The sequence below is a fragment of the Myxocyprinus asiaticus genome, chromosome 30 (assembly GCF_019703515.2).
Source record: "Myxocyprinus asiaticus isolate MX2 ecotype Aquarium Trade chromosome 30, UBuf_Myxa_2, whole genome shotgun sequence".
Taxonomy (NCBI): Eukaryota; Metazoa; Chordata; class Actinopteri; order Cypriniformes; family Catostomidae; genus Myxocyprinus; species Myxocyprinus asiaticus.
In genome coordinates, this window is record NC_059373.1 from 5,328,028 (window position 1) to 5,472,206 (window position 144,179).

The window sequence follows — 144,179 nt, forward strand, 5'->3', positions numbered from 1 at the left end:
AATGCAGATGAAGTGAAATTCAGATAGACAGAGTTTTAAATTTTACATGTCATAACCAGAAGCATTATTCATTTGAAAAGATTATGTGCTATTTAACAGTGGCCTGTGGTGCATTAACCAGGTACCCCTTCAATCAATCTACCCCCCCCCCCCCCACCATCACATTGCCCTTCCTGTTGTCTGTTACGTCACATAATGTAAAAGCCATGCTGCACTGTACATGTGCATGTCTCGTGTTTTTAATGAGAAGTTCCATTAACTCATGGAGGAGATATGTGCTGCGAGTCATCCGAAAATCCAGCAGCTGCTTTCAATGCAACACATATGCTCACTCTGCATTTGGTTTGAAAGCATTCAAATCTGCCACAGGATAATTATAGTCTGATGCATAAACTCGTGCCTTGATTGCTCAATTGGACGGTGCCATCTTTGATATTTACTTTAGTCACTGTCACTATGGCTGCGTCCAAAACCAAAGGCATCTATGCTGCCTTCAAAAATTTATCAGATGAAGGTAGACAGGATGTGACATGAACATTGGATTTGGATGTACCTTGGTCCCTTCCTACCTCCGTATACAGCCTCCGGAGGCAACATTTTCCTAGTTTTGGACGCAACCTATGGTTGCAGGTGTTAGAATCCGGTTGAGACTTAACATTGACTGTTTGAACATGGCCTTGTTCTGCTGTCTTTTTTACAGTACATACCTTTTTATTCGGGAGCAGCACTCAACGGAGCCTGTTGACACGCTGATCATGAGAGTCTCTTTGACTGAGCATTTATGATCGCACACATCGCAGCAAAGTGCTATTTAATACAATGCCTTCGGTGTGAAAGTCCAATAAAAGCCCATATTATTTTAATACCAATAAAGGTGTCAGTATTTTAATCTTTTTAAATTGTTTGTTTTTTTTAAGAATAAACATGATATTACTATGAAACATGATGTACTGTGATAAAAACACAGATTTGTGAGAGTTTTCGCTAAACTGGAATTGTTAGAACAAACACCTTGATAATGGCATGCAAACATAATATTCTTAGTATTTTGTTTTTTGCCAAAGATTGATATAGCAGTAGCAGTAAGAATAGTATGTGAAGTATGCCAATGCAAACTCACATGAAACATACCTCACTTTGGTCATGTTGTGAGTCTGGCCAATCATAAATAAGCTGTGTTGTCATTAGAGCTTGTACAGCCGCTTTGAAACAACTGTGCCAGCTGAGCCAGTGTTTTTCATGTGATCATCCTGTTTTCATGTGACCTTCATGTTTCATCATGTGTTTATTAGTCTTGTCTTTTGATTGGTTTTGGTTCATTATCTTGTCATCCTGTTTATTAGTTCAGTCTTGTCTTTGGTTGTCTTGTTATGTTGTTAACCTTTAGTTTGTATATTTATAGCCCAAATGTTCTCTTGTTCTTTGTCGAGTATTGTTACTGTAGTGTTGTAGTGAAGTCCAGTGCAGTCCAGTCCAGTCTTTTTTTTTTGTTGTTGTGTCTAAACTTAAACTGCATTTGGGTTCTGCAACTATCTTCTGTTCCTGCCTGTCCTGCATTGCAAAGTTACAGAATACTCAACCTCCATAATGAGCCCAGCAGTAGTGCTTATGCATCTCCACCAGGGGAATCGTCCGCTCTAGGAATATGTTGTGGACTTTTGTAAGTTTTTTCACTTGGTGGTCTTTGGTGAGCTTTCACTCAAACACTTTATTTTCATGGTGGCTTGGGTGAGCCACTGTATTCGTTGTTGGAGGTGTTATTAATTTAACTCAGGAACTCAGCACTCCTACAGAGGCCTCCGGCCACCCTGACCTCACCCTCTGAGTCACCGGCTGCTCTGACCCAGCCTGAGTCTTCTAATGCCTTGACCTCTGAGTCCCATAGTGCCTTGACCTCTGAGTCCCCAGCAGCTCCGCCCTCAGGATGCCCTTGCTCCAGTGGACTCCTGTTGCCTCGCCACGTCACCCGAATGGTCCACCCTTGTCTCTAGCACATCCCTCGTCGCCTGGTCCGTGGCCAACACCATGGTCTCCTGGCAATCTGATGCCTTCTCTTGTCTCTTTTCCCCCTGTGGGCCTCCACCCTGGTCTCCTGGCCATCCGCCGGCTCCACCCTGGTACCCTGGCTGTCCCTGGCTCTGCCATGGTCCCCTGGCCATTTGTCGGCTCCGCCATAGTCCCCTGGCCATCCACTGGCTCAGCCCTGGTCCCCTGGCCATTTGCCGGATTGCTCACCGGATCCACTGTTGGCTCCCCCCTTTCCTGATCACACATGGTCTCCTGCTTGTTGCCCTGGCCTACCCTGGTTCTTGTTTTGGGGGTCAGGAGCCACCTATTAAATGGGGTCTATGTCATATGGGAACTTTCCCCTAGCAGCCAGAGGAGGTTGGACCTTTATTTTGAAGTTCATGTTCCTAGTCCTTGCCATGTCTTTGGGTTCTTCTAATTTTTTGAATTGTGTGTCCTCCTTTCCTCGCTCCTCCATTCTTGAGCATGTGACCCGGAAACTGATCAAGTTCGCCATCATGAAAGAAGTATAAATTCTCTAAATGCACCGCGAGGAGGCAAGGATCAAGAATGAAGCTTCCCAAGGGTGTTTGAGTGAGGAAGCACAGGTGGTTCCTAAGTGAAAGTCTTTTTGGTCGAAGCATCTGATGCATGCATAAATTATCTTCCCCTTTCACATATGACACAACAGTTTTAATTAATGTTTCACCTTTGTAATTTAAATAAACCATAATTGTCACATACTTTAACAGTGCATCTTGAATTACTAGTTTTAATTGTGAATATATTAATAAGTATACTTTCAACAACATAACGGCAAGAGCTTCTAAGTAATGCAGTAGTACAAAGATGGCACTTTGAAGTGACGTGTGAGTGAGCAGGACATACCATTTTACAAATCCATCTTGCTTTGATTCATCTGTCCTCATTTCTTTCCTTGCATCCTTTCCTCGTTTCCTTAGAGGGAGGAGCTAGGAAGTGAGGTAAAGAAGCAAGGAAAGGAAAAGAGGATGCACAAGAAATGAAAAGCACCCTATGTTCTGTGTTTCCTGGTTCCTGTCTTTGTTATGTGATTATCATGTTTGTCATGTTACCTTTATGATTCATCATGTGTTTATTAGTCTTGTCTTTTGATTGGTTTTGGTTCATTAGAGTTGTCATTATCGTGCGTTCAGACCAGAGCAGGCGAGAGCGTCAAAATTCGCTCTGGCTGCCCTGTCAACAACTCTATTGAAGATTCGTGGACGCTCTGACGTAGTTGAAATAGGTGGCAATGTTCGTTCGGAATGCTTGGTTTTGTGAACTATATTTAAGGGGCCTCAAAACATCCAGACATGTCGACCGGTATCTTTTTGCCGACCTATCACAAGTAGCGTATATCCTCATGAAATCTTTTAAATGTGAAAAGTAATAAATCGATCGATGGCAGAAAGTAATTAAATATAAAAAGACAAACGCTGATGGTATAAATGTGTTACCGATTGATCAGGCAGCATGGTTTTGCATGCTGTGGCGCCAAAATTAGCATGCAATATATTATATATAATATTATATAAACCGTAATATCCACTTCATCAACTCATTGGCAGACCAACAATTTCAGATACCTTTGTCCACGCATTTTTTTTTTTATATCCCTGTAAGCAAACAGGGACAGATCGTATATTACGGAAAACCCGCCAAGGCAATCATTAGTTTCTCCTCCATTTTGTCTTCGGAACTATTGTTTGGTGGGAACCAAAGTTTACACTGTTGTGTTCTCTAGACTTCGCTAGAGCGGAGCACTTCTATATTCCAATAGGTTGCCGCCGAACCACGTCAAAGCTCATTACCATAATGTTGCCTGCACTTGAACTTTCCTCTGACGCCCAAGACGCGCCGGCCACGGACGCGCCGCTTCTCGCCGCCGAGAGACGCTGGCTGCCATAGAAAATGAATGACTTCCGGTTGATCTGATGCTCTCGACGCCTCTGGTCTGAACGCACCATTAATTCAGTCTTGCCATTTGGTCTTGTTATGTTGTTAATGAGATGTTTGTTTATATTTTCTATCGATCATATCAGCAGTAATTAATCATATAATGATCAAATGATGAAGAGTTTTACAACCTGGCATATATCCGAATGTCCCCCAAAGGAAGGTTTTGTCACCATGAACTTTTGCAGCATGGTGGTACTTGTTTGGAATTTGGCACATCGGATCCAAATTAGGGTGGAAAAAAAATTCAGAACTTATATGCAGATTTCCCTTGTGATTACATTTTAATTTAAAATCTTGATGCTGGGATACAATTTGCATTTATGGATATGTTATTTTTTAACAACTTAAATACATACAATGACAGATTTGTGGGAAAAAACACAAACACGAAGTGAATAAATGCATTTGTGTCCTTACATGCATCCTGTTGGCACAGATGCTGATTGCTGACATAATGATCGTGTCAAAATTATCCTCTCTTTCTCTCTCTCTCAAAGCTTAATCTCACTCCCCTTGTCAAATGCTTCTGCTTTGTAAGCTATTGTTCTATTATTAAATACAGCTTGTATTTTTCAGTGGCAGATGTTGTGTTGAGGCAGAGCAGTAAATGACAGTTAAACAAAAGAACCAGATCACAAAAGAGCAAAATTATACAACTTCAGAAATTTGACATTTCATGACGCCAGAGACATTTCAGATTTAAAAGCAAGAACATGTGCAAATGAAGTCAACATGTCCATTGAAATGGAAGTGGGGGGAATGTTGATTACCACAAAAATTACTTTTGACTTGTCTTTACTTTTTATGAATTAATAAATAAATAAAAAAGCATAAATCTGGGTTACAGTGAGGCACTAGCAATGGAAGTGAATGGGGGCCAATCTGTAAACGTTAAAATACTCACATTTTTATAAGTTTAGCCACAAGACGAAAACAATGTGTGTGTTAACATGATTTTATTATGATAAAATGGCTTACTACACTTATCTGTGTAAAGTTATATCGAATTTTACAACTTTGTTGCCATGCCGTGGCAATGCCGTAAACACTAAAACGACCGCTAAAATGACGTTTTAAACAACTTTACAATTTTTTAATTATTTTAAATTTGCACTGTGCAGCATTAAAAACAAGCAAATATAGTGCCTGGTTAAGTTGGCCAGCGTTCTGTACTGTATGTAAATAAGATGCAGGATGTTGCATAAAAATAGCGCATACTAAATTGGTTCGACTGTTTAGTAAATTCCCCCTAAATCTTTAACTGCAAGAATCTGTGATGAAAGACTCAAGGGTTAAAAGACCAATTAACAACACAAAATGCTGGTGAGGCACAATTTAGGTTGTAGATAAGTGTGCTGGAACACTTAAGAACTCAACAAAGGGTGAAATTAGTTTATCAGAGTGAAATTAGACACCGAAAGCTTAGGGAATAAAACAAGGAAATTAAATTCTGTACCATTCCTCCTCAAAAAGTCTCAGTGCCTAAGAGCATTCAAAACACATAGGCCTAAACCACTTTAAAAAAGCAGCTTAAACCAGCCTAAGATGTTTAAGCTAGTCTATTTTGCTAGTTTTAGATGGTTTTTGGAGCTAGTCCGGCTGTAAGTCTATCTGGCCGACCAGGTAAACCAGCTGAAAACCACCTTGACCAGGCTGGGAGACCAGCTAGACCAGCTTAAACCACCTGTTTTTTTTTGTTGTTTTTTTTTTTTTGGCAGGAAACAGGAGGTAAAAAAAAAAGCTCAAAATGAGTTTTCAAGACCTCAAATCTCTCGTGAGATTTAAAGAAGGTCACCAGATCTTACCTGCTCATGCTGAGATAAGGAGCCATGTTTCTGTCCCTCAAAGGGGATGAAAGAACCTGAATGGATGGAAAAGTTTTGTCTTTTGGTCCAGAGATGTGTTTTCCCCCTCCAATCTGTTCTCAGCGGTGCCAAGGGCCTCTCTGACTGAAGACGACCTGTGCAGGAGATGGCAAACGTTTGGGACACATTAAGTTTTTTTTTGCAAGGGCAGCCTGGCTTTGTTCCTGGCATTCTATTGGCTGGTAGAGCTCTGAGGGGTGGTGGCATGGTTTTATAGCAGATGTTTAAGTGAGATGTTGAGCCTCGGGCATTACAAGCACCTTTTTCCATTTTTGCACAGGAGCTAATGACACATGTTGCGCATTGGTAATTCTGCTAATGGGAAGCCCTACTGCAGGGAGGCCCTGTCATAATCTTCACAACTTTAAATCGTATGCTCAACTTAGTTAATAAATTAGATAAAACATCACAGAGTGTTTCTTCAATGGCAGGCAATTTCATGTTCAAGGGATTGACGTTTAATAAAACTAACAGAACTTTAACATTAAAAGACTAGCAAAGAAACTTTTTACCAGGCTTTCATCATTTATTTTTGGTACTTTTAAATGCTTTCTATGTATAGATTTTATTGTTTTAGCCTTGTCATTGACCCAGACTTTCAATATTAAATTATGAAACTCCATCATAAAAATGCAAATGATTACATATTTGAAACTAAGACAATCTAAACAAAGATTGTAATAAAGTTAAACCATTTCAATATTTATTGTGTGAAAATGGTTCCTAACAATCCTTAAAAAATTATGCATGTCTCAAAGTTGTGGTGTCATTTCCATCACACCAAACAATCTAGCCCCTAATATATATTTTTATTATTATTAAAAAGTTAGTGTACTTGTTTTAACCAAGACTACAAGTGTCAGTGAAGAGTATGCTTCAGATGAAATATGAGAAAAGTGAAGTTTGAGGAAAACAAAGAAAAGTACAATCAAGCAGTATTTTTGCCAAATTATGCAAAATGTGTGAAAATATTTAAAGCTGCACTACGTAACTTTTGGCCCTCTAGTGGTTGAAGCATAGAACTGCATATTACTTGTGGAGGAACACTCTTTTGGTAATTACGTGAGCTGGGCTTTGGCTCTGCTCTTCTGCGTGGATGAATCTGATGGTTTGAGGAATACTGGTGTAATTTTATGAGAGCGAATACCACTAATAACAATAAAACTCACCCCCTCCTCTCAATAAATAAATAAATAATGAAAGGAAGAAAAAGACGGATATCCGAAAAAAACAAAAAAAAAAACAAATATGTCTTATAAGCACGTAAGTAGCACACCTTCCGCTGTAGTTTTGACACATTGAAAACGATTGTTTCAAAATAAATAACATTACAAAAGTTAGGCAACAATGACATTAGACATAACGATTGCTAGTCATATCAGATAAAGTCAAAAGATGGAAACTATTATAACTTAGCAAATATACTAAAGCCCTGCACACTGTATGATTTTGGCCACGATTCTGCCATCTGAGACAAATTTTGGGAATCTCTGTCGTCGTAGGGCAAAATAGGCAATCTTACATCATTCAGTGTGGCATGTTCACCGATGGCCGATTAATAACCTTTGCGATGATTTTTAGCCGACGAAGTTCTGGCAGTGTCAGAAATTTAGCATCGCAGCTGTCTGCTATTACGACGGCCAGATGAGATAGTCCGCTCCTCTCTCACACCCCAATTAATTTGGAAAGAAACCTGTTCCGCGTCTGCACCATAGCTACATTTGTGCCCAATTATCACTGTACTCAAGCTCTTTCAGTGTTTTTTCCTTTTCATTTTATATAAACACTTTTATTTAATAAATAAGCTGAAAACACTTGGAGAAAAATGTAACACTTCTGCAATATGAAAGCATTATTCCCCGAATTAAATAAATACAGAGTTTAAAAAACTAAAATAAGAAATGACTGATTTTTCTTAAAAAAATAAAATAAAAAATAAAATAAAAAAAAACAATAATTATTATCTTTACATTTATCATGCATTTTATTTACAACTTTATTTTAATTGCTATTTTACTTTTAATAAAGTTACTTTGCACATCTGTAAACTTTAGTTAAGATTCACACCACTCCAATTTCATTCAATAAAAAAAGTTTGAACAATTTATATTGGTAAGTATTTATGGGCAGGGGTTAAATTGGGATTTCGGAGGTGCCCCATTATATTCAATTATAAAAGATTTTAAAATTCTTCACTATGGTGTGAAGAAGCTTTTTCACTAGTGAATCCTGTTTCGGTGTGGAGCTCTCTAGCATATTTGTTACTTTTGTTGTTTGTCATTTTTGATTATTCAGACATTTTATTAGACATCTTAGTTGGAGGCACAGCGGTGTTCTACAAGTGAGGGAAGCGTGCCAGCAGGCTTGTGAAGCTTCGCCAATGCGGCTTTAGGACTTCGCTGCTGAGTATTCATCTGGCGAATCTCCATTCCCTCACCAACAATACGGACGAACTTCTTCTGTGCATCCCTACTAGGAAATTGTTATCATTCAATAATGATAAACCACGATTTACAGGAAAACTCAGACAGCATCGTAATGCCAAAGAGGATGCTTACAGAAGTGGGGATAAAATCTTGTACAACCAGGCCAGAAACACACTGACTAAGGAAATCAGAGTGGCTAAAAGAAGCTATTTTGAAAAGCTGAAAAAACAGTTTTCAGCCAACGATCCTGAATCTGTGTGGAAAGGCCTGAAAGGCATTACCAAGTATAAGACACCTACCCCTCGCTCTGTAGAGAATCAACAATGGCTGATGAACTGAATGTGTTTTATTGCAGGTTTGAAAAACCCAGTCTCACACCCCTCCCCTGCTCTGATCTTCACTTCACACACACATACACCAACACCTCCTGGAACCCCCTTACTCCCCCCTCCTGCTACTCAACCTGCACTCATGGTCTGTGAGGAGGATGTGGGCCAGGTCTTCTGGAAACAAAAGACTAGGAAAGCTTCAGGCCCAGACTGTGTCTCACCTGCCTGTCTGAAAGTCTGCGCTGACCAACTGGCCCCCATCTTCACACAGATCTTCAATAGATCACTGGAGCAGTGTGAAGTTCCCTGCTGCTTCAAACACTCCACCATCATTCCGGTACCCAAAAAAAAAAACAAATCACTTAATGACTACAGACCTGTCGCCCTCATGTCTGTGGTCATGAAGCCATTAGACTGGTTTTGGCCTACCTTAAGGACATCACTGGACCCCTGCTAGACCCCCTTCAGTTTGCTTACCGAGTAAACAGGTCTGTGGATGATGCTGCATTATATTCTGCCTCAACACCTTAACAGACCTGGGACTTATGCAAGGATCCTATTTGTGGACTTCAGTTCAGCATTCAATACCATCATGCCTGATCTTACCTCAACCAAACTGGCCCAGCTGTCTGCGCCAACCACAATCTAATGGTAGATCAACAGCTTTCTGACAGATAGGCAGCAGCTAGTGAGACTGGGAAAAATCACATCTGGGACCCTCACTATTAGCACTGGTGCTCCACAGGGATGTGTTCTCTCTCCACTGCTATTCTCCCTGTACTCAAATGACTGCACTGCAAAGGACCCCTCTGTCAAGCTCCTGAAGTTTGCAGATGACACCATGGGCATTGGTCTCAACCACGATGGTGACAAGTCTGCATACAGACAGGAGTTTGAACAGCTGGCTATCTGGTTCGGTCACAGCAACCTTGAGCTGAACATGGTCAAAACAATGGAGATGATAGTGGACTTCAGGAGAACCCCCCCCACACAACCACCATCCTCAACAGCACTGTGGCAACATTGGAGTCATTCAGGTTTCTGGGCTCTACCATCTCTCAGGACCTGAAGATGTAATTTCATTGCTAATGTAACCGGTCCTACACAACCCGTTCCTAGCGGGATTTGAACCGAGGTCTTCAGCATGGGAGGCGGGCACACTGACAAGGAGGCTAAAGGCTACAGCCCCTAGCATTAATCAATAGTGCGCCTTTTGAGGCCAGGGAACTGCTCACTGCACAGCTACTTACCAGCTGGAAAATGTTACACTCACCCCCCTAAACCTCACTCCCATCTGGACACAGCACCACTGTAACCAGTCCTACTCGACCTGCTCTGAGCAGGATTCAAACCGGGGTCTCCGGACGTGCTAATGAGGAGGCTAAAGGCTACAGCCCCTAGTGTCAGTTGCTAGTGTGCCTCTTGAGGCCAGGGGAGTGTGGATTACACATTGCACAGCTACAGGTTTTTCCATAAAAACTGCACAGACAGACTGATCTCACAGGGAAATTAGAAACAGTAGTTTGACTTTTCTTTAGCTAAAATCTGTGTCTGTGCTTTCCAAAATGCAAAACACTGCCCTCAGGGGCCAAATCTGAGAGTGCTGTGTGGCAGGCGTATTAGCACGTGAGAACTTTTTCGGCTGAAATGTCCACAGATGGGTGCCAGAATTTTGTTGTTTTCAGCTTTAATACAGTGAAGAGGAATGCATAGCTTATAAATTGTACAATCCAACCCAAACCCCAAACCTAAACCTTTTCATCAGTGGAGAAAAATGCAATGTTAGAGGGAAAAATGCAACCTTCGAATAGCACTTGTTACTGATTGTGCAAATACAATTACTTCCTGTTTTTAACAAGGGATCCAAACCATGGTTTCCCATGCTGCTGATGCAATACGCTTCCAGTCGCACTACCAGGGAAGATAAACATGCTGTGTGATAGCAGATGGCGCTTGTCTGTGGGCTGGGTACTGTAACTCTCGGAAACAACATGCTGTCTTCCTGTGTGATCATGTTGGCCCAGACACTTTTAAGGCAGAGAATGAATAATGGCACCTTATTCAGAGTTGCACCATATTTGATTTTTGACATGGATAAAAACGAGGCTTTAAAGAATAGATTTACAGCCTCTTCAATGGATTGCACTGTTGTTTAAACTGTTTTGCATAAAATGCACTGTGAGGTTGATCTGTGTCAGTTTGTACAAGCACTTTTACTATGAAGGTCTTGCCTTGGAGCTTTGCCACCATCAGAGGAGGATTCTGGGGAAGGAAATACTGATGACATCAAAAAAGGATCTATGAAAGCGACTCGCTCAAAAGCATGTCAGCCACAATGATTCCTCTTACATCAAATGTGGTGTAATTTATTCCTTACAAGAAGGTTTAGGGTATTGCCATAGGGCCCAGACAAATTCTGCATTTCATCTCACAGGATATATTATTAAACACCACCTTCATTCACTCATCAACATTAAAGTTTCAAAAGGAGATGTGTCTGTTATAAAAACACTTGAAAAGTTATAGCATAACTTTTAAAAAGAAGAGCTGCTGAACCATGCACCTGGCTGTTGTGGATCATCTGACTAGCTTGTAATTAACTAAAGATTTAAAGAACCAGGTAAAGTGCAAAAACTTGAAGAATGTGTGAACACTCACAAAACAATTGTGTGAGACATCTCTTTTTCTTGTATTGTGAGCGACCACAAAAGCTAATAACAGAGATAAACATCCCAATTGGGTAATTTAAAAAATTGCTGCTTGGAAGAGCATACACTATATACTACAGTATACTGCAGAGATAGTAAAGGCCCCGTCACACTTCCTAAGGAATCGAATAATGATCGGGTGTGACGTCATTTAGAACAAAATCTAGCCAAAAAGAAGATGTTTCTGAATTCATTTTGGTGGTTTGTAACAGCTCGCCAGGGCGAACATTCAGGAAAACTTCTTACCGGCTGCTAAAAACCTTCTTGCTGCCATTGGTCCACGTCATAGATAGGTGTGACCTGGAGCTCCACCTACTTAAGAGACAACAACAAATTCCCGTTCAGTCAGTTAAGATCAATAAATATGAACACGCCAGCATGCAGAGTTAACGAGCTCTTGTAAACTGTCCTACATCTGTATGAACATTCCCGTAGAGACATTTTCCGAGAACATGTCAAGCATTTTTTTTGTTTTTGTTTAATTAGTCTACAAAAGGAACCAGATCTACTCAAATACTCTTAAGTGCCCATTCACTCTGTTGTTTGATTTGCTGCTTCACTCATGTGCCATCTGCAGACGAAAGCCATTCACACATCTGCCCAAAGATTTGCCTATCATCATTCTTTTGTCTGTATTCTAACCATTAACTGAAACTGAAATACGGTGATGAAATACAAAACATGAAATACGGAAAAGAAATACGGTAGAGGCCAGTCCTCGCATGTGCACAAAATGTGGTCAAACTCCACACATGCAATCCATATGCATCCCAAAGAATTCTCAAATGATGAATGCCTGAATTCATTCGTTACATGGAAAATAGAAATTCCATGCCCTGTTCATGTTGAATAGGCAAACTATCTTAAGGTCATGTAATAATTCCAAATTCTCAACATAGTATTTCAAGTTTCCTGTGCTCAGATAAAATCAGGACATAACCTGTCCAAGACCAGATGGTGCAGATAAGCCCATAACACTGTTTGCACACCTGCAGGTTCTGTTCTAGGCCTACTCTGAAACATGCTGCTTTATTGTACAACTACCCATATAAGCTTTTAAAAAAGGTTGTATTTATACTGTCTGCACTGATACGGACATTTCTTCAGATGTGCTGCATGTTTACAGTGCTCTCTGTCCACAATAGTGTTAGGTAGAAACTTACCACTTAAGGCCCATTCACACCGCCAGCGAATTTGCTGGATGACTTTGCTGGAAACCTCTTGTCTCTGTACTGTGAAGTCGTTAGTGGGTGTTCCTACTGCTGTCATTCTAAAGTTATTGGTGGACTGCATGACTGGCCATATCTTTTGAAATTCTGATCACAGATGAGATGTACTTCCGGTAAAACTAAGATCTCATTCTAATTTGACAAGGAATCAGTTTTATTGCCTCTTAAAATGAAAAGTCTGCAGAGGAGAATGTTTTATATAACCTGCAGCAGTGCTCATTGCATCATATCATGAACAAGATTAATGATCTATCGGTATATTAATCAAACTCAATCAGAATGACAACAGTTTATGACATGGTTTTCCACGCATCTTTGTTTTATTATATCCATGCATGTGGTTACAGACAAAAGATTCTAAGAAGTGAAATTCCTCACAACATTATACTGTAACTTCTCTGTCTTGCCTGCACTCGACACCAGAATAGGCAAAGAAGACGGATGATGTGAGCTGCACTGCCTTGTCTTTCATTGGTAGTCGGTCCCGAATGTTGCTCGTCATTTGCATAAAGGTAAACTTTTTCCACCAAGCGAACTGAGGCAGTAATCAAATGTGAGGCAGTAATCAAAAGTCTGATTCGTTTTAGTGAGCGATTTGTGTAAATTAATTGTTTCATAAAGAAACGATTCGGGTCTCTTTGAGACTTTGTATGACAAAACATTTAGTCAAACACTCCTGTTCAGCACTTTATCAGTTTTCTTCAGATGTAATAGTGTAAATGTATAGCCTATTTTCAAGTGTAATGCTGTCACAATTTATACATTCTAAAGCAAAGCCCTCATTGTTGCAGCAAGAGAAAAACTGCTCTGATAAAATTTTAATGATATAATTTTATAGTTATATATTCAAAAAGATATTGCCCCAAATATGTTCAATATAGTTAGCTAAATTGTTATCTTGACTGCAGCTACTTTAAATTATGATCTTTTAGTTTGGCAAGCCATAGCATCAACGCTGGTCCATAAATGTCAATATTTAATTGGAACACACACGGGCAAGGTGACCTCACTGGCCAAAACACCCGTATGCATTCAGTAGTAGCTACACACTGCCTCTGTTTAAACAACCATCTGTGTGGATGTTATAAATGCTGGGTAACATAGATATGTAATCTAATCTAATTATGTACTGCAGAGGTTTATCATCAAACAGCCATGTGCATGTTGCTAAGCCTCAGTTAGGTCTGTCTGCACACTAAACTAAACTTCATCAAACCTAATGTCTAAAAACAAAGAAAAAGGTCAAACGTGTTAGCATGCAAATTCCTCATGCCTATTTATTTTATTTGATCAAAGATTAAATGGAGATACTTTATTTTATTTGTTTTGTGCATGCGTATGCGTGTGTGTGTGTGTGTGTGTGTGTGTGTGTGTGTGTGTGTGTGTGTGTGTGAGTGTGTGTGCTTGCCTTTTAAAAAAATTAAATGGTCATGTTTTTTTCTCCTCCAAAAACCCTTCTGGTAATATTTATAATTATGGGTGAGTATAGGCCCACTTATTATAAAACATAAGATATTATGTTTTCTTTTTGAGCAAAATGTCACTTTAAGAAAATGGCTTTGGAGGTAATATAAAATTATATAATAATTAAATGTTTACTAGGGCTGCAACGGTACATGTATCTGCGCCAAACCGAACAGATATAGGGCCATCGGTACGGTACATGCAGTCACACGAATGGTTACATATCATAACATGCGTGAAACCAATATTAAAACAACAGATAATGAACAACACAAACCATGTAGAACTAAAATGAAAAAAGATTGTGGAGCAACACGGGACCGCACGGTACCAAAACTTAACAGAACAGAGCGCCAGACGGTACACTAGAAATTGCGGATCAGATAAATGCACATGAAGTTTATACTAGCTAGTTCGCAATTTTCCCAGCTGTGATGGAACAAAAAAATATATATAAATATGTCGGACTTAAATAATCCAGAGATTGAAGACCCACCACCTCTAAAATCTGTTGTTTGGGAGCATTATGGTTTTGCAGTAAACTACAGTAATACTGGGCAATGAGTAGTGAACAGAATGAAGGCTGTGTGTCATCTGTTTCACCAATGTCAGGTATGTCTCAGGAAGCGACATCATCCACATGTGTCTCTTGAGTTTATGGGAGAAAATTATAAACAGCCTGTGCAAGTTAGTCTCATCATGGCGTTCAAGCAGCCTCTCGCTGCAAGCTCAGACAGAGCTAAAGCGATAACGAATGTCATAGGAGTATTTATTGCTGTAGATATGCGACCATACTCAGTCGTCGAAAACACAGGATTTAAGCATCTACTTAATGTGCTTGAGCCCCTTAATAAAGTTACTACAAGAACACATTTCTGCAATTCTGTAGCGTCCACTCTATATAAACAAGCACACACTGTAATTGTCCAGCAGGGGACATTGTCAATACTTAAAGATCTACACACTCCTCTGATAATGTGGATTGTCTGATTTCCCTGAAAGAAACCTGCACTGCTAATGTCTTAATTTTGTTACAATTATTATAATTGCACTTTTTTACTTGTATTATTATTTATGTTTTTATACAATGTGCATATAAGAGGCTCTTAAGTTTTGGATTGCAATTTCGTTGAAGACATAGTGCAGTCATATATAAATGAGCCTTCACAATAAGAATTGTTGCCCATCAGCGACTGTGTCTTCAAAATAAATAATTTAAAGGAAGATTCTTTGTTTTCCCCACTGTATCGAAACCATACCAAACCGTGACCCCAAAATCGAGGTATGTACCAAACCATGAATTTTGTGTACTGTTGCAGCCCTAATGTTTACACATAAAAACTATTTAAGCTTATTTTTAAGATAGGCCTACCGAACTTCAATAATAATAATAATAATAATAATAATAATAATAAGAAGAAGAAGAAGAAGAAGAAGAAGAAGAAGAAGAAGAAGGAAAGAAAGAAAGAAAAATAAACAATTTTATTGTTTGTTTTCAAAAGATTTACAAATTTCAATTTTATAACAAATTTCCATCAACTTTCCATCATTTTTTTTTATTTTTTTATTTTAATTATATTAAAAGCACCGCGCTCCTGCCATCTGACAACACGGAGGACAATACAGAGGGCAGATCTGCCTCAAAGGATAAACAACGAGGGAGAGAGAGAGAGAGAGAGAGAGAGAGAGAGAGAGAGAGAGAGAGAGAGAGAGAGACCAAGCGAGTGGCGCAGCAGCACTTATGCAGATTGGACATCATCTCTGGAGGAGGGAGAACGCAAGCGCGCTACAGCAAAGCGCGCAGGAGCTGAATGATCGCCATGGCAACAACAGCATCAGCATCCTCAGAATCAGCAGCATCGGTACTAGCAGTAGCTGCCGCGGGCCGCTCATGCCCGTATCAACAGGGAGACCTGCCGTAGTCACACGCGTACTCCCGTTCATAACACACACACACACGCACACACACACACACTCACACCCTCCCTCTGAACCTAATGACATAGGATCAAAGCGGGTGCACGGATCGCGTCTCCTGTGTCGCGCAGGCAGGTAAGGTTATGGTGTTATGGTGTTTTCTCTTGTATGATCATCCGTATTTGGCTCACATCGACTGTGGACTTGTTTTTGACTGACATTTCTTAATGACTGTCTAGTCTGGTCTGATTTTGCTTAGCTTTAAGCTTCTCTGAATCGGACTAAAAAGAATATTGCATTATTAATCTCTGTTATGAACATATCGGATGCGCATTCTGCCAATGCCAAAGCCATCTAGTTCCAACAGTTTATATAGTGCTTTGTAGTCCAGAAATGCACAACAACAACAGTGTGTTTTTTTTACAACAATGCATCAGATCACATTATAAATACCATAAATGACTTGTCTTGGGTGACATTGATGTTGACTTGAGTGGTACACAGTGTACTGGACGGCGATTTGTTTTTTTTTATTTACATACAGGGACACTGATTTGGTTTCTGTGATCAAATAAATTAGTTAGTTGCTTTCTTCAGGGAAATATGTAGTTTATAGGGTCAGAAATTGTGAAGACTAAAAGCATGATGTACAAAATCTGGATTTTTATAATGCACTGCACCGAAGGAAAAAAAGAAAAAAAGAAAAGAAAAAAAAAACATTATTTGTCTCAACAACCATAGTGTATAAAAATAAATAGCTGCTAATCAGAAATGTACATATTTATAAAATAATATTTTCATAATTTATAAAATATTTAGCTTTACTTAATTTTCATTCATGTTTCATTAAATATTCATTAAATATACATTTTAAGATGAACTTAAAGCTACATAAGGTAAATTAATAATCGTGAGTTCACTGAATTTCTTTATCTTAAAATTCCATAAAATTAAGATTTTAAGTATTACTAACTCAAACAATCATGTACAGAACTAAGGTTGTGGGGAATACCCATAAGCCCTTGCACTTGAATAATTTAAGCGTGTTTGTTTGGTCAAAAGGAACTTATGTGGGTTTTTAATTTGTTGTTATTAAGAATTCATAGAGAATTTAGCTATTTTTAGGATTTGTGTAATTAGTTCCAACAGTGGGCAACTTGGATCCTGTTCAGTCCATGTCATTTTCCCTTGCACATGTGAATATGCATAGCTGAATTGCAGCTTTATGTGCACTTCTTTGGGAAATCAAGTTTAATGCCTGTTATTATTTTCTTTAGAGCCAAGTAAATAAAATAGAAACAGTGATATAAATGTTAATTAGGAACAACTATTAGTTGCTAAATCTTACGTGATATTGATTTTTAAGCAAATAAAGTTGAATGAATGAACTGATACATTTCTGTATAACTAACAAAGGTTTTCTAGTTGTGATGACATAAAATGACCAAAAGTTGAATGTACTTAAAAAGCATGATGCAAAAATGCTACTCATATATTTTGAGTAAATCCAACACACCATTATTATTATTTTTCTGTGACATAATGCATTTTAATTAGAGATTGACCAACAGTCTGTTTGACCAATATTCACACTTTTATAAATCGGTCATTTAACATTAGGTCTCTAGTGAATAACACTCAATGGTATTACACCACAGTGCATTCACCAGGTAACAATGGAAAAACTGTATTGTGGCATACATAACTCATTTATTATATATAACAGCTTTTTATTCTCAAGGGAAAAAAGTAAGTATTTTTTTAGCTAACTGATAGATATAGCCCAAAACTAAGATAAAAAGAGTCGCCATTTAGATCATAAAACAATTAGCATAATGGCAATTAATATAATAATAATAATAATAATAATAATAATACAGAAGTATTCAAAATGCATATCATTAATTCTCATGAAACCTGTCAAGAAAATACCCTGGTCCCATTTTACTCCAAAAACAAAAGAAACAAATAAGAATATATATTTTGCATATAAAAAAATGAAGCCAATTTAGGGCCATTAAAGGAATATTTCAGGTTCAATACAAGTGCCGCTAAATCGACAGCATTTGTGGCATAATGTTGATTACAACAAAATGAAGTAACAGTAATTTACAATAGAATAAATGTGGGGCCAATCCGTAAACATTAAAATACGTACTTTTTAAAAAGTTGTTTGCCACAATGACACAAACAATATGCCAGTTAACATGATTTTAGAACGTTTTCTGTGTAAAGTTGTATCCAATTTTACAACTTCATTCCCATGATGACGTAATGCGTAAAAAAAAAAAGAAAAGCTGATTTAAACAATTTTACATTTCAAATAATACACACGATTTAACAGAATAATTAATGTAAGTGCTTTTATAAAATTGTAAGCTTCACATTTATGCCTTTAAACCCTCCAAAATGTGCTGCATTAGTCACAATCAAACATTTACCTTGAACAGGACAATTTTATATGAAGAAATGTTGAGACATCAATGAACTCTATTAAAGAGATACACTCTTTTATCAGCTTCGCTGGAATTGCTCAAGGAATTAGGCATCGTCTTTCTGTGAAGGTAAATAAATTGGAGATTCACGGCAGTGTCTGGGTGAGCCAGGCTGCAGATCTATTTTTCAAATTATGTCACATGTAGAGGAAACATATAGGGATAGTTCACAAACAAATTAAGATTCTCTCATTATTTACTCACCCTCATGTCATGTCAAAAAAGGACAAAAACATCATAAATGTAGCCCATACAACATGTGCATACTATCCCAAGCCTTCTGAAGACATACAATAGCTTTGTTCAACATGATCTCATGTGTATTTGTTGGTATTCTTCTACCACACGTACGTTTGCTTGCGTTTGCATAGACACCAAAACGTGCAATATTAATGTATTGCAAGCATCTAGAACGTAACTTTAGAGACGTAGATGTGTTTATGAATCCATATAAAATCCATTAACATTGATTTCATGGAATGAATTGGCTGATTATTTGGTATTTATAATCAATGAGAGTAATTAAATGTTTAACACCATCTCATTTAATTAACGCAAATGACGCATTTACCTAAAATTACATTGTAACAGTTTCATTCGGTTCTCTGTGATTTCTGGTGCTATATTTAAAAGGATTATATCACTTTAACCACGACTTAACTTTAAAATGTTAAAATTAATAAAAAATTATTATTTAATCATTACTCACATTTTTACAATGTTGAAAAGTCATTATGTTTAGGGGGATCTAAAATATCTATAAAATAGTAAAAATTTTACTATACACTGTAAACACTAATAGTAATCTTAAATTGTAAAAAAAAAAAAAAAAAATAGTTTACTCAACTTGAGCTTAATTTTGTAATTTTTTTTACTAGTTTTAATCAAGTTACCGTTACTCTTTAAATCCTAAACTTGTCATTAATAAAAACATTTAAGTGGTCCTAATTAAACAGTACTTGAAATGTCATATTGTGGAATCATAACTCAAAAATATACATTATTTAAACTTTGGCATCAAGTACTACTAACTCAAAATGATTAAGTACAAAATTGCTGCTGTGTGGAATACCCATAAGTATGAATAAATTATGTATGTTTGTTTAAAACAAGGGAAATTATGTAGAAAAATAATACTTTTTTGTTTTTATAATATATATAGTTTTAATTATTATGACTTTTGTTGTGGTTTTGTTGTAGCTGGTTGATAATTGAGATTTTTGTGAAATCACTATGAGGGTGATTAGTGTTACCTTTGGTAAACTTGGAGACTGTTAAGTTTAAGCTATTATTCTTTACTCAGTTGTACTTTACAAAAGTGCAGGTTTCTATGCACTAAGAAGTACTGAGTAGAATTCAATGTGCCATATGACTAACCATGAGTCCAGTCATAAATTCCTTTACACTGTATAATACATGTTATAATCCAATTTAAATAATTTAATCAACATAACTATACTTTAATCACAGATGAGTTAAGTTTACTTGTAACTAGTTCCCTATCTGTTACTCACTTGACATTGTGTCGATGTAGTGACACTAGGGGTCACTCTTGGGAGCCCGAGACACCTCTGGTCTTTGATAAAAGGCCAATGAAAATTGGCGAGTGGTATTTGCATGCCACTCCCCCGGACATACGTGTATAAAAGGAGCTGGAATGCAACCCCTCATTCAGATTTTCTCTTCGGAGCCGAACAGTCATGCTCACTGAGCTGAATTCCCACGACTGTTCATTCACCTCTGCTGGATCTGACGGCGCATTTCAGCGGCTTCTCTCTCCTCTGCACTGGTGCACTGCAGAGAATGCCCCTGGGCACTTCGGCAGAAATAAAAGAGTATATTTCTCTAAAAGAGTATATTTCTCAAAAAGAGCGGCACACACTGAACGTCTTTTTAAAGATGCATCTTTTTAAAGATGCCTTTCCTTTGTGTGTTATTCCTGGTTGTGCTCGTTATCTCTCGCCTTCTAACGGTCATGATCACTGTCTTTTGTGTCTGGGCACTGCTCACGTGGAGATAGCATTCGTGGATGGGTCGTGTACTCATTGCGAGAACATGTCCATGGCAACGATGCGGTCGCGGCTTACCTTCGTAAGAAAGCAAGCCACCCCAGAGGCTCCCCGCCTCGGTCCTTCTACCCACGGGTATGAGGCAAGCACGGCTAGCACTGGGGGTGATTTGGGGACCCCAATGGGACCGCCTCTGCCGGGTATCCCCCCGCGGACCTCCCATTCCCCAGAACGCTCGTCTGCCCCAATTGTGCTGCCGGATGAGTCCGCCGGCTCGTCTCACGGTGAGTTCGACCTCTTATTCGGAGCCCATGAAAGTGATGAGCTCACGAGCGCATCATCGGAGAGCAGGCTCGTCCAGTCGGACGTGGAAGCCTCAGCTGGGCTCCTTCCTTCGGGTGCGGTCGCCCAGTCACAGACTGACACGTTGATGAGGACATGCTTTCCCGGGCAGCCGCGAGCGTCAGGCAAGAGTGGAACTCTCCGCTCTCCCCTGAACCCTCGTGGCTCGATGATTGGTTCCTGGGCTCGCGGCACTGCTCAAAGCAACACCCCATGAAGAGCTGACAAGGTCATGAAGAGCTGACAAGGTCGTGGGAGGCACTTTTTACTGCCCGGTCCCGATCTTTCAGCTTCCCCGCCCTCACTACTCTTGATTGTGGGGCGGCCAAGGGCTATTCGGCAATCCCCTCGGTGGATATTTATGGATGGGCCCGTGGCTTCGTTGGCACATCAACTGCCTCGAGTTGCTGACAATTCTGCTCGCCCTGCAGAGATTCCGGCCATTGATCCAGGGCAAGCACGTGTTAGTTTGGACAGACAACACAGCAACAGTAGCATATGTCAACCGCCAAGGTGGTCTGCGCTCTCGCTGTATGTCACAACTCGCCCGCCATCTCCTCCTCTGGAGTCAGCGGCACCTCAAGTCGCTGCGAGCCACTCACTTCCCGGGCGACTTCAACACTGCAGCGGACGTGCTGTCATGGCAGGTTACCCTCAGGGGAGAGTGGAGACTCCACCATCAGGTGGTCCAGCTGATCTGGAGTCGATTCGGACAGGCACAGGTAGACCTGTTCGCCTCCCAAGAATCCTCCCACTGCCCGCTCTGGTACGCCCTGACCAAGGCACCTCTCGGCATAGACGCGCTGGCACACAGCTGGCCCCCTGGCCTGCGCAAATATGCGTCTCCCCCGTTGGGTAGGATCTACCACGAGACTTCTCCACATGATCGGCAAGACCATGTGATGTATTTTCCACTTAAATACCCCCCCCCCCCTCTCTCTGGGCGAGGTGTGGTCTCCGTGGTGTCCTCCCCTTGGGAGGGACACTCTCTGACTAGATCTGGTCAGCCCAGATGGATAATCCCCCTTTTTTTATAGGGAGTGAAAAAAAAAGAAGGGGAAAAGAGGCCACGACTGGGATAGCCTGTCTCTAACTTTTGGGTAGTCGACTTGTCCCCAAAGGGCAGTTCGACACTCATAACTATGTTGGGGGAGGTTACGTGTTGGCCTGGTGTGCTGGCTACAAGGCACACAGTTGTCTGCCTGTCACACACCGCCAGTTCACGTAACACAGTTCAGACAGTTGCGGCGTTTTGTATAGGGACCCGTAGTGTCACTACATCGACACAACATCGAGTGAGTGACAGATAGGGAAAGTCATGGTTACTTGCGTAACCTCCATTCCCTGATGGAGGGAATGAGACGTTGTGTCCCTCCTGCCACAACACTGAACAACCCGCTGAAATGGCTCCTCAGCATAAAACCTGAATGAGTGGTTGCATACCAGCTCCTTTTATACCCGTATGTCCGGGGGAATGGCATGCAAATACCATTCGCCAATTTTCATTGGCCTTTTATCAAAGATCAGAGGTGTCTCAGGCTCCCAAGAGTGATCCCTACGTCTCGTTCCCTCCATCGGGGAACGGAAGTTACGCAAGTAACCATGACGTTAACGTTACTTAAAAAATTAAGTTCAGTTTACTTGAGCCAAATAAGTATGTTTACTTAGAAAAATGTAAGTAAGGTTAACTAATAAAATTTTACAGTGTGCAAAAATATTTATAATGTAAAAGATTTATATTATAAATTTAAAGCTAGGGTGTGTAATCCAGAGAGGTTAGCAGTTAACAAGCTAGCTTTGAAAGCATAGAGCCCGCCCTCACTTCAGAGGTGTCTCCAAAGCCACGCCTCCTCTATCACGCATGAACACATACACACATAGAGTCTAAGCGCCAGGAGGAGAGACGTGTTGGTGGAATCGATAGCAGCGGTTTCAGATTACCTCATGTCTCATTCACAGAATGAAACAAAAGAAAAACAGCAGTCATGGCATAATTTTTCAGACCCTTTGAGTCCCGCAGTTGATTCCAGCGTGGAAAAGCAATGCCAATGTTAATTCTGCTTTTAGCACGCTCTTGATCCAGACATTTTTTCATTGTACAAGTTTCTAACGCGGTTTTTCTTTCTCGCGCTCGCTCTGCACAGCGTCAAGGAACCTGCGCTGATGATGTGTGATTGTCTGCGCGAACAAGTTGCGTGGCGGTATGCAAATATAGATTGACAGACAGGAAGAACATCCTATCATTACATTCAGACCGAATGCAATGATTGGTCAATAATTTTTTTAGTCCTGTCCCTTCCACAGAAGATATATATATATATATATATATATATATATATATATATATATTGCACACCCTAGCTTTAATATAAATATTTTCTTTTTAGGATTTATTTATATTTACATTTCTAAAGCTGTGAATACTTAAAAACATTAATTTTTTTAGTTGATGTCAATACATCTATATTGTTTCAGTGTCTATGCAAATGTGCAAAAATAACGTTTAAATGTTACACACGAATAGCTATGGATAATAATGAGATCAGGCTGCTTTGTGTGAGGAACAGACCACAATTTATGTCGTTAATCACTCATAATCGTCCCCTCCACTAAAGCTTGCACCAGGCCTGCCTTTGTGTCCAGATTATAAAATGGCAAAATTACATTGATTCTTGCATTTGTAGTAATCGAACGTAAGGCACCATTGTTTAGTTTGTAATGTGAATGTGAGATAGTAACGAGCTTTGGAAGCGAAGATTATCAGTGAATAATGACGTCAATTTTGGTCTGTTCCTCACACAAAGCATGACAGACGTTGTCACTATGAACTGTTGTTGTATGGAAAATGTGTTAAGATACCTCAAATATGTGTGCTGCTATGTTCCTTGGAGAAAAAAAAAAAAAAAAAAAAAGGAAGAACTATTCCCTTAATAATTCTGCTCATGGCATTTGACTCAGCCTGGCATTTAGAGGCTGGTGTAAAATCTGGAATAATCTGGACTATAAATGAGTATTGTGAATAATGCAGTGCCAGAGAGTTGGATGATATAGCAAGTGACATTCAAATGAAAACTTGCGAGTCCCATTGGGGCCTGAACACTTCTCGACACTCGACGCGTTTAACGGACACGGCCTGTGTTTGCTGGAGGACATAAAGTACCCCAGACACCAGCACACTGTTACTGATGTGGTAAAACAGCATATTTTTCAGCAGACTTCCAATCGGTCAGGTCAGTCCACCCTGCTCCAAGCAAAATGTGTTGTATGCCCTTCTGGGAATGCTGGAAGGAAGTACTAAAGCTTAACTTAACTGTCATAGATGATCTACACAAAGTCCTCGATAGCTCAGACTACCTGCAGTCCATATGCAAGTGATGTCACTTCTAAATTCAGATTTATATAAATTATATAACAATGTCCATTTTACCTGCATATGAAAGACATTCTATTAGCAAATGCTGTTATAATACAGGGGACCTTCTAACTTGGTACATTACAAAAATAATAATTTTACAAATTGTACTTTATCATTATTTTTTCATCATTTTGGTCACATTTTAGCTTTTCACATGACACATTCCATCAATCAGTGTGTCTTGAAATATAATTTATTACTGTATATTGCATGTATTGCATATACAGTACTGTATATACTGTATATATGGATATGCATCGGAAAATCAATATTTTTACCCAGCCCTATGATATGTCATCACACTTGAGGGCTTATATAATAAATCACAAATCACAAATAATATTATATTCAAAATGTTCAAATATTCCATCCACTCACTTTCCTGCAACAATACAAAACATGCAGCTTCGAAATATGTATTGTTTGTATTGAGCCAAAAGGTTTCTGTGGCGTTGCACTAAGTAGTCCCACCCACAGTGAAATCTCATTGGACCAAATTCTGATAGGTTGTGATTTTTTTCACACAAAATTTTCACGTGCAGTGGGAAGAGACACAAATCATGCCTGGTTGGGATATTTTGATTTGCAGGCATTGGCTTCTGTGTATTTTTGCATCATTTTGTCTCTGTATGGTCCAGTAGCTCTCATTTCAGGCAGTTATTATTGACTACTGATGATTTTTTCCTTTATACTTTTGAATTTGATTTAGCTTTGAATACTGTAATTTGAAGAAATGTCTGAATTAATTGTGTGTGATTCTGAAGGTTTTCTCAGGTTTCTCTGTTTGGGTTTGTAACATTTTGTACTCGGGCCGGTTTCATGCAGTCACGTGACTCTGTCTCATGTGATCATTTTAATCTCTTCACACTATCGCTTTGTTCCTGCAGGGTCAAGCGCATGCCGCATAAATCACTTACGAGCACTGTTGTCCTACTGCAGGACTCTCATTATACAGAGCTTATCCATCTCTCTCTCTCCTTCTCTCTCTCTCTCTCTCTCTCTCTCTATCTATCTATCTATCTATCTATATATCATTGTAGTCATCGCCTGTAAGATTCTTTTATACTTGAATTGTATTGTATCTCAGTGTTTCTCAGGTAGTTAAGGCTAATTACAGAGCAGAGTGGATGTTTGATGTTATGGGCTGTCATGGCCAGTTATGGGAAACGCTACTTGGGGAGTGGCACACTATATACTACTTTTGAAAGAAAGTAGTATGGAGTATGTATACTGTAAACAATAGCCAAATGGATGACCAATGTGCTGGACTTGTCCAGTGTGATGAATGAACTGGTAGCAACATCAACCTTGATTTCTTTTTTTTAAAGGAATATTCCAGGTTCAATACAAGTTAAGCTTATTTGAAAGCATTTGTGGCATAATGTTGATAACCAGAAACAATTATTTTGACTCATCTCTCCTTTTATAAAAAAAAAAAAAAGAAAAAATTGCAGTTAAAGTGAGGCACTTACAATGGAAGTGAATGGGGCCAATTTTTTGGAGGGTTTAATGGTAGAAATGTAAAGCGTATTAGTTTATAAATGCATGTACATTAATTCTACTATTAAAACGTTTGTATTATTTGAGTAGTAAAGTTGTTTAAATCATCGTTTTTTCATTCGTTTTAGGGTTTTAGGTTTCACAGCGTTTCATCTTCATGGCAACAAGGATGTAAATTTTAAAACTGGATATAACTTTACACCAAAAAAAAAAAAAGGTTATTAAGCAATTTTATCACACTAAAATCATGTTAACATACATATTGTTTACATCTTGTGGCAATACTTTTGAAACAGTGAGTATTTTAACGTTTACAGATTGGCCCCATTCACTTCCATTGCAAGTGTCTCACTGTAACCTAGATTTTTGCTTTTTAAAGAAAATGAGAGAAGTTGAAATAGTTATTTGGTGAAAATCAACATTATGCAACAAATACTGTCGACTGAGCTTAACATGTATTGAACCCAGAATATTCCTTTTAAACCTTTTTGAACACAAAATTGGATAAGAATGCAAAATCACCATATTTATTTAAAAGATGATAACTGAGTCCCACTCGAATTTAACAACACAGTTAGGTCATGTGACAACAAATGGGCATATATGACTATATATATATAGTCCTGTATGCCCATCAAGCATACTACATACTGCGTTCAGTACTATATATATATATATATATATATATATATAGTACTGAACGCGGTATGTAGTATGCTTGTGTTCCATTCTGTACATTTCAGAAAGAAAGCGTGTTAGGAAAAGTCCACACAAACACAGCTCACAGAACTCTGTGGACTTTGAGGTACAGGTTCATTTGAGTTTGTCTGTTTAGTTCAAGTCTGGTATAGATGACTCACGCTTTAAAATGGAAAAGTAATTTCAGTTCACAGAATGTGCTGTACAGTTACATAGTACAGTAATAAAGGTTCCCAAACAGCACAGTCCAACAGCTTAATTTAATGCCATTCAAAATATAAAATAGACTGCATTGTGCTTAGTGATGCATGCAGGTTTAATGTGGCTCTCTTGGTTTTTCTAAGAAGAGTCAGCAGTTGTACTAAAGTAATTGTTCTTTTTTTATTTGCTTATTTTAAATTTCTTTGTAAACCCTGAAGCAGAGTTGTTCTTTTTTATTATTATTATTATTATTGCATTTTTTTAATTTAATATTAAATTATAAATTATATGTATTTTTTATTATTAGTTAGTATTTATTATTATTTATTATGTAATATTATTTTAAACAGACACAAAACATCTAAAAATCAAATTGTAAAGACGTTAAAATATAAAGGAAGGAGGAACAAATATATAAAAAATTTAATATAAAATACAACAGCAAATATCAGTTACGTTAATGCATTTAAGAATGGAAGCGGAGCTCTTTGTAATTCAGATATCTGAACTGAATGCAAGAGAGCTTGTGACTCATCAAACAATGAATTCAGTCATGGCTCAAATAAGAAGCCGCCGTCCACTGGGTCATTTCCTGCCTGATGTAAGATGCAAGTGATGAATGCGGTTTGCAGCTTACATACACACACACACACACACACACACACACACACACACACACAAAAAACTTACTACTACACATGTACAAATACAGGTTCACACACATAAACTCACAAGACCATAAGACCCATATGCTCTTGTCAGAATGTAATCATAGACAGGGTTGGGAGGGTTACTTTTGTAATGTATTCCATTAGATTACTCAAGGTCAGTAACTTATTCTAAATACTTTGGATTACTTCTTCAGCACTGGTAGATTTGTTCACTTGTTTTGACTATAAAAACTCTGTCAATACAATAAGACTGTATATACATGTTAAAAATACATTCTCTGAAAAACCTAAATATCTTATGCAGTGTTGTTTCTAAAACAAGATAAATCAAATCGATCTTGTTTTAAGGATTTTTAGATATTTTTTTACAGGAAAACAATACAAAAATTATTATCAAGAATATGATCTTTGCCCTAATATCAAAGGTCTTACTAGAAAAAAGAAATTGTGATCCAACGTGAATTTTCTTGATAAAAAAATATGATCGTGCCTGGTAACGTGCATGTAAAATGACTAGAAATAGCATTTTAGCTTAGTGTAAAGCTGACAATTTACACAAGGTTTATTTTTTCTATTTCTTGTGCTCCAAATTTACTTCAGACTTATTCTCTGTCTGCTCGTATGAATGTAACACATCATAAGAAAGTGTTTCACTGCTGTTCAAATGCACTTTGGATCGCATCATTTATATGTATAAATGTTTTCCATCTGAAAGGACTAAATATTAAATGAAACAAATGACAATAAAATGCAAAGTAATCTCTTCAATAATCAAAATACTTTTTGAATGTAACTGTATTCTAAATACCAGTGATTTAAACTGTAATTGTAGTGGAATACAGTTACTTATATTTAGTATTTTAAATACATATTCCCATTATATGTATTCCGTTACTCCCCAGCCCTGATCATAGCTTTCTCAAAGCAAGAACAATGTATGGATACAACGGAAAGATGTATGATCGTACACACACACACATACACACACACACACACACACACACACACACGCGCATTGGTGCGGCTGTCCTTATGAGGACTCTCTATAGACATAATGATTTTTATACTGTATGAACTATAGATTCTATCCCCTAACTCTAAGCCTAACCCTAAACCTAACCTTCACAAAAAACTTTTTGCATTTTAAAATGTTCATAAAAAATAAAAATTAAAAAAACATTGTTTAGTATGTTTAAGTTTTGAATTATGGGGACACTAGAAATGTCCTCATAAACCACATTTATAGCATAATACCCTTGTAATTACATGAGGATATTATGGACAGGGCTGGGGAGTAACGAAATACATGTAATGGGATTACGATATTTAAAATACAAAATATAAGTAACTGTATTCCACAACAGTTACAATTTAAATAATTGGTAATTAGAATACAGTTACATTCAAAAAGTATTTTGATTACTGAAGAGATTACTTTACATTTTATTGTCATTTGTTTCATTTAATATTTAGTCCTTTCAGATGGAAAACATTTATACATATAAATGATGCAATCCAAAGTGCATTTGAACGGCAGTGAAACACTTTATGATGTGTTACATTCATACAGGCAGACAGAGAAGTAAGTTTGGAGCAGAAGAAATAGAAATAAACCTTGTGCAAATTGTCAGCTTTACGCTAAGCTAGAATGCTATTTCTAGCCATTTTACATGCACGTTACCAGGCACAATCATAATTTGTATTAAGAAAATTCACATTGGATCATAATTTCTTTTTCTCTAGTAAGACCTTTGATATTGTAACAAACTGGCCATGGAGATGGTGTTAGTATCCATGTGCAGGATGTTTATTAAAAGAGACACAAGCAAACATTCCAAAACAGCAGGCAGAGAGATGTAGTCGTAAAGCAGCCAGATAAATCCAATAAACCAAATAGACAGTCCAACCAGGCAAACAAAACCAAGGGTAATCCAAAAAAGCAGTAAATCTAGAAAAACAGGCAATGGTCATATCATGTATCAAAAAACAATGGCAATGGAAAAATGCTCGGTAAAGCAGGGTAAACTGGCAATACTTTGCAATGAACAATGGAACTGCATGGCTATATATACACATGTGGTAAACAGGAAATGAGCAGTGAAGAAATGGGTGAAGATCAGTATTTGGGAGAGGGCTCCCTCTGGTGGTTGGTAGGATGGGTAACAACCTCAGATGTTACAGACCCCCCCTCCCCACGAACAACTCCTGGTGTTCTTCTGCTGGGATGTCCCCTTGGTTGTGGTGCTGGACAATTAGGATGGGCTTGGTGGAACTCTTGGATCAGGGACGGGTCCAGTATGTCCTTGGCGGCTACCCACGATCTCTCCTCCTGTCTGTAGCCTTCCCAGTTTACCAAGTATTGCATCTGGCTCCCTCGTCACCTTGAATCCATGATCTCTCTGACCATATATGCTGGTGCTCCATCAACCTCCAATGGAGATTCGTGATTCCAGGGTCAGATGCCGGGTGGGCCGGTTTCAGCAAGGACACATGGAATGAAGGAGAGATGCGGTAGTTAGCAGGAAGCTCTAATCGGTCAGTAACTGGGTTTATTTGATGGATAATTCTGAATGGACACACATACCTTGGACTGAGCTTCCTGCAGGGTAGCCACAGCTTAAGATCCCTTGTGGATAAACAGACCCTCTGTCCAGGCTGATAGTTGGGGTGAGGGTGCCTCCGCCGGTCAGCCTGAAAGCGTTGCACCCGGACCGCTCGCTGTAGCCAGACATGTGCGCTGTCCCACACCCTCTCGCTCCACCTAATCCAATCGTCCACCACTGGCTGTAGATGGTTCTCCTAACCAAGGGAACATTGGGGGTTGGTAGCCCAGCACGCATCGGAAGGGGGTTAGCCCTGTAGAGGTATGAGTGAGGGAATTCTGTGGGTATTCGGCCCAGGGCAAAAAGTCGCTCCACTTTTCCTGTTCACGGCTACAGTAGCTCTGAAGATATCTGCCAATCTCCTGGTTTAAACTTTCCACCTGTCCGTTGGCTTGGGGATGATAGCCTGAGGTAAGACTCACATTGATGTCCAGTTGCTTACAGAATGCCTATCAAACTGGGGACGTGAACTGTGAACCTCAATCGGACATGATGTCTTCTGGTAATCCATAGACTCTGAATACTTGGTGAAATAGAGTGTTAGCAGTTTCCATAGATGTGGGTAAACCCTTGAGAGGGACAAGTCTACATGATTTTGAGAATCGGTCTATAATTATCAGTATGGTTGTGTATCCGTTGGAGTTTGTCATGTCGGTGACGAAATAGATGGACAGGTGGGACCATGGTCTTTGGGGTATTGGTAGTGGTTGAAGTAATCCCGTGGGCAGTTCACTGGGGGTCTTAGACTGTGCACCCACTTGACAAGACTTCACATAGTTAGTAACATCACGAATCACAGATGGCCACCAGAAGAAATTACGTACCAGAGTGATTGTTCTTTGGATGACTGGGTGTCCTGTGCTTAATGAAGTGTGGACCCATTGGATAGTTCTCAGATGTAGAGCTTGTGGTACAAAGTGCTTGGTTGGGGGGCAGTTTGGTGGTGACGGTTCGTGCTGTTGTGCTCGTTGTATTTCTTCCATGATATCCCAACTAATCGATGCAATGATGACAGATGGTGGCAGGATGGATCCAGGATGAGGCTGGATGTGGGGTGGATCATGCCTGCGTGAAAGTGCATCTGCTTTGCTATTCTTTCTGCCAGGGCGGTAAGTGACGGTAAAATTGAACCTGGTGAGGAACAATGACCATCGAGCTTGATGTGGATTCAGTCTCTTGGCTGCCTTGATGTATTCAAGGTTCTTGTGATCAGTGATAACTTGGAACGGGTGGACTGCCCCCTCTAACCAGTGACACCACTCTTCGAGTGCTGCCTTCATGGAAAGTAATACCTTGTTCCCCACATCATAGTTTCGTTCAGCTGAATTTAACTTTCTGGAGAAGAATGCACAAGGGTAAAGCTTGCCTGGGGTACCATGACGTTGTGACAGGACCACTCCAATCCCACAATCAGAAGTGTCTACTTCAATGACGAAAGGATGATTGGGGTCGGGGTGTTTCAGAATAGGAGCGGTCATGAAGCTTGACTTGAGGGAGATGAAGGCTTGGTATGCAGCGTCGTTCCATGGCAACTTGTTGGGTTTTCCCTTGAGCAATGACATAAGTGATGCTGCAATGATCCTGTAGTTCCTTATGAAGCGGCGGTAGAAATTGGCAAAGCCCAGAAATCACTGTAGTTCTTTGATTGTGGAAGGTCGAGGCCATTCGGTAACTGCTGTGATTTTAGAGACATCCATTTCTACACCTTGGTGGCTGATGTTGTAACCTAGGAACGTGGTATGGGAGATATGAAACTCACATTTCTCTGCCTTGACAAATAACTAGTTTTCCTGGAGATATGATAGGACTGTCCTGACATGCTGGATATGTTGTTCTTGTTTTTGAGAGTAGTTGAGGATGTCATCAATGTAGGCCACCACACACTGATTCAGGAGGTCTCTGAAAATCTCACTGACAAAAGACTGGAAAACAGAGGGGGCGTTAGCAAGTCCATACGGCATGACCAGATATTCATAGTGCCCCCTGGTGGTAATGAATGCAGTCTTCCACTCATCTCCTTCTCTGATTCTGATGAGGTTATAAGCACTTCTTAGATCGAGCTTAGTATAAATCTTAGCCTCACGGAGTTTTTCTAGGGCTGAGGGGATAAGTGGCAGTGGGTAATGGTATTCCAAGGTGACAGAGTTTAGGCCTCGATAGTCGATACATGGACGTAGACCTCCATCCTTTTTCTCCACGAAGAAAAAACCTGCAGCTGCTGGAGAGGTGGAGGGATGGATGTAACTGGAGGCAAGGGCTTCCTTGATGTAAGTTTCCATAGTGAGGGTCTCAGGGCATGACAATGGATAAACCTTGCTTCTCGGTTGAGCTGTATTAGGCAGAAGTTAAATGGCGCAGTCCCATGGATGGTGAGGAGGAAGTTGAGTAGCTTTGACTTTACTAAAAACTTCATTGAATTCTGCATACTTCTTCGGGAATCATGGTTACTGTTTGGAATTCAGGGCTTTCATTGCTGGTGGTAAGACAAGGCATGGAGACAGCAACATGGAGACAATGTTCATGACAGAAACTTGACCACTGCATGAGCTCACCCTGGTTCCAGGATATAGAAGGGTTATGGATGGCCAGCCAAGGATGACCCAGGATAAGAGCATGATTGGGTGAGTTTATGACATATAGTGAAATGTTCTCCACATAAAATAGTCCAATCTTGATGGTTATGGGCACAGTTTGTTGGGTTATACCAGTACCAATTGGATCATTGTCAACTGTGGTGATATTAATCATTGAAATGCATTGAATGGTGGGTATATTGAGTTCTTGTACAATCTCTTGATTTATGAGATTCACAGCAGCCCCAGAATCCACTAAAGCTGTAAAAAAAATTTATATGATCACTCGTAGGTTGTTCAGCTGGTCTTGATAACCCTTTAAAACCTCACACTGGTGTGCAAATGCAGCCTGGAGCTGTGAGACTTCCAAAGGATCTATGGTGGGTGAAGTATTCTTTTCTTGTATAAATATAGAAAAATCGTTAAAACAAGATCAATTTGATTGATCTTGTTTTACAAACAAAACTGCATAAGAAATTTAGGTTTTTCAGAGAATGTATTTTTAACATGTGTATTTTGTCTTACTGTACTGGCAGAGTTTTTATAGTCAAAACAAGTGAAAAAATCTACCAGTGCTGACGAAGTAATCCAAAGTATTTAGAATATGTTACTGACCTTGAGTAATCTAATGGAATACGTTACAAATGACATTTTACAGCATGTATTCTGTAATCTGTAGTGGAATACATTTCAAAATTAACCCTCCCAACCCTGATTATAGATGCCCAGTAATTCAACCTGGCCGTGATATATTCAACTGATTCCTCTAGATTCATTCCCCAGACTTCACTTGCAAACATGATTTTTGTTGGCAGGATGGAACATTGCGTCAGCAAACACAAGGGCAGCATTTCAAAGGAAACATATTTTCCATTTCTCTGCATCAGCTGCAAGAACAAGGTGACAGCAGCTTCAAAGCCATTAACCTTTAAGAGCTATACCTAGACATCACACTTAATGACTAATAATAGTTATCTAACGCTTTGGCACTCTTGCTGTTCCGTCTCTTTAATATTTCTGTTTTTGACTAACTCCGTTCTGCTGTGGTTAATGGTCTTAATGTTTGCTGGAACGCCGTTCTTATCGATATTTCATCACTCTTAAAGGAATAGTTCACCCCAAAATGAAAATTATGTCCTAATTTGCTCTCAAACCCGTTTGACTTTTTTTCTTCCGTGGAACACAAAAGGATGTACTATCCCCTTAATGTTTGCTGAAACTCTGTATGTATCTTAATTTCATTACTGTTTACAAAAAACATCTTTGCACTTTCCCTGTCATGGCAAACAATGAAGGCCCTGTAGTTTTCCTTACTGTAGCTAACATGTTTTTGAAATAGTTTCATCATTGCTGTTAATTAATAAGAAGTCAGCATGCAGCACTGCACCTGCTGCTTCAACAAAACAGATCAGAATAAGAAATGTCTAGTTCTATACTTCTGTTACCGTAGGTGTGCTTTAAACGGGAACATGCATTGTGATTGTGCTCTAGTTTTGAGTTTCTCTGTAAGTAATGTTACAGGGGTTATTAATCAAACTCACTACAGTGCAATAGAATTGACGAGTTTTCATGCAAATCACATTAGGGCTGCGTAAAAATATAAATTCAGATGAATTAAAATCATAATTTGAACGATCACAATATAATTGTCCCTAGATCGATCTTATATTTTAAATCATCATTATTATTATTATTATTATTATTATTATTATTATATCAACAATTATAAAATGTATTAAATACATTGCAGTCAAACTGCATGGTTTAGGTTTTTTTTAATACATATTTTCATAATGTACCAAGTTAAACTTCCCTCTATAATCTAGCTGAGGGAATTTCTTTAATCTCTAAGCAAAATGGACATTATAAATGAAATATATCCAAATGATTCAGATTCAAAACTTGTGAATCGGAATCAGAATCAAATCAAATTAATATCAAGACCAGCCTAATTAGACAGATTCAGTGTTTTTATTTAAGTAAAAATGTAAATATAAGAAGAACATATTCTTGGATCAACATCCATGTTTATGGAACAATATTCCTATCAACCAATCTACTATGTTATTAAAGTAATTGAAGAAGTATGCAATATGCAATGATAACATTTCAAACTCTACTATGCTACTGTATGTTTTTGTCATGTGACATCATTGCATGTTTAATTCAGTGAGTGTCATCCAGTTATCATCTCAGGTAAAATAATTTAATATTGAAATATTATTATTTCACACTCTGTTCTTTTTTATTTGTTTTTTATGTCATTTGTTTCTAATAGCAATCATTTTATTTTTCCAAAATACACACAATTAAATGGCTTGATTGGAAATGATGGCCAATAAATTATTATCATATAGAATAAAAAGATTATCAAATAGTCTCATATTTCATCTCAAGCATGCTCTTCACTGAGACTTTTGTTGTCTTGGTTAACAAGAACACTAACTTTTACACTTTGTTAGGTCAAAATTGTTCGTGGGGTGGAAATGGCATCACCACTGTTGGATAGTCTTAATTTTTGTATAAATTGATAGAAGTCATTTTCAAATTATTTTTATATTATAAATTTATAAATATTAAATATTAAAATATTTTAATGTTTTTTTTTTCACTCTTTGTTTAGATTATTTATTTAAAACATATAATAATTAGCAATTTTATAATGGATTTTCATAGTTTAATATTGAAAATCTGGGTCCAGGACAAGGCTAAAACAGTCAAATTGGCATTTAAGAAGTACAAAATAAATAAATAAATAAATAATAATAATAATAAGAAGAAGAAGAAGAAGAAGAAGAAGAAGAAGAAAAAGAAGATGAAGAAGAATGTAGGCCTAGAAAAAGTTTCCAAAGTCAGTTTTAACGTGACCTTCACATAAAAAAAGAAAAAAGCTGAAATCTGTTAGTTTTAATTAAAATTAACACCTGGGACATACTGTAAAAAGTGCCCAAAGTTGAAGAAACACCCTGCTCCAGTTACAAAAATCATTCGACTCATTGATCTTGCTGGTATATCAGCGTATCAATACAAGAATTGGAATTCAGAAAGAAAGCATAAAACAAATACAATGAAGGAGAAACAGACAGAGAGACAGATACAAAATGTGAACTAAGATGTGAATGCTTATAATCATGGCTGTGTGTTCTTGTCTATAAAACACTGATTATTTCTCCATACTGCCTGTCTGGAAACACAAATATCCTCTCAAATTCCAGCCATTCCACTCAGCCTTAATGTCACAAGCACTGGACACCTGCCACATTTATACCACAAACAACGTCTGCACAGCCTGTAAGAGAATGCTGAACAAATCCATTAGAAATGATTGTCTCTGCACACTCATAGAGTTCAGACCAAAGTGGCTTCAAGCTGTGTTGTCTCACAAATAAATGGTGATATAAATATGATCTGGAATCACATCCAGAAATCCCTCTGCTGTCATTCGTTTTGGGAACTGTGCGTTGTGCTGTGGGTTGCTGCAGAGCAGGACACCAGGAGCTTAGAACAAATATTGTCGGGGATGACTTATTGCTTGAGTAATTAGATATGGCGGCTTTCTGAGTCACGCGCTTGGTTCGTGCCTATCGCTGTACCCTGCTCTTTAGTCACTGGATTATTGTCATTGAGCCAACACTGGTAACCACGGTATAGTCCTTCACAATGGGCTAATGGCTCAGCTGACCACAGTACAGCAACATGGCACACGTTTGTGAGTAAGAAATGCAATCTTTGACATGTTTGGCTCTCCCTTTTTCTCTACTCTCCAGGTGATGGAATAGATGATGTCGGAAGTCCAGGGCACTGTGGAGTTTTCGGTGGAGTTGCATAAGTTTCACAATGTCGATCTGTTTCAGAGAGGGTAAGTCAGTCTTGCGTTCTTCTGCAAGTTTGGAAGCTCTAATTAAAGGCTTCCTAAATACCTGCCCTCTAACCAACGTGTAAGAGCACAGGGTAAGAGCATCGTATACTGATCCAAACACTGAGAACAAGTCACGGGTAGTGCTTTAATTGGGGGTGGGGGGGTGCTAATTGCCCATAAGGCATTAGGGACCCCCCATAAGAAGTCAAAAAATATTTTTATTTTAGTAAACAGAATAATGACAAATACCATTTAATATACGCAGTTAGGATACGGTAAATTTCGTGACTTATTTACATTAATCGGGGTTCTACAGTGTGAGCGTTTTACTCACATTTGCCAGTGAAAATTACTGCTTGCGAATGCAGAAAATTATTTGGGCACGAGTGACAGCTGATCTAACACTCAAAGTTATGAACTTATTATTGCAGCCTACCATCAGAATAAAAACTCCCTAATGCATCTCCCCTCATATACCAAATACTTTTAAATGAGGCGCGTTAGTTATTTTTGCATTAAAATTGCAGTTTTTGTCTCCCTCTCTTTCTTTCATGTGCACGCAGAGACCGAGGGAGAGATATACCTCGTGAAGATGGTTTAAGCGGAGTTTCATACTTATTTTTGATGTGTCAAAATGACGGACAGTGTTTTGAATAATGACGGATTAGTCTCTCAGTCAAACACAAGATTCTGAGAAAAATAGCCAGTCAATGAAAAATGTGCGAATCCATAAAATACGCGATAACCGTAAACAGCATGTCAGCGTCCTCATCCAACTCAACGTGATAAAAAAAATCTCAAACATAATAATAATACAAATAATAAAAACATGAAATATCACTCTACCAATAAGAGCCTCTTTGCATAACTGCGTGAGGATGACGTGCACCAAACTTATTCTGCTTCTAAAGTAGGTGCACTGGCTGTCAAGTGGACAAGTGCTTGTGGGTTTTTTCTTGGATCTTCAATAGTTATGAAAATGCTATAACATCATAACCACGCACTGCAAGACTGTAAAAAACGCTTAAAACAGCATACCTTGTTGATGCTTTATAATGAGACCACCAAGCTGCTGCATGACTCTGCGTCAATGTGTAATAGACCAGTAGAAATATCAACCACTAGAAATGTATCAAGTATCATGTCTATTGCGGTTATGCAAAATCCATGGCAATACATGTTCCAAAAAAATAATTGTATTATAATCATAATTTTTCATTTCTCACCACCATCGAGGATTATGCTTTCTCGTGCACGCCCACGAGCAAACACATAGCGCATGAGGAGGGAGAGCACACATCCATGGCGGTGATATACTGTGTGTAGACATATGTAAGTAGAGGGGGCTACAAGGTAAAAAGATTGGGAACTACTAGTCTGGTGCAGATTTTTCATTGAAAAACAACAATAATAATAACAAAGAATAAAAAATAAACAGCACATACAGATGCAGAATTGCTTCTTTGTGGTAGTTTATGTCAAATAAAATATATTAACATTGTATAACTTTCATGAATAACCCATTAAGCATTATTGCATTATACAATGCTTAATAGACAGTTAAAACTGAAAATACATGAATGTATTTATGAATGTCATGAAAGTTTGATTTGATAGATTTAAATGTTGATGAACTATCTACTAATCTGTTAAAAATTAAGCCTACAGTATATGTTTGTTAATGGCAAATGGAAGTATAAAGTGTCATCAATATATTATTAGTTTATTAGTGGCTTAAGGAGATCCATAAGGACTGATGTAGTTTGGTGCTGCCTGTAAGGTTAATAAAATAATTATAATAATTTGAAAAAGGTTTATCAAAGGTGTCCTTTGTCATGTATCAAGAATCTTATGTTAATGAATTCTGTAGTCATTTTGAATGCATGCATGCTCTGTAAGCGACTGCATTTTTCATGTTACATTTACGTTATATGACGCTATTGGTTAGGTTTAGGTTTAAGGTTTAGGGTTGGGAGGTAGGTTTTGTTGATTTAAAACTAGTTTTAAAACATTAACATTTAAAACCTCATCTCATTGGGAGAAAACAATCCAACAATCATCCATGCGATTATCTAATCAGCCAATCATGTGGTAGCTTCAGTTAATGTTCACATCAACCATCAAAATGGGGGAAAAAAAAAATATCTCAGTGATTTGGACCATGGCATGATTGTTGGTGCCAGATGGGCTAGTTTGATTATTTCTGTAACTGCTGATCTCCTGAGATTTGCGCTAGCTTATTGATTGAACAACCTCCAAGACACGGGTTCTGGTCCCGTGGGAACCAGAAAGTAATTGCATTCTCATAAACAATGGTGAGCGTGATTCAGAGGATGCATTTTTCTTCTAACATACTGTATTTTTTTTTTTTTTTCTCCACTGACGATTAGCTTTAGGGTTGGGGTTTGGGTTGGGGGTAGAGTTAATAAAATACACCACACTTGACTGTATTACATCTTTCACAGCTAAAATCAACTCCCTTTCGGTGCCACTCCATGGATTTTTCACTTGGTAACTGGAGCTCACATTTGCCCAAACGTTCAACAACACTTCTAGCTTCGGCCATTGGGGGCAGTTTAGCACATAGCTAAAATGTGTCTACTAAAAAAGCAATCCATAAAACATGAACAGACTCTACACCACATCTACAGTAGATTTGACCTCAATAGACACCTCTGATCTACTGTAATATTCCTCCTCTACTGTATATCCACAGCTGAGGACAGCTGTGCAAAACATAACAGGTCTGATGGAGTAGAGGTCAGTCATAATGTCGTTCAGCTCACAGCGTCTGCTTTGAGATTAAAGCAAGGTTGTTGGCTGAAGCATCAGCTTTGCAGAGATTTGACTACAGCCCCCCCCCTAAACCCTTTCCTCTGATATAATCCCCAGAAGAGAGAGAGTGCTTTAATATACTGTTTGTTTTCACCAGTGGACAAATACTGTAGTTTTTGCACTGCAGAGAAGCATTGTTTCTAACAATAGATCACAATAGATTGAACGAGTACACATTTAGTCCATATCTGCATGGTGTGAGTAAACTGCATTGATTAAAATGCAGGCAGGAAATCTGTGTTTTTTGTGTAGGGAAAGAATGATTCTGTAGGCGGTCATGTTTTAAACTGTGACGTACTGGGTGAGGAGGAAGTTGGATTTGGTGAAACAGAAAGGAACAAATCAATGCAGATATCTCCTACTCACAGATACAGCTAACACAAATCAAAGAACAAATCACAATTACTGATCGTGACACCTTACACAAACACAATAATTAGTTTCTAAGGGTGAACAGATCTCAAACAAGGACAAAGATTTTTCATGTTAAGTGAACCTAACAGCTGAAACTGGGATATATTTCCATTTTTTGTGTCTTATCGGGACACGTTCAGTGAAAACAGAACATCTGGTCACCTTATTCAAGCTAAAATTTTATTATGGATGTGTATTGTACTGTAAAAATGCTTTAGCATATGCTATAGACATGTTTTATCATGCAAGAAATGTTCTCATTTGCTGTAGATGTGTTCTAACAAGCTGGATGTGTTGTAACATGCTGTAGACATGCTATATCATGTAATTCAGACATGTTGTAGCTTGTGCTGCGCTGACCTGTTGGGAGTGTTGTGACTTGCTTTCTACTTTGAAACTTTAGCTTCCCAAACTGTCCTTACGAAAATTAACCATGGTTTTACTATAGTAATACTGAAGTAATCATGACAGTAGTAATCATGGATTTTGGCCATAAACCATGGTTTTGATACAATTAACCATGGTTTTACTACAGTAATACTGTAGTATCCGTATTGTATCCACAGTTTTTGCTATAGTAATCTTGTAGTAACCATAATTTTGTGATCAATATGGTTTTACCACAAATAACAAGGTCTTAACACCATGGTTAATTTTTGTAAGGGAACAGACTACTCATCATTTTAAGTAGTTCAACTAGTCAAGCTTCCCATTTGAAAAAGTAGTTAGCTTCACTACAAGCTACTTAAGGAAAGTAGTTAACTACACTGAAGCTATATATATGTGCAATTAATTTTTAAATATATAACTTTCTTATTTTCTTCAATAAGAGGAGTAACGACATTAGACTTAAACAGATATATTTGTACTATATAAACTATTAAAACTAGAAAGCACTCTTATTTCAATAAGCGTGTTGAAATCACAGTGATGAACAGCAGTAGTTAACTAAATATTTTGCTACAAAAAGATGTAAAATGCCTCGCAGGAACATGCCAATGAATCATTGTTGTGAACTGCTTTGTTACAATGAACTGTCAGAACGAACTCATTAAAATGAATCAGACTAAGAGACTGTGATTTTGAATTGCCCCAGTGAGATGAAAAAGAAAGAATCACTGCACTCTACCAAAATGGGGTACGAAGATCCATGATCCGCACTCCTTTTTTTCATTGTATTTTTTTCACTAGTCACGGCCTTCCTCAGTTTCGTCCCAGTGACTCGAGTTTTTTGAATCTGTTGATCAAAAAGATTCGTTCAGTGACTATTTCTGTAAATTACTGCTTTACCCCATTAGATGGTGACAAATGAGGGTCTTCATTGTTATGAGTGAATCATTGACCCATTTGATTTGTTCAACATCATGAGGTCATACACAATTGAATCAAGGGAAGTGGACTAGAGCGATTCGCTTACTTAAAAGATTCAGAAATGTAGTAGCTTCCCTTACAAAAAAATGAGAGTTAAGGCAAATTTGCCTCAAACTCGCCGCAAGTTCGCCACTGATTATTTTCACATGCAAAAGAGTTTTGCGGCAAACTCTTAATTGTTGCCTCAGGTTTGCCACAGAAGTTTTTGCAAGTAGCGGAAAATTGTCCATTGTTGCCAAAGGTTTGCTGCAGGTTCTATAGTACCAGTGACGAACTGCAAACTTCTGGCAAATATTTGTGGCAAATCGCAAGCTCATTTGCATTTGAAAATACATCATGATCATAAGGGAGGTCGGCATGTTGTTTCCGAAACTTCCGGCACCCTAGGATCGGTGACATTATGCCGACTCACTGACAAGTGACATCTCCTATCAGACAAAATTTACATTGGCTCCTTCCCCTGTGGTGCAACAGGATGTGTATCATGTCAGCAACATGGGAGACCTGGGTTCAATTACTGCATTGAAACCAGGAAGTAATTACATTGGCATAATCTGTGATGGGTGTGATTCAGAGGTTGCATTTTTCCCTATAACATTAAATTTTTTACTCCACTGATGGTTAGGGTTAGGTTTGGGGTTGGGGGGTACAGTTTATAAAACATGCATTCCTCTACACTGTATCACTGCCTGTATATCTGAAAACAACTTTGGTGCCCCTCTGTGGACACTACACCCACACAATGGAACTCACACGTGCCCATATACACAACTACACTTACCCCTTTGGCCACTTGGGGCAGTGTTTCGAATTTCTGTAAGCACAGACCAACTTTAGCTAAACATACTGTTTATGTTTTTACTGTGAGATCAGTCTGAAAAATTATGAGTGGCAAATTCATAGCAAGTTTGCGGCTAGTTTTGTGTTTAAGGGTTGTGTTATATGCTGTTAACATGCTTTAGCTTGTGTTACAGATATGCTCTAACATGCTGCAGACATGTATAAGCATGTACTGTAATTGTGTTCAGGGTGTGTTGTGGACATGTTGTAGACGTATCTTGACATGTGCTGTCAACATGCTGTGACATAATCATGCACTTGCATGGGAGAAATGCAATTAATAGAATTTACTTACGTTTTAGTTTAGAACCTCCAAGGGACCATCAGCACACACTGTTTAGAGCTTCAGCCTTACACATGCAAATATAGTCACTCCACTAGCCAAGGTGACCTGTGTACAATCTCCCTGATGGATTATGTACTTTCTGGACATGCCAAATAAGCTTTTACATTAAATCATCATCATTATTTATGATTTAATAAAGATTCCAAAGTGCTTCACTGACTGTATAAGATTTCACATCGATTATCATCACATCAACGGCTGTTTCTCTTGGTTTTGGTCAGTATAGGGTGGTATAGAAACATGCATTATATCCATTATTTATTATTTATTGCCATTTTGTTCTGTAGGGATTAATAATTCAGGTACATTTGAAAAATACTTCTACTTCTACTGTTTGGGAAGAGCATTCCAAGGTCTTTTATTATGAAACAGGATTTATTGTATTTAGAGTTTGGAATTCAGACTGTTCAATGGCCCAATGTGTAAATTTGCACTCCATAATCTGTGAATAAAATCCATAATAATCTAATAACACTGCTTGTTTTTGCAGCTTCTATCAGGTGAGGGCGGCACTGCGTGTTTCACCTCGAGTTCCCCACAGAATCACTGCCACCACATCCGGATACACAGGTGAGAACTTTCTTTAAGTCTCCAAGTTCATTGGCTCTTCATGCATGTAAAATGGAATGCTTGTATACTCCATACTGTATACTGCACTATATGTGCTGTATACTGCATACCATTTTTTAAAATGATAAATGCATTGCAGCCTTGCAAGCATTGTAATGATCTATCCACACTATATTTATAGTATTCTATAAAACAAAGTTCCAACTCTGTGGTGTATATATATATATATATATATATATATATATATATATATATATATATATATATATATTCCTCATTTTAGTATATTTTATAATTTTGCTGTTTGCTGCCCTTTTGTTAAATCAAATACCATTTTGCATTTTGCCTGACAACACCCCTTAACCATAGTAAATTATCTATAAGGTATGGTTTCTTGCTAGATGTTACATGATAAATATAAAGCAATAGGCTTTTTTTAGCATGCTGTTTAACATGTAACATATCATAGATTACAATTGCTATTATAATGCCATTGTTGCATTATTTAAGACATTTTCTCACGCCTTTATCGAGCCTAAAGACCTATGTGTCCCCTCTGATTGCACATGTATTCCAACTCTGTGTAATTTACCTGCTACCTGTGTCCTGTTCTCTGGTACTAACTTATATACTTCCCACATTCTCAGCAGTGACTCAAAACAGTAATCTATAGGCTGTTTCAGTTTTATGGGCATCTGAATGCAGTCAGGTTTCCATGGATCGCTTTAGCTCAATCATGTTGTGTCTGTTGAAAATATAGTCAGTTTTCATAACACTCTGGAATTTGATGGTCCCCCCCCCTTTCTGTTTTGGTCACATAAACAGATGGTTACTTGCACACACAAAATGGCTGTTCAAGACATCCTTAATAACTATTTTTGAGTGACACACCACAAAAAATATTTGAAACGCATATACACAAACAGTGTCTAGAAGGCTAGACCAAACTCCCCTGTTAAAATCTGTCTTAATGCAACATTGTGAGAAAAATTGATAAAGAAAATGGCTTAAAGTTGATTGCAATGTCTTTCTGATTCCTTTAACCCATGGGACTGCTGTGCTCATTGTTTTTACTTCCAATTTTACATTCACAAAGTGTGTTAGCATCTCTGCGATTTCAGTCTCTGAGCGAATGAAAGAGAACAGGTTTATTTACTAATGTCACGGTCCTGTCACTCTGTCAGTCTGGGTTTTGGTCTGACAGGACCGTGGCATCATCGTCCCATGCCTGTCTTTGGTTTCGTTGTCTGTCTTTGTGTGAGCGCACGGTTTCAGTGGTTTTCCCTGCTGTGCGCACTTCAGTCCATCTTGTTTCATGTCGGGAGCACGGTGTCAGGATCCTGACTTCCTGTCTGGTTCGGTTTCGGTCTGTGTTGGGATCCGGACACTCATGCTCCATGTTTGTCGATGTGGGTGCATCGTGCTTATTTCAACTTGGCAGCATGCACTCTCGTCATTAGTTTGTTTGGCTCTCGCAAACGTGGGTGCGCCTCATGTCACGCTCACGTTGCGTACCCGGGTCGTGAGCTGTTTTCACGTTGTGCTGAGTTTCGGTCGCTTCGGTCTAAGGTGTCGGGTGTGTGTGTGGCCAAACTCTTGAACAGGTGTCCTGTCTTGTTTTTGTCACCTGTTGCGTGCATCGCGTGGTGTTTGCCTTGCGATGTACGCTCAGGTTTCATTTAGTGTGAGAATGCGTGGCATCGCTTTGTTTGGCATTGCTTCACATTCTCTCGTCTTGTTTATCGGTTGGCATGGGCGTATATTGCCTTTATTGTCTTGGCGAGTTGCACTCATGCCATTCGGGTGTTTTGTTGTCTTGTGAGAGCACGTGGCTTTGTTTTGTTTCTGTATCGCTGTGTGTCTCTCTGTCTTGCATACCCCGCCTCCTTGTTTGCTTATTATTAGTTAAATTGCCTCACCTGTCCCCTGTTAACCCGTTTGATTTCTCTCCCTATTTTAGTCTCCTCGTGTTTACTGTCCAGTGCCAGTTTATCTTGTTTCCAGTCTTGTGTGTCTTATGTTACTCAGTCGGTTTTGTGTCTCCAGTCAGGTTAGTTAGTCGGTCTTGCCTGTTTGTTGATGTTGTTATTCATCCCATCCCTGTCTGTTCTGGTTGGTCCTGGTTCCCCGTTTCCCTCTTCCTCTGCCCCAGCCCTGGATTGTTCGTTTTCCCCTACGGGGTTGTTTATGTTTGTTTTCCACCTTGTGGGTGTTTTGGTTGAGCTTTTCCCTTTATTTTTGTATTGAATAAATTCTTGTTTTTTTAAAACTCTGCATTTGGGTCCTGCCTCTGCATTTTATGACAAATAAGGCCTCAAATACATGTCTGCTTAAGATATCAAAGCTGTGTAACTCCAGTATATTCTGAATGCTGAAACATAAACTGTAGTTCAAATACTGCTTTCTACTGGACATCACCTAAGTGTAATGGGCTTCCGGGCAAGCTTTCATGTTCTGTTTATATGAGAGGAACTGACTGATATTTTGTCATTGTATAATTTATATTTAAATAGCTCTTTCTTTTTTAAATGTTGATGTTCGTGATACTACAACAGTGTTTTAAGTGCCATGCTGAAATAAGAAAAAATGGTAACATTTTATTTTACATTGACCCTGTTACAGTGTCAGTGCCAGTCCTACCCCATTTGGCGAGACCCTCCAGCTGTATTGTACCATGATGTCGTAGGGGGATTTAAAATTAATTATTTTATTTGTTCATTTCGCAAAAACAGCACCAAAACATTAATTTCTGGTGATTTTAAGAGCATCATTTGAACATTTTCTTTAGTAGCCTATATACTGTATATTGTGTAGCATTAGTGAATGGACTAATAACATATGGTCACCTTATCACAATACACAGCACAAGTTGAGTTAACTTTCTCAAAATCTGCTGTGGCAGTATCATGGTACAGTGATGGTACAATATGGTAAAACCTTGGTATTTTTATTAAATACAGTAGGCCTATATCATGGTATTTATATGGACGTTTACTCCAAAGAACATGTCCAAAAAACATGGTATTGGTTTGGTAATTTTGGTACTTTTAAGCGCTTTCATGTAATGTGTCTACCTGCAGTAGACAATCATTTACAGACTGCACTCACACTCGCACATGATCTTCATCACTGGCAAACGACTGAATGCAGCTGCAGGTTTTGTTTAATTAGTTTTAATGAACTGTAAGTAAATATCCACTTCATTCAGCGTTGTTTTTGTCTTCTAAAGCATCCCGTTACTGTTTTACTGCATGACAAAGTGCTTCAAACGATTCAGCCCACACGTTAGACAAATTAATTTAGAAGAACCGACTCAAAAGACTGATTAATTCACGCATCGGGCATCACCTCGATTCACGAGCCCCGCGCTCATGAGTCTATGGCCTTGTTCACAATGGCATACTATCCATACTACTCTCACTGTTTTTGCCAAACACAGGTTTAACAGAAGCAGTAAGTGTAGTATGGTAGTGAGGCATTTAGTACATGGTCTATTTGTTCCGTGGGGGGCGCCACAACACGTCAGAACACAAATGGCGCATTTTGTTTGACACAGATTGAACACATATTTGCTCGGTAGATCGACGCTCCTGAAGCGATGCCACCCTAGGCGCTCGCCTGTGTCGCCTAATGGGTTGACTGGCCCCTGTACAGTGTAATTACCTATGTAAGTACAGAGTACAAAATAATTTAATAGCATGAAACAGCATGTACTTAATATGTAATTAATTTACAGAACAGTATGTACTTACACATTGTAATTATGTATGTGTAATAGACAAGAATGATTACATGTGTATAACAGGCCAGTCTTGTTACATACCTATTTGTATAATAGGAAGATCTTGTTACATACGAGGAACAGGCAAATCTTGAAAACATTGGTGTTTGGGCGGGCTTTGCATTGTCAAATACAAAATTACTGATGTTAAGTATATAGTCCTGCATTGAACTTCCACCAGCCTGTCAGTCTAGAGACAGAGAATCAAAAACTTCACCATTACACAGCAGCATGCATGTAATGGCCTCATACTTAATCTCTTTTAAAAAGTAACTAAGTATTATGTCCCATAAAATGTGTCACTTTAGTGTACTTCATGTGTAACTACATACCTTACCAAGCTGTGCTTAAGTTTAAATTAACTCACTACACAGCTGAATACATGTAATAGCTCCATAATTACATTAAAATCACACAATATTACACCGTATTAATCACTGTAAAATAAAGTGTATCTAGACTGTACTTAAGTGTACTTCATGTGTAACTAAATACTGTACCTTAACTTAAGGGCGTAGCCAGAATGTTTTTTGGGTGGGCCCCAATAAAAATGGATGGGCCAAGTTTTCGCCCCAATTTCTCAACCAAAACAACAGAGGAGCGGTGCATTCAAACAGTTCTTTAACACTTTCAGAAATGAGAATTTATGCATTTTTTTAAAACTATTATATATATATCATTGTAAAATAAATTGTATCTAGACTGTACTTAAGTGTACTTCATGTGTAACTACATACCTTAGGCTGTGCTTAAGTTTAAATTAACTCACTATTTTACAGCTCAATAGATGCTAATATTTAAGTGTATGATTAAAATTACAATTACATAAAAAAAAAAAATAAAGTCAAATAAATGAACTTTTATCCTGCAAACCACAACTTTCTTTTTGAAGCCATTTAATACGCTTAATATTGTCTTTTTTTTGCTGCGAGGTCTTCTGTCTAATATTGTGTCTAATGATTTTTATAATGTCATCTTTAAATTTTCGCTGATGAGATTCTTCCGGGTTTTAGCTGCTTTAATTTGGCGCCGACACCTCATTGAACCACTTTATCACATTACCATTATAGTGACGTCACATGGAATCGTGGACATCATCTGTGAAAAAACAAAAAACAAAACAAAAAACGTTCGTGATAGAAGTGCTGCTTGATTCTTGCTGATGGATAAACTTGCGAAGACGGTTGAAATGTGGACAGAAAAAAAATTTAAGGTTTGGTAAATACAGCGATCTGACTGCGTAAACAGATTGTATTATAGTTTGTGTACTGTAATGAAAGAATCCTGCTAGTCTTTCAAACTAGCTAAATACTAGCAGCAGGAGAAAAAAAAAAAAAAACATGAATTCTGTTCTTGAAATTCAGACAAATATGGATAAACTGAGTAAAAACGATTATATATTTAGAAGCACTGTAGTCCTAAATCTAATTTAGTCAACAAGTGAACAATTGTCAGATGGAACAATAAAATTCTAGCTTATATATATAAAGTTATGCATAATAGCCAAATGTTTTCTCTATTTCAATACAATATTGTCTACAAAGAAAGATGATGTTTAGTTAATATTAAGTTATTTAACTTAATATAAAATTAGGTATTTACTAAACCATGGATTTACATTTATATAATACATAATTATTGATAATAATTAATGTTGTCTTAAAAGTATTGTTTGGTGAATATGACAAACAGGTCAGTTTCATATTTCTCCCTAAAAAAAAGAGAGAGAAAAAAATAATAATTGCTGTCTATTATGCGATTTATTATGCATACATCTGTAATGTGTCTAGATGTTTTACGTTCTGGTTTATTTTTTGTACTGGTACCTTAAATGTATTTTGTTGTATTTTTTTCTTGATTACGAGAATGTACATTTATTTATTTATTTTTAGATAAAACCAGCTCCCTGGAGTTGCAGCGCCAAAATTAACGGCTACAGAAACAATAAAATAAGATATTAAAGAAATATTAAATGTTTATTTATATTTCAGAATGCCGTGGCTGGTAAACCCATAGCTTTCAATTAGAAACATTTGCTGTCAATTTAATGTTATAATAAAGGTTTTATATATTTTTAAAAACATTTGTGCATGTCTTGGTCATTAATGTCCATGTCATGCCAGGCAGGCAGATGTGTAAGTAGGCTACACATAAATCTTGTATTAGCTGTATTAGCTGTATACTCTGCATTAGAGATGTATACTAGTGAGTTAATTTAAACTTCAGCACAGCTTGTTAAGGTATGTAGTTACACATGAAGTACATTTAAGTACAGTCTAGATACACTTTATTTTACAATGACCAATACTATGTATGTATTATTGTGTAATTCTAATGTAATTATGAAGCTATTACATGTATTCAGCTGTGTACTAGTGAGTTAATTTAAACTTAAGTTAATCTAATGTAATTATAATGCTATTACATGTAACAACATTTGTCTGTTCCATGTTTGTAAAAAGATCTTCCTTTTAGGGGGCCTGGGTAGCTCAGCGGGTATTGACGCTGACTACCACCCCTGGAGTCGTGAGTTTGAATCCAGGGTGCACTGAGTGACTCCAGCCAGGTCTCCTAAGCAACCAAATTGGCCCGGTTGCTAGGGAGGGTAGAGTCACATGGGGTAACCTCCTTGTGGTTGCAATTAGTGGTTCTCGCTCTCAATGGGGTGTGTGGTAAGTTGTGCGTGGATCGTGGAGAGTAGCATGAGCCTCCACATGCGGAGTCTCCGTTGTATCATGCACAACGAGCCATGTGATAAGATGCGCGTATTGACGGTCTCAGAAGTGGAGGCAACTGAGACTTGTCCTCCGCCACCTGGATTGAGGTGTGTAACCGCGCCACCAGGAGGATCTACTTAGTAGTGGGAATTGGGCATTCCAAATTGGGGAGAAAAAGGCGAGAAAAAAAGATCCTCTTCTCAAAATGAAAAAAGAGAGCCTTGAGCTCTATCAGTACCCTTTTTATAAGGTCTAGCTCCTCCCTTAGAATGAACCAGTGTGGGGGAAAAAATATAACAACAACATGTTTAAACATACAAAATGGGGCGTAGAATATCAGGCCACCCAATATGCAACTAGTCCACACAACACTTGATAACAGAAGAGAACAAACAGCAAAACAAAGACAAAACCTGCTGTTATAAAAGAGCTTCCTATTACACATATAGGTATATAACAAGACTGACCTGTTACACACATGTAATAATTCTTGTCCATTACACATACATAATTGCAATGTGTAAATATTGTTCCATAATTAATTACATATTAAGTACATGTTGTTTCATTTTATTACATCATTTAGTACACTGTACTTACTTGGTTAATTATACTGTAACAGGAACAATGTAAAATAAAGTGTTACCGAAAAATCTAAGATTTTTTGTAATGTTACGAGAATAAAGTCATCATGTTATGAAAAAAAAGTCATAATGCTTTGAGAATTAAGTTGTAATGTTACAATAATTAAGTCGTAATGTTTTGATAATTAATCTGTAATATTACGAGAATAAAGTTGCAATGTTCTGAAAAAAGTTGTAAAGTTATGAGAAGTCGTAATGTTTTAAGAAAGTTGTAATGTTACAAAAAAAAAATTGTAATCTAATATGAATAAAGTTGTGATGTTTTGAGAATAAGGTCGTAACTTTACAAGAATAAAGTTGTAACGTTTTGAGAATTAAGTCATAACATTAGGAGAATACAGTCATAATGCTTTGAGAATATAGTCATAAGGTTACGAGAATGAAGTTGTAATGTTTTGAGAAAGAAGTATTGTTATGAAAATAAAGTCATAATGTTACAGAAATAAATTGGTAATGTTTTAGAATAAAGTTGTAATGTTTCAAGAACAAAGTTGTAATGTTGCAAGAATAAAGTGGTAATGTTTTAGAACAAATTTGTAATGTTTCGAGAATAAAGTCGTAATGTTACATGAATATAGTTGTGCTGTTTCGAAAATTAAGTTGTAAAATTACGAGAATAAAGTTTAATGTTTTGAGAAAAAAGTCATATTGTTACGAAAATAAAGTCGTAATTTTACAAGAATAAAGTGCTTATATTTTACAATAAAGTTGTAAAGTTTCGAGAATAAAGTCGTAATGTTATGTGAATATAGTCATAATGTTTTGAGAATTAAACCGTAACATTACGACAATGTAGTCATAATGTTTTGAGAATAAAGTCGTCACATTATGAGAATAAAACTGTATGTTTTGAGAAACAAAGTTGTAATGTTTCAAGAATAAACTTGTATGTTTTGAGAATAAAGTGGTAACATTCCAACAAAAGATGAGCAAACACTCTAAAAACGGCATTGTCCAGATGGAAACGTGCATTGAATATAATAATCTTGGTCACAAATTAGGTGAGGAGAAATATTGATCTCCAAGCACAAACCGAACGAAAGCTTAAAAAAATTCTCAGCAGATAAACAGAAAAATAGTTATTATATTAGTAACTACCTGTGTTAGAAGTATTTTTGTTGCAATGAAGCAAAACTGTAAGAATTAAGAGGAATGTTGTTAATTTTGCCTCATTTCTACTCATAGTCATAGATCAAATTTGGGTAACATTTTATAATAATGGTCCATCATTAATAGGTTATTTTGCAGAATTAATTCAGGTCAAATGAGACATTGAGTCTTGGCATGGCTCGTTTAATTGAACGCAGGTAACTCACTGGCATAAGCTGCCATTTAGGGTCAGCCATTCTGGCTCTAAAACTATTTCAGTTTCCAGTTTCAAAATGTCATCTGGGTGGTTGGCTGACTGACTAAATGAAAAGTGTTTCGAGTTCCATCTAGAGAAAGGAGAGCTTTATAAAGCATTTGTACTGCTGAGAAACATTTAGAAAATAATCAGTTGTAGATTTACTGCCTACAAGACAAATTTCACTCCAATCTATAACTATGCAGCCACGTACACACTGCAACTCCAGTATAATTCTGATTATACAATATGCTGCATTACAATCCAGCAGGCCCGGCTCCACAGAGGGTCCTATGGCCCACCTTATATCTTAGAGCTGGAGCCAGGCCTGCAATGCAGTGCTATGAATTTCCATATTGTATTCAGACGGCTGCAGAAATAGCTCCTTCTGTTCTCTATTTCTCAGAAATACACTGGCCTGCTCCATCATCTGCTCCCTCCGAAGGACGTCAAAACAAAATGTAGAATGTACTTATAATATGTAGCTTTAATTGTAATTATGTACATTTCTATAGCTCTGCTTGATTTTAAGTTGTTATCTGGGCCACCCCTAAAATCCCTAACCCTAACTTGTACTGCAATTTCAATCACCAGTGAAGACAACATGAGCCAGAGAAAGAGAACAAAGAGGGAAGTTTTTTAATATTAAGTGAAGAAAATTAGTTTAGGAGTAGTTGAGAAAGTGCATGATACATGTTACATGTGCAATGTATATAACCTTAACGTAAAGTGTATAATTAAATCCCCACCCCCGCTCTGCCCCCCTGAAGGTCATTGTGTAATTCACACTCTGCCTCCATCAAACATGCTTCTAACACACACACACACACACACACACACACACACACTCACTCACTCACTCACTCCCCACAACTCCTCTTGAAAGATCTGACTCTGCTGTCTCTCTCTGTCTGTTGGCCATCAACAGACTGCATAACTGTTTTGGTGACACGCAGAGAGGGAAAGAGACAGATAGAAAGAGGCAAACATAGAGAGACAGCCTCAGCGGGGGTCTATCTTTACGTGAGACCCTCGCTGTTCCCCTCAACACCTCTTTGACACACTCGCTCTCATCTCCTCCACTGAAGAGAAACCCCACTGAGGTTCTGTCATTCATCGCGCAGACAAGATCTCTGTCTCGTTCTCTCTCCATGTGGAGGTGTGCAGGAAGTGGCCGATGTTTGATGATATATCATTAGTGATTGCTGTTTTAGGGTGAGTTTAGTGAAATACGGCAAAGCGGTTAAGTAATGCTGGATTCGTTTTATGGTGTTTTTATTGGTGCTTTTGGCTCACGTGTTGACAAACATACCCCGTCCACTGCATAGCAAATGCAACACTCTATCAGTTCAGCTACTGCGCAATTTGATTGTGCTAGTACAAAATCGTAAATGAGTTTTACGCTTTACTCATGATTTCTGTGAAAGTGAATAAAAGTCATTGCTGTTGTAGCGCCTCTAGTGTTCATTTCACCAGGAACCTGCCACGATATGTACAACGAGTGATGAAAAAATAATTTAGCAAAAATGTAGGTATAGAAATGTGATTCTATGAGACCAGGTTAAACCGTTCACAATGTATTTTAATATGTGGATGCACAAATGAGAATTGAGAGAGATTTTAGATTTCTCAAAACTATCGTAATTCTTAAGAATAATTAAAATATAGGGTACAAAATGTATTGACTCCTTTTATGGCTATTTAATGTTGCTTTTGTCCTTTTTGGAGTCCGACAGTCACTTTTTTATGGTATGAAAAAAACCCAGCACAACCCGCCCACACACACACACACACACACACACACATACAATGTCTGAGAATTCAAACAGTGCATATAGGCGAGCCAGACTGCTGATATTATTTGTTCATTTGGTTTTTACATCTATAAAAAATAAAACAAATACAGTGCAGCAGACATAACCAATTTGTTCACATGTTTACTGTATTATATACAGTATTTTCTTTTTTTTTTATGACAAGAAATCAAAGATTAAAACATAATAAATACTTAAAAAAAAAAAAAAAATACTTCTCTACACTCTGCCCAACTCTAAAGGCTGTGCAGTGTCACATGCAAAAATAACTCACTCCAGGTGGCACTGCAGGGGAATTTAGACCCTACTCATGAAAAGTTTAAGCAAAAGCAGGCGGGGGGGGGGGGGGGGGGGGGGGGGCTATTCTGAAAACAATATTCTGAATATGAATGAAAACATCTCTGTCTCTGAACAGTCAATGAAATCTCTATGATGTGAACACAGTGAAGAAACTAATCACTTTCTCTTTGTCGCTTGTTTTCTCTCTCTCTCTCTCTCTCTCTTCGTAAGTCAATGAAAGTGCTTTGATGTAAACATCGATGAAACTAATCTATTCTCTCTCTCTATCTCTCTGGAAAGGAGAGTGCAGTTTCAGCAGTGCAGTGGTTCACGATGGCGGGGTTTTCAGCCGGATCTTTCAGATCCTCTACAGGAACGAGGAGGTGACCCTCGAGGACCACATGAACTTCAGAGTCCACCTGCTTCTGGATGGAGAGAGGGTGAGTCTCATGCTGTTTTTTTTTTGGAGTGTAACAGATGTGAGGGTAATAGTGTGGCTAAGTACTTAAAAAAAAAAAAACTATTTTTCCCAAATTCTGTTTTCCATTTTTTTTTTTTTTTTTTTTTTTATTGAATTCCATGTTTTAAAATTAAATTTCATCATCAAAATTGTGTCTAATCAAATTAATCCATAAAACCAAATATTTAAATAATAATAATAATAATAATAATAATACATAAAATGTAAAAAATCAGCTTACAATTGCATTTGTTTTTATTAATTAAATGCTCCAGTAAGTCAGATCCATAATACATTTTATAAGTTTTATTATATATATATATATATATATATATATATATATATATATATATATATATATATATATATATATATATATATATATTTTTTTTTATTTTTTATTTATTTTTTTTTTTTTTTAATGAAGTGCTGCCCACCAGAGCATCACAGCACAACATGAAAACCATTACTCTTGCTTGTGAGATATTGGTTCAATTTAATAATAATAATAATAATAATTATTATTATTATTATTATTATTAAATACATTTTACGTTAAAGTAGTAAAGTATGTCGCAATTCCTTTAATTTCACACATCAAGCTTTTATTTTGAATCAAGTTTTTATTTTGACGTGATGGCTTTTCAGTTTGTGTGTGTTTTTGACACTATTCTCACATCTCCAGATAAGCAATTGGTTATATCAGCCAGTGTGATTATTAAAGGGCAAAATACTGCAATCTAATTATATAAATAAATAGTCTGCAGACACTGAGCACTTCACAGTGAATGAGTGCTGTCTGTCATCTACTACAACAAGCACAGCGTGCAATGTTAATGTGGTGTTTTCAGCATATGAGCAGCTTCAAACATTCACTTTACAGTGCACAGTACATGCAGACTGTATATTTATTTACAGTAATTAAATTGCATCCATTTGCAGTTTAATAATCACATTAGGATTGAACACATTTTTAATTTGATTAATTGTCCATTTCGGTGAAAAAGGAGTAACAGAGCACATGCTCAAATTAGCATGTGAGCATTTGAAAGCAGTCATATGTCAGTCAGACCAAATTGAGTCAGTGCTCAGTACTACTGGTACTGCAGAAACATTGGTATTGTTATATCTTTTTTATTTAATATCAACTTGGTACCGAAGTACCGGTACTTTTGGCATCCCTTGTCCTAAATATGTGTCACGGCAGGTTTGATGTTGAGGTTTGCGAGGGGAAGATTTTCAGTGATTAACAACTTTTAGTCAATCTTTCAATCTGTTCCACACAAAAAGACTACCATATACTTTCTGCATGAGTCAAATAGACTACATTTATGGTACCTTTGCCAAACTTTGGAGCTCGACAGCCCCAGTTCTAATTCCCGATGTACAAAAAAGAGCATCGTGAACATTCTGCTTAACATCTCCTTGTATTCTATAAAAGAAAGTAAATCATACAGGTTTGGAACAATGTGAGAGTGAACAAATGATAACAGAACTGTCCTTTTTGAGTGAACTATCCCTTTAATCCCAGGTTGATACATGGAGAATTTCATGACAGTTGCTCAGCTTAATTCTCCCAACAATTCTTCTTCCTTCCATTGGCGCTAACATTGTTCTTAAATATTATATCAAAATGCTGTATTATATTCCGATATTATGGCCATATAAACTGTTATCATCTGGCAAACCATGCCGTTGATACACTAGCCATGTTAAATGTGCACAAGAGAGACTGAAAAAGAGTTGTGGGTGGGACGAAAGGTTCTTTTATATTTCTACTGCCATAATTCTTATTAACCTTGAAACAGTTATCTCCATCTCCTCTCCTCCCTGTTTCACTCCATCTCTCTCTCTCTCTCCATGATAGGAAGTCTAAAAATAGCTTTCCATTTCCCTGGAGTGTTAGTTTAATCAATCTGTGTATCAATAATTTTAGCTCAGCCCTATTTGTTTTCAAAGATCTCACAAAGATTTCCCATTTCTATAGGATTGCTGAGGAAATAATACATATTAAATCTTGTTTTAAACTAAAGGATCTTACAGAGGAAACACATGAATTTCATATGCGTGTACATGTGTGGAGCATGTTAAATTCATGTGCTTTTGTTTACCTCCATGTGATCCCGTGAAAATAGTACTTAAGGCTTGACATGTGCACATGTGAAACCTTGTCAACACATGAAACACATTGAGAGCGCATGTGAAATGTCCAAAACCACACCACAAACACATGCAGAATAACACGTGAAATTCATGTGATCTCTCTGTAAGGACATTGGCATGAAACAGTTAAGTGATGTTTCCTAAGACAAACATTACTAATACTTATAAAAAAAGAAAAAAAAAAAAAAAGAAAAAAGAAAAAGAAAATACATGATATATATCGTTATTTTGTTTATAATTAATTGCACTGAAGTATCGCTTTAAATTGTCAGCCTTCATTTTAACAAACCCATAACCATATGTATAACCCTTTGTTCAACAGACAAGAATGACACTGCATAGGAAAGTTGAGGTGTGCTATTACTTTTCTAAGTGGGCAGACTTAAGGTTTTTGCATGTTGAATGATAAAATGTGAAAAATAAATTCTACAACCTTACATTTAAGTAGGTATCTGAAGCATATCTAAGGAACAGAATTGTATTCGATTCAGAGATCTTGGTTTGGTTAGCAGTTTTGGAAAGTGGAGGATTGCCGTTAGTTTTGATTGACAGGTGTTGTGATGTCTCTCTCAGGTGGAGGAAGCCATGAGTGAGGTGGACGTTCAGCTGAAACTAGATCTGCACTTCACTGACAACGAACAGCAGTTAGTATCTTTCTTCCTTTTTCTGTCTTTTTCTCCCTCTGCATTATCATTGGCATTGTTTGGAATGGTTTATTTCCATACTACTTGTACTATGCCTATAGTATGCAATATGAATACTGTGCACAGTTTGTGAACTTTCTGTACACATGACATACTACATTTGCTCAAATATGCAGTGTACAAGGAGCGCAGCGCAAAGAATACTGCATACCACAATACTATATCTGCAGTATGCAGAAGCAAAACTACTATGACATTACATTTTAACATCTTCTTAACTCATAACAATTGGACTCCCAAAAGTGAAAACATTTTAACACAAAATCTGATTAGAAATGCAAAAGGGCCAGATTGATTTCCCAGATAACTGGATGACACTTGCAGAATTAAAGGAATGCTCCTGGTTCAATACAGGTTAAAGGAATAGTTCACCCAAAAATGAAAATTCTCTCATCATTTACTCACCCTCATGCCATCCCAGATGTGATTGACTTACTTTCTTCTGCTGAACACAAACAAATATTTTTTCGATGAATATAAGCTCCAAAAAGCACACAAATGCAGCACAAAATTAATCCATAGTGGTTAAATCCATATCTCCAGAAGCGATGTGATAAGTGTGGGTGAGAAACAGATCAATATTTAAGTCCTTTTTTACTATAAATCTCCACATTCACATTCTTCTTTGGTTTTCGGCGATTCGCATTCTTTGTGCATATCGTTACCTTCTCGGTAGGAAGAAGAATTTGCTAAAATAATCTTCAAAAAATCTTTGTGTTCTGCAGAAGAAAGTAAGTCATACACATCTGGGATGACATGAGGGTGAGTAAATTATGAAAGAATTTTCATTTCTGGGTGAACTATCCCTTTTAAGATCAGTTGACAGCATTTATGGCCTATGTTGATTAGCATTTTTTAAAAAATATTTTTTAACTCATTCCTCATTTTTATAAAAAGAAGCAAAAATCACAGCTACAGTGAGGCACTTACAATGGAAGTAAATGGGGCCATTCCATAAATGTTGAAGTACACATTGTTTCAAAAGTACTGTATAGCCAGAATGCATAAACATTATTTGTTAAGAAGATTTTAATGCGATAAAATCGCTTACCTTACCTTATTTGTGTACAGTTATAACAAATATTACAACTTCGTTGTCATGACAACGTAATGCAGGTAAACCCCGTAATCTCGCAAAAACACCGTAAAGTAGGTAAATCCCTGGTTTTATCAAACTAAAATCACATTTACACACACAGTCTAGTGTTTATGTCACATCTTCGTATAGATTGGCCCCATTCACTTCCATTGTAAGTGCCTTACTGTAACCGCAGTTTTTGCTATTTTTTTTTAATATTTGAGGAACATTTTGCCAACGTATATAATCAAACATTATGCCACAAATTCCGTCGATAGAGCTTAATATGTATTGAGCCTGGAATATAATTTAAACATGCAATGCAATAAAGGTAAGTGACAACTGAGAAGCATATTACAATGAGGTTGCATACTGTTTTAAATACTTAAAAAAAAAAAAAAAAAATAGAATGCAGTATGAAATATGCCGTTTTCCATTCTTAACATAGCCAGTCTCCTTCTTTCTCTTTATCTTCTCTCTTATTTGTCTTAATGCCTCAGCCGGGCACAGACATACACACCTTATGAGGACTCTCCATAGACATAATGATTTTTTTACTGTACGGACTATAGATTCTATCCCCTAACCCTAAACCTAACCCTCCCAGAAAACGTTCTGTGTTTTTACATTTTCAGAAAAACATCAGTTTAGTAAGTTTTTTAAGCATTTGATTTATGGGGACACTAGAAATGTCCTCATAAACCACATTTCTAGCATAATACCCTTGTAATTACCAGTTTGTAACCTAAAAAATTTCCTCGTAAACCATCCTTATGAGTCCTTATTAGAACTCTCCATAGACATAATGATTTTTATACTGTACGAACTATAGATTCTATCCCCTAACCCTAACCCTACCCCTAAACCTAACCCTCACAAAAAACGTTCATAAACCACATTTATAGTTTAATACCATTGTAATTACCAGTTTGTAACCTAAAGAAATGTCCTCGTAAAGCACCCAACCCCCCCCCCCCCCCCCACACACACACATACACACACACACAAACCAGAAACATATACCCGTTTGCTCCAAATCTAAAACAAAGGGAGTTAAACAAACAAAACTCAATGAGATAATGCAGCAGACACATTTCACCCATGCAAACACAATGAACCAAAATTGAATACTTTACTGTCTCAAATATATAAATGTCAAACAATTGCTCATTGAAACATTAAAAACATGGAACTACAAAGATCATGAGGAGGTAGAGGAAGACAAAGATGCAGAAATATATCAGATGAGTACAGTAAAAGCTACTGTGAAAGACAGTGTCATCAACCATGGTATGAGCTTTAGGGAAGCTGGACAGATAGTGCTGCCACATTGAAACTGTTATACTGTAGCTAGAATAATTAGGACATTTGAACTGAGAACAGGTAAGTTGTTGGTTACAGATATTTCTTACAGTATTTTATATTTGCACAATACATCACTTGTATGGGAAACCCAACTTTTTCAACCTCTACAGAACTGACAGAAAACCATCAAATATTGAAAAAAAAAAAAAAAAACATCGCCTGTTCACCCCAAATCAAGAAGCTTAAATTGTCCATATGGTGGTGGCCAATACTGTAATGATATCACTATTTTCTGGCTACTTTTTTTACAGTACATGGCAATGTTTTTCTTTTAAAAGTTGACACTAAATTAATTGAGAATTGAGTATGCAGTAAATACAGAAAATTGGGAAATAAAATGTCTGTTTCTAAAGTGTCAGACAATGTTAATTTTTTAATTTAATTTTAATTTTAATTTAATTTTTTTGCAATCTGAATAAAATTCATTTTGATGAGAAAGTGTTATCTTTTGCAGCACAGTGTATAAACTGATGCTTAGTGTGTGCAACATAAATGCTTTTCTGAGTGTGATTCTGATTGGATAATTTAGTTTTGACTGCTGTGGTTAAAGTTTTACAGCAAATAGTGAGTTTTTCCTTGTGTGTGTAAGATTTTGGAAATGTGGTATTTTATAATGGGCTTTGTGTATGTTGTTTGAGGAAATCGGTCAGTGAAAAAAAGTCCAATAGAAAAACAAAACTGTAACTTCCATCTTTCTCAAGCACCCAAGTTCTCTTTATTCTACTCTTTTTAGCTTGCTCCTTGTCATGTGACTTTCTTCCTTGAAACACAAAAAGAGATTAGGCATAATAGTAGCAGTCACCATTCACTTAAATTGTATGGTAAAAAGATGATATACAAATGAATGATGATCTGTTTTTTTATTTTTATTTATTTATTTTTTTTGGTAGGTTGTCAGATATCACCTCAGTGCCTCTGATCAGCAGCAGGACGTTGGGTCTACACTTCCATCCACACCATGGCCTACACCATCACCTGCCCGTCATGTTTGACTATTTCCACCTGTCCGTCGTTTCCGTCTCCATCCATGCCTCCCTGGTGGCATTGCATCAACCACTGATCAGGTGATCACACAAAACTCCACCCCACTGGCTCTCAGCTCTGAAGAAAAGTCTATGCTTTCATGAACAAAAACTGCACCCACTAGTTAAACAAGCATTAATGTTCTGAGCATAATCTCTAAATAATATCCATAACTTGAGGCTCAAGGGATTGTTCACTGTACCGTTTACCATACTTGTCATTTACTTCACTCATGTTGTTCCAAATCCGTATGACTTTCTTTCTTCTGTGGAACTAAAAAGGAAAAGTTTTGTTGTATGCCATTCTCAGTCACAGTTCACTTTCATTGCGTCTTTTTTCATACAATACAAGTGAATAGTGACTGAGATTTAACATTCCTTGCACTGTGTCTAGCTTTTTTATTTATTTTTTTTCAAAGCAAGAACGTGTTTGGCCATAAACAACCCATTAGAAAGATAGTTCTTTCTTGAAGCGTTCTGTAAGCCACCACCTAAATCCAGACTGTTTGTGTTGTAAATTGTCATGTATAATGGATTTCACAGAACAAACGCCCTCATTAGTGCAAAATACTCTAAAGAAATTCCTGTTGTTTACAAATGGCTGTATCTGCCTAATTTCACATTTGGGTGTCTTTGGGTTTTATGCGAGAATGTGTGACACAGTTGGCTTTGTTTTCAGACCGATACTCTAAACAAATGCTTTTCCAAGAGGCTGGTTAATGAATCTTTCTGCAAGCAAAACCTGACTGAGAAATCCAACATTAATTTAACTTCTAAGAGTTTCAAGTATTGATCACAACCATAGAGACCAACATTGTGCCATTTTTCTTTCTCTCTAGTTTTGCGCGGAGTGGTAAAGGGACGTGGCTGGGTAGAGAATCTCCAGAGAGTGAGGCTCCATCCTCCATGATGTCAGTGGAGAATCTGATGTTTGGGTCGGGGTATTGCAAACCTGTTCCAACAGAGGTAAATCTATTACAACCTTATCAAGATTTATTTTCACACTTAAACAAGCATTGGTGGTGTTCTGTGTTTTTAGATTCAGTCTTTTTTAAAGTAGCCAAGTGGAGAAATTGCATGTAATTTAACTCTAGTCATAAATTGGACGTGACCCCTTTAAGAACCAGAGTTTTGCAACACCTGAGTTTTTGACACCTGCTTTCTGGAACTCTCTCGTTTTAGAGACGTGAGAACATGCATTGTGCAAGAGAGTTCCCAGTTTTGTTCATTGGTTGAGAATTATTTGTGTAAATCTTACACAAAATGCTCATAAATTGCATTAAATATGTGTTCATAAGTGTCATATGTTAAAATTGAGTGTTTGTTATGGATCATTTTTGAAGGATGCATATGGATTGCATGTGTGGAGTTTGACCATGTTTTGGCACACATGTGAGATATGAGTATGCAAATTTAGAATTAATCATATCTTATCTAATGATTTATAGCCCAGAGTGTTTTCCAATTAAGTGAACATGTGTGATGAGAATATGTGTAATGAGAGTTATATTGTTTTGAACTGTTGTACATGTCCTTAAAGCCTGTTTAAAACTGCATAAAATGCTTTGAGTGATTTAAGCATGTGTTAAATGCATAAGATGCTTTGAGTGGTTTGAGTAAGTACTTACGTAAGTGCATAGGGTTCTGTGAATGATATAAGCATGTATTAAGGTGATGTATGCTGAAGCATATGAGTAGGCTAATGCCCTGTTTGTATTTCCTTTTGACATTCGTAGTTCATTACACCATATTTCATTTTTGTATTTTCAATATATATATATATATATATATATATATATATATATATATATATATATATATATATATATATATATATATATATATAGCCCCATCGACCACTATTTATTCTTTTTTTTTTATAAAACAGCCATCAGAATAAAACCCCAAAAATATATTTTTGTATCCTGTGTTGTTTCTTTACAACCACCGGCTACATTAATATCTGTTGTATTTTAACCATATCTGCTATAGTGAAGAAACAAGAATGATAAGCAAAGATCAAATAGCTTTCTCCAATACTAGTACTATTTCTGCGAATGCATACTGTGCGTAGTAACTCATTATTTAATCTGACTGCCTTAAATAAAATGTTTTCCACAAAATTGCTTTAGAAAGGCAAAATAACCACATTTATTTCTGAGATGATAACTGGATGCCACCTGCTAAGTTAAGGTCATGTGACAACAAAGCAGAATACTACTGTTTGCTACCATTAATCGTTGCACCACACATGCTCTTCCATATACTTCTGTATTTAAAAAATAAATAAAAAGTAGTGGGTAGTATAGTGTATCTACATTATCTACATTATAAGCACAATGCAGCAATCCATTATACCAATTATTGAAGTTTTTCCAGGGATATTTTGTAAAATAATTGGAAATTGTTTTTGAAATGGTGTTTTCCATTTGTGGACGCATACATCTTGACATAATTAAAATCGCAAATTGTGTTTTTGCGTTTGCCTTTGCTCAGGCAGGATTGGAACATAATACTGAGGAAACAAAGTCACAAATGGAGACATTCCTAGTGGTCAACTGATATATTGTAGAGGCCGATATTTGTATTTTTTAAACGTTGGCATCATCCAATAGATTTTCCCATTTGGCTGATACATTTTGTGTGTCGTAATTGCGCTGAGAATCGCCTGCTTGCATGTGAAAGTACCATCTGAGACATGTAAACAATTTTTAGCAATTAGCAAAGAAATCATACTGCATATATCAGACATATACTGGCCTATGGACCACTCTGACCACTCTCACTCGGCATGGACTATTAAAAAACCCATATCAGTCAATCACTAGCCATTACTACTTCAATATGGCAAGGTTGTCACTTGTAAGACACTGGAAATTCAATTGCAAATGAATTTTGTGTGTCCATATGTATTTTGGCAGACATTGTGCTTTCCCAATGACCAAACGCAAACACAAATACATATTTTGTGATTGCTTTAGCAGTATGTCACCATGTATGCATCCACAAATACAAAATTTTATTTATATTTGAAAAAAAAAAACTTCAAAACCTGTTTTAAGTGCCTCTAAATTAAATACAGACCTTTAACAACAGCCATTTATAGTAGATGCATACAGTGTTGATAATTTAACCTACTGGACATGTATCCCTCAACTTTTTTTTTTCTGATTGTTTGAATTGAGCAGATTATCTTGCCAGTGGAGAATTCCATTTAAGCTGGAAATGATAACAAGTCCTCTCCTCTCTCTATGGTTTCTGTGTTAACAAGTACAGTGTTGCGTTGGAAGGAGGAAGCTTTTGATCATGGTAACGAGCACAGATTTAATGGCCTCAAACATGTAGAGCAAGCATCTCTCTCTCTCTCTCTCTCTCTCTCTCTCTCTCTCTCTCTCTCTCTCTCTCTCTCTCTCTCTCTATCTCTTCTTTCTATAGGGTTTAATAGCTCACTAACATCAGCACTTTTGTCTGTCTTCTTTATATAAAACAATCTATATTTTCTTTATTGTCAGGTCTTATATTCCAATCAGCTGAAATGTGTTTTTTGTATAGCCATGTTTTGAGTTGTTTTCTTTTTTCTTTTTCCTTTTTCTCTACTACAGAATTTTGTTTAGGTTATCAAGCATTATTCCAAACTTATGAAGTCAACATGAAACAGCATTCACAACCCATTTTACTTCTAAAATGTGAAGAATGTCTGAGGTTTTAAAAAAAAACATTTCAAAAAAAGGGTAGGGCTTGAATGCATCCAATGAGAATTGTTTGGATTATCAACTGGATTCGTCAAGAAAAATAAGAAGGATTGGTGATGTCGGCCGAAATGAAAAGTCATTTCAGAGGTAGAGCAAATTATTAAATTTTGATTACAAAGACTTTTTTATTTTATTTATTTATTTATATATATATATATTTTATAACTTTTGAAGAAGCCCAATAATGTGACCAGCTGTGTCACAGATACTAAAATGTGAGGAATTTCAATAGAAAATGTTTTAAAAAATCATTTACTCACCCTCATGCCATCCCAGATGTGTATGACTTTCTTTCATCTTCTGAAATTAAATGAAGGTTTTTAGAAGAATATCTCAGCTTTGTAGGTCCATACAATGCAAGTGAATGGTGACCAGAACTTTGAAGGTCCAAAAAGGACATAAAGTTGGTATAAAAGTAATCCATACGACTCCAGTGATTTAATCCATATCTTCTGAAGCAATATGATAGGTGTGAGTGAGAAACAGATGAATATTTAAGTCCTTTTTACTGACAAATATATACTTTAACTTTCACTTGGGCTGGTCAAAGGTGAAGACTGATAGTAAAAAAAAAAAAGGACTTAAATATTGACCTGTTTCTCACCCACACCTATCACATCGCTTCAGAAGATATGCATTGTATATTGTATATCATTGTATATATGGATTCAGAAGTAATCCATACACTGGAGTCGTATGGATTACTTTTATACTGCCTTTATGTCCTTTTTGAACCTTCTGAGTTCTGGTCACCATTCACTTGCATTGCGAGGACCAACAGAGCTGAGATATTCTTCTAAAAATCTTCGGATTGGCTTCCACTTTCTCAATAAAAGCAAGCCGTGAGCACAGCGTATTGAGCTTCATGAAAGGATTGCAACATAATAGATGTTATAAGCTGAACTGTAAGACTGATGTGCCTCGCTAATGCCCCTTGCTAATGTAATTGGCACAAACGATTCAAAAGAAAGACATTAAAATCTTCTATTAGAGATAACATTTGACTTCTGTGTCTTCTAATAGCTCACCTCAGTGGAAAATATTATCAGAAGTTCATCTAGGGTGCCTAAAGTTTTTCTCCAGAACTTCATGTGGGGATACATAAAGTATGTGGAATATTTATTTATTTAAAGGTTCATATATAGTTCACCCAAAAATTCTCTCATCATTTACTCACCCTCATGATATCCCAGATGTGTATGGCTTTCTTTCTTCTGCAGAACACATTTGAAGAAAATTAGAAAAACATCTCCGCTCAGTAGGTCCTTAAAATGCAAGTGGATGGTGATTTCTCTTTTGCAGCTCCAAAAAGAACAGATAGTCAGCTTAAACGTCATCGATGCGATTACTTTTGGTGCAAAAAAGATCAATATTTAAGCATTTTTGGTACTTTTTACTTAAGAATTTTTACTTTAAACTTGTCATTAAGAACAACAATAAAGTTTATCTTTAAACTTATTTTGCAATGTAATACAATACCACAATATTTTCTATTTTGTGATAAATGCTTCTCCCATGGTAAAAGCAATCATTACAATATGATAATTTGATACGGACACATGCCAATTCTACACATTGTGCTGGGTGCACATTCCTGGGCGCCGCCAGGTTGCGACTACACGATCAGCTGAATATTATTTACTTTATCTTAATAATCTCTTGCAATTGGACACCTTCACTCGCAAAATATATTAATCATGGCTGATGGCAAATAGCATTTTTTTTTTTTTAATTTTATGACATCGGTAACTGAGAACTTCTGTTTTGTGTGATGCTGTATGTACGTTGCCAGTGGTCGATTTGTTAAAAAAAAAAAAAAAACAATGTCAAGGGGTGGTGTTACATAAAGATCGCCTATTGTTTTCTTTCAATGCATGTTACTGCCATACCATTTTTAATAAATTGAGACAACCTATAGTCATCATTTGAAAGGTGCTCCAGCTTCAATATTTCACCACAGTTTTTTTTCCATGTAAAGAATACAAATATCAGAATGACTGATGGAACGTAGTACATAAATTATTATGACAATATACTGCATGGTTTGTCTTGATTTCAAAAGCAATCTTCATTATAGAGAAAGGATTTGGTCCATACTGTTGCCTATAAAGAATATGCTTTCTGCCTCATTCTATAAATAGGATCCAAATGAGATGAGTAAAAAAAAAAAAACAATAACAATCACTCGATGATGATTGAAAGTATATATACTGTGTGCAGTAGATAATGTGCAATTTGTAATGTTTACATTCTGCATCAAGGGCAAAGATTAATGGCGCTAATGATCATACATGGCCATAATATGCACCTGTTTCCCTCTGTTATTGTATTTTATGATTATTATTTTTTTAATAATCCATGTCAGGACCATGAAAAGGTTTTCTCTCAGAATCAGAATCAGAATGAGCTTTATTGCCAAGTATGCTTACATATACAAGGAATTTGTCTTGGTGACAGGAGCTTCCAGTGTACAACAATACAAAAACAATACAAAAACAGCAGCAAGACATAAATAATAATAAATAAAATAAAAAAATAATAATTATACACATACGAACAGACAAACACATACATACATACAGTACACACATACACATGGGTAGTGCAAATCTAATACAATCTGTTATGTACAGTGCAAATTATTATTTTTTTTTCAGAGGAATGAAATGGCAGAAGAGGTTGGATGTGTTGGATAAATATAAGAAAGACTAAACTGTGTATTGAAATGGGGCAATTAACTGTTCATGAGATGGATAGCCTGAGGGAAAAAACTGTTCCTGTGCCTGACGGTTCTGGTGCTCAGTGCTCTGAAGCGTCGGCCAGAAGACAACAGTTCAGAAAGGTAGTGGGCAGGGTGAGTGGGGTCCAGAGTGATTTTTCCAGACTTTTTCCTCACTCTGGATGTGTATAGTTCTTGAAGGGGGGGCAGGGGGCAACCAATAATCCTCTCAGCAGTCCAAACTGTCCTTTGTAATCTTCTGATGTCTGATTTTGTAGCTGAACCAAACCAGACAGTTTTTGAAGTGCAAAGGACAGACTCAATAACTGCTGAGTAAAACTGTATTCACAGTGCCTGTGGCAGGTTGAACTTCCTCAGCTGGCAAAAGAAGTACAACCTCTGCTGGGCCTTTTTCACAGTGGAGTCAATGTGTGTCTCCCACTTCAGTTCCTGTGAGATGATAGTGCCCAGGAACCTGAATGACTCCACTGCTGCCACAGTGCTGTTTAAAATGGTGAGGGGGGTCAGTGTTGGGGTGTTCCTCCTAAAGTCCACAATCATCTCCACCGTTTTGAGCGTGTTCATCTCAAGGTAGTTTTGACTGCACCAGACAGCCAGCTATTTAACCTCCATTCTGTATGCAGACTCATCATTATCTCGGATGAGGCCGATGACAGTGGTGTCATCTGCAAACTTCAGGAGCTTGACAGAGGGGTCCTTGGTGATGCAGTCATTGGTGTAGAGGGAGAAGAGTAGTGGGGAGAGCACACGTCCCTGGGGGGCACCAGTGCTGATTGTACAGGTGCTGGAAGTGAGTTTCCCCTCTCTCACAAGCTGCTGCCTGTCCGTCAGAAAGCTGGTAATCCACTAACAGATAGACATGGGAACAGAGAGTTAGTGTAATTTATTCTGGAGTATAGCTATGTCCCTGGTCTGTCCAGATGTTGCAGGATATGATGCAATCCCATGTTGACTGTATCATCCACAGACCTGTTTGCTCGATAAGCAAATTGAAGGGGATCTAGAAAGGGTCCAGTGATGTTCTTCAGGTGGGCCAACACCAGTATCTCAATTGATTTCATGACCACAGACGTCAGGGCGACAGGTCTGTAGTCATTAAGTCCTGTGATTTTTGGTTTCTTTGGGATGGGGATGATAGTGGAACATTTGAAGCAGCAAGGGACTTCATACTGCTCCAGTGATCTATTGAAGATCTGTGTGAAGGTGGGGGCCAGCTGGCTAGCACAGGATCTAAGACATGTAGGTGAAACACAATCTGGGCCCTGTGCTTTCCTTATCCTTTGTTGTCGAAAGACGCGGCTCACGTCATCTTCACAGATCTTAAGTACAGGTTGAGTAGCAGGAGGTGGGAGGAGGGGGGTTGCAGGAGGTGTTTGTGTTTGTGTGAAGTGAAGGTCAGAGTGGGTGTGGAGTGTGAGATTGGGCCTTTCAAATCTACAGTAGAACACATTCAGGTCATCAGCCAGTTATTGGTCCACCACAGGTTTGGGGGCAGGAGTCCTGTAATTCGTAAGTTGTTTCATGCCACTCCACACTGATGCAGGGTCGTTAGCTGAAAACTTGTTTTTTAGCTTCTCAGAGTATCTTCTTTTAGCAACTCTGATTCCCTTATTCAGTGTGTTGCTGGCCTGATTGTACAAGACTTTATCCCCAACTCTGAAAGCATTCTCTTTGGCCTGACGAAGCTGCCTGAGTTCCACTGTAAACCATGGTTTGTTGTTGTTAAATGATAAATAAGTCGTAGTAGGAATGCACATATCCTCACAAAAACTGATATATGATGTAACAGTATCTGTGAGCTCATCCAGATTGGTGTCTGCAGCCTCAAAAACACTCCAATCAGTGCAGTCAAAGCAGGCTTGTAGTTCCAGCTCTGCTTCATTGGTCCATCCCTTTACAGTCCTTAATACAGGCTTAGCAGATTTTAATTTCTGTCTGTAGGTTGGAAGAAGATGAACCAGAGAGTGATCAGATAATCCCAAAGCTGCTCAAGGAACAGAGCGATATGCATCCTTAATTGTTGTGTAGCAATGATCCAGTATATTTCTGTCTCTGGTTGGGCATGTAATGTGCTTTTGTATTTGGGCAGTTCACGTGTGAGGTTTGCTTTGTTAAAATCCCCAAGAACAATAATAACTGAGTCCAGGTATTGTTGTTCCATGTCTGTGAGTTGATCAGCCAGCTGTTGCAGCGCTACATTCAAACACGCGTTTGGCGCGATATACACACTCACCAGAATAAACGAGGAAAACTCCCGCGGCGAGTAGAAAGGCTTACAGTTAATAAAGAGTGCTTCCAAATTAGGACATTAGCACATCCTATTTAACGTTGTTACGTCTGTACACCAACTTTCATTGATGTAAAAGCATGTTCCACCGCCTCTCAATCGCTCGCTCACGGTCACACACACACAAATCTTTTCCACTCCAAAAACCAAATTAATAACAGAAATTTGGGCTGTTCCTATGACATATGCTTAAACAGTGGTGTAAAAAGTAGAAAGTATTTCAAGTTCTACACACAAAAGCATTTTATAGGTGAAAACCTTGAAAAGTTAATAATATATACATGTTGTAACTGTGCATAAGACAGCAATACCTTACCTTCTGTTTTCTTTTTTTTAAAGAAAGTCAAAAGATTTCCATGAACTGTTCTCTTGGCCATTTTTGAAGGTGTGCAAAACTGTTCAAAACTTGCATTACCTTTATTGCAGTAAGTTTCAAGTGGAAAGAGAGCTTGCACGCCCATGGTTGCCAGATTGCCTTACTAAAGTTTAATATTGGCAGAATATTTCCAAACTGTTCAAATGTGATGAACTTGTTGGGGTACTGCCTCTATTGATATATGGCAACCCCAAATATGTTGAAATCTAATTCTGATCAACTAATCATTGTTATTTAAAGTCTGTTATTTATCAAACGTAGTGAGTTAAAATATTTTACTTGCATGATTAGTAAAAAATATATGACACAACTGATCTAAGGGTAAGGGGGGGATGGTGGTTTTGCAAGGGAGGTGCTTTTTGATATTTCTTTCAGCAAGGGGGATGGCATATATACGTGTTATCACAACATAAACACAAACATTTTTAAGGTTTTGACAACACTCTTACCTCCAAACCAATGTGCAAACAGCTAAAAATCAACATAGCCAATATGAAGCACAAGTTCAGGTGTAAGGAAATAAAAGAAGAACATTTCAATTTAATTGATAAAAAAGAGAAATTTACTAGGTAATTACCATCCTGTGTAGTTTTGGGGGGATACGTATATTCACACTACTGTTGAAGAGAGAGAAAAGACTATGTATATGTGTGCACTTCCTGTCATCAGGATGTCTTGGTGTTGTTCTCCATAAGTTAGAGCCAGGTATACATACATCTCTCCTTTTACTGCTGGGAAACTGACTGTGTTTAAGTTTTACTCTGTGTTTGATCTCCATCTAATCTATTGAGCTTAAGGCTTAGTTAAACTTGCATCTGTTGCTTATGATTTCAACCACAAGATCACTTTGCATCACACTGATAAATGACATTAGAATTACAAGTGATCTTATAGATATACAGATATACAGAACAGCAGAGAGGATGGATGGATGGATGGATGGATGGATGGATGGATGGATGGATAGGAACGGTGGGTGGGTGGATGGATTTTTATTTAGCTAAAGTTGTAAAAAGCTTTGTTCAGCATTCATGAAACCTGGTTACATCTGTGCGGAAATAACAGGGAAGAACTGTGACAAGCAGTAAAATATGACTCTACAACATAATCCTGTGTGTGTGTGTGTGTGTGTGTGTGTGTGTGTGTGTAGGGCAGTTTTTACGTGCCATCAGAGAACTGTCTGCAGAGAGCATACACGTGGCATTGTCGCATCTGCAAACTGTTGCTGGCTGCTCTAAGAGGCCTGCGCTCGTATTACACGACTCTAATGAAGGAGATTCCTCAACTGCAACACATAGAAATGGGTATAATCACAATCTTTTTTGCATTTTAATTCTCAATACTAGTCATTAACCGAAATGATTTTTTCAATGGTCAATGGTTGATTTAATGTCAGCCCATATAATCGTAAAATACAGTTTAAAGGAAAAGTTCACCAAAAAATGAAAATTAAGTCTTTACTTACTCACCCTCATGAAGTTCCAAACCTGTATGCCTTTTTTTTTTCTTCGGTGGAAAACAAAAGGCAACATTTTAAAAAAAGTATTTTCGCCATATTATGAAAGTGAATTGTGACTCCAGGCTGTCAAGCTCTATAAACGACTGGGAAAGAAAGAAAGAAAAAAACACCATAAACCACTGTAAAAGATGTGAATACGACTTGTGCAATGTTAATCTCATTTGGTTCTTGCATGTCTTCAGACGAAATGTCATAACATCATGATTAAAGAACCAATGAGGTGTGATGTTATTGACGTCTCACCATCTTTGATTTGGGCATTGTTAAAGTTTATAAATTATTTGATTTGATTTTAGATTGAATAAAAACTTAAATTTTGGTCTGTTCATCATAAAAGGTGATTGAATGGCTTCAAAAGACTTGGAATATGATGCACAAATCGTATTTACTACTTTTATAGTGATTTTATGGTTTTGTCGTTGTTATTTTTATAAGGCTTGACAGAGTCATTTTTGGCAAAAGGTGTGTAAATATTATTAAAAAAATATAATAATACAAAAATAATAATAATAATAATAATACAAAACAAGAGACAGGTTTGGAGCGACATTAGGGTGATGACAATTAATGACAGAATTTTAATGACAGAATCAAGTATGTTTATACAATGTTATTTAAACACTTTTAAAACATGTCTGATACAGTTTATTATGAGCACCCCAGACATCCTCAGCTTAAGAAATAATAGCTTTTACATTTGTAACTTTATTACACCTCGTTTTACTTATTTATAGAAGACCTTCCCATCGAAGAAACATTAAACCAGCTCACCATTGAACTGCAGGTTTGTGAAACACTTTACTAACCAAATAACTATGATTAAGCACAATCACACAAGCCATTATTTTTTGTGATTATGTAAGGCTATTTTCCCACTGTTTTAGTTTACAGTTGTTTCTTTTCTCTAGTTGCAGAGTGGTCATGAGAAGGTAGCAGAGCTGATCAGTAAAGATCTGATGCAGTTGTGTGCTCAGCTGTCTGCTGTTTGGACACAGTTTCTGGAAGCCACGGTTCCCAATCCACATATCCGCTCTTATCTGGCCCAGGAGCACCACACGCTCAGGGTGAGAGACAGAAAGAGGCTTTTCATATAGGGCTGGTATCTGCACTGACTACCTGATTTGATTAGATTCAGGAGATTTTTAAAGGGATGTTCCATGTTCAATACAAGTTAAGCTTAATCAATACATTTGACTCGTCCACATTTATTAAAAAATCAATAAATAAAATAAAAAAAGTTAAAAACACTGTTACAGTAAGACACTTACAATGTATGTAAATAGGGCCAGTCAAGAAACGCTAAAATACACACTGTTTAAAAATATAGCCACCAGACGTAATCATTATATGTGTGAGCATAATTTTAATGTGATAAAATCAGGGATTTACCTGAGGTAACGGTGTTTACAAGATTACAGGGTTTACCGGCATCACATCGTCATGACTACAAAGTTGTATTGGTATATCATTTTACAGATAAGGTTAGTAAGCGATTTTATTATCATGTCAAATATAATCTTTACATTTTGTCGTTATACTTATGAGTATTTTAGCGCTTATGGACTGGCCCTATATACTTCAAAAGTGCCTCACTGTAACCTAGATTTTCACTTTTTTTTTTTTTTTTTTTATAAACAAGGGATAAGTCAACAATATTTTTTTTTGTGGTAATCAACATAATGCCACAAATGTTGGCTTAACTTGTACTGAATCTGGATTATTCCTTTAAAGAATAACATTATTCTTACTATGTTCTTATTTTTAATAAGAATAAAAATGAGAATGTCATTTTTTTTTTCCTTAAGCTGTAAATATTTATAGCTAGATGTCTTCTTACAAACTTCTTATAATTAATTTTTTAATTTAAGAAAAATTCTAAAAGGGATAGTTCACCCAAAAATGTTACAATTATTCACCCTCATGCCATCCCAGATCTGTATGACTTTCTTTCTTCTGCTGAACACAAATATTTTTAGAAGAAAATTTCAGCTCTGTAGGTCCATACAATGCAAGTGAATGAATAACAAAATGTTCATGCTCCAAAAAGCACATACGGGCAGCATAAAAGTAATCTACGACTCCAGTGGTTAAATCTATATCTTCAGAAGCGATATGATAAGTGTGGGTGAGAAACAGATCAATATTTAAGTCCTTTTTTACTATCAATCTCCATTTTCACATTCTTCTTTTGTTTTTGATGAGTTCTTTTGATTCATATTCTTCGTTCATATCACCACCTACTGAGCAGGGAGTAAAAAAATATGAATTAAATATTGATCTGTTTCTCACCCAGGCCTATCATATCGCTTCCGAAGATATAGATTTACCAATGGAGTCTTATTTTACTTTCATGCTGCCTTTATGTGCTTTTTAAAGCTTCAGAATGTTGGTACTAATTCACTTGCAAAGACCTACAGAACTGAAATATTTTTCTAAAAATCTAAGTTTGTGTTCAGCAGAAGAAAGAAAGTTATACACATCTGGGATGGCATGAGGGTGAGAATTTTAGAGAAATTTCGAGAATTTTAATTTTTGGGTGAACTATTCCTTTAAGAAGAATATTGTGAATCCGGACCGATTCTCAAGCTTTCAATTTGATTTCATACTGTTTTTAATTCAATTGGCTATAGATTAATTTGGAAATATTGTAGTAACATTGTAAAGTTGAATCTCAATATTTTAATGTTAACAATAACATTTTTAACAGATCCAAGAGGTGCTAAACCCTAATTTTGGTGGCAGCCAATATACAGTGTCAATTATTCATCCACGGTAAAGTCTGCACATTGTGGAACAAGATAAGCCAGGATGACACCTTAGTTATTAATTTCAAGTGTGACAAGCCAATTTTTGTTTAAGTGGAAAAGAAAATAAGACAAATCAAATGTTTGTGAATTCAACTTCAAAGATCACAGCTCACTCAGTACTCTTGGTAACATAGTGACATTATTCTCAGATAGACAACAGTACAATGTGTCTTTAGTTTACCCTGACTTGCATTATTGTAGGATGTTTCCCAGAAAAAACTTCCGTTCTCCAACACAGCATGAATTTCCCAGCATCTCACACACTCTGTGTCCTCTGGGCCAATGCATTAGATATATAAACCTCATCTCTTATGATCTATGTAGTAATTCCACCCACAGGATGGCTCTGCTTTTAATTATAGAACAGTTAGTTATGACAATGCTGAAACTAGAGGAAGAGATAAATCCAATTTTGCCCGTATTACTGGAGCAGTTTTATTTTCTCATAAGTGAGCTTCTTTTGTTCAGAACGTGTGTGAGGAATCATCTGTTGTTGTGTCAATATGCACTAAGATACATTATGTTTTTTAAAGAGATAGTACATGCAAAAATTAAAATGTAGACTTTTTTTCTTTTTTTGCTCACCCTCATGTTGTTCCAAACCTTTGTGACTTTTTTCCTTCGTGAAACACAAGAAGTTGTAAGGCATTATGTTTAGTCTCTATTCACTTTCATTGAATCTTTTTTCCATGCAATGAACATGAATGGTGACTGAGATTAACATTCTGGTTAACATCTCCTATTGAGTTTCTCAAAGGAAAGAGAGTTGTACAGGTCTGGAACAACATGAGGGTGAGTAAATGAGGACATAATTTATATTTTTGGGTGAACTATCCCTTTAAGATCTGTTAACTTAACAAAGATTATGTGTCATATTGATCTATAGGCAGTGTTGTATGATTTGTTCTCATATGTGTATCACTGTGCAGGTCAGGAGATTTTCAGAAGCTTACTTCTTCACTGAACATCCCAAAGAGTGCTCACTCACATTTCAGGAGGAACTGTGAGTGTTATATCATCCTCTTTATATAAATAAGTAACATACCTACAGTACATTTAGCCTCTTGCTGTACATTTCTGCCTCTGAACAGTGAGAAATACTGACTGAAACATGTCTCTCCACAGTATCAACAGACATGCCCAGGTGGCCACGGAGATGCGGAGCTCTGATTATCTGCTCCGAATGCCCCCACTTCCTGTGGAATGCCTGGACATCGACGGAGACTGGAGCAGCCTGCCAATCATCTTTGAGGATAGATATGTGGACACACCCTGTTTAGGTACAATGTTTAATAGAGAAAAAAATGAATGACTAAGGGAAAAAATGAACAAATAAACAAACAAATGAATAAACAAACAAACAAAATAATGAACATATAAATGAAAGATTTAACAAATGAAAGAATGAGCATATGAATGAACAAACAAATAAACAGAACAACAAACTTATAAATGAACAAACAAAAGAACAAACAAAGAAATTAATAAAAATGAGTGCATGAATGAACAAACAAATGAATGAACATAATGACACAACATAACAACGAAATAATGAATAAAATAGCAAACTAAAGAATGAACAAATACTGTAAATGAACAAACAAAAAAATGAACATAAAATTAATGATGTAACAAATGAAAGAAAATAGCTAATGAAAGAACAAATGAATGAACGAAATAATAAACTAAGAATGAATAAATGAACAAACTAAAGCATTAACTAATAAATTAATGACCTGATGAATGAACCAACAAAAGAATGAACAAACTAAAGAATGATGAACTAAAGTAATAAACTAACAATGAATAAACAAAATGATGAATGAAGGAATGAATGACCGAACAAACTGAATGAATTAACAAATGAAAGAATGAGCTTTTGAACGAACAAATGAATGAACAAATAAACGAATGACCGAATGCGTGAACGAACAAAAGAATGAACATACAAACAAATAAACTAACAAACTAAAGAATTAATGTTTGAATGAACAAACAATTGAACAAAAGTAATGAACTTACAATAAATAAATGAACAAATTAAAGAATGAACAAATGAATGAATGAACGAACTAATGGCCAAACTAATAAATGAGCATATGAATGAATAAACAGACAAAAGAAAAAGAGTGCAATTAGACAAAAGAATGCATTAACAAATGAAAGAATGAGCATATGAATGAACAATCAAATAAATGAACAAAATAATAAACTAATAATGAATAAATGTGAAGCTAAAGAATGAAAACGATGAACAAAGAATGGACAATGGATGAATGAACAAAAAAACAAACAAATTAATTAATAATGTGAATAATAAAGTAAGAAATGAAACTGTTATATAGAAATAAAACACACATAAGCCAATAAAAAAAAAATAAGCACATACATCTATTTTACAGAGTAAGTCTGTTTCTTGTACAAATCCCCATAATATGGGGTTGACAAAATGTTTAAAATATACTATATTTAACATTTACATGTTTTTTTTTTATAACCAAACAAACACACTTTCCTCTTTCCCTGTTCTAGATTACACCATTCATGTGCCAAACCAGATGGTCTTAAACTCAAATACCTGTCCAGACCCAACTAGGTTGAAAGACCAAACCATCAGTCCAACTGAGGGGACACAGGACGTCTATTTTTCAGCAACATGCCCTGAGGAACCCCCCTGTAAAGATCACATGGATCTGCCCACATACATGACTCTGACTGTTGAAGAACAGGATTGCATTACAGACTACAAAGAGACCAGAGCTCAAGCAGAAACTTTGATTGGCTGTGTGGGTGAGACAGATATTGATAGAAGCGAACATATCTACGAGACCGCCACGACTAGCTCTGTTTCAAGATTTGAGTCTGTTGATGAAGACAAGTGCCAATATGATACTGAGGAAGCAATTGATCAAATAGACTGGTCTGAAGACAGCACTGATGCAATAGATAGAGTTAATTCTATACAAGGTAATGTAGAGAAAACTGGTTGCCAGACAGAAGCAAGTGACTTTGCTGATCAGCCTGAAAATAATTTTGTTGAATCTAATCATGCAAGTTTGAAACAAGCTAAAATTACCCAAAGTGGCAGCGGACAGACGTTGTTGCTTGTTCCGATGGAATCTGCAGAACTTCCTGATCTCACCAGCACTGACAACATAGAAATCCTGCCCACTTATAACCATGAAAACCACCTAGAAACACCGGACAATACATGGAACCTTGGCAACGAGGAGCCAAACTCAGTATTAGATAGCAGAAACACTGAAGCACCAGCAATGTATTTTGGGAGCGAGGAAATATCACCGGCTAGTCTATTGAATGTCCACTCTCCAGAGACCGACCCTCAAGCAACGTCCCCTTCAGTTTACACCCTACTACAGAACCGCCGCTTGTCTGAAACCCCGCCCAGGGGTGTATTCTTGGGTGGGTCTAAGCTAATGAACCGCTCTTCATCTGTAATCTCAGACTCTGGCATTGAAAGCGAGCCAAGCTCCATGGCCTGGACTCTGGAGGGACGAGGAGTCGTCGCAGGGGTTCGTGATGTCTTGCAAAATCTGGCTCGGTGTCGGGCACACCAGAACTCTCTGGAGGGGCTACAAACAGAAAGTCACGGCAGCTTGCCGAGCGCCACACAAGCTTCTCTGACCTCTATTAGCTCCCTACCATACGAAGAGGAGGAGATGCAACTCAATACTCTCACCAAATCTGCCTCTGCACCACAAATCAGCAGCCCTGATGACACAGAGGATAGTGAAATACCCAATCAGGAGGAGAGGAACATTTGTGCACCAAATCATGAGAGGCAGAGTAATGAAGAAGCCACTGAGGCCGAGCAGAATCTACAAGTTGTTACTACGAAGGACAGAAATAAAACAACCAATCAGGAGAAGAGGAGCATTAGTGTAGCAAATCAGGAGAGGCAGAGTGACGAAGCAGCCAATGAATTGAAGCGGAATTTACAAGGTGTTACTATGGAGGACAGAACTGAAACACCCAATCAGAAGAAGAGGAGCTTCAGTGTAGCCAATCAGGAGAGGCTGAGCAATGAAGTAGATAATGAGTTGAAGTGGAATGTACAAGCTGTAACTATGGAGGACAGAAAAGAAACAACCAATCACGAGATCGACAGGGATGAGTTATCCAGTCAGGAAATAGCTGTCGAAGAAAGTCCTTTGCCAGAAATTTTACTATACCAGCAATTTGTGACAGATAAAGGTGTTGAAATCGCCACAGTGGATGAACTGACTGAACGTTCTGTGGAATATCAAAGTAATATGTTGCTTAATGGGTATTCTGGTCATGAAGATGAAAGTACAGAGCGAAGTAGCTGTAAAAATAAATATCGTGAACACCAGGGTGCGCTAGAGTTAAACACATATCAAGGTGACCCTGATGACATCAGCGTCCATCACATTCATTTGAATGAGCTTGAGGAAGTAAGTATGGAGAACCTCCCTGATCCACCAATTAGTGACGAGAGCAGTCACAAAATTATGACCAATGACAGAGAGAGACCCACTGATATCATCGAACTTCCAGCCAATGAGAGAGAGCAGCAGGCACTAGAGGGGCAGAGCAGAGCCAATAAGCTACAGAGTTCAGGACTGGCATTTGTGAATAAAAAGGTGGTCGAGGTTGTGAACCTGTCAGTGTCATGCACTCCAACATGTCTGCCTTTTTCATCCGTACTCCGTGATTCGCCATCGGTCAGCGGAATCTCCACCCGCCAAGCCACCTCCCCCATTACAAATCAACCCCTGGGCTCGTTCGGAATCATCTCCTCTTCCCCTTCCCCAAGTGCTGACCAGGAAATCAACGAGAGGATGATCAAGTGAGGTTTTCATTGATTTAAGCCTGAAAGTTTTACTAAAAAGCTTGTTTAAAAGATGTTAATATTCTAGACAAGTTTATTTAGTCTAATAAGGTAAAATGACTTTGCTCTGTTCATATAAATATAAAATTGTGCTGTGCTTATACTGTAAGATTTTTAAAGCTCACATATCTATTCATTTTCAAGCAATTTTGGTATAATTATATAATAGAATTAAATTGCAGGAGAGATCCAAGCCATATCTAGCCATATGGAAAACATTACAAAGACTTAGGGGTGAATCTTTTTTTACTTACTGAGCAACCAATCAAAACACCCTAAAAACCATTTAACAACGCCCTAGCTACCACTCAAAATACCTAAGCAACTAAACAGAAACACACACACACACACACACACACACAACAATGTCCTCGCAACCACCAAAACACCCTAGCAATCACATAGCAACGCACTAAAATACACTCAAAGTACCATCCTGGTTACTTGCATAACCTCCGTTCCCTGATGGAGGGAACGAGACGTTGTGTCGATGTAGTGACACTAGGGGTCACTCTTGGGAGCCCGAAACACCTCTGGTCTTTGAAAAAAGGTCAATGAAAATTGACGAGTGGTATTTACATACCACTCCCCCGAACATACGGGTATAAAAGGAGCTGGTATGCAACCACTCATTCAGGTTTTGTGCTGAGGAGCCGAGACAAGGTCCCGGCCATTTCAGCGGGTAGTCCAGCATTGTGGCAGGAGGGACACAACGTCTCGTTCTCTCCATCAGGGAACGGAAGTTATGCAAGTAACCAGGACATTCCCTATCTGTCACTCACTCAACGTTGTGTTGATGTAGTGACTCTAGGGGTCCCAATACGAAACGGCACAACTGGCTGAACTGTGTTACGGGCAGACCACTGTGTGCCTCGTAGCCAGTGCACCAGGCAACACGTAACCTCCCCCAACGCTACTATGAGTGTTGAACGGCCCTTTGGGGACAAGTTGACTGCCTAAATGATAGAGACAGGCCAGCCCAGTCGTGGCCTATTATCCTCTCTTTTTTTTCCTCTCCCCAAAAAAAAGAGTGAAATTTGTTAACCGACTGGGGCCACCAGGTCTACGTCGAGGGGGTGTCCCTCCTAAGGGGAAGACACCGCAGAGACCACACCCCGCCCAGAGGGGGGTGGGGGGGGGGGATTTTGAGTGGAAATTCGTCACATGGTCTTGCCGAGCTTTGTCGGAAGTATGTCATGTGGAGAAGTCCCATGGTAGGTCCTACCCTACAGGGGAGGAGTTTCTACAAACATGGTGACTGGGGTAGAGGGGCCTCTGCCCAAGGAAGACGCAGTTTACCAACAGGAAAACGAGTTAGCAGAAGATATATGTCGCATGGGGTTACCTATGGGGAACCAAAACATGCAGAGCACCTACCCCAGTACAGGGCTTAGTTAGCACATGTACTGAGCTGGCAGCGAGTTTCTCTGTAAACTCGTCTGCCACAGGGCTCGGAGGAAATCATCCAGGGAACACAGTTTGTGAACACTACTGGGAGTCAACAGCACACATCTTCAGCTCAGGGGAGGTGAAAGGAGCTATGCGCAAGCGATACACCCGGCCAGCTGTCCCAGGCTTACCTACTTGTGCCTTCCACTACACGGGATGAAACCGGTTCCACCCGGAGATTGTAGAACCTCGCAAAGGTGTTGGCTGTTGCCCAGCCCACTGCTGTCTGCAAATGTCTGTTAGAGAGGCGCCACTGGTCAAGGCCCAGAAGGCCGCCACACTCCTGGTAGAATGGGCTCATAGCCCTGCGGGGGGTGGCACGTCCTGGGCATGATATGCCATTGTTATGCGTCAATGACCCAGTGGGCGATCCTCTGCTTGGAGACAGCACTTCCTTTATGCTGTCCACCAAAGCAGACAAAGAGCTGCTCAGAGATTCTAAAGCTCTGCATGTGATCCAAATAGATGCGTAAAGCACGCACCGGACACAGCGACGTCAGGGCAGGGTCTGCCTCCTCCTGGGGCAGCACTTGCAGGTTCACCACCTAGTCCCTAAAAGGGGTCGTTGGAACCTTGTGCACATAGCCTGGTCGGGGTCTCAGGATCACTTGAGAGTAGCCCTGACCGAATTCCAGGCACGTTTCACTGACAGAGAACGCTTGCAGGTCTCCTACCCTCTTGATGGAAGTGAGAGCATTCAGGAGGGCAGTCTTTAAAGAGAGTGCCTTAAGCTCAGCTGAATGCAGGGGCTCAAAGGGGGCTCTCCGAAGACCCAGAAGAACTACAGAGAGTTCCCATGAGGGAATGGGGTGTGGTCTGAAGGGATTCAACCTCCTGGCGCCTCTCAGGAAGCTGATGATCAGGTCGTGCTTCCCTAAGGACTTATCGTCGACTGTGTCGTGGTGTGCCACTATAGCGGCTACATACACCTTCAAGGTGGAGGGGGACAGCCACCCTTCCAACCTCTCCTGCAGGAAGGAAAGCACCGATCCGGCTGTGCATCTCTGGGGTCTTCACGTCGGGAAGAACACCACTTAGCGAACAGACACCACTTAGCGATCATGTCTAACACTGTGGGTGGTAGGCCACTCAAGTCTTCTGCGTCCCGTCCAGGGGCCAGACATGGAGATTCCAGAGGTTTGGTCATGGGTGCCAGATGGTGCCCTGTCCCTGAGAAAGAAGGTCCTTCCTCAGGGGAATTCGCCGGTGGGGCTGTCGTGAGGAGCGTGAGGTCCGAGAACCATGTCTGGGTGGGCCAGTAGGGTGCTACCAGGACGACCTGCTCCTCGTCCTGCCTAACCTTGCACAGGGGCAAGTAGGCTCACTGGGGGAAATGCATATTTGCGTAGTCCAGGGGGCCAGCTGTGTGCCAGCACGTCTATACCGAGAGGTGCCTCGGTCAGGACGTACCAGAGCGGGCAATGGGAGGATTCTTGGGAAGCGAACAGGTCTACCTGTGCCTGCCCGAATCGACTCCAAATCATCTGGACCACCTGAGGGTGGAGTCTCCACTCTCCCCTGAGGGTAATCTGTCATGACAGCACGTCCACTGCAGTGTTGAGGTCGCCCGGGATGTGAGTGGCTCTCTGCAACTTGAGATGCTGCTGACTCCAGAGGAGGAGACGGCGGGCGAGTTGTGACACAACGGGAGCGTAAACCGCCTTGACGGTTGATGTATGCCACCATTGCCGTGTTGTCTGTCTGAACTAAAACATGCTTGCCCTGGATCAATGGCCAAAACCTCCACAGGGCGAGCAGAATTGCCAACAACTGGAGGCAGTTGATGTGCCAACGTGGCCGCGGGCCCGTCCAGGTGCCGGCGGCTGCGTGCCCATTGCATACAGTGCCCCAGCCTGTTTTGGAGGCGTCTGTCATAACCACGACACGCCTGGAGACCTGTTCTAGGGGAACGCCTGCCCGTAGAAATGTGAGGTCGGTCCAAGGGCTGAAGAGGCGGTGACAGACCGCCGTGATGGCCACGTGATGTGTCCAGCGGCACCATGCCCATCTCGGGACTTGAGTCTGGAGCCAGTGCTGAAGCGGTCTCATATGCATCAACCCGAGTGGAGTGGCCACCACTGAGGATGCCATATGCCCCAGGAGTCTCTGAAACAGTTTCAGTGGAAGTGCTGGCTTCTGTCTGAACGCCTTCAAACTGGTCAGCACCGACTGTGTGTGCTCATTTGTGAGGCAAGCCGTCATAGAGACTGAGTCCAACGCCAAGCCGAGAAAAGAGATGCTCTGAACCGGAAGGAGCTTGCTCTTTCCCCAGTTGACCCGAAGCCCTAGTCGGCTGAGGTGCGAGAGCACCGGGTCCCTGTGTGGACACAACACATCCCGAGAGTGAGCTAAGATTAGCCAATCGTCAAGATAGTTGAGGATGCGAATGCCCACATCCCTTAACGGGGCAAGGGCTGCCTCTGCGACCTTCGTGAAGACGACAAGGACAGGCCGAAAAGGAGGACCTTGTACTGATATGCCCAACCCTCGAATGCAAACCGCAGGAAGGGTCTATGTCGAGGTAGAATCGAGACGTGGAAGTACGTGTCCTTCAGGTCTACCGCTGTGAACCAATCTTGATGCCGGACGCTCGCTAGAATGTGTTTTTGCATCAGCATCTTGAACAGGAGTCTGTGTAAAGCCCGGTTCAGTACTCGCAGGTCAAAGATTGGCCGCAACCCACTGGCTTTCTTCGGTACAATGAAGTAGGGGCTGTAAAACCCCTTCTTCATCTCGGCCGAAGGGACAGGCTCTATCGCACCCTTCTGTAGGATGGTAGCGATTTCCACGCGCAAGGTAGCGGCGTTCTCGCCCTTCACCGAGGTGAAGTGGATGCTGCTGAACCTGGGCGGATGCCTGGTGAACTGAATCACGTAGCCGAGTCGGACGGTCCAGACCAGCCATCTCGACGGGTTGGAAATCACAAGCCACGCATCCAATCTCTGGGCGAAGGGGACAAAGGGGACAATCTCACCGGACGTACCGGCGGGTGGGGCCTCGTGGTGGGGCGGAGCCTGAGGTGCCACACCATGTCATGGCTGTGCTGAGTTCAGAGACATCGAAGCACTTACCTGGCTCCTTGTGAACAGCCTGGAACGGGGGAGGAAGAGGCCTGTCCTCGTGACCCGTGGAGACCATCACATCGGGGGCGGATTTGTGCCACAGCTGGGTGCGCAGGGGCGGGGAGACCGCCGCAGGAGCGCCAAACCTGCCAAAATGGAATGGTGGATGGTGGTCATGATGACGGCCGTGCGCAGCAGGTATGTGACCCAGGGAACAAGGAAACCACTCTTTTGCTGAACTCTTGGGTACCGCAGCCACTTGGGCATGCGGCAAAATTAAATGAAAAGGTAACAAAAGATTCTCCTCCCGGCCCTCCACCGAGGAATGGAGTGGTCTGCTTACCAGCTCCAGAGCAGCAGGTTTCATCGTCCCTGGGTCGCCCGTCTCAGGGGTGCTTTGAAATCTTTCGTGGGTTCTTGGAGGCCGGCCGTGAGACGGGTGGCGGCTGTTTCCTGCGGTGGGCTCCACGCCAGGGCCGGGCCGCAGGGGCGGGCTGCGGCGGAGCCGGTGCAGTCACTGCAGGGGGATGCCCTTGGTGACAAGCAGACGGGGTGCGAGATCTTGAGCTGCGCCGGGGCAGGATGTGCCGGATAGCCTCCGTCTCCTGCTTCACTGCTGAGAACTGCTGGGCAAAGTCCTCGACGGTGTCGCCGAACAGGCCAACCTGGGAAATGGGGGCGCTAAGGAACCGTGCCTTGTTGGCCTCTCCCATCTCGACCAGGTTGAGCCAAAGGGGGCGCTCCTGAACCACCAAGGTGGACATCGCCTGCCCGAGAGACTGCGCCGTGACCTTCGTCGCCCGGAGAGCGAGGTCGGTCGCCGAGCGCAGCTCCTGCATCAATCCCGGGGCAGAACTACACTTGTGCAGTTCCTTTAGCGCCTTGGCTTGGTGGACTTGCAGGAGAGCCATGGTGTGCAGGGCGGAGGCGGTTTGTCCAGCGGCAGCATAGGCTTTGGCCGTCAGGGACGACATAAACCTACAGGCCTTGGACGGGAGCTTTGGGCGCCCGCGCCAGGTGTCGGAACTCTGCAGGCATAGGTGCACTGCGAGCGCCTTATCCACCAGGGGTATAGCCGAATAGCCCTTGGCCGCCCCACCATTGAGGGAAGTGAGGGTGGGGGAGCTGAAAGATCGGGAACGGGCAGTAAAAGGTGCCTCTCATGACCTTGTCTGCTCCTCGTGCACTTCCGGGAAAAAAGGAACTGGGGCGGGGCGTGGCTGTGAGTGGCACCATGAACCCATGAACCAATCATCTAGCCGCTAGGGCTCAGGGGAGGGTGGAAGGTTCCACTCCAACCCGACACACACGGCGGCCCGGGCAAGCATGGCGGTCATCTCGCCGTCAGCCTCAGACTGGGCGGGCCAACCCGAAGGTGGCAGCCCAGTCGAGTCCTTGGCGTCTGACATCGCTAGTACGCTCTCCGATGCAGCAATCGAAGTAGAAGGCATGGCACGGGTGGGGGTGGGTGGGCTAGAGTGGCTTTACCCCGGAAGAAGTAAAGCCGCGACCGCAACATTTCCATGATCATATTCTCGCAATGAGAACATGAACCATCCACGAACGCTGCCTCATTGTGATTACGACCCAGACACTTGAGGCAGCGCCCGTGGCTGTCGGAAGTGGAGAGATAGCGACCGCATCCAGGAATCACACAAAGACAGAAAGGCATCTAGAAAAAGATGCGTCTTTAAAAAGACATTCACGTCAGTGTGTTTGCTCTAATAGGGAATATATACTCTTAGCGCTGTCGAAGCGCCAAGGGGCGTAATCTTCACAGATCTGTGCAGAAGGAGAGAAAAGCCGCTGGAATGCGCCGTATAACCAACAGCAAACGTTTCTTGGGAGGTGAATGGACCGGTAGTGGAAGACAGCTTGCTGACACACAACCGCTCGGCTCCAAAGAAAAAATTTGAATGAGTGGTTGCGAGCCAGCTCCTTTTATATACATATGTCCGGGGGAGTGGCATGCAAATTCCACTCGCCAATTCTCATTGGCCTTTTCTCAAAGATCTGAGGTGTTTGGTGCTCCCAAGGGCGACCTCTAGTGTCACTACATCAACACAACGTCGTTACTGTCCAAAACAACCAAGCAAATACATATCAACACACACACACACACTAAAAATACCAGCACACCTTTGCAACCGCATAGCAACCGCATAGCAATGCCCTGGCAACTACACCATAATAATCATATAGCAATGTGCTAAAAGCACTCAGAATGCCCTAGATACCACCTAACAACGCCCTAGCTACTACACAGAACACCCAAGCAACTACATGGCAACACACTAAAAAATATACCAGAACACCTTAGCAACCGCATATAAACTCCTTGGCAACCACTCATAACACCCTAACAATCACGTTCAGAGCCCCCAAGCAACTACATAGCAACACACACTAATGTACTGTAATGCTGACTGTTTTATTTAAGCCTTTTATTGTTGTATTGAAGCTTCTATATGACAAAAGAAGCCCTGCTGAGAGAGTTGGTGTTGAAGGGCTGTCTGTACAGTGATCTGCCTTACCTTGCCTCTGATTACCCATACTTCCCACCTGAAGAAGACGACACTGAGTTTGAGGATGGGATACACCTTGTGGTGTGTGTACATGGACTAGACGGTAAAAGCTCTGACTAAGTACATTAATACGCTGGTTTTTACAAACCCAGACTAAGGTTTTTGGAGGACTACAGAACACTTAATAAGTATATAATATAGTATATTAAAGGACATTTAGAAGTGTACAAATTATGTCTAGCTGGGTCCCAGCATTCTTGACACATCGAAAACCATGTTAATACCCATTATTAGTAAGCTGCTTTATCTTAATTTGTGGTTGTCAGGTAATAGTGCAGATCTGCGATTGGTAAAGACCTTTATAGAGCTTGGGCTGCCAGGATCTAGACTGGACTTCCTTATGTCTGAACGCAACCAGGTAGGAGCAAAAGCCAATCAGCACACTGTTTCAACTCCATTTAACCAATCAGAGCAATAAGGCCTGTTTGACATCATCAGTGTCAGTGTGAAACAGTATCCATTGTACATCAACCAACATTTCAGACATTTCCATTGACCTCTGTCCAATGTCCCATCTTCTGTCTCCAGACGGACACGTTTGCAGATTTTGACACCATGACAGACAGACTGTTGGACGAGATTATCCAACACATTCAGCTGTATAACCTCACCATCCACAGAATCAGGTTTACAATCTCATATATCACATTTAACTGCAGTAAAACTTTCTTTCATCTTTTAGAGTAGAGGATTTAACTTAACCTGTTGCTTTGAGTGATGTTAAAGGGATAGTGCACCCTAAAATGAAAATGTTCTCATCATTTACTAACATTTATAACATCCTAGATGTGTATGTCTTGCTTTGTTCTGCTGAACACAAACAAAGATGCATGTGAATGGTGACCAAAATTTTGAAACTAATCCATTAGACTCCAGAGGTTAAATCCATACCTTCAGAAGCAATATAAGTGTGGGTGAGTATCATATCAATATTCAAGTTCTTTTTTACTATAAATTCTCCTCCCTGCCCAGTAAGTGACAATATGCACAAATAATGTGAATCGCCAAAAAAAAAAAGAAGAATGTGAAAGAGAAAATGGAGATTTATAGTAAGAAATGACTTAAATATTGATCTGTTTCTCACCCACACCTATTATATCACTTCTGAAGACATTAATTTAACCACTGGAGTTGTATGGATTGCTCTTTTGCTGCCTTGATGTGATTTTTGAAGCTTCAAAGTTTTGGGCACCATTCACTTGCATTGTAATGACCAACAGCGCTGAAATATTCTTCTAAACATCTTTGTGTTCAGCAGAAAAAGTATATACACATCTTGGATGGCATGAGGGTGAGTAAATGGTATAAGAATTTTAATTTTTGTGTGAACTATCCCTTTAAGGTGCTGTGAGGCCTTTTAAAACCCATTGATTAAAAAATACACAAGACCGCCCCCTTGTGGGAAAATAAAATTTTAAAGCTGAAGTGTATGGTCGTCTTTTTATAGACCACCAGCAGTGCACACTTGATCTTACCACAAGATGGCAGCAGAGCAAAACAAAACCGCTGACATTCAAACAATACACTGGAAAATTGAATATATATATATATATATATATATATATATATATATATATATATATATAACTTTAACTTTACACCCATTAAAATTGATCTTTTAATCTATTTATCCTTGTCCTCTCACTTTCTTTCAAGTTATTTCTTAAATGTTATTATCAGCGGGTTCTTTTATGAAATATGTGCTCTCAAAAGATCTCTGGAGTTCAACCGTCTTTTTAAAAACCAATGATGAAAAGTTTCAGGATGATTATGGAAAACCTTATTAAAGGGAAATGACTCAGAATGGATGAAAGAATTTTAAAAGAGAGAGACTGAGAGAGAAAGAGAGAGAGTCCTACTGACTCATCCAAACTCCTCAAACCGCAAAACATAATTTTACACACTGATATTTCTGGGAAGATTAAAGTATCATGCCTGACATTTCTTCTTTGTCTTTCTGCAGTTTTATCGGTCATTCTTTGGGGAATATCATTATTCGCTCAGTGCTGACCAGACCCAGATTTCGCTGTTATCTCTGTAAACTCCACACCTTCCTGTCTCTGTCTGGACCTCACCTGGGCACACTGTATAACAACAGCACGCTGGTCAGCACAGGTAAAAACATACAAAAGCGAACTACTTTTCAGATACAGATGTGTATTGTCTACAGATGACTATTGCCCAGCTGTTGGGCATTGTTTTACTTGTTACTTTCCAAAAAGTAATTTGATTACATGATAATGCACGTTACTTGTAACATGTTACTCCCAATAAATGTATTATATAAATTATAACTGTGTGTGTGTTCTTGTTCTTCAGGTCTGTGGCTTATGCAAAAACTGAAGAAGTCTGGATCTCTATTGCAGCTTACGTTCAGAGATCAAACCGACCCAAGACAGACTTTCCTCTACACGCTCAGCAAGAAACCAGGTACAGACATAAGCACACAAAATGCCCAAAAATTCAAAAGTTTCCCCTCTATGTGTCTGGAACTGGAAAGCATAATGCAAACATTTTTACAAAAATAGCCTCTCTTTTTCTGTATTCAGGTCTGCAGTATTTTAAGAATGTGGTGTTGGTGGCCTCCCCGCAGGACCGATACGTGCCCTTCCACTCGGCCCGCATTGAGATGTGTCGGACCGCACTTAAAGACAGAACCACAGGTCAGAAAGCTCACAGAGTTCCTGCTCTGATAACTCTGAAAACATATTAAATGAAGTAATAAATAAATGATACCTCAAATCACACAGCATGTTCAGAAGAGGTGTGTTATTACTTTTCTGATTGATCTGATTTATATCATTTTTGCCTGGCGCATGATAAAACAGCCGAAAAAGCCCATAGACTTTCATTGGAGGATGATTTCAAGCTATATCTAGAGACCAGAATATTATATAGACTTGAGATTGGGTTCCTATGACTTGACCAGTAAATATCCACCTTGCCACCAGTGTTGAGTGTAATCTGATGGCTACAGTAATCTAATTACTTAGTAATTTGTAAATAAGTAGTTACAGTAATCTAATTACTTTACAAATAATTAAGTAATAAAGTGGTGTAATTTTTATACTTAAAATATAAATGAAACAGAGATGTTTCTGTGTGCATTTCCCATTACCAGCAAAAAGCACCCTCAGTGGTGTCCAGAGGTGGGTAGAGTAGCCAAAAACTGTACTCAAGTAAAAGTACAATTACTTTAAAAAAAAAAAAAAAAACAATTACTCAAATAGAAGTAAAAGTGCTAACATAAATAATTACTTGAGTAAGAGTAAGAAAGTATCCAATTAAAAGAGTACTCAAGTAGTGAGTACCTCGTTACTTTCACAAATGACATAATGGACGTAAACTCCCATATATTCCATTACATAATACACATTTAACATGTATTACAGAATTATTATTATTATTATTAATGGAAATTCTGTCATCATGTTGTTCCAAACCCGTATGACTTTCTTTCTTCCACGCAACACAATAAGGAGATATTTGACAGAATGTTATCCTTGGTCACCATTTACGTTGAGGTGAATGTGTTTTATGTATATATATATATATATATATATATATATATATATATATATATATATATATATATATATATAAAATGAATGGTGAATGAGACTGACAGTCCCTAACATTCTGTCTAACATATATTGTGTTCCACAGAATACAGAAGGTCACACGGGTTTGGAACAACATGGGGGTAGGGAAATTATGACATAATATTAACTTATGGCTGAGCTATCACTATAAAGGAATAGTTTACCCAAAAATTAAAATTCTTTCATCATTTACTCACCCTCATGCCATCCCAGATGTGTATGACTTCCTTTCTTCTGCAGAACACAAATTATGATTTCTAGAAGTATATTTCAGCTCTGTAGGTCCATACAATGCAAGTGAATGGGTGCCAAAATTTTGATGCTCCAAAAAGCACATAAAGGAATCATTAAAGTAATCTATATCACTCCAGTAGTTAAATCCATATCTTCAGAAGTGTTATGATAGGTGTGGGTGAGAAACAGATCAATATTTAAGTAATTGTTTTTGCTAGAAATACTTCTACCAGCCCAGCAGGGGGCGATATACAGAGAAGAATGTGAATTAGGGCTGCAACTAACGATTATTTTGATAATCGACTAATCTAATGATTATTAGAACAATTATTCAACTATTCAGGCAATTATTGCAACGATTAATCATTAGCTCTTAACCGATTATTCAACTTGTGCCCTGACATAAAAGGTTGTAATAAACGTGCTTGCTAAATCTAAAGAGGACAAAATAAACTTTTAAAAATACCTCTAAATGGCATTCACCAAATTAAAGAAAAAAAAATGTTTTATTAAGTTTCATTCTGTAAATAAATTCACTGCAAAAAATCCAAGTGTTTTGTATTGTTTTCCATTTAAAATTGTCTAAAAATCCTTAAAACAAGATACATTTACTTGAGAAGCTATTTAGACTTGCTTTAAGAGAATGTATCTTAAATATAAGTGTATTTTGTATATAAGTGTATTTTTTCACTTGGTTATACTTCAGTGAGTGCAGTAAAGACAAAATATACTTATATTCAAGATATATTCTCTAAAAGCAAGTCTAAATATCTTATATGCTGCTTCTCAGGTGAATGCATCTTTTTTTAAAGGATTTTTTAGATATTTTAAAATATTTGTATTTTTAATATTATAGTCAGCATTCTCAGATAACATTTTTTTTCTTCTGCAGTATAGCTGCTAAAGAAAATATACGTTGTTTTAAAGGAGTTTTAGATATTTATATTGGGAAAAAGCCGAGACAAACCTCTCTCACGAAGACTACCTCTCTCAACTTTTTGTTCGTTTCAATCCATCTTTAACTCCCCCCCCCAAAAAAAAAAATAAAAAAAAACTCTCTTATAAATAAAGCTGCATATTGCCAATTTTCTTCATGATAAGAAATGCACAGTGACATTTATTATGATTCAATAACTCGCGAGCCGTCACGTTATAATCTAGCTGCATTAAGCGCGTTCACTCGAGGGATGAGCATCCCCGCGATAGAGTGTGCATCAGCCGGGTGCAGTTTCAATCTCTCCCCCTTAGATCGGGACACTTCACGTAACTCGTAGAAGAGGCGCTGCCCACACAGAGAAATGAAATTTTCGGAGTTTGTAGTTATTTATATGATCTGCTCCCGTTTTATTTGAACTAATAAAGCTATAACGCATTTATCGACAGGGTTGGGAGGGTTACTTTTTAAATGTATTCCTCTACAGATTACAGAATACATGCTGTAAAATGTAATTTGTAACGTATTCCGTTAGATTACTCAAGGTCAGTAACACATTCTAAATACTTTGGATTACATCTTTAGCACTGATAGATTTTTTCACTTGTTTTGACTATAAAAACACTGCCAGTACAGTAAGACAATATACACATGTTAAAAATACATTCTCTGAAAAACCTAAATATCTTATGCAGTGTTGTTTCTAAAACAAGATAAATCAAATCGATCTTGTTTTAAGGATTTTTAGATATTTTTACAGAAAAATAATACAAAAATGATCAAGAATATGATTTTTGCCCTAATATCAAAGGTCTTACTAGAAAAAAACAAATTATGATCCAACGTGAATTTTCTCGATAAACAAATATGATCATGCCTGGTAACGTGCATTTAATATGGCTAGAAATAGCGTTTTAGTTTATCGTAAAGGTGACAATTTTCTCAAGGTTTATTTCTATTTCTTCTGCTCCAAACTTACTTCAAACTTACTTCTCTGTCTGCTCGTATGAATGTAACACATCATAAGAAAGTGTTTCACTGCTGTTCAAATGCATTTTGGATCGCATCATTTATATGTATAAATGTTTTCCATCTGAAAGGACTAAATATTAAATGAAACAAATGACAATAAAATGCAAAGTAATCTCTTCAGTAATCAAAATACTTTTTGAATGTAACTGTATTCTAATTACCAATTATTTAAATTGTAACTGTAGTGGAATACAGTTACTTATATTTTGTATTTTAAATACGTATTCCCGTTACATGTATTTCGTTACTCCTCAACCCTGTTAATCGATAACGCTGACTAATCGTTTCAGCCCTAATGTGAATCACCAAAAACACAAGAAGAAGAATGTGAAAGTGATATGTTTCTCATCCACACGTTGCATCGCTTCTAAAGACATTGATTTAACCCCTGGAGTCATATGGATTACTTTTTGATCTTTAAATTGTTGGCACCCATTCACTTGCATTTTATGGACCAAAAGAGCTGAGAAATTCTTCTAAAAATCTTCATTTGAGTTCAGCAGATGAAAGAAAGTCATACACATCTAGGATGGTAAGTAAATAATGACAGAATTTTCATTTTTGGGTGAACTATCCCTTTAAGGGCTCTTGTCAGATCTGGATGAATTTGTCAATAAGAAGAGATGTTTTGAAACCTTTCTAGTAATTATTACAGTGAAAAAGTGAACAATGTCCCACAGAGATATTACATATAATGCTGAAATATAAACCAAAGCAAGATCATGTTTTATTAATGCCTACTTTCGCTATTTCATAGCTTTTAGTTCTTAGTTCAGTGTAGTTACAGTTTTCAGTGTCGAAAGACTTTAGATCATTAGTTCTGTACAGCAGTACTGCCGTTCCATAAATGCAGAGTACGCTGCCTGCGTAGGGCACCACGCGCAGAAATGCTGTCTGTTCGTGCTCCAGTTGTCAATCAAACGTTCGGTAGAGCAAAAGGCATTTACACTTAACGTGAATGTTTACATGGATTTATACAGTTAATCAGCCCGAAGTAGCTGCAGTGGTTTCCAGTATCCCCGCAAGGGTGCAGGGTAAATGCGTAAATACTGCTCATGAAGTGGGATGCAGGACAAAGAGCACTGATATATTGCTGCACTGATTTAAAAATGTACACTTAAAAACTGATGTCTCAAGAGCCCATATTTACAGAATTACCCTGAAAATGATCATCACCATGACACAGAAAAGACTGTGTTATCATTAGAGCCACGACTCAGTGTGCTGCCTTAAACTGGATCTGCAATTTTAATCTTGAAATATCCACTTGTCTTGGTGTTAAATGAAGGAATTGCATGACAAAACTATTTTTTTTATCACTGTGCAGAGTGAAGAAAATGTTTCATTTTGAAGAGATTGATGCTGCAGCAGTGATGGACTTGAGTGACAGTCTGTGACAGCGCGCGCAGCTGTGTGAACTTCCGCTGTCATAAAAGTCCCATTCAGTAATTTCTCAATAAATCACACATTAACTAAAATGAAACCTAGTAATATAATGACAGGAACGCCACCCATTGTAAAGCAGTAAATGTAAAAAAATGTCATTAGAAATTTACTTGAGTGAGAGTAAAAAGTACCCACTTTTAAACCTACTCTAATATATATATATATATATATATATATATATATATATATATATATATATATATATATATATATATATATATACACTATATTGCCAAAAGTATTCGCTCATCTGCCTTTAGACGCATATGAATTTAAGTGACATCCCATTCTTAATCCATAGGGTTTAATATGACGTCGGCCCACCCTTTGCAGCTATAACAGCTTCAACTCTTCTAGGAAGGCTTTCCACAAGGTTTAGGAGTGTGTTTATGGGAATTTTTGACCATTCTTCCAAAAGCGCATTTGTGAGGTCAGACACTGATGTTGGACGAGAAGGCCTGGCTCGCAGTCTTCGCTCTAATTCATCCCAAAGGTGCTCTATCGGGTTGAGGTCAGGACTCTGTGCAGGCCAGTCAAGTTCTTCCACACCAAACTCGCTCATCCATGTCTTTATGGACCTTGCTTTGTGCACTGGTGCGCTGTCATGTTGGAACAGGAAGGGACCATCCCCAAACTGTTCCCACAAAGTTGGGAGCATGGAATTGTCCAAAATCTCTTGGTATGCTGAAGCATTCAGAGTTCCTTTCACTGGAACTAAGGGGCCAAGCCCAGCTCCTGAAAAACAGCACCACACCATAATCCCCCCTCCACCAAACTTCACAGTTGGCACAATGCAGTCAGACAAGTACCGTTCTCCTGGCAACCACCAAACCCAGACTCGTCCATCGGATTGCCAGATGGAGAAGCGTGATTCGTCACTCCAGAGAACGCGTCTCCACTGCTCTAGAGTCCAGTGGCGGCGTGCTTTACACCACTGCATCCGACGCTTTGCATTGCACTTGGTGATGTATGGCTTGGATGCAGCTGCTCGGCCATGGAAACCCATTCCATGAAGCTCTCTACGCACTGTTCTTGAGCTAATCTGAAGGCCACATGAACTTTGGAGGTCTGTAGCGATTGACTCTGCAGAAAGTTGGCGACCTCTGCGCACTATGCGCCTCAGCATCCGCTGACCCCGCTCTGTCATTTTACATGGCCTACCACTTCGTGGCTGAGTTGCTGTCATTCCCAATCGCTTCCACTTTGTTATAATACCACTGACAGTTGACTGTGGAATATTTAGTATCAAAGAAATTTCACGACTGGACTTGCACAGGTGGCATCCTATCACAGTACGACGCTGGAATTCACTGAGCTCCTGAGAGCGGCCCATTCTTTCACAAATGTTTGTAGAAGCAGTCTGCATGCCTAGGTGCTTCATTTTATACACCTGTGGCCATGGAAGTGATTGGAACACCTGAATTCAATTATTTGGATGGGTGAGCGAATACTTTTGGCAATATAGTGTATATATATATATATATATATATATATATATATATATATATATATATATATATATATATAAAAAACAAAAAACAAAAAAACAAAACAAAAAAAAAATATATATATATATATATATATATATATATATATATATATATATATATATATATATATATATATATACATATATAATTTTTTTTTTATATATATATATATTTTTTTTTTCAAAAAAGATGCTAAAGTAAATGTAGCACATTACTACCCACCTCTGATGGTGTCAATCAAATGGATTAAAAAGAAAACATTGATAACAGGTATGGAAGTAAAAAAAGAAAGAGTTCTCCATTTTCACGAGGCTGTCATCTTTGAGGGTGGCGTGCAGCTCTCTGACAGGTATATTTCTCTTGGTTTGAAAGACAGATGAGAGAAATCAGCATCCCTATGAGTGTGTCTGTGTGACAGACAGAGCTAAGGATACACACTCTGAGCTGTCACGTCTTCTACACACACACAAAAGAATATGATAATAGAGCAATGAAGATGTCTAGAAATAGTGACTTTGTGTTTTTTTAAGTCTTTACCGCAGAGAATGTTTAACAGACAACCTATGTCTGTACCTAGCTAGTCTCAGCTTCAGACAGCGCACTAAAATAGCAAGATCCAATCTGATTGGCTGGCTTTGCAGTGGCTTTATTTCCAGGAGTCAGGGTGAACAGATTTTTATCAGTCAGTCAGGAAACAAAGTCGTGTTTACAAGGTACCGGGCTGCTACAATGAGCACTTTCATTGAAGTTTGCATGATTAATGGCACATCTTTTTTCATGAGGTCATGAACAACTGACGAACAACTCTTTTTAAGTGAACAATTTGCTTCCCTTTGCGTCATATACTACATATATTACATCAAGTGTGGCGTAGTGGGCTAAAGCACATAGGTGGTAATCAGAAGGTTGCTGGTCCGATCCCCACAGTCACCACCATTGTGTCCTTGAGCAAGGCACTTAACTCCAGGTTGCTCCAGGGGGATTGTCCCTGTAATAAGTGCACTGTAAGTTGCTTTGGATAAAAGTGTCTGCTAAATGCATAAATGTAAATGTAAGTGATGCACCAAAATGAAAATAATTTGCAGAAACAGAAAATTCTGGACACACTGTGCCAAAAACCGCAACCCAAAGATTATTGTATTAAATTACACTTTTTTTTTTGAATAATTATTCGAAATGATATTATTATGGATGCACCTAAACAACTTTTTCTATAACAACACATTTCATTATCAAATAAACAGAAAAGAATTACATAAAAAGAATATGTAGCCTATTTAAAAGATCTTTATTGCAAACTACACTACTGAATAATGCAGCAGCAAAATTAACTATTCCAGTGAATATCTTCAGTGAACCGTAAGTAGTAAGTCATTTCTGAACTTTAAACCCTCTTGCTTTTAGTTTGGCGGCACACTCCAGGAACAAATTTGAGTTTCTGTCTGTAGGCTAGTTCACAGTAGATATAATATGCTTCTCATCAGGTGAAATGTACCTCCGGTGCCATTCTAAATGCATGTTTTAAGTGAACCAAACTATCAAACATCTACATATAAGATGGAGTTCATGTGGAGTGCTAACAAATTGCAAGCCACAGCGCTGAACACAGCAGCTTATCATGAGCCTTGCGTGTGCTATGTGTGTGTCAACAACAGAGCGGTGCTCATTTACTGAAGCACACTGCACATGAAGACTGTATATTTACTTATTAAACACATCCTTCAAGAGAATTTAAAAAGAATGCACGAGTCATATGGACTATTTTAATGGTGCTTTTTATGCTTCTTTAATGTTATATTTGAGCTTTATAGTAACGGCTATACCGGAGCACTATAAAACACTTTATTAATGCGCTTATGACCGAGAGAGCGATCACTTCACTTCTGGGGATATAGACTTTAATGTTCAACATACTATAAATGATGTTTTTCCTCCATGTGAGTGTTTCTGTTACCAGATTTTAAAGTAAACATTTTTGTTAACATTTTCTGCCCATATTTTCTGCATTTATTTTATTTTTATTTATTTATTTTTTTTTTCATTTTTTTTAGGACAAATTTAAGTTAATTTCAATTTTGGATTTACCTGTCCCTAAACATCATGTAAAAAAAGCAAATTGTGGTCGCTTTGCATGTCAGTCAGATGGTCTCTTCCTCTCTAAGTGGGCGGTTCTTGGAGAGAATATGCTGCAAAGCGGACCAGACTTTATGCTGATAGTCTAAATTGCCCAACAAAGACAAAACACAGTAACTACGCAAACAGTCAAACTGAGTAAAATGGCTCCAAAGTTTTTTGATTGTCCAGCCAAATATGGGTTATAAAATAGTCTCACTGTTTTCTCTGAATCTGAGCATTGTCGAGCCAAACCCATCTTTCACAGGACAGATTATAGCTAAGAGACCTGATTTCAGTTATCTTGCCCTTGCAGGGCTGAAAAGCCTGGCTATGTGAGACTAATGCATAATGTGTTTGTTTGTACCAGTGTAAATGTCTGTGTATATACTGTATTTCTCCATGTAGTTGTATTTAACTCTGTCTCAATACTTACTCTCTAACAGGTCCAGTATACACAGAGATGATCAATAACTTACTCCAGCCTTTGCTGAGTGCTCCAAACTGTTGTTTGATCAGACAGAATGTGTTCCACGCCTTACCCAACACGGCAAACACACTCATTGGACGTGCGGCTCACATCGCAGTACTCGACTCCGAACTCTTCCTGGAGAAGTTCCTTCTAGTGGCCGGGCTCAAATACTTCAAGTAGCCAATCAAACCACATGTTAGAGATGAGCTCATGTCTTGAGTTCTGTGGGAGAGCCAATCAGAATCTGCCAATCAGATTTCATTTCAGAGATAATAATCAGCCCTGGAATTTTTCAATAATTTCAGTCATTGGACGTGCGAAAACAAATTGAAGATTCAGATCGTGGATCTGAATAATGTAAAATTTGTACAGAAAGGACATTTTATAGTAAGCAAATAGAGAAAACGAACAATTGAAGGCCTACATGCGCCTTAAAGGAGCTTTATGATGTAGTAACTTGACATCGAATAATCATAACTGGAGAGTTAATAATCAGATGAATGTCATTTGAATGTAAATTTAGCTGGTAGTAGCTGGTATCGTAACAAGGACTTTGGTTCTTTTTCCCTCCAATCGCCGAACGTGTATTTGCAACGCCATTCGTAACTTGAGGAGGTCGATATCACTGGACTCTAATACTTGAAGAGTAAATTCACTCGTTTTGAGTTCTGAGTTATGAGAACGTATACATGTTTTCAGAAGAATTTCTTTTTATCAAGTCATTATTTTATAGTTTGTGTATTTTGACATTTTGTTGTTGAGTGAAAATCTCACTGTGAAAAAGCCAAATTCATTGTGTTGATGTATTGTGGTGCATTCTGTATGCCTCCCTTGTAACCGTAACTGATTTGAATGTGTTTACCATATACATGCCTTAATTATCACTAGGTGAGTATGTCAAGATCATGTACACTATTTCAATAATGTCACAAATTTTGATTCATTTTTGAGTTATTTTTAAAATAGAACTTGTGTACTCCAGTGAAATATTGAAAATACTCTGTTTTAAAGGTTTTGCTGTTGTTTTGTTCTTTGATTTGGCTTCAATGGCCATTATTTGCTAATTACTTCAAAGGAATATTCTGGGTTCAATACATGTTAAGCTCAGCATTTGTGGCATATTGTTGATTAACACAAAAATTAATTTCGATTTGTCCCTCCTTTTCTTCAAAAAGAGCAAAAATCTGGGTTACAGTGAGGTACAATGGAAGCAAATGGGGCCAATCTGTTAAAGTTAAAATACATAATGTTTTAAAAGTTTAGCCAAAAGACGTAAACAGTATGTGTGATTACATGATTTTAGTTCTGTGTAAAGTTATATCCATTTTTACAACTTTGTTGCCATGACGATGAAACACTGTAAACCCTGTAATACCACAAATTTAGAGGTCTGCTGCAAAAACTATGATTTAAACAACTTTAAAGATGAAATAATCCATGAGTTTTAACAGAAGAATTAATGTTAGTGCATTTATAAAAAGCTTCACAATTGGCCCCACTGACTTCCATTGTTCTTCACTGTAACCACTGTAAATTTTAGATTTTTTTAAAGAAAAGAAGGGATGAGTCAAAATTATTATTATTTGTGGTCATCAACATTATGCCACAAATGCTGTTGATTGAGCTTAAGTTGTATTGAATTTGGAATATTCATTTAACGAGCGCGTTTATGTGCTCGTTTTTACACTGATTGCGCTGAATAAGCCAACAGCATCATGTACTGTCATGTAAACACCTTAAACGGGTTTCCTTTATCAAGTTGGGGTCTTGAACGGTTTAAGCAAAAAACGATTAACATGAAGATTTTTGCCCATTACCCTGATTACACGTTGCATGTCCCTTATCCAGAGTTCTTACTGGCTTATCCAATGTATGCAAATGTATCCAATGATGTCAAAAGCAAAGAATAAGCCGATGATTTCAAATCTCATGTAAACGTTTTTATTTTTTTAAATTTTTTTTTAATAAGCCAATTTTTGATAGTTATCAGCATATTGGTGTGTATGTAAACACGCTCATTGAGTTTGAAGCTGCAACAATGTATTTAAGTACAACTGGGCCAAATGTATGATAAAGGGGGTGGGGTCTTGCCAACACCCCCACCAGAATATTTATTTCCTTATTTCCTGCTTTTCTGATATTCTTTAGAATAATAATGTAGTACTTCAGTGTTTTATAATTAGAATTATAAATAATTATTTTTATTATTTCCAAATTTATTGTAATAGTCGAAGAATCAGCCAATAAAAAAATCCTTATTGGTTGAGCATTTATCTGAATATTGGTAGAAATATGCCCCAAACCCCCCCAATTGTCATTGTTTTGTCAGCCCATTTGTGTGCATTACGTATGTGTGCATTGTTTGGTTGTCAACAAACTGTTTACATTTTTATGTTGTGGTGTTAGCATTGGTTTTAGCATACTGTATAGGGTTGTTCAGACCGAATACCCCCTTATGCTAAAAAAGCTTGACGCTGCGTAATGTAAAATAACAGAATGCATGTGTCTTGAGAGACGTTCAAAAGTTAACATTCAATAAAAATGTTGAGGTCCTAAAAAACGTGCAGCTCCAATGACAAATGCTAAAAAAACTGTTGGACACAGTGCAAGGATCAAGGATGTCCACCTAGCGCATGTTTATGTACAAGACCCCCCAAAAAAGCACTGGCGGATGCAAAAACGGGTCTGGCCCTTATCACAGTTTTTGGTTTTAGTTTGTTTCTTTTGAAGTAGTTTTGACATTGTGTTCCAGTCATACAGACTAGTCATACAGAGCAACTGGTATCACCAGCTCTTTTATTGTATTGTTACACTGTAATGAAAGCGAAATGGGACATATTCTACACTTAGCAATTAGCAAGTCCATTAGGAACTAATGTCAGGTTGAGAGATGTTAGGAACAATGACATCCTCAGTCAGCTTTCATTGTATGAAAAAAAGGGTAACACTTTCAAACGTTTTACTCAAGCCATACCTCAGGTTTTCACCTCGTTCAGCATCTTTAGCTCATTTCTGTGTGTTCTGGGTTTCATTCGGCTGTGGTCAGCATCGTGTGATTGGGTTTATATCAGAGCGCTTGTATCAGCAAAGTTAGAAGATGTCCTTTCTGTTCCCACTGTGCCGACTGACTCTTGATTAGTCAGTAAATACTCTGTCATGATGATTGACACTAATTTAACCTTGCCTCTTAAGTACACAGGTGTCACATGACCCCACCGCTTCGTTACAGCTAAAGGGGCCCATCAGGCTGAACACTCCATTATCCATAATGCTCTACTGCACAGGGCCTCAGTGTGTGTGTGTTTGTTTGTTTGTTTGCTAATCTGAGCTGATGGCTGTGTTTGCTCACACAAGTTAAGCATATTAATTACGGAAATAAAACACTGATTTACACTTCAAACAGAGACTAAGGGCAAAATTGCTTGTGTGTGCGCATGTGTAAAGTATAGTGTGTAAAAATGGACCTTTTCCTTCTGAAAATTGTATTAACAGATGCTCAATTCAAATGTTCCTATTTATATGTATGGAATATTAAATTAAGAAAATAATTTACTTGCCCCTTTAAGCAGTTAAACCTTCAGTTATCCTTAAGCCATATATCATTCTGATTGCAACATGTTCAATCAAGTGTTATTGGTAGGAAATTTCAAATGAAATTGTTTGACGAATGCAATTTTCTTTTCTGTGTTGATATATTTTTGAAACAGGTAGGAAGTATTTCTTTAGACATATATAAAGAAAAAGTTGGTAGCACTTTACAATAAGGATGTATTAGTTGTTATTTGACAATTTAGTTTGTTAAAATGAACGAACAATTAATAATACTTTAACAGCTATTTTTAATATTGGTTCATGTTAATCAATAAATAATAAAAAGCATTTAAAACATATTTTTTAAATTAGCATTTGGTTGATATGTATGTACAGTATATGTGAATGTTTTTGTATTGTTTTTTTGTTATTTTGATCTTTTTTAGTTTTACTTTTGAGTAAATGAATCTTTACTTTTCATTATTGTTTTACTTTTTAATTTAAACATAATTTTTTTATTTAGTTCTGTAATTTTCATATTTTTTAAAGCAGTCGCTTTCTTTGACTTGTAATTTCTGATATGTGAAGCACTTTTAGCTGCACTTTGAAATGTTTGAAAGATGATATACAAATAAAATGTATTATTATTATTATTACTAATGCACTGTTAAAATGAAAAGTGGTACACATTCACATTAGTTAATGCATTACAAACTAACATGAATAATAATGTCCAAATGTATTTTACTAAATTAGCATTAACCAAAATTAATAAAAGTTGCAAAGCAATATTGTTCATCGTTAGTTAATGATTACCTAATGCATTAACTTATGTTAAAAAGTAAAACCTTGTCGCAAAGTGTTACCAAAAATTTGACTCCGTAATCACTTTTAACATCTAATCACTTCTCAATAGAAAAATATGTCACATTTCGTAAGTAGCACATGATTTCATGTGGACTTTAAACATTGTTCAATTTGATGCGTAACACCATTCTGTGTCTTTCATTCTCTAATCAGTGTTATGGATATCTTTAATATACAGTAACATACATATCACTTCCATTGCAGCGACCACATGTTTTCATGTGTTTAAGTGTGTGTGTTTGTCTATAAAGAGGCAGCTTGTGTCTGTAAATGTCGAGAATGTTCTCTTCCTCAGTTCAGATAAGCAGTTCTAAATTTATTTCCAGCATACATGTGTGTTTTCATCCAAATCTGTGTATTAAGCCATGAATGTGAAAATAACTAAAAATGTGTTCACTGTGAGACTGTAATGTGTTTACTTGATTTGTTTATGTATTCTTCACATCTGTGCCAATGATATTCTGGCATTTTCTATGTTTTCTTTAATTATGTGTCCCTTGTAGTAGCTTATGCCCAAATATACAGTATAAATACACCAATCAGCCACAACATTAAAACCACCTGCCTAATATTGTGTAGGTCCCCCTCGTGCAGCCAAAACAGTGCCAACACGTATCTCAGAATAGCATTCTGAGATGCTATCCTTCTCACCACAAATATACAGTGTGGTTATTTGAGTTACCATAGACTTTGTCAGTTCGAACCAGTCTGGCCATTCTCTGTTGATCTCTCTCATCAACAAAGCATTTCCGTCCACAGAACTGCCGCTCACTGGATGTTTGTTTTTGTTTGTTTTTTTGTTTTTTTTTTGGCACCATTCAGAATAAATTCTAGAGACTTTTGTGCGTTAAAATACCAGGAGATCAAAAGTTACAGAAATACTCAAGCCAGCCCGTCTGGCACCAACAATCATGCCACGGTCCAAATCACCACGATCACATTTTTTCCCCATTCTGATGGTTGATGTGAAAATTAACTGAAGCTCCTGACCTGTATCTGCATGATTTTATGCACTGCACTGCTACCACGCGATTGGCTGATTAGATAATCACACGGATGATTGTTGGTGCCAGATGGGCTGGTTTGAGTATTTCTGTAACTGCTGATCTCCTGGGATTTTAACTCACAATGAACATTACATTTATATATTCTTTTCTGACACTACACTCAAAGCCCTTTACACACTGAACAGGGGACTCTCCTCAAGCACCACCAGTGTGCAGCATCCACCTGGATGATGCAACGGCAGCCATAGTGTGCCAGTACGCTCACCACACACCTGCTATTGTTGGAGAGGAGAGAGTAGAATTATTGAGCCAGTTAATGGATGGGGATTATTAGGAAGCCATGATTGATAAGGGATATTGAAAGGGAATTTGGCCAGGACACAAGGGTTACACCCCTACTTTTTTTGAGCAGTGTCCTGGGATTCTTAATGATCACAGAGAGTCAGGACCTTGGTTTAACATCTCATCTGAAGGACGGTGCCTTTTTAAAATAGAGTGTCCCCATCAATATACTGGGGCATTAGGACCACACTGACCACAGGATGAGCACCCACTGCTGGCCTCCCTACTACCTCTTCCAGCAGCCACCTTAGATTTCCCCAGGATGTCTCCCATCCAGGTACTGAACAGGCTCAACCCTGCTTAGTTTCAGTGGGCAACTGGTCTTGAGCTACAGGGTGATATGGATGCTGGCACAACAGTCTCTAGACTTTACTCCGAATGGTGCCAAAAACAAAAAACATCCAGTAAGGGGCAGTTCTGCTAATGGAAATGCCTTGTTGATGAGAGAGTTCAACAGAGAATGACCAGACTGGTTCGAATTGACAAAATCTATGGTAACTCTGATAACCACTTTGTACAATTGTGGTGAGAAGAATAGCATCTCAGAATGCTATTCTGAGATGCGTGTTGGCACTGTTTTGGCGGCACGAAGGGGACCTACACAACATTAGGCAGGTGGTTTTAATGTTATGGCTGATTGGTGTAAGTATGTATTCTGTGTACATTAAGAAACATGACATTATATTGATGATACTATATATGATGAATTAAATGAAATATTACAATAAATAGTATTCTTCTTGTAAGACGATGTATGTTTGTTTGCTTATTGTTCATATTTAAATTGTGTCTAAGGCAAAAAAATTGCATTTGTGATCCTGTTATGTGCAACTTGTGTTGCGGTGAGGTAACAAACCTCTGTATTGAAGGAGGTGATAGAGTTACTTTCAAAAGTCCATTAAAGTGCCATTAATCCAGATCTCTCGGCTCTAACACACTTGTTTTTTACTGTTAGGTAAATGATCAATTTTACTAGGCGGACAAATTGTTTATTATGATTCTTAGTTTAATTAAAGTAACTATGTTTTGAACATAGGTGTCTTTTATCATACTGCTATTGCTGACATTTATTTAAAAGCAATTAGGGGCAGTTTACACCAGATTTTGTACACCAGAGTTTTTGTGTCCGTTTGCACTGTTTTTTCTATGTAAATGTCACCAGTCCTACTAGACCCACCCCGAGCGGGATTCAATTCAGCGATCCCCGGCATGGGAGGCGGACGTGCTAACAAGGAGGCTATAAAAGCCATGGCCTCTAGCCTCATCGCTAGTTCATCTCTTAAGGCCAGGAGAGCGAGGTTTAACTGCGCAGATATCACGTACCAGCTGGCTACCGTTACATAAACATGCACTAAGCAGACATCTTTGACTGATGCGCTGCATCTCCTTTTTTAAGACGCTGCGTCCGAATATCCATAGCTCCCTAGTATATAGTATGGCAAAAACCATATGCCAATGAAGTGGTATGTCCGAATCCTCAGCATTCATAAAAAAGTAAGCAAGAATACCCGGATGGCCTACTATTTCTAGATAAGTACAGATCGACTGGACACTTTCAGATCCCATAATCCCTTGGGAGCTAACATCACATTCAAAACGCTGAAAGTAAAAGAACGGTGGTGAACTGCGAGTCGGAAGGCTCTTTTCAACTGTAAGTGCTATGTATACCAAGAAAGTTGTTCCTTGTGCTTAAATTGTGAACACAGGGAGAGTCTCGTGCAGGAGTGCCATGTTTTTAAGAAGCCGTGCTATGCATAATGCATTTTTCCATCCGTCTGAGCTATTTTTCTATATAAACATGCTAAATTGACATCTTTGACAGTTGCACCGCAACTCGTATTTTTAGCTTATCATACAGGAACGCTGCATTTTTTAGATGCCATGGCACACCGAACATGTTTTTTCAGTCCATTTGCGCTGTTTATCAATAGTTTTTCTAAGTAAACATGCACTAGACAGCTTTGCCTGTTCCGCCGCATCTCACGCAAGAGCGCCATGTTTTTAGGTGGAGTATCGAGGTCAAACTTCAACTGTTAAAAACACATCTCAAGACACCTGCGTTCTGTTCTAATTATTACGCTGCATCTAGCTTCTTTTTGCACAAGACGCTTTCGGTCTGAACAGCCCCTAAGAGAGTTCAGGCTGTGAATTTTACTCAAGTTATTATTATTCTATACTTTTACGTTCTATACTTGTGGTCTCTATATTTGTAACTTCATATATGGTAAATCACACAAATTATTAATTTGTTTTAAAGGAATAGTTCACCTTAAAATGAAACTTCTTTCATCAGTAATCTCCTTTTGAGTTCCATGGAAAAAAAGAATGTCATACATGAGGGTGAGTTAATGATGACATAATTTTCATTCTTGGATGAATTATCCTTCCAAGAGTATTCATCATATCACTAATTAAATCAAGAATAGAGTCTAATTTTTAACTGTAGACCACAATGACCTTGAATTGAAAATGGATTACAAATGAATGATGTATCATCTAAAATGAATATTACATCATTATTCAACATTGTAACATTCATTTTATACCGTAATATATCCAAAGAGATTTTCAGGTATTAATGAGACACAAACCCAAAGGCCCTCGATGCAAAACACTGTAAATCCTATTAAAGGTCTTGTATGTTGACAAACAGTTATTCTCGCACAGCTGTGAATATACTAAAGCCATCAAACCAATCAAAGCCTGCCAAAACATGAATCCCCTGGCTAAATCAATGCCCTCAGGATATATACATCACGTCCTGGCAAACGTTTAGAAGGCTGATTTTTCTTTTCCATCTGTCTTTTAACCCCAAGACTTCAGCGAGGAGACTAGCGGGAAATTCAGCTTTGAATCAACTCAATAAAGCCGCGTCCTCCCACGATTGACGACGCACGGGGCCTAGCAGACAGATGGTAGCCATTGAGATACGGGCTGATACAATAAAGCTTTTCATTTATCACTTATCAACCGAAAACAAGCACGAAATTAAATGAAACAAAGACAAAGATTTCTATTTATCATCGCCGTTTGATCCGGGAATGAGGATTTAGAGAACAGAGGGCCACGAGTCCTTCGGGACCAATGCAATTCTGCTTATATCACAATGCTTTTTGTGCAGCCTGTGGGTAGAAATTACTTTTTGTCTCTAAATCTATTACGCATCCTGACTGAAAGTGTTTAATTGTTTGCGTTGCAGTGCGAGAACCATCTTGTCATTATTAGTCCCTCTGTGAGGTTTTTCAAGGAAGCCGTTGTCAATAAACGATATCTCTGCAGGAGTAATTAGCGATCTATAAATGTAACTTCATGGATAGTATGGGGTCTCATTAGAGGGCTCATTAGAACATACAACACCAATGAGTGAAAAAAAAAAATGTGCAGAGAATAAAAATCTTAAAAGATATAAGATATGTTTTTGTGCAAAAAAAGTGAGACATAGCCTGCAAGTATCAGCAGTTATGCATCTTGACAAATCCCAGAAAGCAGTTTTAACAGTTTTAAGTTCCCATACAACCCAGAGAAAGTGTTACAGGCACAGATCTAATAAGATTCAGAAAAAAAAAATTATTATTATTATTATTATTATTATGTGTGTGTGTGTGTGTGTGTGTGTGTGTGTTTTGGTTTTTAATATTACTTGTAGTCAGATTTTTCTTTTTTTTTTTTTTTTTTATAATTGTTGTTGTTGTTGTTGTTATAATTGTGTTTTAGTATACTTTTAGCACCATACTCAAAATAAAATAATAATTTAAGATTTAGTCAAATGTAGAGCAACAGTGCAATTTACTATATTGTTGCTACAATTAAATGGTAACGTCATGGTTACTGGTGTAACCTCCGTTCCCTGATGGAGGGAACGAGACGTTGGTGTCGATGTAGTGACACTAGGGGTCACTCTTGGGAGCCCGAGACACCTCTGGTCTTTGATAAAAGGCCAATGAAAATTGGCGAGTGGTATTTGCATGCCACTCCCCTGGACATACTGGTATAAAAGGAGCTGGTATGCAACCACTCATTCAGGTTTTACGCTGAGGAGCCGATATAAGGTCCGGCCATTTCAGCGGGTAGTTCAGCATTGTGGCAGGAGGGACCGACGTCTCGTTCCCTCCATCAGGGAACGGAGGTTACACCAGTAACCATGACGTTCCCTATCTGTCACTCACTCGACGTTGGTGTCGATGTGGTGACACTAGGGGTCCCTATACAAAACGCCACAAGGCTGAACTGTGTTACATAAACTGGCGGTGTGTGGTGGGCAGACTTGCTGTGTGCCTCATAGCCAGCACACCAGGCCGACACGTAACCTCCCCCAACACAGTTATGAGTGTCGAACGGCCCTTTTTGGGGACAAGTCGACTACCCAAAGATAGAGACAGGCTTAACCAAGTCGTGGCCTCTTTTACCCTTCTCTTTTTCCACTCCCTAAAAAAGAAGGGGGATTATCCGACTGGGCCGCCAGGTCTTCCCTCCCCAGGGGAAGTCACCATGGAGACCACACCTCGCCCCAAGAGAGGGGGTGAATATTTAAGTGGAAGAATACGTCACATGGTCTTTCCAACCATGTGGAGAGCCTTCAAGGTAGATCCTGCCCAATGGGGGAGGAGTTACTACAAACATGGAGACTGGGGCAGAGGGGCTCTGCCCAAGGAAGACGCAGTTTGCCAGCAGGGAAACGAACTAGTGGAAGATATAGATCACATGGGGTTAGCCTTACAGGGAACCGCCACATGTGGAGCGCCTACCCCAGAACAGGGGTCTTAGTTAGCGCATGTACTGGGCCGGCAGCGAGTCTCTCCGAAAACTCGACTGCCACAGGGCTCGGAGGAAGTCAACCAGGGAACAAAGTTTGTGAACACTACTGGGAATTAATGGCGCACATCTTCAGCTCCAAGGGAGGTGGAAGGCGCTATGTGCAAGCGATACACCCGGCCAGCTATCCCAGGCTTATCCGCTTGTGTTGCGTGCCACTACCTGGGATGAAATCGGTTCCACCCGGAGGTTGTAGAACCTTGCACAGGTGTTAGGTGTTGCCCAGCCCGCTGCTCTGCAAATGTCTGTTAGAGAGGCACCCCTGGCCAGGGCCCATGGAGCCGTTACACCCCTGGTAGAATGGGCTGGTAGCCCTACCAGGGACAGCATGCCCTAGGCGACATATGCCATAGTTATGGCGTCAATGAGCCAGTGGGCGATCCTCTGCTTGGAGACAGCGCTTCCTTTCTGCTGTGCACCAAAAGCAGACAAAGAGCTGCTCAGAGATTCTAAAGCTCTGCGTGCAATCCAAATAGATGCGTAAAGCGCGCACCGGACACAGCGACGACAGGGCTGGGTCTGCCTCCTCCTGGGGCAGCACTTGCAGGTTCACCACCTAGTCCCTAAAGGGGTGGTGGGAACCTTGGGCACATTGCCCGGTCAGGGTCTCAGGATCATGTGAGAGTAACCTGGACCGAAATCCAGGCACGTTTCGCTGACAGAGGACGCTTGCAGGTCACCTACCCTCTTGATGGAAGTGAGCACAGTCAGGAGGGTAGTCTTCAAGGAGAGTGCCTTAAGCTCGGCTGACTGCAAAGGCTCAAAGGGGGCTCCTGGCACCTCTTAGGAACCTGATGATCAGGTCATGCTTCCCTAAGGACTTACCATCGACTGCATCATGGTGTGCTGCTATGGCAGCAACGTACACCTTCAAGGTGGAAGGGGACAGCCTCCCTTCCAACCTCTCTTGCAGGAAGGAAAGCACTGATACGACTGCGTATCTCTGGGGGTCTTCCCGACGGGAAGAACACCACTTAGTGAACAGACGCCACTTAAAGGCATTCAGGCGCCTCGTAGAGGGAGCCCTAGCCTGAGTGATCGTGTCTACCACCTCAGGTGGGAGACAGCTTAGTCTTCCGTGTCCCGTCCAGGGGCCAGACATGGAGATTCCAGAGGTCTGGGCGCGGGTGCCAGATGGTGCCCCTTCCCTGAGAAAGAAGGTCCTTCCTCAGGGGAATTTTCCAGGGGCAAGCTGTCGCAAGGAGCGTGAGGTCCGAGCACCACGTCTGGGCGGGCCAATAGGGTGCTACCAGGACGACCTGCTCCTCGTCCTCCCTGACCTTGCACAGGGTCTGTGCAAGCAGGCTCACTGGGGGAAACGCATATTTGTGAATGCCAGGGGACCAGTTGTGTGCCAGCGCGTCTATGCCGAGGGGAGCCTCGGTCAGGGCGTACCAGAGCGGGCAGTGGGGAGGATTCTTGGGAGGCGAACAGGTGCACCTGTTCCTGTCGAATCGACTCCAAATCAGCTGGACCACCTGAAGGTGGAGTCTCTACTCTCCCCTGAGGGCAACCTGTTGTGACAGCGCATCCACTGTAGTGTTGAGTTTGCCTGGGATGTGAGTGGCTTGCAGCGACTTGAAGTGCTGCTGACTCCAGAGGAGGAAACGGCGGGCGAGTTGTGACATATAACAAGAGCACAAACCACCTTGGCGGTTGACAAATGCTACCATTGTCATGTTGTCTGTCTGAACTAACATGTGCTTGCCCTGGATCAATGGCCGAAACCTCCGCAGGGCGAGCAGAATTGCCAACAACTCGAGGCAGTTGACGTGCCAATGCAGTCGCGGACCTGTCCAGAGGCTGGTGGCTGCATGCCCGTTGCAAACAGCACCCCAGCCCGTTTTGGAGGCGCCTGTTGTGACCATGACACGCCTGGGGACCAGTTCTAGAGGAACACCTGCCCATAGAAACGAGAGGTCGGTCCAAGGGCTGAAAAGATGGTGACAGACCAACATAATGGCCACGCGGTGTGTCCCGTGGTGCCATGGCTGTCTCGGGACTCGAGTCTGGAGCCAGTGCTGAAGTGGCCTCATATGCATCAACCCGAGCGGGGTGGCCACCGCCGAGGATGCCATATGCCCCAGGAGCCTCTGAAAAAGTTTAAGTGGAACCACCGTTCCCTGTTTGAATGCCTTCAAACAGGCCAGCACCGACTGGGCGTGCTCGTTCGTAAGGTGCGCCGTCAAGGAGACTGAGTCCAACTCCAAACCGAGAAAAGAGATGCTCTGAACCGGGAGGAGCTTGCTCTTTTCCCAGTTGACCCGAAGCCCTAGTCGGCTGAGGTGTGAGAGCACCAGGTCCCTGTGTGTGCACAACATGTCTCGAGATTGAGCTAGGACTAGCCAGTCATCGAGGTAGTTGAGAACGCAAATGCCCACCTCCCTTAACAGGGCAAGGGCAGCCTCTGCGACCTTCATAAAGATGCGAGGAGACAGGGACAGGCCGAAAGGGAGGACTTTGTACTGATACGCCTGCCCCTCGAATGCGAACCGCAGGAAAGGTCTGTGTCGAGGAAGGATCGAGGCGTGGAAGTACGCATCCTTCAGGTCTACTGCCGCGAACCAATCTTGATGCCGGACGCTCGCCAGAATGAGTTTTTGCATCAGCATCTTGAACGGGAGTCTGTGTAAAGCCTAGTTCAGAACTCACAGGTCCAAGATTGGACTCAACCCAATGCCTTTTTTTGGTACGATGATAGGGGCTGAAAAACCCCTTCTTCATCTCGGCTGGAGGGACAGGTTCTATCGCGCCCTTCCGTAGGAGAGTAGCGATCTCCGCGCAAGGTAGCAGCGTTTTCGTCTTTCACCAAGGTGAAGTGGACACCGCTGAACCTGGGCAGGAGCCCGGCGAAGTGAATCGCGCAGCCGAGTCGGACGGTCTGGACCAGCCATTGTGACTGATTGGAAAGCGCAAGCCATGCGTCCAAGTTCCACGCAAGGGGGACCAAAGGGACAATGTCATCGGATGTACCGGCAGGTGGGGCCTCGTGGCGGGGCAGAGCTCGAGGTGCCACACCACGTCATGGCCGTGCTGAGTCTAAGGACATAGAAGCACTTACCTGGCTCCTTGTGACCACCCCCGGAACAGCCTGGGACGGGGGAGGAAGAGGCCTGTCCTCGTGACCCATGGAGACTGTCACATTGGGGGCGGATTTGTGCCACAGCTGGGCGCTCAGGGGCGGGAGACCGCCGCTGGAGCACCAAACCTGCCAAATAGAGTGGTGGATGGTGGTCGTGATGACGGCCGTACACACCGGATACATGACCCAGGGAACAAGGAAACCGCTCTTGCTGAGCTCTTGAGTACTTCAGCCACTTGGGCATGCAGCGCAATTAAATGCAAAAGGTAACAAAAAGATGGAGATCTGCTTACCAGCTCCAGAGCAGCGGGTTTCATTGTCCCTGGGTCGCCCGTCTCAAGGGTGCTTAGAAGCCTTTCATGGGTTGCCGAGCACAGTTCCTGCATCAATCCCGGGGCGGAACTACCCTCGTGCAGTTCCTTTAGCATCTTGGCGGACTTGCAGGAGAGCCATAGCGTGCAGGGCGGAGGTGGCTTGTCCAGCGGCACTGTAGGCCTTGGCCGTCAGAGACGACGTAAACCTACAGGCCTTGGATGGGGGCTTTGGGTACCCACGCCAGGTGGCGGCGCTCTGCGGGCATAGGTGCACCGCGAGCGCCTTTATCCACCAGGGGATTGCTGAATAGCGCTTGGCCACCCCACCATCGAGGGTAGTGAGAGTGGGGAAGTTGAAAAGATCGGGACCGGGCAGTAAAAAGTGCCTCCCACGACCTTGTCAGCTCTTCATGCACTTCCGGGAAGAAAGGAACGGGGGTGGGGCATGACTTTGAGCGACTCCGCGAGCCCAGGAACCAATCACCGAGCTGCGAGGGTTCAGGGAAGAGCAGTGAAATCCACTCTAACCGACGCTCGCGGCTGCCCGGGAAAGCATGTCGTCATCTCCGTGTCAGCCTGTGACTGGGCAATCGACCCCGGAGGGAGGAGCCCAGCTGAGGCTTCCGACTGGACGAGCCCACTCTCCGATGCTGCGCTCGAGAGCTCATCACTTTCGCGGGCTCCAAATAAGAGGTCGAACTCGCCATGAGACGAGCCGGCGGACTCACCCGGAAGCCCGATCGGGGCAGACAAGCGTGCTGGGGAATGGGAGGTCCGCGGGGGGATACCCGGCGGAGGCGGTCCCATTGGGGTCCCCAAATCGCCCCCAGTGCTAGCCGCGCTGGCCTCATACCCGTGGGTAAAAGGACCGAGGCGGGAGCCTCTGGGGTGGCTCGCATTTTTACGAAGGCGAGCCGCGACCGCAACGTTGCCATGGACATATTCTCGCAATGAGAACATGACCATCCACGAACGCTGTCTCCGCGTGAGCAGTGCCCAGACACGAAAGACAGTGATCGTGACCGTTAGAAGGCGAGAGATAACGAGCACAACCAGGAATAACACACAATCGGAAAAGCATCTTTAAAAAGACGCGTCTTTAAAAAGACGTTCCGTGTGTGCGCTCTTTTAGAGAAATATATACTCTTTTAGAGGGGAAAAATGCTCTTTCAGAAAATATACTCTCTAGTTTTTCTGCCGAAGCGCCCAAGGGCGTTCTCTGCAGTGCACCAGTGCAGAGGGGGGAGAAGCCGCTGAAATGCGCCGTCAGATCCAGCAGAGGTGAATGAACAGTAGTATTCAGCTCAATGAGCATGACCGTTCGGCCCTGAAGAGAAAATCTGAATGAGTGGTTGCATACCAGCTCCTTTTATACCCGTATGTCTGGGGGAGTGGCATGCAAATACCACTCGCCAATTTTCATTGGCCTTTTATCAAAGACCAGAGGTGTCTCGGGCTCCCAAGAGTGACCCCTAGTGTCACTACATCGACACCAACATCGAGTGAGTGACAGATAGGGAACTACCATCACATCACATTCATTTTATGAACATAAAGACTGAATTTAAAGGGACAGTTCACCTATCAATGAAAATTCTGACATTTTATACTCACCCTTAAAGGAATAGTTCACCCAAAAATAAAAATGTTCTTATCATTTACTCACCCTCATACCATCACATATGTGTATGACTTTCTTTCATCTGCTGATCACAAATGAAGATTTTTAGAAGAATATTTCAGCTCTGTTAGTTCATACAATACAAGTAAATGGGTGGCAAAATTTTGAATCTCCAAAAATCACATAGGTCAGCATAAAAGTAATCCATAAGACTCCAGTGTTTAAATCCATATCTTCAGAAGCGACATGAGAGGTGTGGGTGAGAAACTTTCACATTATACTTTTTGTGTTTTTGGTGATTCATATTATTCATGCATATCGCCCCATACTGGGCAGGGAGAAGAATTTCAAGCAAAAAATTACTTGAAAATGATCTGTTTCTCACCCACACCTATCATATCACTTCTGAAAATATGGCTTAAAACACTGGACTCATATGGATTACATTTATTATGTCTTTATGTGTTTTTTGAAGCATCAAAATTTGGCACCAATTCCATTGTATGGAACTACAGAGCTGAAATATTCTTCTAAAAATCATAATTTGTGTTCTGCAGAAGAAAGAAAGTCATACACATCTGGGATGGCAAGAGGGTGAGTAAATGATGAGATAATTTTCATTGTTGAGTGAGCTATCCCTTTAATGTTGCTCCAAATAATACACAATAATGCATTTTTAGAAGTCTTCACACTGCTTTTTTCCATATAATGAAAGTGAATTGTGACTCAAGGCTGTCAAGCTCCAAAAAAAAAATAAAAATAAAAATAAAAAATACAAGTAATCAATATGATCCATGCATTATATTCCATGGAAAAAAGAAAGTAGGTTTGGAGCATAAATAATGAAAAAAAAAAGATAATAATAATAATAATAATAATAATAATAATAATAATAATAATAATTTGTGGGTGATCTCGTAAGCCACTATCATAACTCATTTCATTTTGTTAAAAAAAATAAAAAAAAATTGTTGTCCTTATTGTCTAGTGTGAGTAGGTGGCAGTTTTTTTAATGACTCAAGTTCTCACAGGTCTTACCAGTAAAGTATCTGCTTTGTGCATTTATTTGTGAACTATTCTCTTCTCTGACATGTTCTGCGCGCTAACAGATGAAAGCCTGCAGGTATGACATGTCTTAATACAAACTACATTCTGTTTCTCGATATTCCTTAACACAAAACAAAGCTACTGTTCAATCTGTGTGTGCACAAAAGCTTAACACTCCAAACAACTACAAGCGCCTGAGACTGAAGTTTGACAAGAACTAAAGCCAGTGGAGAAATCAAGTGTCCATCATAGCTTGCTGACGCATCCACGTAAAAGTTACATTGCTTTCTGCCATCTGAGTTCTTCGTAGCTTTTAAGGGGCTCTTCTTAGATGAAAAGACATGCAGAAATGTACACTTATCAACTATGAATGTGGCCATCTGTGCTTTGCAGATGTGTTTGTCTTGCAGGCACTGTGAAAATGTTAAAAAGTAGTGTTAATATTAAAATCCAAAGCATTACACTTGTTGTATTACAAACTTAGTTACCTACCTCGCTGTTTACTGTTTAGATAGACAGCTACTATCTAATCGAGGGTGTGGTTTAGACATGACATTCTTTATTTATGTATTTATTCTTCTCAACAAATTAGTTTTAAAATGCAGACACCCATAGTATAAATGCAAGCTTTGTTCATCTATGTTGCTTTAGTTTGCTCAGGAGAAGAAAAAATACAATTATATATATATATATATATATATATATATATATATATATATATATATATATATATATATATATATATATATGAATTTGGTTTAAGACAGGCAGCATAAGATTCCTACATTTTGAAAAAGCATTTGAGTCGGAAGCACACCTGTGATGCCTTAAAATGCTGTCTAGGTAGGCAGCTCAAAAGATTTTGGAACAGAGTTACTTATTTTTTCTTTTCATCACTAACTCTCTTTTTTCTTTTTTTTTTCTTTTCTTTTTGTTGTTGTCTAAGACAGATAACTGTGTTCACAGGAAGTTGAGTCATCAACCTCATTATCTGGTGAAAGCTGTTAAATGCTCCATTATCAAACGTGATAGCCACTTTCTCTCAGGAAGAAAGTGAGCAGATGTTACAGGAGATTTGCAGTCTGCATTTCACCTAAATTATATCACAGCTTACACCTCACACACAGTTTATACTACAGGAATGTTCCGGGTTCAATACAGCTTGAGCTCTATCAAGAGCATCAGCATCGACTTGTCCTGTAGTTTGTTAAAACAAGCAAATATAACATGTTCAGTAATGCGCTTAAGTGTAATGTAAATATATGGGGCAAGACATTGCACTGTGATCAACATTAAAATACACACTCTTTTGAAAGCATTGTCACAAGACTTAAGTGTGTTAATATGTCTGTCCTAAGCTATATACAGTATTTCAACTCATGTCATGTCCATGTAAAGCTGGTTAACAAGGTAAATTCTGCACAATATGTGCAAGGATCCCCAGAAAGGGATGTGACGCAACTACTTGCAATATACTGTTTACGTGGAGCAAACTCCACCCGTGGGAATTACATTGATAATGCATGAGTTCACCTGCCTAGAAAAGTTGTCCCACTGCTTAAAAGAAAATGTAGACAACTTTATAGCTCAAATAATAATATTTTTTTGTTCTTTTTTTTCTTTTTTTTACAGAAGAATTTACAAAAGTTCTTTAACTAAAATATGAGCTTCACATTTCTACTTTAAACTCTCTGGAATGCCTGTCCCCATAAACGTCACTGCAAGCGCATTATGGTAAACAAAATGCATCTGCCTATAAAAGTTGTCCCATCGCTAAAAGGATGATTTAGGAAACTTTACAGCTCAAATAGCATACATTTCTGTACATAATTAATATGTGTTTTAACAAAAACACAAGCTTCACATTTTTACTTTAAACTCTCTGGAATGTCTTTCCCCATAGACTTCCATTGCAAGTGCATTGTGGTAAACACAATTCTTCCACCTATAAAAGTAGTCCCACTGCTAAAAATATGATTTAGATGAATTTACAGCTCAAATAACACATTTTTGCATCTAACAATTAATAGAAGTGCTTAAATAAAAATATAAGCTTCACATGTCTGTTATTAACCTTCTGGAATGTTTTGCTCCATAGACTTCTGTTGTATAGCATTACTGTAAACTCTGATTGCTTGGTAAAGTACTGTGACAGCACACCTCATTTGCCTGTTATATACCACAAGATGGTGCTAAATCTTTCCATGGGTATGCTGTAGTCCAGGCAAAGGGCACTGGCCTCAGTCCGAAGATAGATCCATGCATACAGCACATTGACAAACATAAAACAACATTTGAAAAGACACCATAACAAATTTAAGTGATATACCATAGATCTAACCTGACAAATATGATCATAGTCAATCTCCAAACCAGAAATGAAAACAAATTGATTTTATGAATGGTAGGACAGAAAGAATAAATTAAGATCAACTTTCATAACTCTGAATGATTAAATGCATGTCATGTTGCAGAGACCCTTAAAATATTTAGCATTTTATTTAGCTTTCAAAAAATCTTATAGTCTGCATTGAGTAGTGCGAGTGGGCGCCAGTTTGACCTCTGGTGGCTGTGTAGGTCTCTGGATTGCTGACATTCCTAACGAAAGCTGAGAGCATTTCTAGGCATCAGTGAGGAGGCAAGCGGAAACGGAGTATTGATCTTTGACATTTAACAATTTACCATAGCTGCCTCTCCGGCAGATGTGCAAAGGATGTTCGCCTGTCCATTTCCACCTTCAGACTGCAGAACTGCTCAGATGGGAGCAGCTTTTGTAAACATGGCGATGTCTTCCATAGACGAGATTCAGGTTTGTTTCTTAATTAACAGACAGGAAAGATGGTTATTTCATAGCACAGATAGAACATAATAAGCACACATATATTACACTGCCCTTTGAAGTTTAGAAATACTATGAAACATTTGTTTGTAAAAGAAAATAATAACTGTATTCACAGAGGATGCTTTAAATTGATCAAGAATCACATAAAAGACATTTTTATTGTCAAAAATGACATTATATTTAAATAAACATCTATTTAAATAAATGCTGTATTCTTCAAATTTTCTATTCATTTAAGAATCATCCACTTGCAGCAATTAAACCTTAGGCATTTTAGAAGTCAGTTTATTCTAGATCGCAGTTAAAATTTCATCCCATGCTTTCTGTAGCACTTGCTAAAATGCCAGTGGCTTGCAGGGCACTTCCCACAGATTTTCCAACCAAGCCAAAAGCTCAACACCTCAATTCGATTCATCCATCCATATTACTCGAATCATTTACCACTCAAACTTTTCTTTACCATACATTCTACCCCAGTCTTCTCTTCACTGTTGCAGATGAAACTGGTGTATGTTTGGCATGTACTGGTCATTGAAGCTGCCAGTTTAGGACCTGTGAGGAGTCACATGAGACAACATGCAAGTCAAAAGTGTCATAGAAGCATCACACAATGACGTGGTTGCTTAAATAATTACATTTATCACCTCACATTTGCTTTTATGACACTATCTGTTAGGTTTAGGTTTAAGGTTTAGGGTTTGGAGGTATGTTTTGTTGATTTAACATTCTTGTACTGTTCAGGTAATTTTTTGACCCGTCTGAATTGTCTTTATTTATTAAAAATGGTTTCCTTTATCCAAGTGGCATGAGACTTGGTTAATTTTCCTAGATTTTCTATCTAAACACTCACAAACACAATTAGACTAGAATAAGTTAGAGATGGTGTTATAAAAAAAAAAAAGAAAAAGAAAAACAACACCGTGTTCAGGGGTCATATTTGACACACAATAGGAAATGAATGGGTGAGACTATAAAACAGAGCTTTTTAAATTTTTTATTTGTCAAATAAAATCAATAAACTAGCCTTAATGCTGAACAGACACACACATAAATGAAAGGGTGATACTATAACACATTCACAGTGTAGAACACATGCACTCACACACACACGAATGAGTGAGATGAGTAATTTTTATTTAATTTGTGAAATAAAATCAATAAATCAGCCACAATACAGAACACAAACAGACAGAAATGAAAGGGTGAAACAATACTGAACACACACACACGCATGCATGGATGCATGCACGCACGCACGCAAGCACGCACGCACACACACAGAAAGAGAGAGCTAGACATAGAGATAACAAAGGCTGAGTCTGAGACTGTTTTCGTTTTCCACTGTGGGATCTCTGCAGCATCTACTGGTTATAATTGTCATTTCATGTCATTTAAAAAAATAAAAATAATAATTCCACCAGCACATGGCAACAAACTGCGCCCAATGCATGACATATATTCATATTTTCTTCATGAATTAACTTGAGAAATGTTGATATTCTGAAGTGAATGTAACTGAAGTGAAGGTAACAATAAATGTTCTTATTTATATGAAAATCAAATGGTTTTATTTACTAATTAAAATTTAAAAGGTCTAAATCCCCCCTACCCCCACCACCACAATTATGGTTTTGGTTCAAATATGAAAGTGTTTGCCTGTCATGAACAACTGTAAGGAACCACATAATGTCATTTTGCAAAAATGTCGCCACAGTGACATAATTTTTATGAAATAGTGCAGCAATAAAGGAACCAGCTGTTCAATATTTCCCACTCAAACTTCTTTCAAAATGAAGTATGTCAGCACAGGAAAGCAAACTACACTCGTCAAGTGATTTCTTGGGGTCTTTATGGTTTTGCTGCCTCCATGTAGCGTCTATGATGACAGATCTCTCAAAAGGATATTTTTTGGGGGGGGGGCTGAATGGGTGTTAACCGAGGTGTTAATTATGTAAATCATCTTCCAAAGTTCTCCACAGCCAGGTCTGCTCACCTTAGCCATATTTTCAAGGTGAATTGGTTGGCCAGCAGGCAGTTTGGATAAGCATCACACCTCCTGCCTCTGTTGTGCCCACACCCACCAATCAGCACTAAAGATGTTGCAGCTCACCCATAATATTCCCCTCATTCTGACTAAGGGTGGTGATACTGTAGAGGTTAACATGTCCTCATGCTGATATTAGAAGGATAGAGATGGAGTAATGGAGGGGCTGTGGAAAGAGAAATCAAGTCAGTGAGACGAAATGAAGTGTGAAAGAGAGAGTTGCACGAAATCTTGACCCAAATTCAAATATCTTTTCAAAGCAAGGATTTTAGAACATTACTGAGATTTTAGCAGCTTCTTCACACAAGTTCTGCCCAATCTGGGGGCTTTAAGTCTGTATGCAGGGTGTATATGGAAATTAAATAGGCAAAAAGTGTTTATCAATCCTCTTATGAACATGAAACATCGGTTAAGGGGACGACTGGTGCCTTTAATGGCAGTGCAGCTGTTCATAATATTTGTAAGATAATGTTGAGTTAATATCTTGATATAAAGCCATGTTAAAGGGATCGTTTGAAATTTTGTCAAATTACAGTGTGCCAGAGCTGTGAGGCATGTCAATGTGTTGTCGGGCATATTGTAACCGGGCTTTTTTGTGGCATTGGCGCAGTAAAGGCTTCTTTCTGGCAACTCGACCATGCAGCTCATTTTTGTTCAAGTATCGTCGTATTGTGCTCCTTGAAACAACCACACCATCTTTTTCCAGAGCAGCCTGTATTTCTCCTGAGGTTACCTGTGGGTTTTTCTTTGTATCCTGAACAATTCTTCTGGCAGTTGTGGCTGAAATCTTTCTTGGTCTACCTGACCTTGGCTTGGTATCAAGAGATCTCCGATTTCCACTTCTTAATAAGTGATTGAACAGTACTGACTGGCATTTTCAAGGCTTTGGATATCTTTTTATATCCTTTTCCATCTTTATGAAGTTCCATTACCTTGTTACGCAGGTCTTTTGACAGTTCTTTCTGCTTCCCATGGCTCAGTATCTAGCATGCTCAGTGCATCCACGTGAGAGCTAACAAACTCATTGACTATTTATACACAGACACTAATTGCAATTTAAAAAGCCACAGGTGTGGGAAATTAACCTTTAATTGCCATTTAAACCTGTGTGTGTCACCTTGTGTGTCTGTAACAAGGCCAAACATTCAAGGGTATGTAAACTTTTGATCAGGGCCATCAAAACGGAAGACCGCCGCTGGAGCGCCAAACCTGCCAAATAGAGTGGTGGACGGTGGTCGTGATGACGGCTGTGCACACCTGATACGTGACCCAGGGAACAAGGAAACCGCTCTTGCTGAACTCTTGGGTACTGCAGCCACTTGAGCATGCAGCGCAATTAAATGCAAAGGTAACAAAAAGATTCTCCTCCCAGCCCTCGACCGGGGGATGGAGTGGTCTGCTTACCAGCTCCAGAGCAGCGGGTTTCATCATCCCTGGGTCGCCCATCTCAGGGGTGCTTTGAAGCCTTTCAAGGGTTCTTGGCGGCTGCGAGATGGGTGGCGTCTTCTTCCTGCAGTGGGCTCCACGCCGGGGCCGGGCTGTGGAGGAACCGGTGCAGTCACCGCAGGGGGACGCCCTTGGCGACGAGCAGACGGGGTGTGGGATCTTGAGCCATGCTGTGGCAGGATATGCCGGATAGCCTCCATCTGCTGCTTCACCGTCGAGAACTGCTGAGCAAAGTCCTCGACCGTGTCGACGAATAGGCCAGCCTGGGAGATGGAGGCAGCAAGGAACCGTGTCTTGTCGGCCTCACCCATCTCGAACAGGTTGAGCTAAAGGTGGTGCTCTCGGACCACTAATGTGGACATCGTCCTCAACCTACCCTTGTGCAGTTCCTTTAGCGCCTTGGCGGACTTGCAGGAGAGCCATGGCGTGCAGGGTGGAGGTGGCTTGTCCAGCGGCACCTTAGGCCTTGGCTGTCAGAGACAACGTAAACCTACAGGCCTTGGATGGGAGCTTTGGGCACCCGCGCCAGGTGACAGCGCACTGCGGGCATAGGTGCACTACGAGCGCCTTTATCCACCAGGGGGATTGTGGAATAGCCCTTGGCTGCCCCACCATCGAGGGGAGTGAGGGCAGGGAAGCTGAAAGATCGGGACCGGGCAGTAAAAAGTGCCTCCCATGACCTTGTCAGCTCTTCATGCACTTCCGGGAAGAAAGGAACGGGGCGGGGCGTGGTTTTGAGTGGTGCTGCGAGCCCAGGAACCAATCATCGAGCCGCGAGGGTTCAGGGGAGAGCGGAGGGTTTCACTCTAGCCCGACGCTCGCGGCTGCCCAGGAAAGCATGTCATCATCTCCACGTCAGCCTGTGACCGGGCAACCGCACCCGAAGGGAGGAGCCCAGCTGAGGCTTCCGCGTCAGACTGGACGAGCCCGCTCTCCGATGCTGCACTCGAGAGCTCATCACTTTCGCGGGCTCCAAATAAGAGGTCGAACTCACCATGAGACGAGCCGGCGGACTCATCCGGAAGCCCGATTGGGGCAGACGAGTGTGCTGGGGAATGGAAGGTCCGCGGGGGGATACCCGGCAGAGGCAGTCCCATTGGGGTCCCCAAATAGTCCCCAGCATCGTTGCCATGGGCATGTTCTCGCAATGAGTACATGACCCATCCACGAACGCTGTCTCCGCATGAGCAGTGCCCAGACACGAAAGACCGTCAGAAGGCGAGAGATAACGAGCGCAACCAGGAATAACACACAATGGAAAGGCATCTTTAAAAAGACGTTCCGTGTGTGCCGCTCTTTTAGAGAAATATACTCTTTTAGAGAAATATACTCTTATTTCTGCCGAAGCGCCCAGGGGCATTCTCTGCAGTGCACTAGTGTAGAGGAGGGAGAAGCCACTGAAATCAGTCCGATCCAGCAGAGGTGAATGAACAGTCGTGGGAATTCAGCTCAGTGAGCATGACCGTTCGGCTCCGAAGAGAAATTCTGAATGAGTGGTTGCATACCAGCTCCTTTTATACCCGTATGTCCGGGGGAGTGGCATGCAAATACCACTCGCCAATTTTCATTGGCCTTTTATTAAAGACCAGAGGTGTCTCGGGCTCCCAAGAGTGACCCCTAGTGTCACTACATCGACACAATGTCGAGTGAGTGACAGATAGGGAACTAATGTTTTAACTTAGGAAGAGTTCAGAAATCAATATTTGGTGGAATAACCCTGATTTTCAATCACAGCTTTCATGCATCTTGGCATGCTCTCTACCAGTCTTTCACATTGATGTTGGGTGACTTTATGCCACTACTGGTGCAAATATTCTATAATTCTTCCAGGATAACCTTGTACAATATTTTTATTTGGAATTTGGGAGAAATGTTGCCAGTACATTATAGAATAAAACAAAAATGTTAATTTTACTCAAACCATACCTAAATCCAGAGAAACTAATAATTTTTTATATATATAGACAGCCCTTTGAGCTTCAATGTTGAAGTTATATGCATTTTTATAAGGATTTCTACTCACACCACATTATTATGATTTTGACTATGGGACTTTATTGATGGATTTCATCATGAATATTATCCTCTTATTCTTATCCTTCCTGTCCTTCATGTTTTCCTACTTTTCTTCTCACTTACATACATGCATTTACACATATACTGTACACTTGCAACAAAATTCAAATTCAGGTTTGTCACATTAAAACATGAATCTATCAATTATATGAATATATGCACACATACACTGTTAAACTGTGATGTTCACAATTTGTTGATGCATAAAATTCCCAAGACAGCTGATTATTAAGTTGTAGCAGACTCCTGGCGTCTTTTGTTCTCCAGCATCTCTTATTCTGGATTTAGTAAAAGTTCGGTTGCAAATTTATAGATATAAAATCCCATAATCTCACATAATATAGAGAGATCAGATTAAAGGAAGAAAGATAATCCTGTGTAATGATCGCAAATCTTCGCAATGTTCTACACCATAACATCAAACACAAATAAGGCAAATAGACTAAACATTGCATGCTGAATGCTCTCTGCTCACACTTGGCATTAGCAACTAAATGGAGAGTATGTCGTAGGAGGGAAATTTTCACTCTAATGACCATTTTAAATCCATTCTAACATGCCAAGAATGCTGAGAATTAGATGTTTTCTTCGTAAAACTGTGTGTTTATGACAGATTAACCTTGACCCAGGATACTTTTGAGATTATGCATCCTGTGACTAATGCAAATGGTGGATTTGTGTATCTCATCTGTCTTTATATCTAGTTTGAAATCTGACCAGCGGATTAAGCTGAAAGACTTTTGTCACAGATTGTGGTTTCCTGAATTTAACTTGTCAGGTGACACTAGGTTTTGGGAGAGAAGAAATATTGGATCAGGACACAATAAAGATCGGATTCATACCGGCATTTCCAGAATGAGCACCACAGTGCAATATTCCAGGAGTTCACTAACCACTAGGCCACAATTCTAATATTATGTGGTATCAATTATAATGTTAGACTTTTGTATCTCTCTCGTGAAATGCATCGCTGTTGATTTATGAACGAGCATGATTATTTTTTTAGCTCACTGTATACACCTCATAGTTAATTAGCATATTTAAAGATTTAAAAAGCTATTTTCCATACTGCTGCCATCTAATTCACTTGTTAATGAGCAAAAAAAGGGCCCCGTTAATTATGCGTATGTGAAACTCCCCGACCGACCCTGTTAATTAAACAGAACTTTGCTGAATTAATAAATTGATTTATTGAAAAGTGGGTTATTCATTATGCAGACGGGGGATTTAACTCTCAATTGGCTGTGAAAAAATCCATTAAATAAGAGATTTGCATGTATCACTAACTTTTGAGTTAAAGTTGAATTAGAGAGTCATCCGTTCGTGACCTCTTTTCCTGATGTTTTTCAATTGATGGAGTCATTTAATTATCATTACATTATACATTAATATTAAGTAGATAATTTAAGGTCCATTTCAACTTGACTTTCAGCTCTTGAGTTCTGTGGGTTTTCCTGACCCATGTTTGCACATAGTTGGTAGTGTTTGCTAAGGCAAGCATTACTTTACTATCACTCATACTTAGACCTGATGTTTACACCTGGTATTAAGATACGTCTTGGGTGATCCGATCACATGTGGTCAAATGGGACAAATCGTTTTTTACACCTTGTCTCTTAAATGCGTCTTATGTGACCATGTGATTGGATATGGAGGGGAGGGTCTCTGTTTCATGATGACATACATCAGTCACTATGTCAGTGTGTTACTGCATGACATTAAAGCGCAACAGATTCAGAAAAGACAAAGATAGCGAGAAAACAACAGCACGCTGTTTCCCCCAGATGCATCTGAAATTAATCTAAGCACAAACACAATATTTCGAGCAGAATTGTCTGTTATTTTAGTGGATTACCTGTATTAACCTGAGCAGCAGATGTTTGTGCTTCTCATAAGTCCCTGCATGTTGATATTAGACAAACAGAAGAAGGTCCGTGAAGTTCCCATGTTTGTGTATATATATGCTTTTTCATTTTTCAGATCGGGTGGTTATTTCCTTTTAAACTGCTCGTAACTGGCAAAGTTTAAACTCTTGTTTTAGCGCAAAGGTTGATTGACATGAATATACACTTTCACATTCATATCACTTCCACATTCTATTACTTGTTGTTTGGCTATTCACATTCTTCATGCATATCGTACTGGTTGGGGCTGGTCAAAGGTGGAGATATATAGTAAAAAAGGGCTTAAATATTGATCTGTTTCTCACCCACGACTATCACATAACTTCAGAAGATATGAATTTATCCGCTGGAGTCTTATGGATTACTGGCTTTATGTGATTTTTGAAGAATCAAAGTTCTGGCCACCAATCACTTGCATTGTATGGACCTACAGAGCTGAAATATTCTTCTAAAAATCTTAATTTGTGTTCTGCAGAATAAAGAAAGTCATACACATCTGGGATTGCATGAGGGTGAGTAAATGATACGAGAATTTAAATATTTGGGTGAACTGTACCTTTAAGGACTACACTTTGGTTTGTAACTCACCCTGCATTGTTTGTGCTACAGACATGAATGACACTTCAAAATTTGAAATTGAAATTGTTCGGCTTGTTGAGGAGAGCAATGCTATTATCTTATCAGTAATATGACTTACTATCTTAGCCTAGTGGATGATAAAGAGTGGAATTGTTTTCCCCATAGACTTACAGTATATCGAAGTACCGGAAAAAACGTATCTAGAGACTAAAATATCGTAAAGACTTGGGGGTGGGTTCTTTTGACTTCGACCAATAGAGCACAAGAGTGCCCGCCCACTTTTTCAGCCGTCTCGGTTTTTAAAGTATTTTATCTATTCATTTTTTTCTATTGGGATTTCATGAAAGCCTTCACAAAAGTTTTAATCCATGAACCAAACCAACCAGCTCCGAGGTGTATCACAACTTTACAAATTGATACTGTATGTATATTAATTTAATTGCAAAATTCAGATTTTCAGATATAAACAAACATATAAGTCATTTCAGAGTGAGCGTCATGGAAGCGTAAGGAGCTCTTTTGGTGTGAATCGTTTTCCACCCACATCACCCTAGCAATCACATAGCAAACACAACACCCTAGCATCATGGTGGCTACTTTAGAACTGCAATCACCACTCACCTTTCCATCAGAACATCTTAAAATCTTGTTGTTTCTGATACCTTACTGCTTTCAGTGACAGCCTAGGAGTTATAAAATAACCATAGAAGATAGAGGGAGAAAAATGTCTTGAGCTCGAAGGCTCCCCACAATGCACTGGAGCATGGAAGACACATGCAGTCTGAAGAACAATGAACAAGGTGAACAGGTAGAAGAAATAAACCTAGATGATGAAAGGTGTTGACAACGCAGCATAGTTTTGGTTCAGAGTTTTGGTTCAGGGTTGATGAACATCAACCCTGAAGCTGTCACATACTTAACACGGGAAGATGCCACCTACTGTGCCATCCTTCACTTTCCTCTTTCATATCTATAAGAGACGTAGAACATTGTACAACACTGATCTGCAAAAAACAGGCAAAAAGAGTCTAGACTTTATGCAGGTCAAACAACAAAAGCAGAATATAAGCTCAATATAAGCTTCTTTCCATGAATGATGTACAAAATAGGACCTTACCAAGAGTTCCCAACACAAGTCATCTTGTCTCAAAAAGACAGCTTGTAATAAATGAATTGTAACTTTTTTTCCTGGGCAATCTTTGTGGAATCTTTGTTGTAGCCAAGACTTTAAAGTATGTGCCTATACAGAAATTGACTTTCAAACATAAACCTACCCAAAGAAATATTCACTAGAGTAAAAACTGTGCCAATCAGCCATGGTCTCCCCAACTTGATGAAAAATATATTGTGAGTTCTGTATGGTGCAAGACAGTGCTGGGAAGAGGCAGGCAGTCCTGTTTAATTGCATAGGAGCGCTCAGTGGGTGGACATAGATACTGTGCAATCCTTTGATCATGAAACTCAGGTAATTATGAATAAAACAAAGACGTACTTCCGCTGTGCACAGCGGACGCAAATCAAACAGACTCTGTGCTTTCTAGAGATTATATATAGCTCAGAATTTGCCACACACAGATCGATGGCAACGTCCCGTGAAGACTCACGCTGAACGATGGTGATGTGTTTATTCGGTGCGCCGACTTTGATGTGGACATTATGTTAAAAGTCCTAATTAGACATGGCAAAGTCCCTGACAGGCGTGGACTTCCTGTGGCAAACACCACAGCTCTGATTAGCGTGAGATCGAATGGAACAGATGTTTAGAAGCACAAATACAGCCTGGCAAATCGACATGCTCTAAGCAATTATCAATCCCGGCAGTTTGAGAGTTAATTTAGCTGTTGCTATGGTGTGTAATGTATTATTGAAGAAAAACTGGAGTGCCTGGAGCATAAGCCTCAGGGTAAGATGATGAAAGGATGAAATTTAGAGAGCTCTGTGTCAAGGAATTAGAATTTAAAAGAGAGGTTTTTATTACAAGAACAGAATATTATCTCTACAATCAATACTGTCATCAACACACAATGACTTACTGTAACTACACTTAAATGTGATATTTTTTACCATTGTTAAACAATGTATGTATTTTATGATACTGCTATTGCCTGCGTTTTATGTCAAAGTTAATCTATAGTCAGCCAGACATTATTGCAAAATAATCCCTATGGACCATGTGAAGAGGATGGGTTTTGTATCACCCTTAAGGGGTTTATTTAGCAATAATGACCGGCTGACTGTAGATTATCCTGCTTGATTATCCTGTTGTAGAAAACAAAACAATATGTAACAATATAACGCTTTATTAGCATTTTCCAAACAAAGAATTTCTCAGTATAAAGATATAAATGAACTAAAATAGCACCAATTCAAGTAACATTGTATGTTTCCCAAAGTCTAAGTGGTAGGTTGACTAATTAAATGAGCTAGTCCCCATAGGTTGAGGATTCATTGCAATGGGCATTAAATCTCTTAAACTCTCATCCTCTCCAATATTAATCTGCCATCAGACTGTGGCTATCTATTCTGCTGTTGCAATCATGAAGACGCTTTCATGATTCGCGTCAGTACGTCAGCATCAAACGGCGCTTTAATCTCCACATGAAAAGCGCTGCAGACAGTGTTTTGGTGATAGTTAAGACTTGACGTGCTTCATTAAAATGTGCCTTCCTCAGTCTGAAAAATACTTGATTTCTGTCACAAGTCCCGTCTGGGCATGTTTTGTACAACAAATAGCGTTAAGAGCTCTTTTCCCCATAATTTTACTGTTGTGTTTGTTTGGTGTGCCCATCAGTGAAATGACTCCGGGTGGATACATCTAAAATTGAATGAAATGTTCATTGACATGAAAATGTATTTGAATTGAAATTATTTAATAAGCTTATTTGTAAAGATCGCAGTGATGTGAGAAGTACGAAAGATGACTTGCAATTCCCTGGATGACCAGTCTTATATCACGTTATTCCCAGATGAGCTGCCAATAAATATTCAGAAATATCAGACAGCTGGATGGTTCGATTGACCAATCAGAAAAAAAAAAAAAAAAAATGAATGGGATTTTTACTTCTGGAACCAGACTGTAGTGCTCTATTGTCACAGATGCTGTCAACAGAGCTTAACTTGTTTTGAACCTATAATATTTCTTTAATCTGGCTTCACATTTTGCAACACCTAAATTGTAGTGAAATCATCATTTGCACAGATTTGAGTGGCATCATGTGATGACACATTTCCACCTTACTTTAGTAGCATAAATCCAATTTATTTTGTATTTTAATTTTTGTAATTATTCAATGTAAAATCATAACATTATTAACTAGTCAACACTGCTGTGATGGGGTTTCAAATACATCTGCAGAGGGAGTGACAGGTAAAACTGAGTCACCTTTCTCTCTTCTGACTGCCATAATCCATCTCTCTCTCTATTTGTTCCTCTTTTGGAAAGCTGCGGACACATAATAGTGGATTTATTTATTTTGCTGTTGAAGCAAATGGGAACGCAAAAATAATATTTGCTTTGGTCTATCATTAACAACTACAGAAGTTTACCCTGCTATAATTTACTTCTATGTTCTAAGCCGAGAGGTTCTATTCTATTCTATTCTGTTCTGTTCTATTCTATTATATTCTATTACATAAAGCAAAGATTAGCTTCCACAATCATAAAAATTCTATGTCTGAGCATACAGAGATGTTGTGATGGCAAATTGAATAAAGATCACTCTTTTGAATGATTGTGTCAGCATAATTCACATGTACTGATTCAGCAATCTAATATACACACTATAAAATCAATGAACTGGACTGGGGCCGGGCTGCCTCCAACACACACACTTTATGACCTCCGGAATTTTAAGAGGGGGAAGGAAAGAAAAAAGGACCTAAATAAAACCTTCCACAGCATCTAACACCTGTTTGATGCTGCAGAGAACATCACTGAGCAGTTTAATTAGTGTTTGTGATGGAAGACAACCTGAAACATATGGGTAAGGTTGCTTTTAAACACAAGCATATGTTTGCTTTTTGAAACAGTGATCGAAACAGATGAAGCTTATATCTCACCGCACAGAAAACGCCTACACGACACATGTCATTCTGTCCTCTCCTCTCCTAGAGAACTTAATGAAATGTTCCGGGTTCAGTACAAAATAAACTCAATCAACAGAAATTGTGGCATTTATATAGTAATTTTGACTCGTTGCTTGTTTATTAAAAAAAGAGACCAAAAATTTGCAGTTACAGTGAAGCATTTACAATAGAAGTGAATGGGACCAGTCCACAAACATTAAAATACTCACTGTTTCAAAAGTATAGCCACAAGATGTAAACATTATTATATGTGTTAACACAATTGTAGTGTGAAAAAAAAAGAAAGAAGAAGAAGCATGGATTTACTGGTGTACATCATCATGACAATGGAATTGTAATATTGGATTAAACGTTACACAGACAAGGTTAGTAAGTGATTTTATCACACTGAAATCATATTAACATGTGTAATGTTAATGTCTTCTATGTCTTTTCTTAATTAACGTGTGACAAGTCAGCATTATTATTATTGTTATTATTAGTACTATTATTATTATTGTGTGTGTGTGTGTGTGTGTGTGGGCAGGTTTAAGTGGTTAACGAGGACTTTTTTTTAGGTTACAAATTGGTAATTACAAGGGTATTATGCTATAAATGTGGTTTATGAGGACATTTCTAGTGTCCCCATAATTCAAATAGCTTAAAAAACATATTAAATGATGTTTTATTGAAAATGTAAAAAAGCAGAAAGGTTTCTGTGAGGGTTAGGTTTATGGGTAGGGTTAGGGTTAGGGGATATAATCTATAGTTTGTACAGTATAAAAATCATTATGTCTATGGAGAGTCCTCATAATGATAGCTGCACCAACATGTGTGTGTGTGTGATCAACATTTTTCCACAAATGCTGTCGATTGAGCTTAACTTGTACTGGACACAGAACATTCCTTTAATAGAACAGAACAGAACAGAATAGAATAGAATAGAATAGAATAGAATAGAATAGAATAGAATAGAACAGAACAGAACAAAACACTTTTCTTTTTTTTTCTTTCATTTTTTTTTTTTAAACTACTAAAAGTGGGTGTTCACACAAAACATATTCTTAGAAAAGCAAGACTGGATTATTAAGATGGTTTAAAAAAAAAAAAAAAAAAATTGAATCCCCTTTTCTCCCAATTTGGAATGCCCTATTCCCACTACTTAGTAGGTCCTCCTGGTGGCACGGTTACTCACCTAAATCCAGGTGGCGGAGGACAAGTCTCAGTCGCCTCCGCTTCTAAGACAGTCAATCCGCGCATCTTATCACGTGGCTCGATGTGCATGACACCACGGAGACTCACAGCATATGGAGGCTCGTGCTACTCTCCACGATCCATGCACAATTTACCACGCACCCCACTGAGAGCGAGAACCCCTAATCGCGACCACGAGGAGGTTACCCCATGTGACTCTACCCTCCCTAGCAACCGGGCCAATTTAGTTGCTTAGGAGACCTGGTTGGAGTCACTCAGCACGCCCTGGGTTTTAACTCGTGACTCCAGAGGTGGTAGTCAACGTCAATACTCGCTGAGCCACCCAGGCCCCAAGATGTTTTTTTTTGTTTGTTTTTTTTTTAAGTAGATTTTTTTTTAACTTCAAAAAACAAACAAACATAATGCTCATGGTAAAAAAATAAAAATAAAAAAAAGTAAAGCAAAATGCAACAGGCGTGTATGAGGCCCCTAATTTGCATAAAGCTAAATTCCAATATTCCAAAGGAATGTTTTAGTTTCAATACAAGTTAAGCTCAATCGACAGCATTTGTGGCATTGTATTGATGACCACAAAAAATTATTTTGACTTGCCCCTCCTTTTCTTAATAAAAGCAAAAATCTGAGTCACAGTAAGGCACTAACAATGGAAGTGAATGGGGGCCAATCAGTAAACATTAAAATACTCACTTTTTAAAAATTATAGATGCAAGACATAAACAATATGTATGTACCCATGATTTCAGCGTGACAAAATCATTAGTAATATCCAATTTTACAACTTTGTAATGTCAACAAACCCTAAAACCCTAAAGTGACTGTATAAATTACCATTTAAACAATTTTAAGTTTTAACAGAAGAATTAATATAATTATTATAATGTTATTAGCTTTAATAACATTTTAAGCTCCACATTTCTGCCTTTAAACACTCCAGAAATTGGCCACATTCACTTCCATTGTAAGTGCCTCACTGTCACCTCCATTTTGTCTTTTTTTAAAGAAGAAATGGAATGAGACAAAACTATTTTTTGTGGTAATCAGCATAATGCCACAAATGCTGTCGATTGAGCTAAACATGTATTGAACCCAGAATATTCCTTTTATTTTATCATGTCACTTGACACACACAGTGGAAGATAAAACTGTGTAGAATTGCTGCTTACTTTTCCCTTATAGAGTCATAGAGTGTGTTTGTATAACCCTATACAGACGAAAAGATTCTGAGGTAAAAGAAGAGAAGGCAAGATATTGAACATCTCATGATGAAGGATTGAAGATTTCACTAAAATGAAGGATTGATTAGTTATTCAAAGGTTTTTTTTATCCCTCAAGATGAAATGTTTAGCCTTTTTATGGGTGTGGCGGTGGGGGCATGGTCGAGCTTTCGTCCGGAGAGAGAGAAAGCGGTAAAGGTACACACCTGAGCGCTATAATATCTAACACCTGTTTCTGATTGCAGTAAGCACTGGGGAGAGCGAAAAAAAGGGACCACGCCAAAGACGAGGAGAGAGAGAGCCGAGCTTCAGAGCTGTTTGTGTGTCTGAAGAACTGTTCTACTGAAAAGCGAGTTGTTTGTTTGAGTGTATAAATAAATCTATCATTTGAGTGTGAAATTCCCCATCCTCCACTTCCTCCTTCTAAGAGTGCAAGAGATTCGTGACAATGGGATTTGACAGAAATAACAGATATAATACAGTTTGACTAAAGTCTGTTTGAGTATAAAAAAAAAAAATTAAAAAAAAATGTCTGCTCATCTTCAGTGAGCTCAGGTTTGGCTCAAGGTCTGTCTTTTGTGGTTCCTTGAAATAGTGTTTTATATACTCTGAAGAGGAAAACAAAGTGGTCTACTTTAAAACCTGCTTTAGGCAAAATAAATCACCTGAAAAGACTGTAAAAAACAGCACAGGCAATATTTCTATTTATCTTTTAACTTGAGACAACATCCAAAACCGCAGCTCTCAAGAATGATATCACAGTGAAATCGGAAACAGTAAGTTGACATTTCTTTAGCTAAAATCGGTCTGTGCTTAGCAAAATTCAAAACACTGCCCCCAGTGGTCAAAGCGGTAAGTGTTGATTGGCGTATGGGCAAGTGTGAACTCAATTTTCTAGGTGAAATGTCCACAGAGGGGCACCAAAAGTGAGCTGTGAAGTGAGTAGTGTTCAGCTGTACAGGCTGTAATACAGGGAAGAGGAATGCATATTTTATAAACTGAACCCCCCTACCCAAACATAAACCTAAACATTTGTGGAGTAAAAATGTAAAGTTAGAGGGAAAAACGCGACCTCCGAATAACATTCATCACTGATTGTGTGAACGTGGTTATTCCCTGGTTTCAACGTTGGATCTGAACCCCGGTCTCCCACACTACTGACGTGATGCACTTCCGGGTGCACCTGGAAAATCATATAGGCTTTTATTGGACTTTTTTACTGTACAAAAAGCAGGCACTGTATTAAGCAGCACATATCCTTTTCAAATGAATAGTGTTTCTGGTTATTAAATGTAAAATTTAAACCTCTGTCTATTTGAATTTCTATCAAATCCAGCACACGACAGGAAGCAAAATGTGTCCAGCTTGACGGCTCTTTTATAAACTCCTCCACCGACTGCAACACTTGCAAATCTTGCTGATCTTTAAAGCAAAACTGTGCATGATCGTTGACCTATTTAAATGATCAAATAGGCCCCACCTACTGGATGACGCCACATCTTTTACGCTGTAACTATGGTTTATTTAAACTGTAAAAGTGAAACTTGAATTAAAACTATTATACCAGATATGATTATTATTATTATTATTATGCTGAAAGGAAAGGCCAAAAACAAACACAAACATACATACACAATCAAGGCCATGTTACACAAAAATCTTAAATGAATTTAAGTGGCTTTATTGTTAGTACCACTGATCATAATGGAATCTACATCATTTCCAATTTCTATATACAATTTCGGATGAGTAAGTCATTTAGTTTTACTTACATATTAATTGACATGCTATTTTATATAAACAAGGACATATTTTACTAGTTGGACTATTTCCAGATTTGCCGGCCAGGATTCAGAGTATTGAATAATATGATATGTAATATGATATAAAAATAATATGAATGTTTAGATTATATTTTAACTAGTGTTTATGCTGCCTCATTATCATCAACAAAGCTTGTGCTTGCAAATATCTGTTCGGGTGTAAATGTGTAAAATGTGCTGTAAATATGCCCGTATTAGAAAATCAGCATATTAGAATGATTTCTGAAGGATCATGTGAAACTGAAGACTGCAGTAATGATGCTGAAAATTCAGCTTTGCTCACAGGAATAAATTGCATTTTACAATATATTCAAATAGAAAACAGTTATTTTAAATTGTAAAAATATTTCACAATATCACTGTTTTTGCTGTATTTTGGATAAAATAAATGCAGCCTTGGTGAGCAGAAGAGGCTTCTTTTAAAAACATTAAAAAAATCTTACAGATCTAAAACTTTTAAACGATAGTGTAGGTCTAAAGTTTTTAAGTAAAGTCTTTATGTAAAGAAAATGTATAGTCAGATTACTTCTTTTAACTTAAACTACAAACAATACATTCAATCATTAAGTCTCCTCACATTCATTCTCTCTCAGGGGAGGGGTCTTTGTCTCCTCAGGTGTGAATCACATCAATATTCATGATCATCCACGCCTCCTCGCATATGGCCTTTCTAACACTAAAAGTGTCTTACAAAAGTTAAATGACTATATTGTTTTGTATGAATGTGTGATCAGGATGGTTTTCACATCATTTTATAGCAAAAACTCTAGGCTACGAGATCCAGTTCTCAAAAGTCTTGTGAACAAATGTTTAGTATGTGTTATATGGCCTTATTTCAGAGACTTACTTATTTATTTATTTTTATTTTTTTTAATTTTTTTTAAACCATGCATAAACTATATTTTCTCAAAAATACAAACATGTACATACATGTTGTTCACATATTATTGTAGCCCAGTTTGTGGTGAATACAGTGTTATCAGACTTTAGCCATTAATATGTTTTTAAGCAACTGAAAAAAGCACAAATGTCAAGGCATGTCAAAACTTCTCCAGGGCCCAAAACACCCTCAGACCCCAGAGGGTTAAGCATGACAGAGAAAAGAGGCTTCTGATTGATAAATATATCTTTGTAAATTAAATGTAACTAATATAATTATAAGGTTAATAATATATGCCTCATTTTCAATAATCTTATCATAATTTAGAAAAACAAAAATGACATTTTCCTAACACTGAATGGAGATGCCGCTTGTCAGTGAGTCAGCATATAGTCACCAATCCTAGGGTTCCCGGAAGCATCTGAAACAACATGCCAAACTCCCTTGTGATCATGTTGAGCTCTCATGACATGAGATATTGAAAATACAGTGAGACATTTCACAGCCAGTGTTGGGTGTAATGTAATAACAAAGTAATTTGTTACTGTGATCTAATTTCAGTCAAAAAGTAGTGTAACACATTACATTTTAAATTCATGTAATCAGATTACAGTTACTTAAGTTTAAGTACATACCTTCGCTGGTATATTTCAAAAAAAATATTTAAGAGAATAATAACATTTAAAGATGAATGTTAATAATGTGTATATGTACATAATTTCTTGCATAGGAAATTAAAAGCTTTTCTGTGAAGTGTTTTAGAGAGTAACTTAAAAGTCAAGAAATTAGTAATATAATTACTTTTCCCATGAGGAATCAATAACCAACCAACACTGATCACAGCGGTCGATCACATCTGTTTAGAGCATATTTAAATTAGGGATGGGAATCATAAGGAATTTAACAATTCCAATTCAGATTCCTCTTAGATTTCAATTCCTTAAAGGACTATTTTTATTTTAGAGGAAGAAATATTTGAATGTAAATGCATTTTTTATTCATGAAAAGCTTAGTTAAATATCTGTCTAATACAGGAAGCACCTTTAATAAAATTGTCTATATTTCCCGCTTTAATCCCTTGTATATGGCATCACTCATACTTACAATATGTAAATTAACCCTACCAAAACAGTGCACTGTAAAATTAATTTCCTATTAATTAAAACCAAAAGAGTTGTTGAGAGTCGAGTCAGAGGAAACACAATTAACAAACTTTCCCAAAGGCCAGCATAGGCAGGCAAATAAATACCAATTATACAAGCGTTAGTTATTCATCGGTAGGAAATAATGCTTGAATGACCTGCCTTTAACATGTATGGTGCCTTAATTGTGTTCCGAAACCTTGTTATCTAAAAAGACGTAAATAAGAATGTGATTACAACTCATCAACCCTGATCTGTGTGGCCTCTCAAGGGCTGAATGTCAACAATGTTCCCTAGGTAATGAGCAGTGATTGGTGTAAAATTACTTCTTCACCTAGTCTGTCTTCTGCCTGCTCCTTTGTGCATATTTATCAGCATATGACTGCCAGACAACAAATCAAAGCACAAAGGCTTTCTTTCAAAAGAAGCATACTGCATTATGCCCAGTATATACTGAATAATGCATACAATTCTTAAGTAGTAGTATATGAATCTTTAAGCAATATGCAACAGAAAACATCTTGGTATTCCATACAGAAAATTGGAGCCCTGTCTCATAAAAAATAAAAAATAAATAAAAAACATATAACTGACAATTTTTTTGCAAAATGCTATTACATGGCTCCATGGCATCCAAGGAGAAATATCCACAGTGTGGCACTAAAAGAGAGTTAAGAGACTCAAACAGATGAGGTTTAAAAGGTTAAAGCTCGTGTTTTAAAAAAAAAAAAAAAAAACGTCCTGGTTACTTTCATAACCTCCGTTCCCTGATGGAGGGAATGAGACGTTGTGTCGATGTAGTGACACTAGGGGTCACTTTTGGGAGCCCCGAACACCTCTGCTTTTTGAAAAAAGGCCAATGGGAATTGGCGAGTGGAATTTGCATGCCACTCTCCCAGACATAAGGGTATAAAAGGAGCTGGTATGCAATCACTCATTCAGGTTTTGTGCTGAGGAGCCAAGACAAGGTCCCGGCCATTTCAGCGGGTAGTTCAGCGTTTTGGCAAGAGGGACACAACGTCTCATTCCCTCCATCAGGGAACGGAGGTTACAAATGTAACCAGAACGTTCCCTATCTGTCACTCACTCGATGTTGTGTAGATGTAGTGACACTAGGGGTCCCTATACAAAACGCCACAACTAGCTGAACTGTGTTACGTGGACTGGTGGTGCGAGACGGGAAGACCGCTATGTGCCTCATAGCCAGTGCACCAGGCCATCACGTAACCTCCCCCAATGCTCTTATGAGCGTCGAACGGTACTTCGGGAACAAGTCGACTGGCCAACATATAAGGACAGGTTAGCTCAGCCGTGGCCTCTTTTCCTCTTTTTTCTCCCCAGAAAGAGTGGAATTTGTTAACCGACTGGGGGCCATAAATGTCTACGTCAGTAGGGTGTCACTCCCAAGGGGAAGACACTGCGGAGACCACACCCCGCCAATAGAAGGGGGGATATTTCAAGTGGAAACACATCACATGGTCTTACCGAGTCTTGTTGGAAGTATGTCATGTGGAGAAGTCGCATGGTAGGTCCTACCCGAAGGGGGAGGAGTTTCTATAAGCATGGTGACTGGGGGCAGAGGGGCCTCTGCCCAAGGAAGATTACCGATTTAGAGGAAGATATATCATATGGGGTCACCTATAGGGAACCAGCACATGTGGAGCACCTACCCCAGTACAGGGCTTAGTTACCACACAGGGCTAAGGAGGAAAGTCATCCAGGCATCACAACTTGTGAACATGACTGGGAGTCAAAGGTGCACATCTTCACCTCATGGGAGGGGAAAGGCACTATACGCAAGTGGTACACCCAGCCAGCTGTCCCGGAACTTACCTGTTCAGACCTGACAACACACGGGAAGAAACCGGCTCAACCCGGAGATTATAGAACCTCGCAATGGTTGCCCAGCCCGCTGCTCTGCAGATGTCTGCCAAAGAGGTGCCACTGGTCAGGACCCAGGAGGCCGTTACACTCTTAGTATAGTGGGCTTGTAGCACCACGGGGGGCAGCACGACCTGAGCGTGATAAGCCATCACAATGGTGTCAATGACCCAGTGGGCGATCCTCTGTTTGGAGACAGCGCTTCCTTTCCACTGTCCACCAAAGCAGACAAAGAGCTGCTCGGAACTTCTAAAGCTCTGCGTGCAATCCAAATAGATGTTTAAAGCATGCACCGGACACAGCAACGCCAAAGCTGGGTCTGTCTCCTGCTGGGGCAGCGCTTGCAGGTTCACCACCTGATCCCTAAATGGGGTTGTGGGAATCTTGGGCACATAGCCTGGTCGGGGTCTGAGGATCACGTGAGAGTAGCCCGGACCGAACTCCAGGCACATTTCTCTGACAGAGAACACCTACAGGTCCCCTACCCTCTTGATGGAAGTGAGCGCAGTCAGGAGGGCAGTCTTCAAAGAGAGTGCCTTAAGCTCAGCTGACTCCAGGGGCTCGAAGGGGGCTCACCGTAGACCCCGAAGGACTACAGAGAGGTCCCATGAGGGGATGAGATGTGGTCTGGAGGGATTCAACCTCCTAGCACATCTCAGGAACCTGATGATCAGGTCATGCTTCCCTAAGGACTTACCGTCCACTGTGTCATGGTGTGCTGCTATAGCGGCTACATACACCTTCAAGGTGGAGGGGAACAGCCACCCCTTCAGCCTCTCCTGCAGGAAAGAAAGCACCAATCCGACTGTGCATCTCTGGGGGTCTTCGCGTCGGGAAGAACACCACTTAGTGAACAGACGCCACTTCAAAGCATACAGGCGCTCTGTAGAGAGTGATCATGTCTACCACTGTGGGTAGTAGGCCACTTAGGTCTTCCACATCCCATCCAAAGGCCAGACGTGGAGATTCCAGAGGTCTGATTGCGGGTGCCAGATGGTGCCCTGTCCCTGATAAAGAAGATCCTTCCTCAGGGGAAGTCACAAGGAGTGTGGGGTCCGAGAACCATGTCTGGGTGGGCCAGAGGGGTAATTTATAATAATAATAATTATAATTTTATTTTATTTTTGTAGTCCAGGGGGCCAGCTGTGTGCCAGCACATCTATACCGAGGGGTGCCTTGGTCAGGGCGTACCAAAGCGGGCAGTGGGAGGATTCCCAGGAAGCAAACAGGTCTACCTGTGCTCAACCGAATCGACTCCAAATCAGCTGGACCACCTGGTGGTGGAATCTCTACTCTCCCCTGAGTGTAACCTGTCATGATAGCATGTCCGTTGCGGTGTTGAGGTCGCCCGGGATGTGAGTGGCTCATAGCGACTTGAGGCACTGCTGACTCCAGAGGAGGAGATGGCGGGCGAGTTGTGACATGCAATGGGAGCATAGACCGCCTTGAAGGGTGATGTACGCTACCGTCGCCGTGTTGTCCGTCTGGACCAACACGTGCTTGCCTTGGATCAATGGCCGGAACCTCCGCAGGGCGAGCAATACTGCCAACAACTCGAGGCAGTTGATATGCCAATGCAGCCACGGGCCAGTCCAGGAGCCGGCGGCTGTGTGCCCATTGCATACGGCGCCCCAGCCCATCTTGGAGGTGTCTGTTATAACCACGACACGCCTGGAGACCTGCTCTAGGGGAACCCCTGCCCGTAGAAATGCTAGGTCTTTCCAAGGGCTGAAGAGGCGGCGACAGATCGGCGTGACGTCCACGCGATGTGTCCCACGACGCCATGCCCATCTCGGGATTCGAGTCTGAAGCCAGTGCTGAAGCGGTCTCATATGCATCAACCCAAGCGGTGTGGCAACCGCAGAGGATGCCATATGCTATATGCCCCTGGAGCCTCTGAAAATGTTTCAGTGGAACCGCTGTCTTCTGTCTGAACACCTTCAGACAGTTCAGCACTGACTGTGCACGCTCGTTTGTGAGGCACGCCATCATCGAGACTGAGTCCAACTCCAAGCCAAGAAAAGAGATGCTCTGAACCAGGGAGAGCTTGCTTTTTTCCCAGTTGACCCAAAGCCCTAGACGGCTGAGGTGCCTGAGCACCAGGTCCCTGTGTGCACACAGTTACTCTTGAGAGTGAGCTAGGATCAGTCATCAAGGTAGTTGAGTATACGGACACCCACTTGCCTTAGCGGGGCAAGGGCTTTCTCTGCGACCTTCGTGAAGACATGAGGGGACAAGGACAGGCCGAAAAATCTTGTACTGGTATGCCCAACCCTCGAAAGCAAACCGCAGGAAGGGTCTGTGTCGAGGTAAAACCGAAACGTGGAAGTACGCGTCCTTAAGGTCTAACGCCGCGAACCAATCTTGATGCCGGACACTTGCTAAAATGCGTTTTTGCATTCAGCATCTTGAATGGGAGTCTGTACAAGGCCCGGTTCAGAACTCGCAGGTCCAAGATTGGCCGCATCCCACCGCCTTCGGTAAGATGAAGTAAGGGCTGTAAAACCCTTTCTTCATCTCGGCTGGAAGGACAGGCTCTATTGCGCCTGTGTGCAGAAGGGTCACGATCTCCGCACGCAAGGTAGCGGCGCTCCCGCCCTTCACTGAGGTGAAGCAGATGCCGCTGAACCTGGGTGGGCGCCTGGTGAACTGAATCGCGTAGCCGAGTCGGATGGTCCGGGTCAGCCATAGCGACGGGTGGAAAGCGCAAGCCACGCGTCCAAACTCCGGGCGAGGGGGACCAAGGGGATAATCACGTCGGACGTATCGGCAGGTGGGGCCTCGCAGCAGAGCCTGAGGCACCACATCATGGAGGCTCAAGCCCCGTGGCCATGCTGAGTCCAGGGACATCGAAGCACTTACCTAGCTCTTGATACCCACAATAAGATTGGTCGAGGAGGGGGGAGGAGGAACATCGTCCCCGCAGTCCGTCGGAGCCAACCCGGTGTGGGCGTGTTTGTGCCACAGCTGGGCACGCAGGGGCGGGGGGTCTGCTGCTGGAGCGTCAATCCTGCCGAAATGGGACGGTGGACGACGGTCGTGATGACGGCCATGCACACCTGATATGTAACACCTCACTTAGGAGGGCTGTATTAAAATGGAGATTTAAATGGAGATTTCATGCTCATGAAAATATATTAAATAACCCTTTTAATGTGATTTCACCCTAAAAGTATAATGGACACATAAACTGGTCTAGAATCATAATGGTGTCTTCTACACAGAGCACTGATATGATAATACAATTTGTCCAGTGTAGCAGCTAAAACTTGTTAACCAGACATATTCTATTTGATAAAGAGAGAGAGAGAGAGAGAGAGAGAGAGAGAGAAGGTCAACAAGAAAATGTCAAATGTGTTTACCCTCAAGAGCCTGTCATATTACTGCCAGTTTATCATAAGCACCACTGCTTTCTAGAATATATTAAATTATGTCTGACTTTCTTATACTCTCAGTGTAGCTAGATCAAATGGAATTAATGTTAAATGGTACAGCAGCATTAATTGTGTGTGTGTGTGTATGTTTGAGAAAGAGTGAGTGCTGGCATTCAGAACATGTGAATGTGTGTTTGTTTCTAAGTGAATGAGCTTGGTCCATACTGCTTAATGAAATTTAATTTATTAAATGTGCTAAACGCAACCTTAAATGTGACCTTAAATGTGCTAAATGCAAAAATGCAACCTAAAGAATGTTTTTAATCAATTCACAGCTATATATATATATATATATATGCATGTGTATGTGTGTGTGTGTGTGTGTGTGTGTGTGTGTGTGGGCAGGTTTAAGTGGTTTACGAGGACTTTTTTTTAGGTTACAAACTGGTAATTACAAGGGTATTATGCTATAAATGTGGTTTATGAGGACATTTCTAGTGTCCCCATAATTCAAACCGCTTAAAAAAACATACTAAACGATGTTTTATTGAAAATGTAAAAATGTAGAAAGTTTTTTTTTTTGTGAGAGTTAGGGGTAGGGTTAGGGGATAGAATCTATAGTTTGTACAGTATAAAAATCAGTATGTCTATGGAGGGTCCTCATAAGGATAGCTAAACCAACCGTGTGTGTGTGTGTGTGTGTGTATGTGTGTGTGTGTGTGTGTGTGTGTGTGTGGGCAGGTTTAAGTGGTTTACGAGGACTTTTTTTTAGGTTACAAACTGATAATTACAAGGGTATTATGCTATAAATGTGGTTTATGAGGACATTTCTAGTGTCCCCATAATTTAAAATGCTTAAAAATAAGCTAAACAATGTTTTATTGAAAATGTAAAAATGCAGAAAGTTTTTTTGTGAGGGTTAGGTTTAGGGGTAGGGTTAGGGGATATAATCTATAGTTTGTACAGTATAAAAATCATTATGTCTATGAAGAGTCCTCATAATGATAGCTGCACCAACATGTGTGTGTGTGTGTGTGTGTGTGTGTGTGTTTTATCTGTGGCATTTTTAAAACTCAAAATCAACTTATGCTTCTGGAAATACCCCATCTGTGTTTGACAACTAATTTATGGTTGTTTCATACTGATTTATGATATGAAACCTATCTTTTGCATTTGGGGGAAAAAGTGAGAGACTGAAATGCAGACACTGTTTAAACTTTCTAAATTTGCCATACAATAAGTCCTACATTCTGTTTCAACATGACATTCTTGTTAAGCAAAACAAATGCAACTTAAAATAAAAATAAAAACTACTTAATTCAAATACTATTTACACCTTAATAGCAACAAAGATGTTCATGTTTTTGTTGATGAAATCAATACAATGGTTTTATTTGACGCCCTGTTAACCAATGAAAAATGGCGAAAATATAAGACAGCTGAGTAAGATGAATCTTTGTGTGAGCTCAGCCAATTTTCCTCCATCTGTACAGGAACGCAGCTGTGCCGTACGTGCTTTGTTCCTCCGAATCTGTCCAACAGCTGAGATTAAATCCATAGTTGTGTTGGAGAGGTGGCAACGTGACCTCCAGCCTCAATGGACAGAGGCACAATCAAAAGCCTTGTTTCTTACATAATCAAGAGTGGGGGCCCGGAGGAGAGCGCCACCTATGAGGAGCCCATTTATCACACGACTACAAGAGTTAAACTGTCACCGATCAATAGGATAGGAGTTAAGAGCAAGCAGGAGGTGCTGAATGTCATCATTTTAATAAAATACAGATTTGGGTCTATTAAACAGCTCGCTGGTCACGTATGAGAGAGTGGTGCTCTTTCTCACATCTAAATAAAGCCATCCATTAAAGACGAAAGATATCGATTTAGGGTGAAACTAACACTCACCTCTCTGATGTGAGCACAGTTTTACACAGTTCTGGATAATAGATCAAAGTTAGGTTTGAAGCACAATGACTGCCATGGGTTTTGGCGAGACAGGAATTATCAGATGTTAGAGTGAACATGGCGTAGTTTTATCGAAATGTCCCCTCAAGGTTTTCCTCTCTGTTCAGCAAATTTATGTTTGGTGGAGTTAGAGGGTGTTCACACAGAATTTTTATTTAGTTATTTATTTTTTAGTTTATAAAAATCTAAACAAAGCACAACTGAATAGAACAAATGAATGGAAAAAATCCATTGCATGACAATTTCCAATGGTGGTGCAAGCTCACAGGAGTTTGCGGGCACAAGGATATGATACTGCACAGGTCAGTGAGCAGAATGTTAGTGCTTTAAGTTTGATTACAAGTTGCATTATCTCTAACTGGAGCTTGTTATTACAACAAGAAATAAAAATAATAGGCAATATTTCCAAAAATCTGGTCATCGACTGACATTGGTGGGTGACAGCTGACAGGTGTTGTTTCTTAATGACCCTCACTGAAGGTAGTGGCAGTGCCCTGAAATACAAGACTTTATCACGCAATTACTGACGAAAATAAGATACACAAATTATTTGCTTGTTATATGCATTCGTTGTTATGGAGACAAACTCTTGTGAATCTGAAATCTGTTACTTTCTAATAGCTGAACACATCATGGAAGAGAAGATAATTGACATGTGAGCTAATTTAACGAGCAAACATGTTTGCCTGACAGCATGTGACACATGGCAAATAAACAGCCAGGAATTCTTTTTTTTATTTTTTTATTTATTTTTTTTAACTTATTGGTTCGAAAGTGAAAACAAACTGGGCACCTGTCGCTTGCTTCCTCATATAGCACAGAACCAGCATCTATGGACAAATAATTAGCAGTATTGTCTTATTCTTTCTTTTGTATCTGATCTTTTGTATCTTAAGTGATAAGATCATTGTTTTTAAACTGATACTGAATATTGAAACAGTTTGGCTGAAAGTGATGTTCCATTTGGTTATATGATTATCTATAGAATTAGTCAAAATTCATGGTAACATTTTATAATGAGGTTGTTTTTGTTAACATTAGTTAACTGTATTAGTTACCATGAACTGACAATGAATAATTTTAAAAGATTCATTAATCTTGGTTAATGCTAATTTCTACATCTACTTAAACTTAAAAACAAAAGAATCGTCCTCTCACTTTCAACTGCTTTTATTTTCAGCAAACTTAACATGTGTAAATATTTGTATGAACATAAAAAGATTCAACAACTAAGACATAAACTGAACAAGTTTCACAGACATGTGACTAACAGAAATGGAAAATGTGTCCCTGAACAAGGTGGGGGGGGGGGTTCAAAATCAAAAGAAACAGTCAGTATCTGGTGTGGCCACCAGCTGCATTAAGTACTGCAGTGCATCTCCTCCTCATGGACTGTGAGATGTTACCCCACTCTTCCACCAAGGCACTTGCGAGTTCCCGGACATTTCTGGGGGGAATGGCCCTAGCCCTCACACTCTGATCCAACAGGTCCCAGACATGCTCAATGGGATTGAGATCTGGGCTCTTCACTGGCCATGGCAGAACACTGACATTCCTGTCTTGCAGGAAATCATGCACAGAACGAGCAGTATGGCTGGTGGCATTGTCATGCTGGAGGGCCATGTCAGGATGAGTCTGCAGGAAGGGTACCACATGAGGGAGGAGGATGTCTTCCCTGTAGCGCACAGCGTTGAGATTGCCTGCAGTGACAAAAAGCTCAGTCCGATGATGCTGTGACACACTGCCCCAGACGGACCCTCCACCTCCAAATCGATCCCGCTCCAGAGTACAGGCCTCAGTGTACCGCTTATTCCTTCGATGATAAACACGAGTCCGACCATCACCCCTGGTGAGACAAAACTGTGACTCGTCAGTGAAGAGCACTTTTTGCCAGTCCTGTCTGGTCCAGTGAAGGTGGGTTTGTGCCCATAGGCGACGTTGTTGCTGGTGATATCTGGTAAGGACCTGCCTTACAACAGGCCTACAAGCCCTCAGTCCAGCCTCTCTCAGCCTATTGCAGACAGTCTGAGCACTGATGGAGGGATTGTGTATGCCTGGTGTAACTCAGGCAGTTGTTGTTGCCATCCTGTACCTGTCCTGCAGGTGTGATATTTGGATGTACCGATCCTGTGCAGGTGTTGTTACACGTGGTCTGCCACTGCGAGGACGATCAGCTGTCCTTCCTGTCTCCTTGTAGCGCTGTCTTAGGCGTCTCACAGTACGGACATTGCAATTTATTGCCCTAGCCACATCTGCAGTCCTCATGCCTCCATGCAGCATGCCTAAGGCACATTCAC

The 144,179-nt window shown here is 39.3% G+C and overlaps 1 protein-coding gene and 1 pseudogene across 2 annotated transcripts; one reads left to right on the forward strand and one right to left on the reverse strand.

The window, feature by feature from the left end:
- Positions 1-5,925, reverse strand: part of LOC127421247 (collagen alpha-1(IX) chain-like) — a 66,560-nt pseudogene extending 60,635 nt beyond the window's left edge.
- Positions 5,926-15,797: 9,872 nt separating this feature from the next.
- On the forward strand, positions 15,798-101,792 carry LOC127421568 (protein FAM135B-like). 2 transcript variants are annotated; one of them, XM_051664698.1, is made up of 20 exons: positions 15,942-16,060; positions 36,201-36,292; positions 42,589-42,668; positions 53,549-53,688; positions 56,445-56,515; positions 59,909-60,082; positions 60,880-61,006; positions 70,346-70,499; positions 71,449-71,498; positions 71,623-71,778; positions 74,451-74,524; positions 74,647-74,801; positions 76,054-78,352; positions 85,367-85,533; positions 85,757-85,848; positions 86,019-86,116; positions 87,454-87,605; positions 87,810-87,920; positions 88,040-88,153; positions 96,787-101,792. In XM_051664698.1, the coding sequence occupies exons 2-20, from the start codon at positions 36,213-36,215 to the stop codon at positions 96,990-96,992; spliced, it is 4,500 nt and encodes a 1,499-aa protein (XP_051520658.1). In that variant the 5' UTR covers positions 15,942-16,060; positions 36,201-36,212; the 3' UTR covers positions 96,993-101,792. The 2 variants fall into 2 exon arrangements, with proteins under 2 accessions (XP_051520657.1, XP_051520658.1); XM_051664697.1 differs by lacking the exon at positions 36,201-36,292 and having other exon boundaries at positions 15,798-16,060.
- The last annotated feature ends 42,387 nt before the right edge of the window (positions 101,793-144,179 follow it).

Excerpts from the sequence above, each read along its gene's own strand:
- LOC127421568 (XM_051664697.1), top strand. The coding sequence starts at position 15,900 with ATGCCCGTATCAACAGGGAGACCTGCCGTAGTCACACGCGTACTCCCG. Across the intron at positions 42,669-53,548 it reads CACCACATCCGGATACACAG|GAGAGTGCAGTTTCAGCAGT; the intron begins GTGAGAACTTTC and ends CTCTCTGGAAAG. Across the intron at positions 88,154-96,786 it reads ACTTAAAGACAGAACCACAG|GTCCAGTATACACAGAGATG; the intron begins GTCAGAAAGCTC and ends ACTCTCTAACAG.